Below are 144,179 nucleotides of genomic sequence, written 5' to 3'. Positions count from 1 at the left end.
CAGTAGATACCTGTAGAGTGCGACAGTTGAACGAGTTCCCCTCTCTCTCTTTTTCTCCCTCTCGAAATTCCGACTAGCCCAACCTACCATATGACCGATTCAAATTTAAATACATATATAATTATGTACCTTCTATTATTTATTATAAATATTGAGGTACATAAGCACGTGCCTACCTAGGTTGTGCTAAGTTTGAGCGCCTTTGGTCGAAATTTAAAGTTCTGAAACTGCGAACTCTTTTTGAGCTTTTTTAAGGATTTGGACTTGGCCAAACGGTTCCTACTGTCCCAGAATTATTATTTATTTATTTATTATAAATATTGAGGTACATAAGCACGTGCCTACCTAGGTTGTGCTAAGTTTGAGCGCCTTTGGTCGAAATTCAAAGTTCTGAAACTGCGAACTCTTTTTGAGCTTTTTTAAGGATTTGGACTCGGCCAAACGGTTCCTATTGTCCCAGAATTTTCGATTTATTACGATCTAGGAACGACATTTTGCACTTCTTCATTTGCTTTTCGCTTGAAATGATTAATGATCAAACAGGGAATGCGGAAAAAAACAACTAGCTTACAACGAGGTACATCTACCTACGAGTTTTTTGTTATTGTTAGATGTAGCGTGGACAAAGACTTGATCGGAGCCGACTATTTATATAATACCATAACATCTATATTTTAATTGAATTATTAACAGTTTAACGTTGCATTGAAGTACACAAGCCTGCCTATACTTGATTACTCGATACATACATATGTAGGTACCTGTTTTCTCCACATAAACCTGCGTACCTATTGTAATAATTCAACTCAATTTCGTCATAAAAGCTCCAAGTCTGATTCCAAGAATTTGTGAGAGTAGAATGCCGTGCCCACTGTCTGAAATGCAAATCTAAACTTGGTCATATTATATGAAATTCCTGATTGGACCTTGGTTTAGCTTTGGTGCAACGAGAACAAATCCTTCACTGCATTGGCGGTGTGCCTCCAATTGAAAGTACTCCACTAATGCAGTGAGGTAGAAGTTATAGGAAAGATGAGTGCAATGAGGAGAAAAAAGGTTGATACACAATTTTTGAAGGAAAGAGCACTACCTGTAGGCTACTTGGGGCCAAACCAACAGTAATAAGGTAATTTTGAAAACCTGATCGCGTGCCATCTGTTCTCACCTAGGTAAGATCGTCATAAAAGCTCCAAGTCTGATTCCAAGAATTTGTGAGAGTAGAATGCCGTGCCCACTGTCTGAAATGCAAATCTAAACTTGGTCGTATTATATGAAATTCCTTATTGGACCTTGGTTTAGCTTTGGTGCAACGAGAACAAATGCTTCACTGCATTGGCGGTGTGCCTCCAATTGAAAGCACTCCACTAATGCAGTGAGGTAGAAGTTAGAGGAAAGATGAGAGCTATGAGGAGAAAAAAGGTTGATACACAATTTTTGAAGGAAAGAGCACTACCTGTAGGTTACTTGGGGCCTAACCAACAGTAATAAGGTAATTTTGAAAACCTGATCGCGTGCCATCTGTTCTCACCTAGGTAGGATGTGGGATATAAACCTGATGAAGGAAGCTGTTACATCTGCTACCAGGCTCAAGGCTTCGGAGATTTTCGAATTTCTCAAGCCAAGACCCAAAAGGTTTCCTAATCATAGGTTCATAATGAAAGTTTTCAAATAGCTTTGCAAGTTCTTTACTAGGTACATCTGGTACCTACGTCCGATCAATTTCTTCTTTACTTTCGGAGCAGTTAAAGGGTCTGCTACCAGGCTCAAGGCTTCGGAGATTTTCGAATTTCTCAAGCCAAGACCCAAAAGGTTTCCTAATCATAGGTTCATAATGAAAGGTTTCAAATAGCTTTGCAAGTTCTTTACTATAGGTACATCTGGTACCTAATACGTTCGCTCAATTTTTTCTTTACTTTCGGAGCAGTTAAAGGGTTGAAAATCACAGGAATATTCATTATATCCCCCTTTTCCCATGTTCAAACTTCATTTTGAAAAAAATATCATACCTAAGTATTTAAAGGTAGTGTAGGTATGAACATAAATTTATTTCATTTATTTTGTAACAATCTCAATCTCACATACGTGATCAGTAAATTGGAGCGAAATTCAGGGAGGTAAATGGTGAATCTTTTTCAATTCTAATCTTAGCTAAACAGTGGTCGAGCACGATTATAGCTAGGGTTGTGCTATTTTCTTACGTCACGTTTTGGTAAGGGATTATATTTGAGTGCCTGGAAGCAATGTAACCAATTTAATGGAGCCTACTGTGTTTGAATTCATAAGACTCGATAACTAAAGATATAACCGCAACCTTACTCTACAATTGAACAGGCCAAACCTGAAGTAAAATCCAAGTCTCCAGGATCAAAATACCTGGAGACTTGAAATACCGAAAGGACCCTGGGGCTTTAGATAACACCATATTTGTTAATATAGGTCGACCAGGTTTGGATAAGTCCTTCTATGGGGACAGACTGACTGACAGACAGACAGACTGACGATAGCTACCTAGATACCTAGTGAAAATTTCGCTGAAATGTCGATCTATAACTATGAAACTGGGCCTCTAACTTAAATCCTGGCTAAGGCCATGGTTTTGCTCCCCTCCCTCACCCAAATGAGAAGGTTGTACCCGCCTGTCTATGTTCAGGTTCAGGTTATTAATAATAATGTAGTATAGTAGATAGGTAGATTGGTCTAGGTGTATATTTTTCGTATACGTACTATTTATAACTAAACCTATTCCTATGTAGGTACCTAAAATAAAATAACAATGAATTTGGCAACTTTGCAAATGAACATAATGGATGATAGGTATACTTTTACCTAACTTATAGGTACTAACTTATCAAAACACATTAGGTATTATGATTTTGTAAAATTCAAATTTATTACAGTTAATTAATTATTTACAAAATAAATATCTAGGTAATGTACAAAATCTTGTAGGAATCTCAAAATCAAGCAAAAGGTCTCTCTTTCTCCCCCCTCTTTCTCCCTCTCTCTCTCTCTCTCTCTCTCTCTCTCTCTTTCTCCCTCTCTCTCTCTCTCTCCCTCTCTCTCTCTCTCTTTTGAGTCCATAGTTTTAACCTCTCAATCATAATAATTATGTGTATTCCGATACCTAATAGCTACTTATCAGTTAGTTTTACAGTCAAATTCTTATCACATATCACAGCACAACATAAAACTACCATCAATACCTTACGTTCTAATGTTATTCACTAGAATAATATTCACATTTTATTCAAAAAGTTGAGTGCAAATTGAAAATAATAACTAGATTTAGATTATGTTTTAGCTGTTTATTAGTCATTGAGCGAACAAAATCAAGTTTTCTCATTAGATAAATTTTTGACAAGGAATAAATTCATCTTATTATTTATTATTCACTTCTTATTTACTCAAAATTACCTACCAAGGTACACATAGGTAGAAGGTAGATAGATAACGTTAAGTGCCTTCTTCTTTGTTTAGAGGTCACAAACTAAATATTATGTTTGTAGTACTCTAAATACCTATCACAGAGTTTGATAAAGACGTACCTACTCGTATGGTACCTAGTACCTCTTTTCATTTAGCTTTGTATTTTAAATCTTACAATACAATTTGCACTCAATTTAATTGATCATAATAACTTCAAAGGTCAATCAAATGCCCAACTGTAACATATTCTCAGCTGTTTACACTTTTCTGAATATAAATAGGTGTACGAGGAAGAGAATCATGCATGACAACAACTTTAGCTTTAGTTAATTCCAAGGGTGGTGCTCCATTAGACCCATTCGTTCTGGGTAAAGTGGATTTGTCCTTGGATCCTTGAACTTTCTCAGGTGTTTCAGCTTTGTCTGTTTTACTTTCTGGAGGATATGCATAACCATTGCCATTTGGATCAGGTTGGTCGTCTGCTTCGAGAAGTTTAGCAGTAACACTAGGTTCTTCGTTTGGGTATTTATTATTTTTGTTACCATTAGCAACAGGGGAACTTGGTAAGAGGGTAGTCATGTCTTGAAGCTCTGTCATGTTATTCTCTGCATCTTGTTGCAGTGGTGTCTTTTTATTAGACGATTTTTTACTCTTCTTGGTAGTGGCGTACAATATTAGAAGCAGCAATACAATGATGATTCCAGCCAGTACGATGTAAGAACCCATTGACTCTGGCTTTTGCTCACTATTCTCTGAAGGTAACATTTTACCTTCTCTATTATCAGTGCTAGGCAGGACATTTATTCCCTCTGTGTTTTTTGTGGGCTCCATTTTATATCCTTGCCCAACTTCAAATGCTTTCATCGTAGAGAAAATTTCTTTGGTTTCTTCTATTGAATTAGGAACATAGTTAGTTTTCTCGGATGTTGGAACGAAAGGAATAATGCCATTTGTAGTAGTTTCGATAGGAGTAGTGGTTTCAGAAGTGGATTCTTTATTTTCATCTAAAACGATGGAACTTGCTGTGCTCGTTATTATTTCACTAGAACTGGTTGAAGGAGAAATATCATCGTCCATTGCTTTACTCAAGGTAGTTGTTGTGATTGGTAAGACTGTGGTTGTTTCTGAATTACCTACTGCAGAAACACTTTCCTCACTGCGAACTGTCGACGAATGGTCACTAGTTTCTGATGTGGACTCGATTGTAACAGGAGTTGTTGTTAGTGTTGCCTCAGTAGTAACAGTAACATCAGTGACAGCATCTTCCTGTACAATGGCCTCAGTGGTAGATTTAACTTCAGGCAGGGTAGTAGGGTCTACAATGTTTTCTTCTGTTGAAGTACCAGTTACATCAAATTGTTTAGTTGTTTCTTCTGTCATTATTTGACGAGCTTCTGGTGTGTTTTCATTTGGCTTCAAAGTAGTTGTTTCTGGAGTTTGAGGGAATGATGTCGTTTGAATCTCGAGAGACGCCGTAGTAGATTCAATGACTACTGATGGTGGTGAATTCGAAGGTTCAACTTCAGATTCTGTTGAGAAAATACTCTGGGTTGTGACATCCTGATCATTTGAACTTTCTGTAGTATCCAGGAGACTATTATTAGTGCTATCATTTTGAGATTCACCCACGCTTTCATCTGTCTTAGGTTCTTCTGTTGTATTTTCTTCTGTTGTATGGTCATCTTCAACTAAATTTTTACTTTCATTCATAAGTCTGCTTTTAAAATGGTATCTTCACAATTTGAAAAACTATCAACTGATTCAATCATTGAAACCCGCAGTCACTTCTACATGAATATGTACATAAGTACAATTAGGTAAGTGAATAAAGGTATAATTATTATATTGTTGGTGAGTTAAACCTCAATTTTTTACCGTAAACTTTTATAGTTATTAGGTACGTACTTCTTCCTCGTTTTTATGTAGATTGAACAGTCAGCAAACTAAGACAACTAACGAGGTATTAACATTAACAATTTGGGTAATTTCACTACTTACTCTTCCTCATGTTGCAATATAATCCATCTGCATTATTTTCTGTTATGGATTCAATTTTGGGAATATTGGAAATGTCATCAACAGTTTCCTTCCCTTCATTTATTGAGGTCGTTGTAGTCAATGGTTCCTCTGCTATCTTAATATCAACATCTTTAATGGTGTCTTCTGTCACAAGCTCAGTGATGGGTTGATCTGCCTGTACAGAATGACACACAAAACATCATCGTATGACTTCTTTGATGACGTCACGGAGTATCCACACCAACTTTCAGCCGATCGTGTAACTCTTATCGGGACATTCTTACAGTTCTTATAATTCCGGATCCAGAAGCGAGTTGAGAACGTGGATTGAGATGTGACATGTATTTTCTCACGCACACCGTAGGAATATTAATAAACACAGCAGTTAACTTCATAATCTTCATTGTCAATAGTAAGGATGGAGAGGATATTGAAGCCTGTCGGATCAGGTCTGCCAAAGACAACCGAAGCTGCTTTCAAAGTTCAAATCCGGATATAAACAACACATCAAATGTCACTAAAAATCCCTCTGATTAGAGTGACTAGACTTGTATCCTATGCTAAATTATCATCTGTCTCTGATTGAGAATTGGACCTTCAGCCGAGCACACTCATGCCTCATGTTCTAGGCCCAAGTATACGATCCTGATTCAGACTAGATATCATATAAGGATACGTGAGGACGATCAATCCTGCATGTTGATGAGACGTGACATGATCCTGATCTGAGGCACTGATTGGCTAATTACACATCCTGATGTCTTGAGAACCAAAAGTCCGGACCAAATTGTTGGATTTTATTGTTCTATTTTTGTCCCTAACTGCGGAGAAAGTGAGGAACAAAGCTCATTGTAGTGTAGACTACAGGTTTACAGTTTATAAGTGTTAATGCAGACAACATAAAATATGTTGATGAGACGTGACATGATCCTGATCTGAGGCAGTGATTGGCTAATTACACATCCTGATGTCTTGAGAACCAAAAGTCCGGACCGAATTGTTGGATTTTATTGTTCTGTTTTTGTCCCTAACTGCGGAGAAAGTGAGGAACAAAGCTCATTGTAGTGTAGACTACAGTTTATAAGTGTTCATGCAGACAACATATATAAGTCCGGACCAAATTGTTGGATTTTATTGTTCTGTTTTTGTCCCTAACTGCGGAGAAAGTGAGGAACAAAGCTCATTGTAGTGTAGAGTAGACTACAGTTTTACAGTTTATAAGTGTTCATGCAGACAACATAGAGGTAATATGGATGTGGCGCAGTTATCATTGTTCAAATTAGGAGTAGGGCGAGAAGAGAGAAAGAACCTCTTGAAAAGAAGTACCTAATAAATAGGTACATTGTACCTAGGTGCACCTAGGTACAAAGATAATGACAATAACTAGGTAATGAATATTTGAAATGTAATAAGTTTCAATTGAGCCGTTCCCTCCTTGAACACACCTAGATCACCAATATTAACATTGCCTATAAGATCCCTTATCATTGTCACCATTTCTCTGATCTTTACCTATTCAATAAGAACTTCATTGAAATGTTCCGCTGTATGACTTCCTACAGTCAAGTATCCAATGTCGATTTATCACAACCAATTTGACATTGAAAAATAATATTCAAGTACTTTGCAAAAAAATTCGAGGATTAAATGGAAAAATCGCAGCTGTGGCGCAGTTATCATTGTTCAAATTAGGAGTAGGGCGAGAAGAGAGAAAGAACCTCTTGAAAAGAAGTACCTAATAAATAGGTACACCTAGGTACAAAGATAATGACAATAACTAGGTAATGAATATTTGAAATGTAATAAGTTTCAATTGAGCCGTTCCCTCCTTGAACACACCTAGATCACCAATATTAACATTGCCTATAAGATCCCTTATCATTGTCACCATTTCTCTGATCTTTACCTATTCAATAAGAACTTCATTGAAATGTTCCGCTGTATGACTTCCTACAGTCAAGTATCCAATGTCGATTTATCACAACCAATTTGACATTGAAAAATAATATTCAAGTACTTTGCAAAAAAATTCGAGGATTAAATGGAAAAATCGCAGCCAAGTGTCTGGGTTTGGCCTTTTGAGGTGTGTGACTATACGTTTCAATGGCATTATCTCCAACTTGTCTCCGTCTTTGAAATCGCAGCCAAGTGTCTGGGTTTGGCCTTTTGAGGTGTGTGACTATACGTTTCAATGGCATTATCTCCAACTTGTCTCCGTCTTTGATTTACAAGTAGATTACATGCATAGATTTAACTACACGGAATTGCGGACAGTGTAACTGGCATGTTAACACATTTGATTTATCAGTCTTGTTCAAAATGTTTGAACACAGAATAGTTACCTATTTCGTACTACATTGCTAATGTTTCTACCTATTATTAATTTAAATACAAAGGTTAAAACTCTGCTGAAGGTTACAAAGACAGCTAGACTATTAGGTAAGGTTCTAATGTACAAGTAACGAGTAGTTACGAGTACACATACCTAATACAATTTGTCGAACGAATTACTTAGTCAAAAAGACGGGGAGTAGTTTAGTTTGTACATCCACCATTAGAGTTTTGTAGTGGATGTGTCATTTGCACTGATGATGCCGATGGGGGACTGTCACCAAAAACACTTAGTAAGAACACTTGGTACTAAAGATACTGTCACCATTATTCTTAGCACCCTGCCATTTCCACTGATGTCAAATTTAAATCTTTTGTTATTCAAGTAGGTAGGTAGGAGGGTGCTAAAAATAATGGTGACAGTATAAAAAGACAGAAAAAATGTACATAATAAATAAAGCAGCAAATAGACGGGGAGTAGTCTAGTTTTTACATCCACCATTAGAGTTTTGTAGTGGATGTGTCATTTGCACTGATGATGCCGATGGGGGACTGTCACCAAAAAGCCAAAAAACACTTAGTAAGAACACTTGGTATCTACTAAAGCAAAGATACTGTCACCATTATTCTTAGCACCCTGCCATTTCCACTGATGTCAAATTTAAATCTTTTGTTATTCAAGTAGGTAGGTATGAATGATACTCGTATACCTACCTACTTTTATTATCGTCCTATTACAACTGGGCCAATTTTGAATCAAAATAACTATTCTCACTACATACTTGGTTAAGATCACGGATGTGACTTTGCAATTGTAAAGTAAAATTTTATTATTCCCCCAGGTAAATTCGAACGTACTTTCCTTTTCGTTCCTGATTCCGAAGAATATGGTTATCGTCTTATAAAATCAATTGAATGTCAACATTCTTCTCATATCGGTCTATTTTAGGAATTTCAGGTACAGGTACCATCAGGATATACCTTAGGCTTGAATCATATGGACTTGTAAAGCACGTGATCAGGGCCTTCGATTTCGTCATGCATTGAAGGGAAATAAAATTAGAAGTTTGGTGATTAGGAGATACGACCGTTTAGCTATGCTACCCTTTTGCAACGCTAACATGATTGAGTTGATCAAAAAGTTGAAGAACGGTTAGTTACAGTTACTTCTTGTATTTCTTTTTTAATCGTTGCGCGTTGGCATCAATGATTTTATGGATGTAGACAAATCCGGATAATAGCTTCAATTCTTCCAATGTGGATTTCCTTGTCGAAATATTCTCTGAAGAAAAGTATCTATACCTACTACTTGTAAGTAGGTATACGAGTAGCTATCTAAGTAAAAATGTGTCCCTCTTTTATTTATTTTGCGCTTCTCTGGTTCCCTATGTAAAATGTCATTGAGCAAACGAGCATTCGGTCATTTAACATAACACCTGGCAATTTTAATGTGCGAGTACCTACATACCTACCTAACACAAGAAGAAAGACATAAAACATATCGTGTCTCGGTGGCGGCACCAAAATTATTATTTTGCCAAAAAATTCAAGAAAAAAGAATGAATTGCATTCTTACATTTATCCATTGACACAATGAGTATTAGAGGTGCCTTGTTAAAATATGTATTTGTCTAATTTGTGAGTTTGTGACCCTGTGATTTTACTTTCATTTTTTTTTTTTTTTTCTGCACGAGTAATGAGTATAAAGAGTATGTTTACAGTAGGAGGCTGACGCAATGTAACAGTATATCTACCTGTGCCAAAAAACATCACAATCATCAGAGGTGAAGATAAATTGTCTGAGCTGATCAGTGAGGCTGTGAGGGATAGAATCAGAGATCCCACAGTCTGTGGAGGTGTCAGAAAAGATAATTATGAGATGTATATTTTAATAGGGGCTCTGTTTAAAGTACTCAAAATAGGTCAAAGTATGGACCCCATCGCCAGGAACCAAGAAATCCTTCAAAAGCCAAGGACACAGCGTACCGAGGTTGTCAAAGAGGAGTCGTTCATCATAGTTCGTCCTTAATTTTACACCACTGTTGAAGGAAATATTGCGGGAAGAATTCGATTTCAACTCCCATTTCTCATGGACTTTCTGCGGTACTTCGAACTGTTCTACAATTTGACCTATTTACTAAGTGACCATATATACGGTTCATATGACGAGTATTAGTAGAATAATCGAGATTGGTGTGGAGGCTAAGAGAAATCAATTACCTAAAAGCTAGTTAAAAGTTCTATCATAGGAATCGACACATTAAAAGGTATGCCCCGCCCATTAGGTATTATTGATTTGAGAATGAGCTGTTTGGCAACAGTTTTATTTTTTTTTTTTTTTTCTGCACGAGTAATGAGTATAAAGAGTATGTTTACAGTAGGAGGCTGACGCAATGTAACAGTATATCTCCTGTGCCAAAAAACAGCACAATCATCAGAGGTGAAGATAAATTGTCTGGGCTGATCAGTGAGGGATAGAATCAGAGATCCCACAGTCTGTGGAGGTATTAGAAAAGATATGAGAAGTATATTTTAATAGGGGCTCTGTTTCATTGTCCGTTTAAAGTACTCAAAATAGGTCAAAGTATGGACCCCATCGCCAGGGACCAAGAAGTCCTTCAAAAGCCAAGGATACTGAGAATATCAAAGAGGAGTCGTTCATAGTTCGTCCTCAATTTTACACCACTGTTGAAGGAAATATTGCGTGAACCAAAACGAACAATGTATAGCGAACAAAAAAGGATATTGAGAAAATGATAATAAAAAAAGAAATCCAAACCACAAAGTTCTATAAATATTTCATCACAGGAGATGTAGAGAATATAGATGGGCAGAAATGAGAAATGATGTAGACGCGAATCTGATACCCGACATCAATAACGTCCTAAATAATCTGATATCGTCTGCTGTGGTTTTACCAGTTTGTCTAGAAACTACTGAACCCATGTGGGAATCTGCACCGGGATGTCAGACTACCTTGAATTTTGGAATAAGACTATGACCGAATGTCACCGCGATCTTCCACTCCAAAACATAACAATGGATGATCAATATTACAATACCTATCTAGACTACCTACTCTACCTACCTATAATGTAGTTCAAAATTTTCACTACGAAAAAATTGGAAGCAATATAACCAGACCACACCAGAATAGAATGTTTTAGGACGCGCGAACGTCGTAATTCGCAAGACTAGAAATCTGATGCAGTGTAACCGTAATATCAGCTTAGTCCACCTATGTCTAATCTCTCGTACTACATTGCTAATGTTTCTACCTATTATTAATTTAAATACAAAGGTTAAAACTCTGCTGAAGGTTACAAAGACAGCTAGACTAGGTAAGGTTCTAATGTACAAGCTACGAGTACACATACCTAATACAATTTGTCGAACGAATTACTTAGTCAAACAATATTTCCAGTTAGATCAAAGATACACACACAATGTTAAAGTCATTGTTTTTGATTTCAATTCAACTCTGTTGATTCTATGGACGGATCGGTTTAGAATCCTGCTGTGATTGGGTGTCTGATTGATGATGCTGCGGTATTTGTGCGGCGGGGTCCAATTTCTGCTTGATTAGGTAGACACAATCAACATCAGGTAGTATCACCATGTGAATCAAATTTCAATTGATGATTCTATTTGGATCCAACATATTCAGTTCCTGTCTCTCTCTTTACTGTCATCCAGTCCAGTTAACCATAATATGTACATTATGTAATTTTCATACTTGCGGCGGGGTCCAATTTCTGCTTGATTAGGTAGACACAATCAACATCAGGTAGTATCACCATGTGAATCAAATTTCAATTGATGATTTTATTTGGATCCAACATATTCAGTTCCTGTCTCTCTCTCTTTACTGTCATCCAGTCCAGTTAACCATAATTATGTACATTATGTAATTTTCATACATACAAATTCCAACGCACATATTCATAAGTAATGTTTCCTTCAAAGAATTCGATTTCAACTCCCATTTCTCATGGACTTTCTGCGGTACTTCGAACTGTTCTACAATTTGACCTATTTACTAAGTGACCATATTATATACGGTTCATATGACGAGTATTAGTAGAATAATCGAGATTGGTGTGGAGGCTAAGAGAAATCAATTAAAAGCTAGTTAAAAGTTCTGGAATAAGACTATGACCGAATGTCACCGCGATCTTCCACTCCAAAACATAACAATGGATGATCAATATTACAATACCTATCTAGACTATACCTACTCTACCTACCTATAATGTAGTTCAAAATTTTCACTACGAGAAAATTGGAAGCAATATAACCAGACCACACCAGAATAGAACGTCGTAAGTCCCAAGACTAGAAATCTGATGCAGTGTAACCGTTATATCAGCTTAGTCCACCTATGTTTAATCTTTAAAAGTTCTATCATAGGAATCGACACATTAAAAGGTATGCCCCGCCCATTAGGTGTTATTGATTTGAGAATGAGCTGTTTGGCAACAGTGTGAATTATCAGGTGCGCCGTCTGGTACTTCCAGGCGCAATGTATTGCTAATTGTTCTTAATTAATTAACTACAAACTGAGACATTTAAATCCACAGAGTAATGGTGGGAAGTTGGATTTTTTTATGTTTAATTTACGAAATGGATAATACTTCATGTCTGCCTATTCGCTAAATGTCAATGCTAAATTCTGGGTCAAGTTAGACCGCTAAATATTACGGTGGAAAACAAGAGTGCAAAGTCTGCTTTTAAAATGGTATCTTCACAATTTGAAAAACTATCAACTGATTCAATCATTGAAACCCGCAGTCACTTCTACATGAATATATACATATTGTACATAAGTACAATTAGGTAAGTGAATAAAGGTATGATTATTATATTGTTGTGAGTTAAACCTCAATTTTTTACCGTAAACTTTTATAGTCATTACGTACTTCTTCCTCGTTTTTATGTAGATTGAACAGTCAGCAAACTAAGACAAGCAACGAGGTATTAACATTAACAATTTGGGTAATTTCACTACTTACTCTTCCTCATGTTGCAATATGTAAACTTGCCTCACCGATTGGGTAAACGTGTTCTTTATCTGAATGACACACAAAACATCATCGTATGACTTCTTTGATGACGTCACGGAGTATCCACACCAACTTTCAGCCGATCGTGTAACTCTTATTGGGACATTCTTACAGTTCCTATAATTCCGGATCCAGAAGCGAGTTATCGTATGACTTCTTTGATGACGTCACGGAGTATCCACACCAACTTTCAGCCGATCGTGTAACTCTTATTGGGACATTCTTACAGTTCTTATAATTCCGGATCCAGAAGCGAGTAGAACTGATTTTTAGTTCGCCAAATGATAACTGGTTTTATGAAAACCGATTTCAAAAGAATTGGGTATCACACAAAATAGAGTACCACGTATTGAAGATAACAGGGTATCATCAGCCCCTTGTTTATCCAAGGACAGAGGGAAAGATAAAGACTTTTTGTCAACAAAGAATACCGGAATACCCTTCGATATTTTCAAGGAGTGGCTACCAACCCCTGCTCATCCAATTATGTACATAAATATCCACTTGTGCAAATTTTGAAATTAGAAATGGATCCACTGATAGAAATACATATTAAAAATGTCCGCCCCAGGGACGAGACAGTTTATTGATTTAATAGTAGTAGCCTACTGCTGGAGTAAAGGGACTTTACAGTCCTATGCGAGCAGTATAAATAAGCACTATTATTATCAAGTGTCGAATATCGCCTGGTAAACGAAAATCGCCTGAATCTCAGCCGAGGTATGGAATTTTGTAATCCTCAATTCAAAGTTCATAGAACCAAAAGTGAAATGTTCAACTTGAACTTAGGTTAGGCAGGTACCGAGAGGTAATATACCTAATCGGTACTTTGGGAGCTTTCCATTTCTGATGTCTACAATATCTGCATTTTTATTTTACAGTTTATAATTCACAAACCTCTAATTTGCTTTCTTACTATCTTCACAGTAATAAAATTGTAATTGCTCACATTCAAAGTTCATAGAACCAAAAGTGAAATGTTCAACTTGAACTTAGGTTAGGCAGGTACCGAGAGGTAATATACCTAATCGGTACTTTTGGAGCTTTCCATTTCTGATGTCTACAATATCTGCATGTTTATTTTACAGTTTATAATTCACAAACCTCTAATTTGCTTTCTCACTATCTTCAGTAATAAAATTGTAATTGCTCACGCTCGTGTGACAAATCACATTTTTTCTCGGTTTTAGCTACAAATTTGATGACAAATGTTTCGCCGAAGCTAATAGAAGAATTTAGGATTTTACCATCATCGAAATCAAGTTTCCATGTTGGGAAAGAATATAAAAAAGAGAAGAAAAGAACGCCAGCATCAGTTTGTATTATAAAAGTTGTTGTTTATTCCTCTTTAGATTTTTTTCATAGAAATTCTTATAAAAGTTCAATTGTTTGAATTTGTTCTGCCTCGCCTCGCTCACATTCCTTCAGCTATATTGGTACGAATCCTCATCATCTTGATTCTGTGACAGATTGGAAAGTCCCACCATGGTGTAGGTATAGTCGTCCGCAGGATTTATGCGCTGTCCTCTGATTTAGTAGAGATTTTGCGCGCATTATACATAGCTAACCTAATCCTAACCTACTACCTCTAACCTACTATAAAAAGGCTTGTATCATTTTTACATCCCGAGCTCGAGAGGTCCTTATAGGTACCGTGATTCAGAAATAAGAATCTAGTCATCTATGTAGTTAGACATACGATGATGTTTTGTAACGTGCTACTATCGTAGTTAGACGTGGTCTAAATTCTCATTTTTGGCGATTAATTAGAATTTCGATATATTTATAGTCAGAAGATATAAGTCTCATAACGATGAATTTTAATTTCAATCATTATATTGTACCTACGTGGATATTTATATCATGGTTTTTAAAAAATAGAAAATTCATGATGGTATGTACCCTTATCTAATGGCAAGTATCATCTAATACCTTCATGTAATAGCAAGTATGTATATCTACTCATTTTTCTTTTACAATGATGGTGTCAACATTAGACCTCACACTTGGAATATGCAACGTATTATTTACTTGGCTTAAATTTAACAATAGAAAGTAATAATATTTCGGTAGGTAACAAGCTAAAGGTAGGTATGTACTTGTACATGGGTATCTTAGATTCTGATGATCTTTATGAACAGTGTGACTTGAATCCTGATAACCTTACATATTGTACTTCATCAGTCCGTCCTTGAACTTGATAAAATTCTTGTCTTATCCTTGTTACTAGATTGAAGCTATTGGAAGTTCCATTGGAGAAATGCTTCTGCCTTAACAACCGTTGAAAAGGAAAGGGGCTATTCGTCCATCCTTAGTCCAACCAACCAGACAGTTACCTAGGTTTATTGGACTACGAAAATTACTTGGAAACTCCGTCAAATAAAAATCTTTTGGTGATACAGTCATGAAATCTGAACACATTCCCTCCCCCTTTTTTTAAGATAAACTTTTTTTGGACGAAAAAAGAAGACATTTTTTAGACGATTAATTGGACAATAAACATTATCTTCTTTTATTGTTTTTTATTTGGCATTGTCCAAAAAAAAAAAAAAATTCCTGGCACATTTGTTTTTCGTCTTGATTTTTTGCAATATGAGTAGACGATGCTGCAGACGAGATTACAATAGAAAGAGAGAGAAAAATCTTCGAGTGGTTTGGCTTTGGAGATAAATCGAAGTGTCAAAGAAGTCACCAGGTCAAAAAGTGGCAAAGGGCGAGGAGGGTGCTAAAAATAATGGTGACAGTATAAAAAGACAGAAAAAATGTACATAATAAATAAAGCAGCAAATAGACGGGGAGTAGTTTAGTTTGTACATCCACCATTAGAGTTTTGTAGTGGATGTGTCATTTGCACTGATGATGCCGATGGGGGACTGTTACCAAAAACACTTAGTAAGAACACTTGGTACTAAAGATACTGTCACCATTATTCTTAGCACCCCGCCATTTCCTGCACTGATGTCAAATTTAAATCTTTTGTTATTCAAGTAGGTAGGTATGATACTCGTATACCTACCTACCTACTTTTATTATCGTCCTATTACAACTGGGCCAATAAGCCAATTTTGAATCAAAATAACTATTCTCGCTACATACTTGGTTAAGATCACGGATGTGACTTTGCAATTGTAAAGTAAAATTTTATTATTCCCCCAGGTAAGTTCGTACGTACTTTCCTTTTCGTTCCTGATTCCGAAGAATATGGTTATCGTCTTATAAAATCAATTGAATGTTAACATTCTTCTGATATCGGTCTATTTTAGGAATTTCAGGTACAGATACCATCAGGATATACCTAAGGCTTGAATCATATGGACTTGTAAAGCACGTGATCAGGGCCTTCGATTTCGTCATGCATTGAAGGGAAATGAAATTAGAAGTTTGGTGATTAGGAGATACGACCGTTTAGCTATGCTACCCTTTTGCAAGGCTAACATGATTGAGTTGATCAAAAAGTTGAAGAACGGTTAGTTACTCCTACTTCTTGTATTTCTTTTTGAATCGTTTGGCATGAATGATTATGGATATGGACAAGTCCGGATATAAACAACACATCAAAGGTCTTTAAAAATCCCTCTGATTAGATTGATTAGACTTGTATCTTATGCTAAATTATCATCCTGTTTCTGATTGAGAATTGGACCTTCAGACGATCACACTGATGTTGGTCATTGTCTCATGTTCTAGGCCCAAGTACGATCCTGATTCAGACTAGATATCATATAAGGATACGTGAGGACGATCAATCCTGCATGTTGATGAGACGTGACATGATCCTGATCTGAGGCAGTGATTGGCTAATTACCAGAGTCCTTCAAATATGACGTTTATTTTTCTTAAAATATGACTCTAAAAATATGACTTTAGCGAAAGGCGTCTGTCTTGTGCTGAAGCAACATTATTAAATTTGCATTGAAACTGCTAGGTTTTCCATGTGACGACTTAATGGTATCAAGGTATCATCATCTTGCCTGGGCAAGCTTGGCATATGTTGGTTTTTATTTGGTAATAACGAGCAATCTAATGTCCTTTATGTCCTCGTGTACATAGGATCGGCATCAAATAGTTTGCACTCAGTCTTTATAGATAATGGTAACTGTTATGAGACTTGTATAAACAATCTGGTGGGAAGATAATGGTCCTCTTCTAGGGAACGGGTAATCATTTGGATTTAGCATCTAATGTCCTTTATGTCCTCGTGTACATAGGATCGGCATCAAATAGTTTGCACTCAGTCTTTATAGATAATGGTAACTGTTATGAGCAGAGTCCTTCAAATATGATGTTTATTTTTCTTAAAATATGACTCTAAAAATATGACTTTATGACGTTTATTTTTCCTGAAATATGACTCTTATTTTCGTCAAATATGACGTTTATTTTTCAAAAATACCTACACATAACCCAATATACTAAAAGTAGATTAGCTTAGAACTTCAATGGAAAAAAAGTAAGTATTAAAGGGGTACAGAAAGTTACAAGGAGGTTAATATACTTTATTGATTGTTGAAGAACAGTATGAGATTGTGGACAAAGTGACTATCGGCGCTCCTCAGGCAATAAGTATCGTCGCTGCTCAGGCAAAAAAAAATGTAAGATCGTCCTGCTCAAGTAAAAAAAGTAAGATATTTTTAGGACTTTTTCATAAATTTTGGCTCAAAATGCCTAAAATATGACGTTTTTTTATGACATTTTAGAAAATTTTGGTGTTTTATGATGTTTTCCCCAAAAAAGCTAAAATATGACGTTTTAGTATGATATCATGACATTATGACGTTTGAAGGACTCTACTGTCCATTATCAAGTGTCGAATATCGCCTGGTAAACGAAAATCGCCTGAATCTCAGCCGAGGTATGGAATTTTGTAATCCTCAATACCTATAATATGAGAATTTGATCACAAATACATTTCACAATATGCTAGTCCACTGCTGATGTAAAGGGACTCTTTTTAGTACACTATATTTGAGCGATGAGCATCCGTATAAATAAGCTCTATTATTTATTACTCTGCTATACTTACGAGTATATGTACCCATAACTATCTCCTAATTTCTATTGATTTACTTGGGTTATTTATTGCTAACTCCAAATTTAGCACCATAGGAAAAATTTCATTGCCCTGTGCCCTCAAGTGATAAGAGGTAGCAAGTTGTGTGAGTGATAACCTGCTCTAACACAACATTGTTATCAATTCAACGAGAACAAGAGCCAAGAGCTGACTACCAGGTAGAGAACAGCTTATGCTGATGGAGTAGGTAGGAACTTATCTATTTCTGTACCCTAGAACCCTAGATGAGAACAATGCAAAATTATAGTCCGTTGGACTAGAAAATATTGATTAATAGGAGGGACATGAACATTTCATTATACCTACCCCTTCCCTCTTCAACTGATGAAGATAGAAACACAGTACAAAGAATATTCCTAACTTCATAAAAGACGCACTCTGCTTAAAACTCTTGTAGCCACAAATTGGGATTAGTTGTCTGTCTAGGTACATTGATAAGATTAAACAGGAGCCCTAAAGATACATTCCCCCTAAAATCAATGAGTGTGTGCACACACAAAATAAAATTGTCATCACCAGAACAAACAAATAAGAACCATTATAATAATTGAGCTGGTATTTACATCTGTCACATACGATTCCTTACGTCATATGAACCGTGAAATTCCTGGAGGATTCTAAAAATATAATCGTGAAACTGTCACAGTTCCTTGGTGGAAGGATCAATCTCTGTCTGAGACAGCTAAGGGTCTTGAAAAAGGATTAGACAAGGAATAGAGTAGGATACCTACATGATGGCTGTCTCGCGGATAAAATGATAAAGAGAAGATAAAACTCAAAATCTTCAAAATGTCAAGAATGTTCTTCAGAGATTTGACGATGTTCCTCATAAAATTCATGTGGTAATTTCCTTTTTTTTATTAGATCTGTTGTTACATACGTCATACGTCTACCTGAAATATTCAATTATGCTTAACTTACTGCAAACATATAGGAGGTTGAGCTTGCTATTTCCCTGTAATTTAATCAATTCTTTTACGGCTATGCACACGAGCTAATTGAGAGAAATCCCTCCCTCTCCCCGAAATCAGGAAACATTTAGAGGAAAAATGAAAGATGTGAACTGAAAACCAATTGGATGACCTCAGCAAGTGCACTAAGCAGTCATATTTGACTTTGTAGTCGAAATGATTAAGGTTTAGTTGGACAGAAAGAAGAAAGTCATGATATAATTTATTCATGATTCATGCTGTCAACGGGATTGTTCAGGAGGGTCAACTGAAATCAGGAAACCTTTAGAGGAAAAATGAAAGATGTGAACTGAAAACCAATTGGATGACCTCAGCAAGTGCACTAAGCAGTCATATCTGACTTTGTAGTCGAAATGGTTAAGGTTTAGTTGGACAGAAAGAAGAAAGTCATGATATAATTTATTCCATGATTCATGCTGTCAACGGGATTGTTCAGGAGAGTCAATGAAAGGGTCCAAGGGATATGGACAATGATGGTCTGATGAGAGAGATGTCCAACTGTGATTCCTTCATCAAACAGCACCCAATCTCAGATCTTCAGGTTTATGAATTAAGAAACAAGAAATAAAATGTAACGATAATAAATTGTATCGAGCTAAAGATATCTTCTACGTAAGTATATATAGGTAGGACATATCATGTTGTGTAGGAAAATAGGTATTGTTTTAGAGCTACTAAGAGTGCTCCTCATATGAAATATGGAGAAATTGAACTGAGTACTAAAGAGAATCAGAAGATTCAGGAGCTCCAGATTGATGTGGGTGGAATTCGTGCTATCAGAAAGAAAATTAGATGGTTTTAACTTTAATGTAGTCATCACATGTGTAAATACTAAAGGTACATGCAGTATAAACATAAATACCTAGATAACGAATGCCATCTGTTGTGGGTGGAATTCGTGCTATCAGAAAGAAAATTAGATGGTTTTAACTTTAATGTAGTCATCACATGTGTAAATACTAAAGGTACATGTAGTATAAACATAAATACCTAGATAACGAATGCCATCTGGCTCTCTAAACTTTAAGGAATAGAACAGAATATGGCACCATAAATCTTTTATGGGAGACGTATAAGCAGATGCGCCAACGTGTGAAAGTTTTAGTAGGCCATCCAGTCATCCACTCTCCGTTTTTGGAATTTTTACGGCTCAAATCGTCGAGATATTTTGTCGCTTAACCATAAATCTTTTATGGGAGACGTTTAAGCAGATGCACCAACGTGTGAAAGTTTTAGTAGGCCATCCACTCTCCGTTTTTGGAATTTTTACGGCTCAAATCGTCGAGATATTTTGTCACTTTTGGCATAAATGACTAGTATTTTCAAGCCTAATTTATATTACGTACTTCAGAGTAACAATAGTACTGGTATTCAGGCATAAGAAATAAAGAAGTTCGGTACTTCGGTAGGTGTGTGGACAATAATCAAATCACCATAAATCTTTTATGGGAGACGTTTAAGCAGATGCACCAACGTGTGAAAGTTTTAGTAGGCCATCCACTCTCCGTTTTTGGAATTTCACGGCTCAAATTGTCGAGATATTTTGTCGCTTATGGCATAAATGACTGGTATTTTCAAGTCTAATTTATTTATATTACGTACTTCAGTCAGAGTAACAATAGTACTGGTATTCAGGCATAAGGAATAAAGAAGTTCGGTAGGTGTGTGGACAATAATCAAATTCAAAATAAATTGCTATTATTGCTGAAAACGGTGGAAATGGTTTGTTTCAGATGCATATACGAGTACTTACATACATAGATAGTGACTGCAGTATTTAAAACAGTTTTTAGATACATAGGTAGGTACCTCTTATAACTTTAAAAGTTTATTGAATTAATAAGTTAAACTGGTATTTTCAAGCCTAATTTATATTACGTACTTCAGAGTAACAATAGTACTGGTATTCAGGCATAAGAAATAAAGAAGTTCGGTAGGTGTGTGGACAATAATCAAATTCAAAATTGCTATTATTGCTGAAAACGGTGGAAATGGTTTGTTGCAGATGCATATACGAGTACTTACATACATAGATAGTGACTGCAGTATTTAAAACAGTTTTTAGATACATAGATACTCGTAGGTACCTCTTATAACTTTACTTTAAAAGTTTATTGAATTAATAAGTTAGAGTTTCGTGAGATTTCTACTTATTTGCAATACCGTATTTAATACCATTGGTTGTCCGTATTCTGAGAACAAGTTGTATAGGGCGGTAAATACCAAAGCACTTACTTGCATATTTTTAAATGCCTTTTGTGTCTCTCTCAGCCATATGAAAAACATTTCTCACTAAAGAGGCGATAATAATAAATGACTTTTAATGGTGAGTTCTGAGAACAAGTTGTATAGGGCGGTAAATACCAAAGCACTTACTTGCATATTTTTAAATGCCTTTTGTGTCTCTCTCAGCCATATGCAAAACATGTCTCACTAAAGAGGCGATAATAATAAATGACTTTTAATGGTGACAAACCCTTTGTTGTCTGTTTCACACTTTCACAAGAAAACATCAGCGGTAAAACTTTCCCATCATGGTCCCCATTGCAGGTGCTAACCATCCCCGATTCCCCAGTAAATTAGGAAAGCTGCAATCTATGCCAGAGGAAAACCCCTCGTCAATATTATGACAACAAATTCTTCACATTAGTTTGACTTATGACAAAATTAGAAATTACTTTCGTGTTTGCGGAATTGAGAGTTAAAGGACAACTTTGATATTCTCCGTATATCCCAGGACAATAACAATATAAAATCGTCCGCAGGCATTTGGGGAATTTCGTGTTTGCGGAATTGAGAGTTAAAGGACAACTTTGATATTCTCCGTATATCCCAGGACAATAAAAATATAAAATGAGGGAGGGAGAGAGAGAGACGAATGGTGTGTCCACACTGCATGGTCAGCGGTAAAACTTTCCCATCATGGTCCCCATTGCAGGTGCTAACCATCCCCGATTCCCCAGTAAATTAGGAAAGCTGCATTCTACGCCAGAGGAAAACCCCTCGTCAATATTATGACAATTGGCAACAGTGTGAATTATCAGGTGCGCCGTCTGGTACCTCCAGGCGCAATGTATTGCTAATTGTTCTTAATTAATTAACTGCAAACTGAGACATTTAAATACACAGAGTAATGGTGGGAAGTTGGATTTTTTTCTGTTTAATTTACGAAATGGATAATACTTCATGTCTGCCTATTCGCTAAATGTCAATGTCAATGCTAAATTCTGGGTCAAGTTAGACCGCTAAATATTACGGTGGAAAACAAGAGTGCAAATATTATGTACGGGGTTTTGACTACTTAGATTTGATTTCAGACACAACTGGTGTTGATACAAAACGATTGTGCTGGTGAACATTATGGTTATGATAATACTGGCGATTTGATTTCAGACACAACTGGTGTTGATACAAAACGATTGTGCTGGTGAACATTATGGTTATGATAATACTGGCATACATTATAATACATTATAATGTACATTCTGGAGACCTAGACAATTTTGTAGACAAGCAGTCAGCAGATATTAGACAATGGCTATGTCATTGTAACACATTGCAGAGTATGCACGGATAGGATTTAATTACCTTTAACACACTCCTGACCCCATCATTCAATGAAATATGGAAAAGACAGGAATTACGTAAGTACATACTAGAAAACGGAGATCCGTTTTTTGTAGTTAACACATTGAAGGGACGAAAAATGAGTTGTAACACATTGCAGAGTATGCACGGATAGGATTTAATTACCTTTAACACACTCCTGACCCCATCATTCAATGAAATATGGAAAAGAAAGGAATTACGTAAGTACCTACTAGAAAACGGAGATCCGTTTTTTGTAGTTAACACATTGAAGGGACGTAAAATGAAGTTATTTTGAGAAAATGATAACTTTACCCACTATTTTACTATTTTGAGAACTATTTTGCTATTTTGAGATGTTCCTTATCCAACATATGACTGGTAGGTATTGCAATAGACAATTAAAATATTCTTTGGTCATTCTGATTTATTGTCTCTTGTAGCAGATCAAAGTCTTGCCATCCTATCAGATCAAAGTATTGTCGTCCTCCTAGAATCATACCCACTATTTTACTATTTTGAGAACTATTTTGCTATTTTGAGATGTTCCTTATCCAACATATGACTGGTAGGTATTGCAATAGACAGTTAAAATATTCTTTGGTCATTGATTTATTGTCTCTTGTAGTAGATCAAAGTCTTGCCATCCTATCAGATCAAAGTCTTGTCGTCCTCCTAGACTCAAAGGACATTGATCTTGTCAATGCAGCGGTATAGGCTGCGAGATAGAGAAGGAGAGAGAGAGAGAGAGAGAGAGAGAGGAAGGGGGGAAAGGAGGCCTGTCTCTGTGTAGAAGTCGTCCAAGCAGACATAATGAATGTTTTGTACTTTTGCCAATAAATGGCATGATTTTACTATTATTCCTCGCGTTGTTTATTATTTTTACCATCATTCTTCTGCCGATACAAGTCATAAAGTATTTATGTATCAAATAATAAATCGGGAGAGTAATTGTGTCTCCTCTAATCTATGTGCTAAATGTTCTATTGGAACGTTAGAACACACACAACTCAGAAAGCAATGATAATGAAATTCTCAACTGCTTCATTTAATCTTAATTCCATCCTAGCAAACAACTTCACGTCTTAAAAATAAAGACTTAATAGACATTGACAAAAGAAGCAATTGATATTGACAACATTCTGCAATGTAGGTATGTCTAAAATTGTTTGTTTTTTACTTGAGTTGAGTTCTGAATTTCTGTTGCTTATGTAACAGAACCATTTCTGATTACCTAATTTTCAATGTACCTATAGATAGGTATTAGAAAATTTGGTAAGCATTAATTTAAGATTGTCTGATACAAAACTATCTTCAGGCTATCCTGCAAGTTTTTCCACAAATTGTCATTATTACATTTATTACTTCATAACCAGGCTTTCTTTATCAACCTTAGAAATATCGTTGTTAATATTTTGAAGATTTCCATTATGATTGGAATTACCTAAATTATTGCCATGAGCGATTGGTATGCCGTATAATACAAATGTGATCTTTCATTTGCCTCATAAGAGATTACAATTTGTAGATCTTATGTAATTATTTCTAGCCCACTTTTCCGGATCGATTGAAATAAACCTGACTCATTTACACAGATACTGTAGGATCATGTAGGATATAAGGTACCTATCTAAGTATATCAACCGATGCAGCTAGGTGGATACTAGCGTATAATACAAATGTGATCTTTCATTTGCCTCATAAGAGATTACAATTTGTAGATCTTATGTAATTATTTCTAGCCCACTTTTCCGGGTCGATTGAAATAAACCTGACTCATTTACACAGATACTGTAGGATCATGTAGGATACTAGGATATAAGGTGTCTAAGTATATCAACTAATGCAGCTAGGTGGATACTAGTTTTAATAATTTGCAATGTTGTTGTGTTCATAGAAATTTGTTCTCCTACAACGGACGTTTAGGAACAAACTGAGTAAAAGAGCACAATTTATGAGACACAGAAATGGCTACAATCTACAACCAATCCGGCACCCAACAGTCCAACAGGAATGCAATGTTTGAGGATACAGAGAAGATGATGCACAGAGATAGGGAACTGGGATAAAAGATTATTACAAGATTTTAGAAATGTTGTTGGCACTCAGGTAAAGTTGAATGATTCCAAACATAGGTTGGGGCGTAGCATTTGCTAGCGTTAATTGGTTTCCATTTCATGAAAATCAGTTCCAGGTAAATATGCAGAAACTAATGGTGGTTCTCCTAATGACTCTCAGGGGCAAAAGAACCTTTTGGTCCCATTCTATTTTAGTACCAAGCAAGGAAGTAGGTACTTAGTGTAGTATTTCCGTAAAACAGAATAGTACTTATATAACTACCTACGAGAGGTAGAATGTAAAATGTTGAATAATTAGGCCTCCATTATCACAACTGAACCCAAGGTATGCGCAACACTATGAACCCCACGTGATTTATTCAGGAGGCCCTAAATGCCTACAATTGGGAGCATTCATCCCCCAATCAAAACTGACAACTTCAGCTATACCTACTTGAGTACTTACATGCCTACCACTAGACGAGACGTAACTTTAACTTAGGTATGTTAGGTTAAATACCACTATATCAAAACTGCGTGTCATTCATTTTTTACCTCTGTTATTATTAGTTTCCGTTCATTTTTAATTGACCATTATACGGCTTTTTATATTCTGTAGGTACCTGGGTGACCATTAAAATGAGATTATCAACTGCCTAACCAGTTTTTACCTATGAATAGAAATAGAGAGCCAAAGTTTCACGGAACTGGTATTTTATGAGGCCCTATGACACATTGAGTAAAGTTTGAATCTAAAACCTGCCTTAGATACTTATTGCTTATTGATTTCAAATATTAACTGATAGGGATAGGAAGTGACAAATAATTCAATATCAATAAAATATTGATTTTTCGGACCAGAAAAGTAAGTACATTTTTATTTACCTACCATTAGCAAGAACAGGATTGTCTTTGAGAAATCGCAGAATAGGTATTCGACCATGGAAATGAGAAATGGTTTGTAATAATAACTGTGACAGTCCCTCCATATTCCATCTCCATCTATTGTTTTAATAAATACATATTATGGTCACTTTTTTTTCTATCTGCACAAAATGTACAACAGGATTGTCTTTGAGAAATCGCAGAATAGGTATTCGACCATGGAAATGAGAAATGGTTTGTAATAATAACTGTGACAGTCCCTCCATATTTCCATCTCCATCTACTGTTTTAATAAATACATATTATGGTCACTTTTTTTTCTATCTGCACAAAATGTACAACAAAAATAATAACTCTCCAATTTATGATAAAGAGCCTCGAGATTGATGAATGTCACAAACAAAAACAATACCCAGTTGAAAAACTTTCGTGACAATCATGACATATTATCTCATTCAGCCTTTTCTTCAAACAATAAAATACCCAAGTGTTCCTAGAACAATAGAACGGAAATGTCACCACCCATCTCATTTTGAACTGATTTTTAGTTCGCCAAATGATAACTGGTTTTATGAAAACCGATTTCAAAAGAATTGGGTATCACACAAAATAGAGTACCACGCATTGAAGATAAGAGGGTATCATCAGCCCCTTGTTTATACAAGGACGGAGGAAAAGATAAAGACTTTTTGTCAACAAAGAATAATACCTACCCTTGGATATTTTCAAGGAGTGGCTAACAACCCCTGCTAATATGTCCAATTATGTAGATAAATATCCACTTGTGCAAATTTTGAAATTAGAAATGGATCCACTGATAGAAAATGTAGAAATACATATTGAAAATATCCGCCCCAGGGACGAGACAGGTTATTGATTTACTTGGGTTATTTATTGCTAACTCCAAATTTAGCACCATAGGAAAAATTTCATTGCCCTGTGCCCTCAAGTGATAAGAGCTAGCAAGTTGTGTGAGTGATAACCTGCTCTAACACAACATTGTTATCAATTCAACGAGAACAAGAGCTGACTACAGGTAGAGAACAGCTTATGCTGATGGAGTAGGTAGGAACTTATCTATTTCTGTAGCCTAGATGAGAACAATGCAAAATTATAGTCCGTTGGACTAGAAAATATTGATTAATAGGAGGGACATGAACATTTCATTATACCCCTTCCCTCTTCAACATGATGAAGATAGAAACAAAGTAATTCCAAAGAATATTCCTAACTTCATAAAAGACGCACTCTGCTTAAAACTCTTGTAGCCACCAAATCGGGATTAGCTGTCTGTCTAGGTACATTGATAAGATTAAATAGGAGTCGTAAAGATACATTCCCCCTAACATCAATGTGTGTGTGCACACACACAAAATAAAATTGTAATCACCAGAACAAACAAATAAGAACCATTATAATAATTGAGCTGGTATTTACATCTGTCACATACGATTTTTTACGTCATATGAACCGTGAAATTCCTGGAGGATTCCAAAAATATAATCGTGAAACTGTCACAGTTCCTTGGTGGAAGGATCAATCTCTGTCTGAGACAGCTAAGGGTCTTGAAAAAGGATTAGACAAGGAATAGAGTAAGATACCTACATGATGGCTGTCTCGCGGATAAAATGATAAAGGGATAAAATTCAATATCTTCAAAATGTCAAGAATGTTCTTCAGAGATTTGACGATGCAGTGTAATCACCTTCGTCAATGTTTTGATAAAGGTACCTAAGATGACGATTAATGACCATTGAGTCAGTCCTAACCTCGAAACGGTATAGTTAGGGAGGTACCTTCTAGGAACTTGTTAAGTAAAGTAGGCTCATTGAACGACATTATTAATAATGACATTTGGAATATTTGGATTGAAGCAAATAGGTGTTATTATTCGATGTAACTTTACAAAATACATAGGAAATACCCATAGGATCCAATGTACCTATTAAGAATAAGCGTTTTTTTATATGGTGGAAACTTGGAAAGTTCCTTCTACGCCCTACGGGGTATTATTGAGGATAAAGTTTTAGGAAACCCTATAATCCCAGTGGCCCCAGTGGATATGAATGAAAGCGTAGTTACTCCAAGCGAATTAATGGATTTAATGGTATGAGCATTGCAACCCAGGGAGCCATATCATCACCTCGGGAAGTTGGTCTATCTTAACTTCTTAAGGCCATGGAATTGGGAAGGAAAAAAAAACAATAGGGAGGTACTAGAGAAAGATGGGAAATGTGAAGAGGGAGAGAAAGAACAGGGGCAGACAAAGAAAAGGACGTAAAAAGAAGAGAAGATGGAGATGAGGGGAAGAAGAAGGGAGAAAGAATGGGTTCAGCGGTAAAACTTTCCCATCATGGTCCCCATTGCAGGTGCTAACCATCCCCGATTCCCCAGTAAATTAGGAAAGCTGCATTCTACGTTAGAGGAAAACCCCTCGTCAATATTATGACAGTAAATTCTTCACATTAGTTTGACCTATGACAAAATTAGAAAATAACTCGTCTGTTTTCATAACGAAATTCCAACATGTCATTTGTCACCTAGGAGAGAAAGGAAGAGATGGAAGGGATCAGCTGACAGGAGGAAAACTAGAAGAGGGAATAGGAAGTGAGTGGAAAACAAAGAAGAAGATTAGAAGGAGTAGTAGGTGAAAGAGTATGATCAGAAACAGATAAAGGAAAGCAAATGTATAAGGTGAAAATGAGCAACATAAAAAGGTAGAAAAAGGAAATAACTTTGAAAGATACAAAGTGAAAGGTGAAAGAGGTAAAGAAATTTAGAAATCAAGAATAATAAGAGGATAATACCCAGACAGTACAAATAAAAGCTAGGAGAGCAGAAGAACATGGCAAAGAAAGAGGAAATAAAAAGTAGTAGGTAGAAGAGGAAGAAGAAAAGGCGAAAGAGGACGAGTTGAAAAATGAATAAGGGGACAATGAAGGGTGTACGTACGACACGACAATACGACATCGATAATGTCAGCTATAACGCCAGGCAAATCTCAGCCACTTTGATCAGAATGAGATTGTTGTAACGTGCGACAGTTGAACGAGTTCCCCTCTCTCTCTTTTTCTCCCTCTCGAAATTCCGACTAGCCCAACCTACCATATGACCGATTCAAATACATATACATATACATAATTATGTACCTTCTATTATTTATTATAAATATTGAGGTACATATGTATGTAAGCACGTGCCTACCTAGGTTGTGCTAAGTTTGAGCGCCTTTGGTCGAAATTTAAAGTTCTGAAACTGAGAACTCTTTTTGAGCTTTTTTAAGGATTTGGACTCGGCCAAACGGTTCCTATTGTCCCAGAATATTCGATTTATTACGATCTAGGAACGACATTTTGCACTTCTTCATTTGCTTTTCGCTTGTAATGATTAATGATCAAACAGGGAATGCGGAAAAACAACTAGCTTACAACGAGGTACATCTACCTACGAGTTTTTTTGTTATTGTTAGATGTAGCGTGGACAAAGACTTGATTGGAGCCGACTATTTATATAATACCATAACATCTATATTTTAATTGAATTATTAACAGTTTAACGTTGCATTGAAGTACACAAGCCTGCCTATACTCGATTCATACATATGTAATAGGTATTGTAGGTACCTGTTTTCTCCACATAAACCTGCGTACCTATTGTAATAATTCAACTCAATTTCGTCATAAAAGCTCCAAGTCTGATTCCAAGAATTTGTGAGAGTAGAATGCCGTGCCCACTGTCTGAAATGCAAATCTAAACTTGGTCGTATTATATGAAATTCCTTATTGGACCTTGGTTTAGCTTTGGTGCAACGAGAACAAATGCTTCACTGCATTGGCGGTGTGCCTCCAATTGAAAGCACTCCACTAATGCAGTGAGGTAGAAGTTAGAGGAAAAATGAGTGCAATGAGGAGAAAAAAGGTTGATACACAATTTTTGAAGGAAAGAGCACTACCTGTAGGCTACTTGGGGCCTAACCAACAGTAATAAGGTAATTTTGAAAACCTGATCGCGTGCCATCTGTTCTCACCTAGGTAGGATGTGGGATATAAACCTGATGAAGGAGGCTGTTACATCTGCTACCAGGCTCAAGCCTTCGGAGATTTTTGAATTTCTCAAGCCAAGACCCAAAAGGTTTCCTAATCATAGGTTCATAATGAAAGGTTTCAAATAGCTTTGCAACTTCTTTCCTAGGTACATCTGGTACCTACGTTCGATCAATTTTTTCTTTACTTTTGGAGCAGTTAAAGGGTTGAAAATCACAGGAATTCATTATATCCTCATTTTACCATGTTCAAACTTCATTTTGAAAAAATATCATAGGTATTTAAAGGTAGTGTAGGTATGTAGGTACATAAATTTATTTCATTTATTTTGTAACAGTCTCAATCTCACATACGTGATCAGTAAATTGGAGCGAAATTCAGGGAGGTAAATGGTGAATCTTTTTCAATTCTAATCTTAGCTAAACATTAGTTGAGCACGATTATAGGGTTGTGCTATTTTCTTACGTCACGTTTTGGTAAGGGATTATATTTGAGTGCCTGGAAGCAATGTAACCAATTTAATGGAGCCTACTGTGTTTGAATTCATAAGACTCGATAACTGAGATATGTATAACCGCAACCTTACTCTACAATTGAACAGGCCAAACCTGAAGTAAGATCCAAGTCTCCAGGATCAAAATACCTGGAGACTTGAAATACCAAAAGGACCCTGGGGCTTTAGATAACACAATATTTCTTATTATCCTATATATAGTAGGTTGGTAGGTATCCGAACACGGAATCTTACTTAGCACCTTTTGTTTTCTTGTTTAGCGACAGTGGTAGATTGTTAAAAAGGTTCCCTTTTTAAAGTTTTTATGGGAGTTTTTTTTTTTTTTTTTTTTTTTTTTTTTTTTCGAGATTTGATGATAGAGGGAACTGTGTCTGCTAAGGTCTTATCGTCCGGAAAGCGGAGAAAGAAGGAAGAAGGATAGAAGAAAGTAAGCCATTCCAAGAAAGAACCTTATCTATTTAGGATAACGGACGGAAATTGAACCCGACTTACAAGGCAGACGCGCTACCCTTCAAGCTAACTAGGCCTCCTAAGGCACCTAATCTATCCCGTCATCTAACCTAAGGGACCTTTTAATAGTGTTTGACTGTAGTCGCAATTTTAAATTTCAACACTCATTTTTATAGACTTCCTATTAGCAGGTACCAAGTCTTCTACGGACCAAGGATACCTATTCCTAAGGGACCTTTTTATAGTGTTTGACTGTAGTCGCAATTTTAAATTTCAACACTCATTTTTATAGACTTCCTATTAGCAGGTACCTAGTCTTCTATACGGACCAAGGATACCTATTCCAGATAAACCAAGAAGTCTCGGCACAGTGGCTAATTTCCTGACGTCGCTTCGAAGAAAAGGAAAATCTTCACAGTCATGCTCGAACAATGATGGTGTCTTTCGATGGATGACTTCCAGATGTAAATAAAGCATACCTACCAACCTATCTAATGGCCAGAATAGAACAAACGACCTAATCCATTGTTATCAACCAACAGGAACCATATATGACGTCAGTGGCTATACAAATTACCTAATTAGCAGGTTAGAGTCTGACAGAATCTTCCGTATAAATCAGTGTTTTCCAACTAGTGGCCCTTGGGCCAAGTGTGACCCGCCAGACCATTTTTGTGGTCCGCGAAGCTTTTAGTGTGGGCCCCCTCGGGCTTGATTTTTGCTCTTGTACTATGGGGTCGAGTCTGAAAATGGAGTGTCCACTCCCCATCCCCTCAAGAAAAGCCTGTGGATTTGGGCCTGCTCCCTAGCTGTGTATGTGGCCCGAAAAGTACCTACCAATGTAGCATGTGGCCCGCATACACATGGAAGTAGGAAATCCCTGGTATAAATAGTCATGGCCCAGTGTACCTAATTCTTGGCGCAGTGTAGGTATCTTTCTCATTTGGCTTAGTAGGTATTAGACTATTTTAGGTACTTCGGCAACTATTGTACCTACTACCTAGAAATTGGAAGATACCTTATTCGTTGCGCTTTATTCATTTTCATTTTATTTGCCAAGGTAACATGACCTATCCTAATATTATGTAGATACCTATTTGCCTATGTCCATAGGTTCTCTATAATCTGGCAATTACCTATGTCGTTATTGGCTAGTGCATGGTTCTTCATCATTTTACATCACTAATTATTTATTATTACCTCCTTAGCTGCTCCTACATAATATATGTACAATAATATGTACTCACACACGTGCACAGGTACCTACAACACCTTGTTGGTACCTACCTTGTTGTAGGTACCTAATGGATTTTTATCCAGCTTTCAAGCTGAGCAACAACTAACGTACATATTATGACTGTATATCTAAAGTTCACGAAACTTTGAAGTTAAGCACTCTTGACCGTAACGTGTATCTGGATGAGTGACCAACTTAGCCCGCTACATTGGAGTGTTGGTAAATACTTACCGATCTACCTACCTACCTACCTACTCAGTTAATCAGTCCCAATAATGACCTACCTTTGTACCTACCTAAAAACGAAAAATCTTTTTGAAGTTAAGCACTCTTGACCGTAACGTGTATCTGGATGAGTGACCAACTTAGCCCGCTACATTGGAGTGTTGGTAAATACTTACCTACCTACCTACCTACCTACTCAGTTAATCAGTCTCAATAATGACCTACCTTTGTACCTACCTAAGAACGAAAAATCTTTTGTTGTATGGAATCACACATCAATAGAGCCAATTTTTCGCCATGCTCCTCATTGCTTAACTTCGTTGATCGTGAGCAATAAATAATCCGCTGCCACATATTCCATCTAACGCCTTACTACTGTATTGTGGGATACAATTCTCAACTCATTTCCATCAGAGCACAGCACCTTGCATTGGTAAGGGATTATATTTGAGTGCCTGGAAGCAATGTAACCAATTTAATGGAGCCTACTGTGTTTGAATTCATAAGACTCGATAACTGAGATATGTATAACCGCAACCTTACTCTACAATTGAACAGGCCAAACCTGAAGTAAGATCCAAGTCTCCAGGATCAAAATACCTGGAGACTTGAAATACCAAAAGGACCCTGGGGCTTTAGATAACACAATATTTGTTATTATCCTATAGTAGGTTGGTAGGTATCCGAACACGGAATCTTACTTAGCACCTTTTGTTTTCTTGTTTAGCGACAGTGGTAGATTGTAAAATGAGTAAGCGGACGTCTAGGTATATATTTAATTAGTTTTATGTTTCACCTATGGTTTTGTTTTCGTTTCCTTTTGCATATAACTTACCGACCGTTAAAAACATATTAAAGTGCTCATAGATTCATTACGCGAATTAGGAAGGCACCCAACCTACATTCTTTCTGTCCAAAAGGTGACCTTTTGAAATGTTTCAGTGGAGTGTAGTTTTTTTTTTTTTTTTTTTTTTTTTTTTTTTTTTGAGATTTGATGATAGAGGGAACTGTGTCTGCTAAAGTCCTATCGTCTGGAAAGCAGAGAAAGAAGGAAGAAGGATAGAAGAAAGTAAGCCATTCCAAGAAAGAACCTTATCTATTTAGGATAAGGGGCGGGAATTGAACCCGACTTACAAGGCAGACGCGCTATCCTTCAAGCTAACTAGGCCTCCTAAGGCACCTAATCTATCCCGTCATCTAACCTAAGGGACCTTTTTATAGTGTTTGACTGTAGTCGCAATTTTAAATTTCAACACTCATTTTTATAGACTTCCTATTAGCAGGTACCTACCTAGTCTTCTACGGACCGCAATAAATAATCCGCTGCCACATGTTCCATCTAACGCCTTACTACTGTATTGTGGGATACAATTCTCAACTCATTTCCATCAGAGCACCTTGCATGCCTGCTTCTTTATTGTATTTCGTAAAACATAATCTTCAATGTTCTGAATATTTAAGGCGTTACATGTGATAAGTCAGCTGAGACTGTAGGGTAGGTAGGTATAGTTAGGTAACAAAGTTTTTGGGACTAGACCCTGAGCGTACCGTAAACTTGAACGTATAGTGGAATCGGCCTGAAGAAAAAAGTCCTTCAACTTTCATGGCCTCCATTTTTTAATAGGTTTTGAAATATGGAACTAAATGGCAAGTATTGTCCCCAAATCGAAGAGAGGAGGAAGACAGTTAGAATGAATCTTTATTTGGGTATCTAGGTAGAATCATTGTTGCACCTTGCTATTAAAATTAATAAAATAATGTACCCATATATATCTACTAGGGGAGTAGGGAATCTAAACTTAGGTAGGTATTGTTGGTTAGATTCGTATAAGCTTAACTCGACTTTTAGGACTGGTTCCAATAAAGTCGGGTTAAGCTTAGATAGGTACATTGTTGGTTAAATGGTGGGCTGCTTGTTTTGTAATGAAGAAACTCGCGACCTTAAGTATGCAATACGTGTACATAAAGCATTTTTTTTTGTAGCAAAATAGTGGAGATGACAAAATTCCAAAAAGTCCTCATCATCACAGTAGGTATAAAATATTCATATCGGGCTTTCCATGTTAGTTCTTGATTGGTTACATTTTTTGATTGTTTGAAAGGTAACAGACGATTCACATTAATTAACTTAGGTAGGTAGTTACTCGTATGGGTACTTTTTCGAACTCTTGACGTTCGCGCGCCTCCCGGCACGGAAATAGAGAGCCTTAAATTTATACCATGGTGGGTGGTAGGTAGACGTGGTGTTGAATTTACCAACCAGCAATATATGTATATCTAAGGTAAATAGGTAAGTAGAAAAACCTTAACCTTACGTGTTAGATACATAATTACCTACATACCTCTTTTTCGGACCCGATAGGTGGCGCCAGTTACCAGAAAAGTCCAGGGGACCAAGGTACAGCAGGGGCCAAGGTACGACTAGACACCCTACACATCAGGTACCTACAACAAGGTAGGTACCTAATGGATTTTTATCCAGCTTTCAAGCTGACCTACAACTAACGTACATATTATGACTGTATATCTATATCTAAAGTTCACGAAACTTTGAAGTTAAGCACTTTTGACCGTAACGTGTATCTGGATGAGTGACCGACTTAGCCCGCTACATTGGAGTGTTGGTAAATACTTACCTATCTACCTACTCAGTTTATCAGTCCCAATTTAATGACCTACCTTTGTACCTACCTAAAAACGAAAAATCTTTTGCTGTATGGAATCAGACATCAATACTATCAATAGTGCCAATTTTTCGCCTTTGAAAAGTGATTTGGCGTCTCCACTATTTCAAAAGTAGTGTTGAGAGTTTTGACTGTATCGAAAAGTACTCTGGCATCTCCACAGTTCAAAAGTAATTTGGAATCTCCGCTATTTCTAAAGATAATTCGACATCTCCACTATTTTGAACAGTAAGTTGGCGTCTCCACTACTGTCAAAAGTAATTTGGCATCTCCACTATTTTCAAAAGTAGACTGGCATTTCCTCTGTCCTCCACTATCTTCTGGCGTCTCCACTACTGTCAAAAGTAATTTGGCATCTCCACTATTTTCAAAAGTAGACTGGCATTTCCTCTGTCCTCCACTATCTTCAATTAAGAAAACTGACCTTCCTCAATCTACACATTGTTTGTTGTTTAATAATCCAGCACTAGACTGGGTATTTATTTTCAACTTAAATTAGACATGTATTCAATTAAGGAAACTGACCTTCCTCAATCTACACATTGAATGTTGTTTATTAATCCAGCACTAGACTGGGTATTTATTTTCAACTTAAATTAGACATGTATTTATTAGGCTCATTATAATTATTATCCCCCCTTCCTTTCCCGATCCCACGTTGGAATTCTAAATCTAATTGGGTACATTCGGTAAATGCATCAGAAGAAGTTAAAGGTTATTCCATATTGATTTATCTGGGATTAGAATTGGACTTTATGTCCCTCGAGTCCCTAATAAATCTATGAAATATGAGCTCGGGTTATCGGAAGACAGGCCACCCCCAAATATACATTTGAGGAATGTGAGGTCTTTCATAGAAGTCAGTGATATATTACCTACAATGTTTATCTTTTACCTCTATAATGTTCAAGTGCAGTAGCATAAGGATTATTTTTAGAGCACTGATATGCATTTTTCGCCCCTCATTGCTTAACTTCGTTGATCGTGAGCAATAAATAATCCGCTGCCACATGTTCCATCTAACGCCTTACTACTGTATTGTAGGATACAATTCTCAACTCATTTCCATCAGAGCACCTTGCATGCCTGCTTCTTTATTGTATTTCGTAAAGCATAATCTTCAATATTCGGAATATTCAAGGCGTTACATGTGATAAGTCAGCTGAGATTGTAGGTAGGTAGGTAGGTAGTTAGGTAACAAAGTTTTTGGGACTAGACCCTGAGCGTACCGTAAACTTGAATGTATAGTGGAATCGGCCTGAAGAAAAAAGTCCTTCAACTTTCATGGCCTCCATTTTTTAATAGGTTTTGAAATATGGAACTAAATGGCAAGTTTAGTATTGTCCCCAAATCGAAGAGAGAAGGAAGACAGTAGGTATAGGAGAAAGTCAGTCGTTCCGAGAACGATCCTTCGAAATTTTAATCCATCGGATACCTAGTCATGAAAAGTATCTACATAGCTACTACGGACGCGATGAGTTTATGTCATCCAATGTTTAATTTGATTAGTCTCCTAATTATAGTCTCGTTTATCGGTAGTTTTTCAGGTTTTGAATAAGATATGCGCTCAAATTAATGTTCTTCTTCTTCACATTACATTAGTTCATTATATGAAAGTACATGGATATCGTCAACATTGATAATTTTATTCAAGTCCTTGTCTAGCGTATACCTACTGAGGTACTAAACGCGACTTGGGAAAACAAACACACGATACTCCTCAATCCTGAGTACTCCTCAGGAAAAACGGAAAGCGTATCAAAACGAATCTAATGCAGATCTATAACTCTAGAATTGTAAAACAATAGTGGGTTGCTGAAGTCTGCTTGTGATAAATATTGAGGTCCATGTCTATATTAAGGAGCGCGGTCGCGCTCCGCCCCGCCAAGTCAAGAAAGTTTGACCGCGCTTTTAGAGATATTATACGCATGTTTGCTTAAAAAACGGTGTCATGGAAATTCTTCCGTTGGACGGCAGACTACAAGAATGATGCCGGTTTTACTGTAACTTAGCCATAGGACAAGGGCTTGAATAAAATTATCAATATTGACGATATCCATGTACGAATTTCCTAAAACACACAAAAGGAATCAAAGTACAAATAAGACATATTTCGGGGACAGCACAGAATGCTTTGATTTATCTTTAATTCATTGCACCTATTTCTGTTGTGTGCTATTGTAGATAGCGCTAAGAGACGGTAATCTGTTTGCATTTACGAAATTGTCGAAAAAAATGCAGAATACGAAATTGCCATGCCATTTTGGTTATAGTTATTGTTACAATTCGAAATTTTAATCCATCGGATACCTAGTCATGAAAAGTATCTACATAGCTACTACGGACGCGATGAGTTTATGTCATTTGTTTTATAGGTTATCGACGGTCGCGATGAGTTTATGTCATTTCTTTTACGGGTAGATACCTATGTATAAAGTTATAAACAGACCTTCGGCTTTGTAGGCACCCAGGCACCTTATAGGTGGAAACTACTTGATTGGGGTTTTTATGAGCAGGATCTCATCTGGGATGCATGTGTGTCCTGTTCAACGGATGTCCCGGATCATAAAAACCTCAAAGATATCCTCAGAGGTTACCGCCCGCTACGTGCGTGTCTCTTAGGAATACATATTGCCCTTAGGAATACATATTGACGCACTAAAACCTCGTATAGGAGAACCTCGATTATTTCAACTAATTGGGATCGAGGGTACCTAGTTGAAATATTCGAAAGTTGAAATAATTGAAATTCCGTATAAAACAACGAAAAAGGGGCAAAATTTAGATACAAAAGAACAAAATGTTAATAAATACCCTATTTTGAGTCGTATTCTGCATTTTTTTCGACAATTTCGTAAATGCAAACAGATTACCGTCTCTTAGCGCTATCTACAATAGCACACAACAGAAATATGTAGGTGCAATGAATTAAACATAAAGAATTAAAGATAAATCAAAGCATTCTGTGCTGTCCCCGAAATATGTCTTATTTGTACTTTGATTCCTTTTGTGTGTTTTAGGAAATTCCATTAGTGGTAGGTATCTATTTATCTAACAAAGTAGCAAAACATTGTTTTAAAAGTAATACACTTTGTGCGGTAGGCAGTAGGTACTAAATAGTAAAAAGAAAAGAAATTGTTTCACTGGCGCCCTTAAATTATCCTAATCAAGCAATCTCCGACGGTGTATTCTAAATTTTATTCGATCTTAAAGAAGTCATAAAACGAGCTCCTGACTATTCCAGACTTCGACTCTATTTTACCTGTATCGAAGCTTAAAACATCAACCTAATTCTATACGATGAGCAAGATGGTCAAAAACAAAATTGTGTATTTGGGCCCGAGTAAATTATTATTTAACTATCGGAGTATTTAGGAATTAATAAATACCTATCTATAGTAACTTTTGTATACGAGTACTACAGTAATATTAAAGAATATCAAGATCGCAGTTGGTTGCCATTACTTCCAGGTTCCAGGAAATAAACAAAAGAGGGTGTATCTCAACTGGGTAGTAACTTCGATAGTATACCTACGTAGTGTAGGTAAAAATAAGTCATACAAGTAAATTATTGACAGAATCTTCTAAATATCCCCAAGGTCTATCTCACCTAACAAAATACCTAGGTACCAAACCTCAATCTAAATTCAGCGATGATCGTATGATAATGTAAAGAGAAACTTGAAACAAACACACTCGACAAAAAACTACCAGTTAATGCTAAATTTAACAAAGACAAAGTAACACCTGTTGGTTATTGGTGTTTGAAAAATAAAGAAATATATTACTTACCTAATAAATGAAAGAAGAACTTTAATCCAAATTAAAATCCAATATCCAGAGAGTTTTGTAGAAATTCTTTGAAAATAATATTATTTATTTATATTTTCACTATATTTTTTTTATAATAATATACACTTTACGAGCACCACTTGTTAGATTCCGTAACACTGTTGACTGATTTCTGTTATGGTTTTTAGATGCATAGCTGCAAGCAGAACAGACAATCTGGCAACATCGCAATGAATTCCCCTGATACTGTAGGTTGGAGAATCTACTCGTTTTCCCCCCCACACTTTACGAGCACCACTTGTTAGATTCCGTAACACTGTTGACTGATTTCTGTTATGGTTTTTAGATGCATAGCTGCAAGCAGAACAGATAATCTGGCAACATCGCAATGAATTCCCCTGATACTGTAGGTTGGAGAATCTACTCGTTTTCCCCCCACTATGGTCATGAGTACCAGAATACCAGATTAGTACCTATCTGATCTACCAACATGGTCTACACAGGCTTGAATTTACGATAAGTCCCGGGGTAAGAGAGAGACGGGTTATTCAATGGACTTGGGATCATGGTGATTTTGAGTGCGTGTCTCTTAGGAATACATATTGCCCTTAGGAATACATATTGACGCACTAAAACCTCGTATAGGAGAACCTCGATTATTTCAACCAATTGGGATCGAGGGTAGTTGAAATATTTGAAAGTTGAAATAATTGAAATTCCGAATAAAACAACGAAAAAGGGGCAAAATTTAGATACAAAAGAACAAAATGTTAATAAATACCCTATTTTGAACTGATTTTGGGGTTGAAAGAATAGAGAGTTGAAATAATGGAGGTTGAAATAATCGAGGTTCTACTATACTTTGTCTAGCACCTCGTCATTAGAATGAATCTTTATTTGGGTATCTAGGTAGAATCATTGTTGCACCTTATTTTGAGCTGATTTTGGGGTTGAAAGAATAGAGAGTTGAAATAATGGAGGTTGAAATAATCGAGGTTCTACTATACTTTGTCTAGCAGCTCGTCATTAGAATGAATCTTTATTTGGGTATCTAGGTAGAATCATTGTTGCACCTCGCTATTAAAATTAATAAAATAATGTACCCATATATATCTACTAGGGGAGTAGGGAATCTAAACTTAGGTAGGTATTGTTGGTTAGATTCGTATAAGCTTAACTCGACTTTTAGGACTGGTTCCAATAAAGTCGGGTTAAGCTTAGATAGGTACATTGTTGGTTAAATGGTGGGCTGCTTGTTTTGTAATGAAGAAACTCGCGACCTTAAGTATGCAATACGTGTACATAAAGCATTTTTTTTTGTAGCAAAATAGTGGAGATGACAAAATTCCAAAAAGTCCTCATCATCACAGTAGGTATAAAATATTCATATCGGGCTTTCCATGTTAGTTCTTGATTGGTTACATTTTTTGATTGTTTGAAAGGTAACAGACGGTACATTGTTGGTTAAATGGTGGGCTGCTTGTTTTGTAATGAAGAAACTCGCGACCTTAAGTATGCAATACGTGTACATAAAGCATTTATTTTGTAGCAAAATAGTGGAGATGACAAAATTCCAAAAAGTCCTCATCACAGTAGGTATAAAATATTCATATCGGGCTTTCCATGTTAATTCTTGATTGGTAACATTTTTTGATTGTTTGAAAGGTAACAGACGATTCACATTAATTAACTTAGGTAGGTAGTTAATACGCATATGGGTACTTTTTCGAACTCTTGACGTTCGCGCGCCTCCCGGCACGGAAATAGAGAGCCTTAAATTTATACCATGGTGGGTGGTAGGTAGACGTGGTGTTGAATTTACCAACCAGCAATATATGTATATCTAAGGTAAATAGGTAAGTAGAAAAACCTTAACCTTACGTGTTAGATACATAATTACCTACATACCTCCTCGTACTATATCTAAGGTAAATAGGTAAGTAGAAAAACCTTAACCTTACGTGTTAGATACATAATTACCTACATACCTCCTCGTACTCTCGTATACATACCTACTCCTCGTACTCTCGTATAGTCGTATACTATACTTACGTGCTTGTACTACATAGTACATACCTACAGCACACTTAATTCTGAGTAGGTAAGTAGGTAGTAAGTACCTAAAAATAGTTAACAAATGAGCCAGTTCAATCCTACAGTTAGGTACTTTTCGACTGGTATTTCATATGTAGGTACTTCACACACATTTCAATGTGTGTCTAAACTACACATTTCAATGCAAACGTATAAGTGATTTCCTTGACACAATTTTGTTTCGTTGGGTTACCTACCTACCTAGTAACCAGTTACTTTGTGTCCAAAGTACAATAGGTACAAGGCACATAGGTACCCAATTACCCATATATACCTATATCAGTCACAATGTAGCTTCCAGTATACTAACTAGAAATTTGTACATGATAAGTTGATCCGTTGCCGTTGATTAGAGGTAGACTACCACTGGTAGTCCATGAGACTACATAATATATTGTCCGGGCTCTAGACAGTAGACTCTTAAGTCATTCAAGATTTTCATGGTTGGTTGTAATCATGGTCACTAATCGTAACACAATCCAGCAATTCTAATGAATGGACTCTTATTAAGTCATTCAAGAGTTCCATATATACCTATATCAGTCTCAATGTAGCTTCCAGTATACTAACTAGAAATTTGTACATGATAAGTTGATCCGTTGCCGTTGATTAGTGGTAGACTACCACGGGTAGTCCATGAGACTACATATAGTCCGGGCTCTAGACAGTAGACTCTTAACTCTCAAGTCATTCAAGAGTTTCATGGTTGGTCGTAATCATGGTCACTAATCGTAACACAATCCAGCAAAATGAATGGACTTCAAATAATTTAGAAAACATAAACCGCAATGGACCAACTTTGGTTGCTACTTTGCTATCCAAGTATCCAGCCCACGTCTAATGTGATCTTCAATGGGTAATTCCGATACTTAGGTTGCATGTTATGAGTTTACGTGGTCTGTATAGCTATAGAATATAGATAGTAGACTCAAGTCTAGCTTTAGTAGATAAAAACTATAAGGTATAATCAGAGAAATGAGTGAATCATTTCATGTTCAGACTTCTTGACTATTAAGTTCCAATGTTATCTAAATATCTACAATTTCTAAATAGATATATTTAATGGGTTTATTGTAGTTACTTTGCTTAAAAAACGGTGTCATGGAAATTCTTCCGTTGGACGGCAGACTACAAGAATGATGCCGGTTTTACTGTAACTTAGCCATAAGACAAGGACTTGAATAAAATTATCAATGTTGACGATATCCATGTACTTTCATATAATGAACTAATGTAATGTGAAGAAGAAGAACATTAATTTGAGCGCATATCTTATTCAAAACCTGAAAAACTACCGATAAACGAGACTATAATTAGGAGACTAATCAAATTAAACATTGGACCTGAAGTCAGTGCACCCAAATGCATATCAGTGCTCTAAAAATAATCCTTATGCTACTGCACTTGAACATTATAGAGGTAAAAGATAAACATTGTAGGTAATATATCACTGACTTCTATGAAAGACCTCGCATTCCTCAAATGTATATTTGGGGGTGGCCTGTCTTCCGATAACCCGAGCTCATATTTCATAGATTTATTAGGGACTCGAGGGACATAAAGTCCAATTCTAATCCCAGATAAATCAAAATGGAATAACCTTTAACTTCTTCTGATGCATTTACCGAATGTACCCAATTAGATTTAAAATTTCAACTTGGGATCGGGACAGGAAGGGGGGATAATATAATGAGCCTAATAAATACATGTCTAATAAGTTGAAAATAAATACCCAGTCTAGTGCTGGATTAATAAACAACATTCAATGTGTAGATTGAGGAAGGTCAGTTTCCTTAATTGAAGATAGTAAAGATAGTGGAGGACAGAGGAAATGCCAGTCTACTTTTGAAAATAGTGGAGATACAAAATTACTTTTGACAGTAGTGGAGACGCCAACTTACTTTTCAAAATAGTGGAGATGTCAAATTATCTTTGGAAATAGCGGAGATTCCAAATTACTTTTGCAGTGGAGGACAGAGGAAATGCCAGTCTACTTTTGAAAATAGTGGAGATGCCAAATTACTTTTGACAGTAGTGGAGACGCCAACTTACTTTTCAAAATAGTGGAGATGTCAAATTTATTATCTTTGGAAATAGCGGAGATTCCAAATTACTTTTGCACTGTGGATAGAGTACTTTTCGATACAGTCAAAACTCTCAACACTACTTTTGAAATAGTGGAGACGCCAAATCACTTTTCAAAACTCTTGGGGCCAAAATGTTATTGAATTCAGGAGAGAACCACTCCGGCACTATTAAACTAGCATTATACAGAATGTATGCCAGAGTACTTTTCGATACAGTCAAAACTCTCAACACTACTTTTGAAATAGTGGAGACGCCAAATCACTTTTCAAAACTCTTGGGCCAAAATGTTATTGAATTCAGGAGAGAACCACTCCGGCACTAGTAAACTAGCATTATACAGAATGACTAGGAATAGTAAAGTACCTATTGCTAGGTAATGTCATGATAATATTATGTTTGTGTACCCTACTTCACGGGGTGTTTCTTGCCCTGCCATTAATCAATGGCTAATCCCTCGAATAAATCATCTGGCCAGGGTTTTGAATCGAAAATATTTTAGTCCCAATATTATCCCTGAGTCACTTGAAAATTTGAATATTCTGAAGGTAGATACATACGTAGATAGGTACAACAGGTAAAGCTCTAAAGCTGTGTCCACACATCACCGTCGACGATCGACGAGGTGAATATATGTTATCGAGGCAGTTTACGGTTTCAGTCGACGTCAATCGACGGCGCGACGTTGACTATGTGTGGACAGCTTATTGTTGTATCTATGTACCTTTAGAACAGGTACTGCACACATCAATTCCAGAATTTTTTAGTAAGGATCTATTCCCTTAATGTTGTAAACTTACACAAATGAGCTACCATTTATTTAGGAAAACAGGAGGCAAAAGTTTAGGTCATGTGATTGTAACTATTATTTTACCTATGTAGATATAAAACTTTCAAAAGATTAATAGCGATAAGCAAAGACAGGAAAGTAGGTAGATGAAGGATTTCAAATAGGTATCCTTCCTATATTCTAACACTCCGTCGGAACAAGGAAACCAAAAGTTTCATTCATGCTAAATAGATAAATACCTACAATGAAGTAACTATACCTATTGGTAGGTAAGTAGTAATAAGATGCATCAGTGCAATAGTCTATTAATTTACTGTGGAAATTGGATATTAAAAATTAGAAAGCATCGGTGAAATAATATGATTATTTTTGGTTTAAGTCTCTGGGGTACGTAGAAAAAATGAGAGAAATGGTCAAACGTAAGGTGGGCTATCTTTGCCGCAATGCCATTTTTCTCTCACCAGGTAGTCAAAACGCTCCAAATTTACGTACCCTGGTACTTTTTCGTTAAGTTTTTTGTTGATTTTTTAAGAGTTCCTTCATTATTTAGTCATTTTTGATTGTTGTTGCTTATTACATATAGGGTTTAAGTCAGCATATGAACATATTTGGTACCCCCAAAAAGTTAACAATATTGCGGCCTTTCGCAACCCACATTTTTAGTCTTTAATTCGAACTTCTATCCGAATATTAACGTCCAATGTCTTATTTCAGGTAGGACATTTTGATATGTAAATGAATCCAAATCTGCTGAGATCTAGGGCTCTAGGACTTGCAACGTGCATTGAACTCAAAATGCATTAAGCATTCATTATGTATTGTATAGGTACCTGGGTAAACATTTGTCTACATAAATCATTTGTAAGAAATGTTTAAAATCTGCACAAAGGTAGGTGAGTCTTTTGAAAAATTTAGTCGTTTATTTATTTTTTGTTCCTTTTCCCTTCTATTGGAGGTAGGTATACCTAATCTACCTTTATAAACAGGCAGTTACATATAGGCAACTTATTTCATTACATCCACTAATTAAACATAAATCAAAAATTAACAGAAGAAGAAAAAGAAGAAGAAGAGGAGAAAATAAAAATCAATCAAAATCTAAGAGACTACCTATTCGTTCTAATGATTTACCTACTCGTATGTTTTTTTTTTTTTTTTTTTTTTTTTTTTTTTTTTTTTTTCATTAGGCACTTTAACAATGTTTTGTACATGTCGTTCGCGCCGATTATTGATGTAAAAATGATGAAGAACCATGCACTAGCCAATAACGACCTAGGTAATTGCCAGATTATAGAGAACCTAATAGACATAGGCAAATAGGTATCTACATAATATTAGGAAAGGTCATGTTACCTTGGCAAATAAAATGAAAATGAATAAAGCGCAACGAATATAGGTACCTATCTTCCAATTTCTAGGTAGTAGGTACAATAGTAGGATTAACGTAGGTAGGTACCTATAATAATTGCCGAAGTACCTAAAATAGTCTACTACAAAGCCAAATGAGAAAGATACCTACACTGCGCCAAGAAATACATAGGTACACTGGGCCATGACTATTTATACCAGGGATTTCCTACTTCCATGTGTATGCGGGCCACATGCTACATTGGCAGGTACTTTGCGGGCCACATAGACAAGGAAGTAGGCCCAAATCCAGGCTTTCCTTGAGGGGATGGTGAGTGGATGCTCCATTTTCAGACTCCACCCCATAGTAAAAGAGCAAAAATCAAGCCCGAGGGGGCCCACACTAAAAGCTTGGCGGACCACAAAAATGGTCTGGCGGGTCACATGTGGCCCAAGGGCCACTAGTTGGAAAACACTGATTTATACGGAAGATTCTGTCAGACTCTAACCTGCTAATTAGGTAATTTGTATAGCCACTGACGTCACATATGGTTCCTGTTGGTTGATAACAATGGATTAGGTCGTTTGTTCTATTCTGGCCATTAGATAGGTTGGTAGGTATGCTTTATTTACATCTGGAAGTCATCCATCGAAAGACACCATCATTGTTCGAGCATGACTGTGAAGATTTTCCTTTTCTTCGAAGCGACGTCAGGAAATTAGCCACTGTGCCGAGACTTCTTGGTTTATCTGGAATAGGTATCCTCGGTCCGTAGAAGACTAGGTAGGTACCTGCTAATAGGAAGTCTATAAAAATGAGTGTTGAAATTTAAAATTGCGACTACAGTCAAACACTATAAAAAGGTCCCTTAGGTTAGATGACGGGATAGATTAGGTGCCTTAGGAGGCCTAGTTAGCTTGAAGGATAGCGCGTCTGCCTTGTAAGTCGGGTTCAATTCCCGCCCCTTATCCTAAATAGATAAGGTTCTTTCTTGGAATGGCTTACTTTCTTCTATCCTTCTTCCTTCTTTCTCTGCTTTCCAGACGATAGGACTTTAGCAGACACAGTTCCCTCTATCATCAAATCTCAAAAAAAAAAAAAAAAAAAAAAAAAAAAAAAAAAACAGTTAATTGGCAAATAAGATAAACTCATCGTGACCGTCGATAAACTATAAAACAAAAATGACATAAACTCATCGCGTCCGTAGTAGCTATGTAGATACTTTTCATGACTAGGTATCCGATGGATTAAAATTTCGAAGGATCGTTCTCGGAACGACTGACTTTCTCCTATACTGTCTTCCTTCTCTCTTCGATTTGGGGACAATACTTGCCATTTAGTTCCATATTTCAAAACCTATTAAAAAATGGAGGCCATGAAAGTTGAAGAACTTTTTTCTTCAGCCCGATTCCACTATACGTTCAAGTTTACGGTACGCTCAGGGTCTAGTCCCAAAAACTTTGTTACCTAACTACCTACCTACCTACTCCAGGTATTTTGATCCTGGAGACTTGGATCTTACTTCAGGTTTGGCCTGTTCAATTGTAGAGTAAGGTTGCGGTTATACATATCTCTAGTTATCGAGTCTTATGTGAATTCAAACACAGTAGGCTCCATTAAATTGGTTACATTGCTTCCAGGCACTCAAATATAATCCCTTACCAAAACGTGACGTAAGAAAATAGCACAACCCTATAATCGTGCTCAACTAATGTTTAGCTAAGATTAGAATTGAAAAAGATTCACCATTTACCTCCCTGAATTTCGCTCCAATTTACTGATCACGTATGTGAGATTGAGACTGTTACAAAATAAATGAAATAAATTTATGTACCTACATACCTACACTACCTTTAAATACCTATGATATTTTTTCAAAATGAAGTTTGAACATGGTAAAATGAGGATATAATGAATTCCTGTGATTTTCAACCCTTTAACTGCTCCAAAAGTAAAGAAAAAATTGATCGAACGTAGGTACCAGATGTACCTAGGAAAGAAGTTGCAAAGCTATTTGAAACCTTTCATTATGAACCTATGATTAGGAAACCTTTTGGGTCTTGGCTTGAGAAATTCAAAAATCTCCGAAGGCTTGAGCCTGGTAGCAGATGTAACAGCCTCCTTCATCAGGTTTATATCCCACATCCTACCTAGGTGAGAACAGATGGCACGCGATCAGGTTTTCAAAATTACCTTATTACTGTTGGTTAGGCCCCAAGTAGCCTACAGGTAGTGCTCTTTCCTTCAAAAATTGTGTATCAACCTTTTTTCTCCTCATTGCACTCATTTTTCCTCTAACTTCTACCTCACTGCATTAGTGGAGTGCTTTCAATTGGAGGCACACCGCCAATGCAGTGAAGGATTTGTTCTCGTTGCACCAAAGCTAAATCTGAGGAGTACTCAGGATTGAGGAGTATCGTGTGTTTGTTTTCCCAAGTCGCGTTTAGTACCTCAACATTGGATCCTATGGGTATTTCCTATGTATTTTGTAAAGTTACATCGAATAATAACACCTATTTGCTTCAATCCAAATATTCCAAATATCATTATTATTAATGTCGTTCGATGAGCCTACTTTACTTAACAAGTTCCTAGAAGGTACCTCCCTATACCGTTTTTTGTACGTATACTTTGATCTCTCTTCTCCGGGTTGTTGCCTTGTTAGATCTTACACTCAAGACAGGCAGAACTCAGGAAAACACGTACCTACCATACATTTATCACGAGGTGTGGGACTTCGTACTACAGCTGTAATTTGGGATGTGTCTCAGTGTATCACACACACCTCCTAATATCCTATCTAGATATCGATCTATCTCTTGTTCTCTATCTCTACTCCATACATATTATCAGTAAACAGGATTCGAATAGTAGTCTCTTCGGTGAGAATTGAGCGGCTTACATTACACTACTGATACTGTTCCGTAATCTGCATGCGATTAAGGTAATATTATTACCTTAATCGCACCTTAATGTAAGCCGCTGAATTCTCAACCGAAGCGACTACTATTCGAATCCCAGCAATGACATAAAACAACTGTGTCAGAGGAAACCCATTTGACCCATTTGCAAGATTAAATTCTAACAAATGAATGCCTTCAGTAGGGACATTACACATTCGGTTGTAATTTACTATCCCTACCGTGTAAACGTACATGAGTTCTAAGACTTCTAAGTCACTTGACATAATATTATTCAGTACCATCAAACTTCCCTGCCTTATCAGCACCACTTATCCCCCCTCCTGAGAGAGAGAGAGAGAGAGAGATTTTCAGCATATAAAATGCATCCGCGAGAGAGCTTTTTTTTCCATCCAAGTTCAAGTGTGGGAGGGGGGGTGGGGTGGAAGAGCAGTGCATCCTGCGCCCCATTAGAAAACTTTGTATTGATAAGATAGCATTGGCATAGTCCATGGTGTGTTCATATGGTACCGTTCAGTTTCATTCAGTTGTTCACTGCAGCTAGGCTTGAATGACGAGGTGAGCACGAGCGCAGTTTGAATTAAAATAAATATAATTTTTTCGTGAAAAAAATGAAATAAACAAAAATACGCGAGTTGTCTTCTTTTTAGTGTGTCTAAAAAATAAATAAAACAAGTATAATTTGAAAAGTTTATCGTGTTTTTAACGTTGACATCAGTTGTTCACTGCAGCTAGGCTTGAATGACGAGGTGAGCACGAGCGCAGTTTGAATTAAAATAAATATAATTTTTTCGTGAAAAAATTAAATAAACAAAAATACGCGAGTTGTCTTCTTTTTAGTGTGTCGAAAAAATAAATAAAACAAGTATAATTTGAAAAGTTTATCGTGTTTTTAACGTTGACATCTGGCGTACCTACCTCTGTGGCATCAGCTTTATTTATTTATTTTTAATTATAAATAATACTAGACCCAAAACTTTCAATCAAAATTTAATTTTACAAACAATTTTCCTGTTACCTTTTCTTCTGGTAATGTCAATCCAGTGGCTGCAATGATCAAATGACAAATCCCAATTTTCTTTCTTTAAAACATGGTGTCAAATTGAAACTTATGTTCGGAATAAGGTCCAGCTGAGATCTTTGTAACTTCATCGCAGAATTGTGGAGGCGAAATTTCAATAGCGAAAGATCCAGGTGTTTTCCAGGAGTAGCCTGTCATCCCAGTTTTATTCTTCGTGGATTTTAAGGTATGTATGTATGTTTCATTGTAACATCGAATTTTCTCAAATTTCTCTTCGTAGGTATCTCTACCTTTTTCAGTAGATACCTACGCAAAAATATTAATCTCCTTCCTCTTGACCTGTTTCTCTTCCATCTCCTCCCCCTCTTGATTTTTCTCTTCCTGTTTCTCTTTCCTCATTCTTTCAATTTTCCACATCTGCTCCCTTTTGTATCATTTCTAGTACACCTACTGTTTTTCTCGTTGCTCCTCTGTATCTCCCCTTCAATGTCCCCTTATTCATTTTTCAACTCGTCCTCTTTCGCCTTTTCTAGTGGCTGCAATGATCAAATGACAAATCCCAATTTTCTTTCTTTAAAACATGGTGTCAAATTGAAACTTATGTTCGGAATAAGGTCCAGCTGAGATCTTTGTAACTTCATCGCAGAATTGTGGAGGCGAAATTTCAATAGCGAAAGATCCAGGTGTTTTCCAGGAGTAGCCTGTCATCCCAGTTTTATTCTTCGTGGATTTTAAGGTATGTATGTATGTTTCATTGTAACATCGAATTTTCTCAAATTTCTCTTCGTAGGTATCTCTACCTTTTTCAGTAGATACCTACGCAAAAATATTAATCTCCTTCCTCTTGACCTGTTTCTCTTCCATCTCCTCCCCCTCTTGATTTTTCTCTTCCTGTTTCTCTTTCCTCATTCTTTCAATTTTCCACATCTGCTCCCTTTTGTATCATTTCTAGTACACCTACTGTTTTTCTCGTTGCTCCTCTGTATCTCCCCTTCATTGTCCCCTTATTCATTTTTCAACTCGTCCTCTTTCGCCTTTTCGTCTTCTCCTTCTACCTACTGCTTTTTCTTTCCTCTTTCTTCACCATGTTCTTCTGCTCTCCTAGCTTTTATTTGTACTGTCTGGGTATTATCCTCTTATTATTTTTGATTTCTAAATTTCTTTACCTCTTTCACCTTTCACTTTGTATCTTTCAAAGTTATTTCCTTTTTCTACCTAATGTTGCTCATTTTCATCTCATACATTTGCTTCCCTTTATCTGTTTCTGATCATACTCTTTCACATACTACTCCTTCTAATCTTCTTTGTTTTCCACTTCCTATTCCCTTTTCTAGTTTTCCTCCTGTCAGCTGATCCCTTCCATCTCTTCCTTTCTCTTCTACCTACTGCTTTTTCTTTCCTCTTTCTTCACCATGTTCTTCTGCTCTCCTAGCTTTTATTTGTACTGTCTAGGTATTATCCTCGTATTACTCTTGATTTCTAAATTTCTTTACCTCTTTCACCTTTCACTTTGTATCTTTCAAATTTATTTCCTTTTTCTACCTTCTTATGTTGCTCATTTTCACCTTATACATTTGCTTTCCTTTATCTGTTTCTGATCATACTCTTTCACATACTAGGTACTCCTTCTAATCTTCTTCTTCTTTGTTTTCCACTCACTTCCTATTCCCTCTTCTAGTTTTCCTCCTGTCAGCTGATCCCTTCCATCTCTTCCTTTCTCTCCACTTTCTTTCACTTCACTACCCATTCTTTCTCCCTTCTTCTTCCCCTCATCTCCATCTTCTCTTCTTTTTACGTCCTTTTCTTTGTCTGCCCCTGTTCTTTCTCTCCCTCTTCACATTTCCCTTCTTTCTCTAGTACCTCCCTATTGTTTTTTTTTCCTTCCCAATTCCATGGCCTCAAGAAGTTAAGACAGACCAACTTCCCGAGGTGATGATATGGCTCCCTGGGTTGCAATGCTCATACCATTCGCTTGGAGTAACTACGCTTTCATTAATATCCACTGGGGCCACTGAGATTATAGGGTTTCCTAAAACTTTATCCTCAAAAATACCCCGTAGGGCGTAGAGTTCCCAATTCCATGGCCTCAAGAAGTTAAGACAGACCAACTTCCCGAGGTGATGATATGGCTCCCTGGGTTGCAATGCTCATACCATTAATTCGCTTGGAGTAACTACGCTTTCATTAATATCCACTGGGATTATAGGGTTTCCTAAAACTTTATCCTCAATAATACCCCGTAGGGCGTAGAGGGCACTTTCCAAGTTTCCACCATATAAAAAAACGCTTATTCTTAATAGGTATTACATTGGATCCTATGGGTATTTCCTATGTATTTTGTAAAGTTACATCGAATAATAACACCTATTTGCTTCAATCCAAATATTCCAAATGTCATTATTATTAATGTCGTTCGATGAGCCTACTTTATTTAACAAGTTCCTAGAAGGTACCTCCCTATGCCGTTTCGAGGTTAGGACTGACTCAATGGTCATTAATCGTCATCTTAGGTACCTTTATCAAAACATTGACGAAGGTGATTACACTGCACTTTCTATCTTCGTGTCAATATCGTATGGGGTACTTATAGAACTTCAAACAAACCATTTATTACTGAAGGAGGTACCATTTGACTCAATGGTCATTAATCGTCATCTTAGGTACCTTTATCAAAACATTGACGAAGGTGATTACACTGCACTTTCTATCTTCGTGTCAACTGTCAATATCGTATGGGGTACTTATAGAACTTCAAACAAACCATTTATTACTGAAGGAGGTACCATTTATTACTGTAGCCGCTTTTGTACTGCCCGTTTAGGTGCTTATTTAACAGTACTTGCCTACCTAAATAGGGAATTAGGGACACAAGCCAAGCTAACAGGTATAGTGACTTCCTAAGTGCCTATAAATGCTTATAAATAATAAATCATAAAGCGAAAATGATTCTTTTAATTTCTAATCATTTGGAGTTTCCCATTTTCTATTTCTCCTAATCACGACCGCTATTTTTAAATCACTAGGCGGCGCTTGGCTCATCACCTTGAACAGATTACAACTATTATTGAACAATAGTTAATACCTACAAAGATGAGGGGGAATATGGCTGACTGTTTCAAACTCAGTGACTCGAGAGATGAACTTTCAAGTAATAGAAAAAAAGCTCTCCAACTCGTACGTTATACCTATACCTGTACTATCTCTAGGGTCCAATGTGTTTTGTTTATCAACGTTAATAATGATATTAGTGATGAATTTAGACCGAGCTTTACGAGTGTATTATCAAGTGCTAATCGTTGTAAAGGTGAGAGAGGTTTGAGGCCTCACAATACTTGCTATGGTGAGGTCAAATCGAGGGAGCCAGTACCTAATGGTGTCTGGCTTTACACGTGCTAATGAGGAAAGCTATGTCGAATTTTCCACAGAAGCTACAAAGCTGAAAATTTGAGATCAATTTTTGGTAGGTGGTGCCTAAACTCTACCGAATAATCGTCAGTAAAAAAGTCAACAGTTCATAGACATGTAAGTAGTAAGGTAACAACTTACCAAGAAAAGTAATGAGCAAAATCAGCTTAAAAGTTGTGTAATAAGCTAATGAGGTCCCTACTCTCCAAATTTTGCTGTCTGGATGCTGACAAAGGAAAATAGAAGCTACAATCAAGCAGCTACCAGTGGCTGTGGCCGATTCCTGAAAGGAATAGTGTTGGGGACTAGGTACCACATACAGGCAAATTTTCAATATGATGCATGTGAACTATACGTCAAATGTACTTGTAATTCCGGAATGACATAATTTCAACGAAAGCTATTGAAACTAGGTCACTATTATACTACTGCTATCAAGCAGCTACCTGTGGCTGTGGCCGATTCCTGAAAGGAATAGTGTTGGGGACTAGGTACCACATACAGGCAAATTATACTACCTATATATACTTACGTAGAAGATATCTTTAGCTCGATACAATTTATTATCGTTACATTTTATTTCTTGTTTCTTAATTCATAAACATGAAGATCTGAGATTGGGTGCTGTTTGATGAAGGAATCACAGTTGGACATCTCTCCCATCAGACCATCATTGTCCATATCCCTTGGACCCTTTCGTTGACTTGTGAACTATACGTCAAATGTACTTGTAATTCCGGAATGACATAATTTCAACGAAAGCTATTGAAACTAGGTCACTATTATACTACTGATATGACTGATGCAAGATGCAAGAGTGGTGTGCTAATGTAAATCCGTTAGAAACAGGTACTGATATGACTGATGCAAGATGCAAGAGTGGTGTGCTAGTGTAAATCCGTTAGAATCAGGATTCACAGAAGGTAAATGAAAGTATTTCTCAAGTAAATTTCATTTTAGGTCACTATTCCTGCTCGTCCTTCGCTAATGTCACAACCTAGAAGTCTGTTTAGAACGGAAGTCGTCACTTGTCAGTACCTATCGGTATTGGAACATCAATTTGTGTGTTGGGAACTAATCATGATTTACTGAGTACAGTGTCTCTGGGACTCTTGGCCTCAAGTATAGACTTTATTTTCATGAAGCATTTGTATTTGACACACATGTTGATTGTAATACGCCTACTTGCATCCGCAATCTATTTAAAACAAACAAAATGATTTGCTGCAATCAGAAGGTAGAAACAGGCTCGCGTAAAATGTATAATCTACAATCGTCATAATGTATTCTGTTGAACCAACTCAACGACTGAATGGGCAAATAAGAGCAGTCTGAACCTTTCTAAGGAGTCGTTCTAGCTAAACTAGTCTGCTGTTGTCTAACGGTGAGTCCACTTTATTTTCATGAAGCATTTGTATTTAACACACATGTTGATTGTAATACGCCTACTTGCATCCGCAATCTATTTAAAACAAACAAAATCATTTGCTGCAATCAGAAGGTAGAAACAGGCTCGCGTAAAATGTATAATCTACAATCGTCATAATGTATTCTATTAAACCAACTCAACGACTGAATGGGCAAATAAGAGCAGTCTGAACCTTTCTAAGGAATCGTTTTAGCTGGACTAGTCTGATGTTGTCTAACGGTGAGTCCACATTATGTGGATTTCAATTTTTGGCTTCAACAGTTTCAACTTTAACGATCATAAGCACTTATGTTAAACATATACATATAGGTACTTCCTATAACAAAAACCATGCAGTGTGGACACACCATTCGATTCCATACCTCGGCTGGGATTGAACCCACGCCCTCCTGTTTACCAGGCGAGCGCCTTGACCACTACACCACCGAGGCAGGTAATGGACAGTAAATAATAATGATAATGGACAGTAAATAATAATAGGGAATGGGGATCATACGATATGCCGATGCCGATGTTTGTTCATAGTGTTGCGCATACCTTCGGTTCAGTTGTGATAATGGAGGCCTAATTATTCAACATTTTACATTCTACCTCTCGTAGGTAGTTATCTACTATTCTGTTTTACGGAAATAGTACACTAAGTACCTACTTCCTCGCTTGGTACTAAAATAGAATGGGACCAAAAGGTTTTTTTGCCCCTGAGAGTCATTAGGAGAACCACCATTAATTTCTGCATATTTACCTGGAACTGATTTTCATGAAATGGAAACCAATTAACGCTAGCAAATGCTACGCCCCAACCTATGTTTGGAATCATTCTACTTCACCTGAGTGCCAACAACATTTCTACAATCTTGTAATAATCTTTTATCCCAGTTTCTTATCTCTGTGCATCATCTTCTCTGTATCCTCAAAAATTGCATTCCTGTTGAACTGTTGGGTGCCGGATTGGTTGTAGATTGTAGCCATTTCTGTGTCTCATAAATTAAGCTCTTTTACTCAGTTTGTTCCTAAGCGTCCGTTGTAGGAGAACAAATTCCTACGAACACAACAACATTGCAAATTATTAAAAGTAGTAGGTATCCACCTAGCTGCATCGGTTGATATACTTAGATAGGTACCTTATATCCTACATGATCCTAGAGTATCTGTGTAAATGAGTCAGGTTTATTTCAATCGACCCGGAAAAGTGGGCTAGAAATAATTACATAAGATCTACTTACAATTTGTAATCTCTTATGAGGCAAATGAAAGATCACATTCGTATTATACGGTATACCAATCGCTAATGGCAATAATTTAGGTATTTCCAATCATAATGGAAATCTTCAAGATATTAACAACGATATTTCTAAGGTTGATTGTTGATAAAGAAAGCCTGGTTATGAAGTAATAATGACAATTTGTGGAAAAACTTGCAGGATAGCCTGAAGATAGTTTTGTATCAGATGAGGGACTGTCACAGTTATTATTACAAACCATTTCTCATTTCCATGGTCGAATACCTATTCTGCGATTTCTCAAAGACAATCCTGTTCCTGCTAATGGTATAGGTAAATACACGAAAGTTTTTCAACTGGGTATTGTTTTTGTTTGTGACATTCATCAATCTCGAGTCTCTTTATCATAAATTGGAGAGTTATTATTTTTGTTGTACATTTTGTGCAGATAGAAAAAAAGTGACCATAATATGTATTTATTAAAACAATAGATGGGGATGGAAATATGGAGGGACTGTCACAGTTATTATTACAAACCATTTCTCATTTCCATGGTCGAATATTCTGCGATTGTCAGGCCTGATGATTTGTCCACAAAGGGGAAGTTTGAATTTGTGTTTTCTCAAAGACAATCCTCGTGGAAGGTGCTAATGGTAGGTAAATAAAGATGAACCTATACTTCAATTCAACTCAAGTAAAAAACAAACAATTTTAGACATCCCTACATTGCAGAATGTTGTCAATATCAATTGCTTCTTTTGTCAATGTCTACACTTACTTTTCTGGTCCGAAAAATCAATATTTTATTGATATTGAATTATTTGTCACTTCCTATCCCTATCAGTTAATATTTGAAATCAATAAGCAATAAGTATCTAAGGCAGGTTTTAGATTCAAACTTTACTCAATGTGTCATAGGGCCTCGTAAAATACCAGTTCCGTGAAACTTTGGCTCTCTATTTCTATTCATAGGTAAAAACTGGTTAGGCAGTTGATAATCTTATTTTAATGGTCACCCAGGTACCTACAAGACTATAAAAAGCCGTATATATAATGGTCAATTAAAAAATGAACGTAAACTAATAATAACAGAGGTAAAAAATGAATGACACGCAGTTTTGATATAATGGTATTTAACCTAACATACCTAAGTTAAAGTTACGTCTCGTCTAGTGGTAGGCACGTAAGTACTCAAGTAGGTATAGCTGAAGTTTTCAGTTTTGATTGGGGGATGAATGCTCCCAATAGTAGGCATTTAGGGCCTCCTGAATAAATCACGTGGGGTGGGACTGAAGGAATGAGAGCTGGGCCCCTAAGTGCTCACGGTTCTTTGCTCCGCGAGGGCTGTGGTGCGTCCTAGTCATTATAAAATGGCTCTTAGTCAGTCTAGTTTCCCTGCGACTAATTGAATGCGATTTTTCAAGTAGGAATAATATTAGATTTACCTATTGCCTACATAATTATTGTGTGTTTACCCAGAAGAATTAATTTGAGATAATGACGTAATTATAACACCAGGTTCATTTCAGTCGAGAAAAAAATTAGAACAGGCTGAATCATAAATAATTTCCAAGTCATGGATTCTGAATGACATTCACAATATGGCTGAGTGTCTACCTCAGTACCTTAGCAGCTAACCTATATAATTATAATGAGAATTACGTGTTTTGGCACTAAAATCTGACCATCGAAAATTTGACCCGATTACATTACTTTCCTTCCTATAGGATAAGGAAAGTAAAAAGGGGGAGGGAATGTGTTCAGATTTCATGACTGCATCACCAAAAGATTTTTATTTGACGGAGTTTCCAAGTAATTTTCGTAGTCCAATAAATTCCAATAGCTTCAATCTAGTAACAAGGATAAGACGATGAGAATTAAGAATTCATAAATCTACTGATGAGACCGGTGAAGTGGATGAGTGAAAAGAAGGAAAATTTTTAACGAGTCACCACAAATCTAATCATCAATATGGGAGAAATTTAATGAAGTGATTTGGAGAAGCCTTGGCGTTTAATGAGTTACTAATGACTGAGACTTAAGAACACAGTGTACAATGAAAGTGAATCTAGATACCTATAACCCAAGTATAAGTAGGCAGTATCAATGTCATTTGTAATCAACACTTCACACCGTCAGACTAGCACCTTACTGTTTTACCTATATATTATGTCTATGTAGGTACTTATACTTGGGTTATAGGTATCTAGATTCACTTTCATTGTACACCGTGTTCTCAAGTCTCAGTCATTAGTAACTCATTAAACGCCAAGGCTTCTCCAAATCACTTCATTAAATTTCTCCCATATTGATGATTAGATTATGGATAAGACAAGAATTTTATCAAGTTCAAGGACGGACTGATGAAGTACAATATGTAAGGTTATCAGGATTCAAGTCACACTGTTCATAAAGTACAAACTGTCTCAGACCAAGTGACACCAGATGACATTATAAATGCTGAATGCTGACAGTAACATGGCGGGGGCGAGTACTTGAAATTATTTATTTTCATGAGGTCTAATGTTGACACCATCATTGTAAAAGAAAAATGAGTAGATATACATACTTGCTATTACATGAAGGTATTAGATGATACTTGCCATTAGATAAGGGTACATACCATCATGAATTTTCTATTTTTTAAAAACCATGATATAAATATCCACGTAGGTACAATATAATGATTGAAATTAAAATTCATCGTTATGAGACTTATATCTTCTGACTATAAATATATCGAAATTCTAATTAATCGCCAAAAATGAGAATTTAGACCACGTCTAACTACGATAGTAGCACGTTACAAAACATCATCGTATGTCTAACTACATAGATGACTAGATTCTTATTTCTGAATCACGGTACCTATAAGGACCTCTCGAGCTCGGGATGTAAAAATGATACAAGCCTTTTTATAGTAGGTTAGAGGTAGTAGGTTAGGATTAGGTTAGCTATGTATAATGCGCGCAAAATCTCTACTAAATCAGAGGACAGCGCATAAATTTATTTTTGTCACAGAAGATATATTAATCAATTGAGTCAATGTCGACCTAATTAATGAATGCTATTCCTGTCGTGCCGTGAAATAAACGGCAACTGTTTTCCATGCATGTCCCGCTAACAATTCATTGTCACTTGGGATAGGGATTAGTCTTGTTATTTTTAATCTATGTATAGCTACGTATCCAGCACCTAATGCTTGAATTTTTCTTCTTTTTGGTTGCTTTGAACTGACATTTCGTTTTGGCTACAATTTTTACGAGTGGATGCCCTTCGTTCTCAACCTTCGCTATTTCTTTAGCAAGGGAAATTCAGGCTGGTATACTCCCTGTTTAACGTCCCCCAGTCAGACACGCTTAATTTCCGTCGTCCAATCACGTGGCGCCATTCCATTTGATGCTATTCCTGTCGTGCCGTGAAATAAACGGCAACTGTTTTCCATGCATGTCCCGCTAACAATTCATTGTCACTTGGGATAGGGATTTGTCTTGTTATTTTTAATCTATGTATAGCTACGTATCCAGCACCTAATGCTTGAATTTTTCTTCTTTTCTACTTTCAGATTGCATTCACTAGGACATGGCTCTCCCTGCTGTAACAACTGCAGCATTGTTAAGTGCTCCCTTGGTCCTACTTACCTTGTTTACCACCTTGGTAATTCCTATCCGAGTTGCCTTGATGAAATCTTCTTGAAGATTATTACTTTAAAGGAAGGTTCCTAAGTTCCTATCTCCCTGCATCAAATTTTCTAATGATGAATTGATGAGGGCATTATCATACCTAATGATTAGGTAGGTCTCTTAGGTAGTAGGTACCTTCCATCTTGTTGAATTGTGGGTATCCTGAGAATTTTAACAAAAAAATCAATATCAAAATAATTAAATAAATACTACATAGGTATTTACATTGTCCATATGTCCATAATGTACTTACCTGAAAAAAGTAGGTACCTACCTACCACATCATGACCTACCATCCTCTGGAGATCCGCTTGACCATAACGTAATTTGAAACTTGAGACATGTAAGAATTTTGTTTTACATATTTATAATTATTTTTGTTGATGATACCTACATACAAAAAAAAGTAAAAAGAGGTTTAACTTCATTATCTAAAATTGCCAAAGTATGCAATAATGTAGGTACTTGTTTGATAATTTGTACCTAGTAGGTATAGATACTTTTCTTCAGAGAATATTTCGACAAGGAAATCCACATTGGAAGAATTGAAGCTATTATTAATTAGGTACCTACCTATAAAGTATCATTATTCATTCATTTGTATAGAGCTCAGGGATAATTATCATTACCTACTCTATAGTTTGTAGGTCTCCCAGTTACCTAGCTAATAATTACCTATTTAGATATAGGATATATGTGCAAATTTCATACAAAAATAATTAGGTAAGTCTGATCTAGGTACCTGCAAAGAAATAAAAATAGAACTACTTCCATAAATATACAAATATAACTTCCTATATTACCTATGTATGAATTAGGGAAATATACCTAAGAACCTAAGTACCTACGGTGATTTTATGTTTCCCTAGATGTAGGTACTTTGTTTGGCAGTAAATTGGTTTCACAGGGTAAACTACTTACCTCTTTACCCAGAACGAATGGGTCTAATGGAGCACCACCCTTGGAATTAACTAAAGCTAAAGTTGTTGTCATGCATGATTCTCTTCCTCGAGGTCTAATGGAGCACCACCCTTGGAATTAACTAAAGCTAAAGTTGTTGTCATGCATGATTCTCTTCCTCGTACACCTATTTATATTCAGAAAAGTGTAAACAGCTGAGAATGTGTTACAGTTGGGCATTTGATTGACCTTTGAAGTTATTATGATCAATTAAATTGAGTGCAAATTGTATTGTAAGATTTAAAATACAAAGCTAAATGAAAAGAGGTACTAGGTACCATACGAGTAGGTACGTCTTTATCAAACTCTGTGATAGGTATTTAGAGTACTACAAACATAATATTTAGTTGTGACCTCTAAACAAAGAAGAAGGCACTTACGTTATCTATCTACCTATGTGTACCTTGGTAGGTAATTTTGAGTAAATAAAAGTTAATAATAAATAATAAGTGCAAATTGTATTGTAAGATTTAAAATACAAAGCTAAATGAAAAGAGGTACTAGGTACCATACGAGTAGGTACGTCTTTATCAAACTTTGTGATAGGTATTTAGAGTACTACAAACATAATATTTAGTTATGACCTCTAAACAAAGAAGAAGGCACTTACGTTATCTATCTACCATTCTACCTATGTGTACCTTGGTAGGTAATTTTGAGTAAATAAAAGTGAATAATAAACAATAGGATGAATTTATTCTTGTCAAAAATTTATCTAATGAGAAAACTTGATTTTGTTCGCTCAATGACTAATAAACAGCTAAAACATAATCTAAATCTAGTTATTATTTTCAATTTGCACTCAACTTTTTGAATAAAATGTGAATATTATATGACATAAACAGCTAAAACATAATCTAAATCTAGTTATTATTTTCAATTTGCACTCAACTTTTTGAATAAAATGTGAATATTATTCCTCTACTAAATCAGAGGACAGCGCATAAATTTATTTTTGTCACAGAAGATATATTAATCAATTGAGTCAATGTCGACCTAATTAATGAATGCTATTCCTGTCGTGCCGTGAAATAAACGGCAACTGTTTTCCATGCATGTCCCGCTAACAATTCATTGTCACTTGGGATAGGGATTTGTCTTGTTATTTTTAATCTATGTATAGCTACGTATCCAGCACCTAATGCTTGAATTTTTCTTCTTTTCTACTTTCAGATTGCATTCACTAGGACATGGCTCTCCCTGCTGTAACAACTGCAGCATTGTTAAGTGCTCCCTTGGTTGTCCTCCTATTCCTATTTGGTCATATGGCAACATCAGCACCTACCGAGCTTTGTTTGGAAGGATGTGTTTGCTACAATGATATGAGGAATGAAAAGTTGAAAACTATCAACTGCACAAGTTTCCGACCAATCTTAACTGCGGCTTCATCTTTACTCAGTGATTTCAGTCACGTTGATGTGTTGAATATTCAGGATGTTGTGGACGGATCAAGCGATTTCATTATTGATGGTCTCTTTGGAGTATTTTCTAAAGTTAAATACATGAATTTAATCAATGCATCAATATCCAAAATAGATCCAAACGCATTCAAAGGTCTGAAACGTTTAGAAGAGCTTGATCTATCTAAGAATCACATCTACAAATTTCGTCCGGAAACATTTAGCGATACTCCAAATTTAAAATTGTTAGATCTCAGTTACAATCCTTTGAGACTGGCACCTACTACATTTTTAATTTCAAAATCTTTGGAATATTTGATTTTGTCATCCTGTAATCTAACAAATATTCCAGCAGGATCATTCAAAGGACTACCAAACTTGAAAACTTTGGATTTGTATAATAATCAGATTCAATCATTTACATTCCGTTCGTTCCCTCGAAGTTTGAACAGGTTACTTTTGACAAAAAACAATCTTATAAATATACCCACAAAAGCTCTATCTTCATTGAATAAACTAACTAGATTGGATCTAAGTGAAAATCCCGTCAATTGCACGTGTTCACTTATAGGATTACAAGACTGGTTGTCTGCAAAAGGCATTGAATTTGAAAATGACGTTATTTGTAGGTATCCTTCGGCTTACAACGGAGAAAACTGGAAGTACGTGATTGAAAATGAGATTTGCTTTGGAACTGAAGGAGACAATTTAATTCCGAAAAAAGAAGATACTTCTGAAAGTTCGTGTGAAAATGAAATATGCGATGAAAGCACAGTGGAGGATCGCTACATCTACAATGCCGTACAGGCAGATCAACCCATCACTGAGCTTGTGACAGAGGACACCATTAAAGATGTTGATATTAAGATAGCAGAGGAACCAATGACTACAACAACCTCAATAAATGAAGGGAAGGAAACTGTTGATGACATTTCCAATATTCCCAAAATTGAATCCATAACAGAAAATAATGCAGATGGATCTGATGCTGCAAATGATTCTCTCATGAATGAAAGTAAAAATTTAGTTGAAGATGACCATACAACAGAAGAAAATATAGCAGAAGAAACTAAGACAGATGAAAGCGTGGGTGAATCTCAAAATGATAGCACTAATAATAGTCTCCTGGATACTACAGAAAGTTCAAATGATCAGGATATCACAACCCAGAGTATTTTCTCAACAGAAACTGAAGTTGAACCTTCCAATTCACCACCATCAGTAGTCATTGAATCTACTACGGCGTCTCTCGAGATTCAAACGACATCATTCCCTCAAACTCCAGAAACTTTTCTCAACAGAATCTGAAGTTGAACCTTCGAATTCACCACCATCAGTAGTCATTGAATCTACTACGGCGTCTCTCGAGATTCAAACAACATCATTTCCTCAAACTCCAGAAACTACTTTGAAGCCAAATGAAAACACACCAGAAGCTCGTCAAATAATGACAGAAGAAACAACTAAACAATTTGATGTAACTGGTACTTCAACAGAAGAAAACATTGTAGACCCTACTACCCTGCCTGAAGTTAAATCTACCACTGAGGCCATTGTACAGGAACTCGTCAAATAATGACAGAAGAAACAACTAAACAATTTGATGTAACTGGTACTTCAACAGAAGAAAACATTGTAGACCCTACTACCCTACCTGAAGTGAAATTTACCACTGAGGCCATTGTACAGGATGATGCTGTCACTGATGTTACTGTTACTACTGAGGCAACACTAACAACAACTCCTGTTACAATCGAGTCCACATCAGAAACTAGTGACCATTCGTCGACAGTTCGCAGTGAGGAAAGTGTTTCTGCAGTAGGTAATTCAGAAACAACCACAGTCTTACCAATCACAACAACTACCTTGAGTAAAGCAATGGACGATGATATTTCTCCTTCAACCAGTTCTAGTGAAATAATAACGAGCACAGCAAGTTCCATCGTTTTAGATGAAAATAAAGAATCCACTTCTGAAACCACTACTCCTATCGAAACTACTACAAATGGCATTATTCCTTTCGTTCCAACATCCGAGAAAACTAACTATGTTCCTAATTCAATAGAAGAAACCAAAGAAATTTTCTCTACGATGAAAGCATTTGAAGTTGGGCAAGGATATAAAATGGAGCCCACAAAAAACACAGAGGGAATAAATGTCCTACCTAGCACTGATAATAGAGAAGGTAAAATGTTACCTTCAGAAAATAGTGAGCAAAAGCCAGAGTCAATGGGTTCTTACATCGTACTGGCTGGAATCATCATTGTATTACTGCTTCTAATATTGTACGCCACTACCAAGAAGAGTAAAAAATCGTCTAATAAAAAGACACCTTTGCTCAATGACATTTTACATAGGGAACCAGAGAAGCGCAAAATAAATAAAAGAGGGACACATTTTTACTTAGATAGCTACTCGTAAAGAAATTTTCTCTACAATGAAAGCATTTGAAGTTGGGCAAGGATATAAAATGGAGCCCACAAAAAACACAGAGGGAATAAATGTCCTGCCTAGCACTGATAATAGAGAAGGTAAAATGTTACCTTCAGAGAATAGTGAGCAAAAGCCAGAGTCAATGGGTTCTTACATCGTACTGGCTGGAATCATCATTGTATTGCTGCTTCTAATATTGTACGCCACTACCAAGAAGAGTAAAAAATCGTCTAATAAAAAGACACCATCGACGGCCGGTCGACTATGTGTGGACACACCTTTATGTTTGACAAGTTGAGTGGGTGGAGGAAGTGATTAACGGGCATAGGTACTTCGAATATGAATGTCTGAATGACAACTTCTACACATATTTCTTCGCCTTTCCCGTGTACAGACGGGGTCGGCGTTTTTCGTCCTCAATCCGCCCTAACTAAGGTGGTTGCTTTGAACTGACATTTCGTTTTGGCTACAATTTTTACGAGTGGGGATGCCCTTCGTTCTCAACCTTCGCTATTTCTTTAGCAAGGAAATTCAGGCTGGTATAGGTACTCCGTGTTTAAAGTCCCCCAGCCAAACTAAGCTGGTCTACTCCCTGTTTAACGTCCCCCCAGCCAGAAACGCTTAATTTCCGTCGTCCAATCACGTGGCGCCATATTCCATTTGGAACGATAGTCAATGGCCAGCTTAAGCCCTATTCGGATGCTGATTACCGGCATGTGTATCCTACCTATTTAATTATCTATCTACTTATTCGGCTAATCAACGACATCACGTGACGCCAGGACATTTGAAACTGTCAATATAATGGGGAAGCCTTCAATCAAAAAATGTGAACGTCTACATTTAGGTATTGTAATAGGCACGTGTAAATTATTCTATTTAGGTAGATGGGTAGACGAGTACCTATACCTAGTAAATTGTTAAATTGAAAATTAAAATGCAAGGCACTCGGTTTATTTGATTGGTGAAAATTGCATAAATTATGTAGGTAGTAGGTAGGTACTAGGTACCTAGTTGCAAGGCATAAGGGCTAGGTAGTCTAGGTACATCATTATAGGTATTAGTACCTATGGAGCTAATGCCCCTGCATCTACAACTGAATAATAAATAGCTAGTAAGTAGATACTCGAAAATGTGCAATATTTAAGTACCTACATACCTACCTAGATTAGAACATGAAATCAACATGGGATTTTAAAATTTACGATTAGGGTAGTTACGTATAGGTACCTACGTACTTACGTAGGTACAAAGTGGGGAAAATACGGGACATTTTGAAAAGTGCCCAAAATACGGGACGTCCCGGGAAATACGGGACGTCTGGCAACCCTAGTATGTACCTACAAACAAAACCTAAATTTTTGTTTTTGGAATCATGAAAAACTTGGCACATTGCATAAGCACAAAATAAATAACGGGCGCAATAAAGGGGACTTCCTAACTTGTGACAGCGTGTTTCCGCATTTTAGAAAAATCACAATCAGCTGTTTGTGTTTGGTCCTTGGCCAAATTTTGAAAATTTTTATCAATCAGCGTGTTTCCGCATTTTAGAAAAATCACAATCAGCTGTTTGTGTTTGGTCCTTGGCCAAATTTTGAAAATTTTTATCAATTTTTTTGAGATTTCGAGTCGAACCCCCGATTTTTCGTCGAAAGTTCGACATTCCACTGCTGTTAGACAAATCCTTTTCGAGTGATTGAGCAGACGATATACAAAATGTCAGGCCTGTTGAGGGTTCCATCCCTTCTATCAAAATGCGCCAACCCACTGGTAAGTAATTAGTTTGTTCTAGCATTATTTTCTACCCAAGTACATTTCCATTACATAACATTGAGGCTAACGACTCTGCAGACGATATACAAAATGTCAGGCCTGTTGAGGGTTCCATCCCTTCTATCAAAATGCGCCAACCCACTGGTAAGTAATTAGTTTGTTCTACACGATATACAAAATGTCAGGCCTGTTGAGGGTTCCATCCCTTCTATCAAAATGCGCCAACCCACTGGTAAGTAATTAGTTTGTTCTAGATCCATCTTATGCATTATTTTCTACCCAAGTACATTTCCATTACATAACATTGAGGCTAACGACTCTGCATAAGGATCATGTCTACTTACAACTGCACCATCTGCCTCCTGAGGATCTACACCAGAGACTCCCTGGTATCTCAGAGACAGCCATGATCTTTGCTGGTGTCGATGTAACCCGTGAACCTATCCCTGTGTCGGTCCAGATAAGGATCATGTCTACTTACAACTGCACCATCTGCCTCCTGAGGATCTACACCAGAGACTCCCTGGTATCTCAGAGACGGCTATGATCTTTGCTGGTGTCGATGTAACCCGTGAACCTATCCCTGTAGGCTAACGACTCTGCAAAAAAATTCTCTGATAAGAAAATCAGTGCCAAAATTTGGGCGACCCATGATTTAAGAATTCATAAAGTCAAACTGAATCTTTAATTTGATGATATTGTACTTTTCAAATATGTACAAACATGAGATTTATAAGAAGAAGAAATTTACCCTAAAATTTTCATGAGAGGTTCTAGGATAATTGCACAAGTTTGTCTGTCTGGAAACAAAAATTAAGTCTGATGAGTTTCATGTGGGACATGAATCCTACCGTAAGAGCGATTCTGGTGAAATTGATTCTGTACGCAAAAGGTTAAGTCTGATTTATTGAGGGTTCAGTTAGTAGCTATTGTTGGGAAAACCTTGGTTTTCTCAGTGGCACAGTCAAGGAAGCTTAGAATTGGAGCTCACTTTGGTGATGGTTGTGTACTTACTTATTACTGGTAAAAAAATAACACTATGAATTTATCACCTCACTAAAGGGAGAATAGAATAGAACATATCCTGTTTATACTGCCAGAATGAGACTGAAAAGTTGGTTTTCTCAGTGGCACAGTCAAGGAAGCTTAGAATTGGAACTCACTTTGGTGATGGTTGTGTACTTATTACTGGTAAAAAAATAACACTATGAATTTGTCACCTCACTAAAGGGAGAATAGAATAGAACATACCCTGTTTATACCTTGGTTTTCTCAGTGGCACAGTCAAGGAAGCTTAGAATTGGAACTCACTTTGGTGATGGTTGTGTACTTATTACTGGTAAAAAAATAAAACTATGAATTTGTCACCTCACTAAAGGGAGAATAGAATAGAACATACCCTGTTTATACTGCCAGAATGAGACTGAAAAGTCCCTTTACTCCCACAGTCTAAACAAGGTCTTATGTATTTGGTACAAAATAGGCGTACATTTTATGAAATAAAAACCTCGTTTAAATTTTAAAAGTTATTATTGCAGTACTGAGGGAAAGGCATAGATCCCTGTTTCAAGGAAAAACCCTTTCAAATCGGTCTTGGTTCGATTTCTACTGCAGTCCAACATTATTTTTTTGCACTAAAGGTGTGTCCACATATAGTCGACGGCCGTCGGTTGATTGTGATTATTGTGAATCGATGTGGATCAACGTCGATCGACGGCCGGTCGACTATGTGTGGACACACCTTTATGTTTGACAAGTTGAGTGGGTGGAGGAAGTGATTAACGGGCATAGGTACTTCGAATATGAATGTCTGAATGACAACTTCTACACATATTTCTTCGCCTTTCCCGTGTACAGACGGGGTCGGCGTTTTTCGTCCTCAATCCGCCCTAACTAAGGTGGTTGCTTTGAACTGACATTTCGTTTTGGCTACAATTTTTACGAGTGGGGATGCCCTTCGTTCTCAACCTTCGCTATTTCTTTAGCAAGGAAATTCAGGCTGGTATAGGTACTCCGTGTTTAAAGTCCCCCAGCCAAACTAAGCTGGTCTACTCCCTGTTTAACGTCCCCCCAGCCAGAAACGCTTAATTTCCGTCGTCCAATCACGTGGCGCCATAAATAATTAAAAAAATATAGATAATAAAAAAATTATTAATAAAAATACATACCTATCTTATTTATTTTCCAATTTATTAAACAAATAATTTAATAAATTCATTGTTATTCTTGTAGGTTGCAGGGAAGGGCATAGATCCCTGTTCAAGGAAAAACCCTTTCAAATCGGTCTTGGTTCAATTTCTACTGCAGTCAAACATTTTTTTTTTTTTTTAGGTACACTAAAGGTGTGTCCCCACATATTCGACGGCCATCGGTCGATTGTGAATCGATGTGGATCGACGGCCGGTCGACTATGTGTGACAAGTTGAGTGGGTGGGGGAAGGGATTAACGGGCATACTTCGAATGTAAATGTCTGAATGACAACTTTTTCTTCGCCTTTTCCCGTTCACAGACGCGGGGTCTGCGTTTTTCGACAGCCTCTCAATCAGCTCTGACTAGGGTGATTGCATTTGGTTTTGGCTACAAATTTTACGAGTGGATGCCCTTCGCACTCAACCTTCGCTAATTCTTTAGCAAGGGAAATTCAGGCTGCTATACTCCCTGTTGAAAGTCCCCCAGCCAGACACGCTTAATTTCCGTCGTCCAATCACGTGGCGCCATTCCATTTGGAACGATAGTCAATGGCCAGCTTAAGCCCTATTCGGATGCTGATTACCGGCATGTGTATCCTACCTATTTAATTATCTATCTACTTATTCGGCTAATCAACGACATCATGTGACGCCAGGACATTTGAAACTGTCAATATATTGGGGAAGCCTTCAATCAGAAAATGTGAACGTATACATTTAGGTATTAGATTGCTTAGAACTGACATTTCGTTTTGGCTACAATTTTTACGAGTGGATGCCCTTCGTTCTCAACCTTCGCTATTTCTTTAGCAAGGAAATTCAGGCTGGTATACTCCGTGTAGTCCCCCAGCCAGACTAAGCTGGTCTACTCCCTGTTTAACGTCCCCCAGTCAGACACGCTTAATTTCCGTCGTTCCAATCACGTGGCGCCATTCCATTTAGAACGATAGTCAATGGCCAACTTAAGCCCTATTCGGATGCTGATTACCGGCATGTGTATCCTACCTATTTAATTATCTAGGTATCTACTTATTCGGCTAATCAACGACATCATGTGACGCCAGGACATTTGAAACTGTCAATATAATGGGGAAGCCTTCAATCAGAAAATGTGAACGTATACATTTAGGTATTGCACATCATGTGACGCCAGGACATTTGAAACTGTCAATATAATGGGGAAGCCTTCAATCAGAAAATGTGAACGTATACATTTAGGTATTGTAATAGGCACGTGTAAATTATTCTATTTAGGTAGATGGGTAGACGAGTACCTATACCTAGTAAATTGAAAATTAAAATGCAAGGCACTCGGTTTATTTGATTGGTGAAAATTGCATAAATTATGTAGGTAGGTACTAGGTACCTAGTTGCAAGGCATAAGGGCTAGGTAGTCTAGGTCTCTAGGTACATCATTATAGGTATTAGGTACCTATGGAGCTAAGTAGAAAAATTATTCACTTCTCATATTTTTGGTTACACTGTATTTTTTTTGACAAAATCTTTTTTACCATTGAGATATTGGTAAAATTGTGTAGGTAGGTATATTTATAACTCTGTGGTGGAATGGTTGGTTAAGGTAAGGCATTGGATTTCCAATCAGGAGACCTGGGTTCGGTACCTATGGAGCTAATGCCCCTGCATCTACAACTGAATAATAAATAGCTAGTAAGTAGATACTCGAAAATGTGCAATATTCAAGTACCTATATACCTACCTAGATTAGAACATGAAATCAACATGGGATTTTAAAATTTACGATTAGGGTAGTTACGTATACGTACTTACGTAGGTACTAGGTACAAACTAGTAAGTAGATACTCGAAAATGTGCAATATTCAAGTACCTACATACCTACCTACCTAGATTAGAACATGAAAATCATGAAATCAACATGGGATTTTAAAATTTACGATTAGGGTAGGTACCTAGTTACATAAACGTAGGTACCTACAAACAAAACCTAAATTTTTGTTTTTGGAATCATGAAAAACTTGGCACATTGCATAAATACGAAATAAATAACGGGCGCAATAAAGGGGACTTCCTAACTTGTGACAGCGTGTTTCCGCATTTTAGAAAAATCACAATCAGCTGTTTGTGTTTGGTCCTTGGCCAAATTTTGAAAATTTTTATCAATTTTTTTGAGATTTCCGAGTCGAACCCCCGATTTTTCGTCGAAAGTTCGACATTCCACTGCTGTTAGACAAATCCTTTTCGAGTGATTGAAAAAAAAAAAAAAATACAACATAAAATAGAGTAGGATAGTAATAAAAATGAAAAAAAAAAAAGAAAAAAAAGTAAGAAAATACAAAATACAGTACAAGAAGATAAAAAGAATACTTGCTTTTATCACATCTTACTCTCCCTTATATCAACTCATTGAAAGGAGAATACTCCCTTTTAGAATGGAGATATTTTGTTGTCAGTAATACTAAACCATTAGTCCATTACCCTCAATTTATTCAATGATACCCACTTGTAAGTTAAAATTAATGTGTCTGTTTTTGCTGTGTTTTCAGAATGGCTCATTTGGTTCCATTATCGGTGTCAAGCAGTTTCATTTCACCATTCATGGCCAAGGGGACTCTAAAGTAAAATCTGATGTAAGAAGAAGATCAATTTTATTTAACTTGAACTAGTTCTGAACTTGTGCACTCTTATCACTTGTCTAACTCTCTCCTTGGTTTTAAAATGATTGGGTATTTTAAGTAAGAAGAAGATCAATTTTATTTAACTTGAACTAGTTCTGAACTTGTGCACTCTTATCACTTGTCTAACTCTCTCCTTGGTTTTAAAAAGATTGGGTATTTTAACTAGTTAAGTAATGGCTCGCAAGGAACATCTTTGCCTACTGCAGTAACTCAATCCTAATTCTCAAAGATCATTAGAAAATCAAGTTCACTCTGGTAATGATAGTAAAGTAGGTACCTTACCTAATACCATTGTACTTGTCACCTCATTTGAAAAATGTTTTGATGATAAAATTGAACAGGCAATCATACCTAAATGTTCATTTTTATTACAATATCAATATCATTAGAAAATCAAGTTCACTCTGGTAATGATAGTAAAGTAGGTACCTTACCTAATACCATTGTACTTGTCACCTCATTTGAAAAAATGTTTTGATGATAAAATTGAACAGGCAATCATACCTAAATGTTCATTTTTATTACAATATCAAGAACAATTCTCAAAGATCATTAGAAAATCAAGTTCACTCTGGTAATGATAGTAAAGTAGGTACCTTACCTAATACCATTGTACTTGTCACCTTGTTTGAAAAATGTTTTGTTGATAAAATTGAACAGGCAATCATACCTAAATGTTCATTTTTATTACAATATCAAGAACTTACCTTGTATTTTCTGTGGCAGGCAATTTCTCGTGAGTATCCAGTGGTAGACCATCAGTTTGATGCTGTTGTGGTTGGCGCGGGAGGTGCTGGTCTCCGAGCGGCATTTGGTCTGGTGGCAGAGGGTTTCAAAACTGCTGTCATCACCAAACTGTTTCCCACTAGGTCTCATACAGTGGCAGCTAACTTACCTTGTATTTTCTGTGGCAGGCAATTTCTCGTGAGTATCCAGTGGTAGACCATCAGTTTGATGCTGTTGTGGTTGGTGCGGGAGGTGCTGGTCTCCGAGCAGCATTTGGTCTGGTGGCAGAGGGTTTCAAAACTGCTGTCATCACCAAACTGTTTCCCACTCGGTCTCATACAGTTGCAGCTCAGGGTGGTATTAATGCTGCCCTTGGGAACATGGAAGAAGATGACTGGCATTGGCACATGTAAGTATGACAAGTGTTGAATGGTAAAGATTGCCCCAGGCAATAATTTCACCCTATGTTAAGTAGTATTTTCTTGTATTTGTGTACATTGAATTATAATTACTATAACCTATAATTTCTTTAATATAAATAAAAATATTTATATTAAAGAAATAAAAAAAAATAATGATATTGAAAAAAAAAGAAAAGAAAGAAAATAATTAATTATATTCACTACTATTAGAATGACTTCTTTTTTAGATTTTTAATACCATGATGAGTGGGTACCTATACTCAAGATTATCTTACATATTATTAAATGACATTAATTTGTGTTCTCCTAGGTATGATACAGTAAAAGGTTCTGATTGGTTAGGAGACCAAGATGCTATCCACTACATGACCAGGGAAGCTCCTAAGGCTGTCATTGAATTGGAAAATTATGGTAAGTATTATGTGATACTGTAGAGAGGGACAGGTCAACACATATTTGTACCTGGTGCTCAGCATTACTGAAGTATTTTTGGTTATGTGAGTCATTCTTCATTAATCAATAGATCAGTATTCATAACTTCATAACTTCCAAGTAATGATCTTGTAGGATGATAAGAAAGAATTCAGGCCAAACTCCACTAAACCGTTAACCATTCTGAAGTGTTTTATTAAGAACAAGAACCTTTTGTTCCATTTGCAAATTTGATTGCTCTAAGCTAGTATTGAGTAGCTAATATTTTGTATTTATTTTTTTCTCTTTCTTAGGAATGCCATTCAGTCGCACGACCGACGGTAAAATTTATCAACGGGCCTTTGGAGGTCAAAGTTTGAAGTATGGCAAAGGTGGACAAGCTCATAGATGTTGTGCTGTTGCTGACAGAACCGGTCACTCTCTATTACACACCCTGTATGGTCAGTCATTGCGTTATGACTGCAACTACTTTGTAGAGTACTTCGCCTTGGATCTCATCATTGAGAATGGAGAATGCAAAGGTGTGATTGCACTGTGTCTAGAAGATGGTTCCATTCATAGGTTCAATGCTAACAACACAGTGTTGGCTACTGGAGGCTATGGGCGTGCTTATTTCTCCTGTACCTCTGCTCATACCTGTACTGGTGATGGTACTGCTATGATATCCAGAGCAGGATTACCCAATGAAGATCTAGAGTTTGTTCAGTTCCATCCTACTGGTATCTATGGTGCAGGATGTCTCATTACAGAGGGATGTAGAGGAGAGGGTGGCTACCTTATCAATAGTGAAGGAGAGAGATTCATGGAGAGATATGCCCCCGTGGCTAAGGACTTGGCATCACGTGATGTGGTGTCCAGGTCTATGACTATTGAGATCAGAGAGGGGAGAGGTGTCGGTCCAGATAAGGATCATGTCTACTTACAACTGCACCATCTGCCTCCTGAGGATCTACACCAGAGACTCCCTGGTATCTCAGAGACAGCCATGATTTTTGCTGGTGTCGATGTAACCCGTGAACCTATCCCTGTACTCCCTACTGTTCATTATAACATGGGAGGCATTCCTACCAACTACAAGGGACAAGTCCTCACTCATGTGAATGGTCAGGATAAGATTATCCACGGTCTGTACGCTGCAGGTGAAGCTTCATGTTCCTCTGTGCATGGTGCTAACAGACTCGGTGCCAACTCCTTACTGGATCTGGTTGTGTTTGGTAGAGCCTGTGCTAAGACCATTGCTGAGGAAAACAAGCCTGGTGCACCAATCAAACCATTTGCTGCTAATGCTGGGGAGAGTAGTGTTGCTAACTTGGACTGGGTACGTCACGCTAAAGGAGATATCACAACTGCTGATCTGAGATTAACCATGCAGAAGACTATGCAGACATATGCTGCTGTGTTCAGAACTCAGGAGACTCTACAGGAAGGATGCAACAAGATGGCTGCCCTCTACAAGGACCTGGCTCACCTCAAGGTAACTTGTTACTCTTACATGACTTTTTCAATTCAGAGTTTCACAGTTAGAATAGAATACAACTGCCTTTGAGCCCGAATTTTCAAGATCGCTGAGTATCGTGTTGTGTTGGACTCTTGGCTATGTGGGCCTCTTCTTTTCAAGTACATAGTTACTAATCCAACATTAATTAATATTGATATTAAAAGTAAATATATCCTTCGTTGCAGGTATTTGATCGCAGTTTAATTTGGAACACAGACCTGGTCGAAACTCTCGAACTACAAAACCTCATGATCAACGCCATTCAAACCATGTTTGCCGCCGAGAACCGCAAGGAATCGAGAGGTGCGCATGCGCGTGAAGACTTCAAAGTCCGAGTGGATGAATTGGACTATGCTAAACCTCTGGAAGGACAAGTACCCAAACCTATCGAGGAACATTGGCGAAAGCACACGCTCACGGATGTAGACGTTAACACTGGCAAGGTAAGAAGAGTTGTTTTTTACAAAAACTTGAAAAAAAAAAAAAAAAAAACGATACCTAGTGTTTGCACACACATACAATGGGGAATGGTGGAGTTCCACCTACAGAAGAGAAGTGGCATAATTACATATTATCACCTCATACTAAACCTCATTGTTATGAGATTTACTTATGCAGAAAAAAAAAAAAAAAAAAAAAAAAAAAAAAAAAACAAACATGATACCTAGTGTTTGCACACACATACAACGGGGAATGGTGGAGTTCCACCTACAGAAGTACAGAAGAGAAGTGGCATAATAATGTATTATCACCTCATACTAAACCTCATTGTTATGAGATTTATGCATAGTTTAATAGAGCGCCTCTTTATTGATTTTCGTCAGAAAAGACCCCCATTTCAATGTAATGTAACACTGGCAAGGTAAGGGGTTCACAAGAGATCGCGGGTTTAACCCCCGTCAAGACATGGAATTTTATCCTAAAGAATTAAAGACTTTGGCCACGGTAATCGTAGAGCTTACTACTGGAATAAAGGGACATTTGTCGAGTAGAAATGGACAGAGTTATTACATCTCTACCTTTCACTTAAGGACGGAAAAACCCCTTCACTGACTTCAAGTGTATTACCTACTTCTAGTGTTTGAACCAGAATTACGAGTCCTGCACATCTTGGTTTTAGAAATACTTTGGGAGGGTCTGATTTTTTTACTGCCTTTGTTTCCTAACTAAATCCTTTCTGTGTTTTGCAGGTGAAGATCTACTACCGCCCTGTCATTGACAAGACGTTAGACGCTAAGGAATGTGCCACTATTGCTCCTGCTATTAGATCCTACTAGATTTCCTGTTTCATCACTGTATGTACCTAGATGATTTTAGGTATTTCATTGTATAGATGTGTACTTTATGGTACCTGAGACCTGTCTGTACAATGATACCTGAGATCTGTCTGTACAATGGTACCTGAGATCAGTCTGTACAATGGTACCGATAGGTATTTCAAATCACCACCTCTAGTGATATGTACTTGATTATCTTGGAAGGAAGTAAATAAGTAGATAGGTAAGTAAGTACTTATAATAGAACAGAAATAAGCACCATCTTTTTCAGGGATGGACCCCTAGTGATCTCATATACCTACTGAAGTAGGTACCTACCTATGGACAAATAAAATTAGGAGGAAATAAAACAAATGTCCCAGATGGATAAATACTCAGTAGCTCAACTAAACAAACTCTTCTGTAAACATGTTGATTGTGTGTTTGTTTCCCTATAAGAAATCGCTTAACCCAAATCTAGATTGTGGTCTATATTCACATCAGCCCCATCCTCCTGGAATTAATCACTGAAAGTACCTACATAGGTACCTATGGTGTTTGCAGTTTACAAGCAAAAAAATACAACCCCTTTTTTTCAGGATTTTGTTTAAATTTCTAACTACTGTAAGTTAGGTACTTACCTAAGTACTTGATTATCTTGGAAGGAAGTAAATAAGTAGATAGGCAAGTAAGTACTTATAATAGAACAGAAATAAGCACCATCTTTTTCAGGAATGGACCCCTAGTGATCTCATATACCTACTTCAGTAGGTACCTATGGACAAATAAAATTAGGAGGAAATAAAACAAATGTCCCAGATGGATAAATACTCAGTAGCTCAACAATACGCAGTAGGTACAGTAGGTACTTACCTAAGTAGGTACCTACTATTGACTCGAAGATTTTTTTTTTTTTTTTTTTAATAGATGATTTTAGGTATTTCATTGTATAGATGTGTACTTTATGGTACCTGAGACCTGTCTGTACAATGGTACCTGAGATCAGCCTGTACAATGGTACCGATAGGTATTTCAAATTCAAATCACCACCTCTAGTGATACGAAACAGTTGAACCTTCTTGAGAGCTCCTGGGTTTTACCTTCCCTCGTCCGCCTGCGTATAGTGCGTATTCATAAATGCCGCACAGTGTTTTGAATGTTAAGGACGCGACGAATGATGATGTCTTTTGAAATATTGAATGGAAGTTCTTGATTTTGCGAAGTAGTAGATCAAGCATGCTTCGAGGCTCGCGAACATCAAGAGTTCAAAGCGCCTATTTATCATAACTTTGAGGCTTCAAAGATTTTTTTCTTTCATTCTTTAGAGTTTTATGTCGTATTTACAATAGTTAACTACAAAATCTTTTATGCTAAATGCATCAACATTAAATCACAAATCATCACAATCACGTTACATAGATTTACGTTTTTCATTCTGGGATTACAAATTACATTTAGGTATTTCTTCATGTCAGCTTTAAACCTATAATTTTTAAATTCCTTGTGTAAGTTTTTTTTTTTTTTTTTTAAATCATGAAAACTCCAATCTTTTTAAAAAGCAAGTATTAGCGTTAGAGTATTTAAGTGTAGTGAGGCAACCTGACCCAATCGAAATCAGGGCATGTGAGGGGCTGAGGGGTAACCACAACTACTAATGTCATTTCAGGCGAAGGTACCTCCCTGAAATTTCAACTAGCTTTTTTTTCCTATCAATATATTAGTAAAATATTAGTTAATCCAATATATGGTATATGTATTTCTATTGGTGTATGTACTTAACCTTTTAATATTGGTGTATGTATTTCCATCCAGTCAATATATATGAGTGTGGTATTGTACATTTTTGTATAGGATGTCCAAGGGCACGAATATACAGTTGTCAAACATTGAGTGGTAAGCGTGAGAGCTTTATTCAATATCTTCTTATTTTTTATGGCGCTAGCGCTGGCTATATCAGACTCTCTGATGTTTGACTCTGTATGTTCTTACCCTTACTTTAATGCGTACAGAGAATGGCACCAACTTTAATAGGTCTGAATTTACCGTTTGGTTCTCTCCCCCTACGTACCTTCATTGTAAATTTGAAACTGTAACATAAATTTGATCCAGATAAAAAGATAAACGTCACACGATTCTCGATTGTGTTTTATTCCGCTCTGATGGATTTTTTTTTTTTTTTTATAACTAGGTAGGTATCTGCTTATTCTAAGCTCGATACCAAAAGGTGGCTAATCCTATATTAGAAGAGGCATTAGCCGTTATCTCTTAACAAAGGTAAGGTCCTTGGGGTATTTTAAACTGTAACATAAATTTGATCCAGATAAAAAGATAAACGTCACACGATTCTCGATTGTGTTTTATTCCGCTCTGATGGATTTTTTTTTACAACTAGGTAGGTATCTGCTTATTCTTAGCTCGATACCAAAAGGTTAAAGGTGGCTAATCCTATATTAGAAGAGGCATTAGCCGTTATCTCTTAACAGAGAGGTAAGGTCCTTGGGGTATTTTGCGAAGGGATGGTCAATTCTGGGCCGTTTTTCACATTATCAGCACCTTGCGTTGACGCTAACATTTTTATTCCAACATTGAGCTAGGGCTTTTGGGGTTTAAGGCATGGCATGGGTTATTGTTTCTTTTAGTCAAGTTTAGATCTTTGGATTAAAAATTTCCCCAGAATCCCCTTTGACCTGTCACAAAAAAATGTACGGTAGTGTACTGACGTACGATAATAATCTTTTGTACGGTATTTCAGAAGATGACATCTGGCAACACTGCATCTAGACGCACTCCGCTCAGACTCCAGACTCATCAGTTTTTCAGTTGAGCTCTGAGCTGTTGAGTTGAGAAATGAGAGTTGACACCAACCGACATCCTTTCGTCAAGTTTTGTACTTTGTGTGCTTCTGGATCAAAGTGTTTATCCAAAGTTCAATTTTAAAATAACTTTTCTCTAAATTATTATGTGTTTTTTCTAAAATAACCTGTTTGATTCAAGCGGTGTTTCAATTTTTTTTAACGCATTGATCTATTCCCCAACTTTTGGGACCTAGGTATCTTTCGTCAAGTTTTGTACTTTGTGTGCTTCTGGATCAAAGTGTTTATCCAAAGTTCAATTTTAAACTAATTTTTCTCTAAATTATTACCTATGTGTTTTTTCTAAAATAACCTGTTTGATTCAAGCGGTGTTTCAATTTTTGTTAACGCATTGATCTATTCCCCAACTTTTGGGACCTAGGTACCAAAACCTATTGGATTTCCTCTTCAGTTGACTTTGGTATAACTATTATCAAAATGATGGGTGACGAAGAAAACGGAGTGGCAAATGGAGATGTTCCAGTAATTGAACTCATCATCAAGGTAAGTAAATCATTTTCAAAATTGGCTGCTTACTTGCACCTCGTAGTGAGCCCTAATCCTGTCCACCACAGGTTTAGGACCTACAACAGACAGGATAAGGATTATACCATTACACCCTAGGTAGGTATTTTATGCATGAACGTAATCCTGTCCACCACAGGTTTAGGACCTACAACAGACAGGATAAGGATTATACCATTACACCCTAGGTAGGTATTTTATGCATGAACCTTGTATCTACCTCAAGCAAGTCGTACGGTAGGTACAGTCTCAAACCTTTCAATCTTGAAAAACATAGCACTGGATATGGGTATTGTGATGCATTAAGTAAATACTGGGACTGTCTGAGAATTCCTTTTCAAAACAAGCCCAACTCAACTAAAAAAAAAGATACCTACACGAAACACAAGCTGTGAAAACAAATAAATTGAAGTGGAATTTGTGATGCAAACTCTGATAAGATGAGGCTGAGTGGTGCTTCAAACTGTTGCCTTTTTTGTGCCTCCCAGAAGTTTTGCAAATTTCTGGACACCACTGTTCCAAAGGAAAAAAGTAAGGTCTGAGTGTGATTCAATATCCCACCTATTTGTTCTTAATCATCCTTAGTAAGTTTGATCCACAGAAGCTTTTGAATAAATTTGTTTGACAGCCTTTGTACAGTGTTTCTCCTTTGTCTATCCCATTTTGATATGTCTACTCTCTAAAACAAAATACTGAGAAAGTAGGTAGTCCCTACAAACATACCTACTTATGTAGCATTTACTTATTTATGTTGTTATTTAGTCATGTACTTTAATTAATAAGCAAGTATCTAAGTTGTGTTATTATAAAAGCTTCATCAATGAACCTATTTCTTTGTGTTATTTTTCTTAATCAATACTTGCCAAAAAAAAAAAAAAACATGATACATAGTGTTTGCACACACAATGGGGAATGGTGGAGTTCCACCTACAGAAGAGAAGTGGCGTAATAATATATTATCACCTCATACCAAACCTTATTGTTATGAGATTTATGCATGAACACATGCCCAGGGTATTGTGTGCTTTATATGTACATATGGTTGTGTGCTAAACAAACTCTTCTGTAAACATGTTGATTGTGTGTTTGTTTCCCTATAAGAAATCGCTTAACCCAAATCTAGATTGTGGTCTATATCCACATCAGCCCCATCCTCCTGGAATTAATCACTGAAAGTACCTACATAGGTACCTATGGTGTTTGCAGTTTACAAGCAAAAAAAAAAAAATACAACCCCTTTTTTTCAGGATTTTGTTCAAATTTCTAACTACTGTAAGTAAGTACATATATGTAAGTAAGTAGGTACAACTTAAGTACCTAAGTACTTGATTATCTTGGAAGGAAGTAAATAAGTAGATAGGTAAGTAAGTACTTATAATAGAACAGAAATAAGCACCATCTTTTTCAGGAATGGACCCCTAGTGATCTCATATACCTACTGAAGTAGGTACCTATGGACAAATAAAATTAGGAGGAAAGAAAACAAATGTCCCAGATGGATAAATAATTAAATACTCAGTAGCTCAACAATACCCAGTAGGTACTTACCTAAGTAGGTACCTACTATTGACTCAAAGATTTTTTTTTTTTTTTTTCAAATGATATTTAGTTCTACAGTGTACCGTAGTTTAGCATGAATGGGTTAAATTTGAAACAATTGCTCAAGTGATTAGTTCTATGCTATTTTAGTAACTTCATTGTAAATAAAAACCTTACCAATGATCTGAATACGGAACACTCCTACTAAAGTGTAAACACCCTTTCTTAAATATGGGTGCAGTATTTACATTTCAATATAGGTAACATAAATACCTAGGTACCTTCCTGACCTATTACTTAGATAATAGAATCAAAGGGATAGTATGTACTTAAACCTTTTATCTTGTATGTATTACAAGTCTTGTGAGCTTGCTATCACATAAAAGCATAAAACATACCTACGTACTCAATTATTACTTAATTTTAGTTTCCAAGTTGAATACTTCATTGGATATTATCAATTTTCGACATTGTGGGTTTGTATTGTACATATTGTATTGTATGGCAGAGAATCCCTGAAGCAATAAGTACTTAAGTAATTCCACATTTTGTGATATTGTTATTGTTAGCACCTCATCTACCTCCCTACCTAAGCATGATGTTATTTGTCTTCCCTGACTGGAATTTCTCAATGTGAAGCCATTGATCATTTAGCCACCGAGGCAAAAGTATAAGTAGTGCTTTATTTAGACTGTCAGCTTAGAACAAGTTGTTCCATTATACCAACAGTTTAATAGAGCACCTCTTTATTGATTTTCGTCAGAAAAGACCCCCATTTCAATGTAATGTAACACTGGCAAGGTAAGGGGTTCACAGGAGATCGCGGGTTTAACCCCCGTCAAGACATGGAATTTTATCCTAAAGAATTAAAGACTTTGGCCACGGTAATCGTAGAGCTTACTACTGGAATAAAGGGACATTTGTCGAGTAGAAATGGACAGAGTTATTACATCTCTACCTTTCACTTAAGGACGGAAAAACCCCTTCAGCTTACTACTGGAATAAAGGGACATTTGTCGAGTAGAAATGGACAGAGTTATTACATCTCTACCTTTCACTTAAGGACGGAAAAACTAAACTGGAATGAGAGAGATGAGGACACTGTCAGTTCACTTGGGTCGTAGAGGGTGACACGTTAGCTAATCGTCTAGAGGAGAGAGAAGGAAGGAGTGGAAGATGAATCTTACTTAGGGACTGAGGACTTGCTTGAGTACCTACTTACTTCATTAGAACTGTGCTTCATATTATGAAGTTCATAATTTGATAAGAGAATAGAATATATCCTGTTTATACTGCAAGAATGATACAAACAGTCACTTAAGTAGGTACTTACTTACCTTCTTCTATGTAAGACTTCCGTTCCTACACAGATTAGGAAAAAAATTGAACCTAAAAGTATTCGATGGGGACTTCTCTACTCGTAATTTAAGTAGGTACCTACGTCTACTTACTGTTCTTCTTGACTGTCACATGTTCACCATTAGGCTTCCATAGTGAAATGACCAACTTCTTTTTGAATAAATCCATTGCCATTTTATTTACGTAATCGTTTGCCAAGTGCCATTAGTGGAAATGCAAATTGTATTGGACGGAGTAAAGTCACAAGGATTCTGTGAATGAGATTAAAAGCAGATTTAGAATACCTACTTACTTGGATTTGTCGCAAGAAGATTGAAGATTAGTAGACCAAACCACAAGGAGGAGTAGTAAGTAAGCTTCCTATTAACATTTTAACTTTTTGAATAAATCCATTGCCATTTTATTTACGTACGTTTTACGTAATCGTTTGCCAAGTGCCATTAGTGGAAATGTAGTAGGTATGCAAATTGTATTGGACGGAGTAAAGTCACAAGGATTCTGTGAATGAGATTGTGCAGATTTAGAATACCTACTTACTTGGATTTGTCGCAAGAAGATTGAAGATTAGTAGACTAAACCACAAGGAGGAGTAGTAAGTAAGCTTCCTGTTAACATTATAATCGATTGGGGTTTTTGCCATAATTGAAACGTCGTACATACTGGACTCCGCACACAGGAATTTTTATAAGTAGTGCTTTATTTAGACTGTCAGCTTAGAACAAGTTGTTCCATTATACTATGGCATGGGTTATTGTTTCTTTTAGTCAAGTTTAGATCTTTGGATTAAAAATTTCCCCAGAATCCCCTTTGACCTGTCACAAAAAAAATGTACGGTAGTGTACTGATGTACGATAATAATCTTTTGTACGGTATTTCAGAAGATGACATCTGGCAACACTGCATCTAGACGCACTCCGCTATTTTTTTTTTTAGTTTTGTTCATTCGCCTTCAGTTCAGTTTTCAGTTGAGTTGAGAAATGAAATGAGAGTTGATCTCTGTAAAGAATAAAGATTTGTACCTATGTCATACTACTTAAGTAGATGGGTCCATGTCCATAATATAGGACGTCTCATAACTTAGAACACAGGCCACCCAATCTTGAAAAACATAGCACTGGATATGGGTATTGTGATGCATTAAGTAAATACTGGGACTGTCTGAGAATTCCTTTTCAAAACAAGACACAACTCAACTAAAAAAAAAGATACCTACACTAAACACAAGCTGTGAAAACAAATCAATTGTGGAATTGAAGTGGAATTTGTGATTCAAACTCTGATAAGATGAGGCTGAGTGGTGCTTCAAACTGTTGCCTTTTTTGTGCCTCCCAGAAGTTTTACAAATTTCTGGACATCACTGTTCCGTGGTGTCCAGAATTCAATATCCCACCTATTTGTTCTTAATCATTCTAAGTTTGATCCACAGAAGCTTTTGAATAAATTTGTTTGACAGCGTTTGTACAGTGTTTCTCCTTTGTCTATCCTGGATATGGGTATTGTGATGCATTAAGTAAATACTGGGACTGTCTGAGAATTCCTTTTCAAAACAAGCCCAACTCAACTAAAAAAAAGATACCTACACGAAACACAAGCTGTGAAAACAAATCAATTGAAGTGGAATTTGTGATTCAAACTCTGATAAGATGAGGCTGAGTGGTGCTTCAAACTATTGCCTTTTTTGTGCCTCCCAGAAGTTTTGCAAATTTCTGGACACCACTGTTCCAAAGGAAAAAAGTAAGGTCTGAGTGTGATTCAATATCCCACCTATTTGTTCTTAATCAACCCAAGTAAGTTTGATCCACAGAAGCTTTTGAATAAATTTGTTTGACAGCCTTTGTACAGTGTTTCTCCTTTGTCTATCCAAATTTGATATGTCTACTCTCTAAAACAAAATACTGAGAAAGTAGGTAGTCCCTACAAACATACCTACTTATGTAGCATTTTACTTATTTATGTTGTTATTTAGTCATGTACTTTAATGTAGATAGGCAAGTAAGTACTTATAATAGAACAGAAATAAGCACCATCTTTTTCAGGAATGGACCCCTAGTGATCTCATATACCTACTTCAGTAGGTACCTATGGACAAATAAAATTAGGAGGAAATAAAACAAATGTCCCAGATGGATAAATACTCAGCAGCTCAACAATACGCAGTAGGTACTTACCTAAGACTCGAAGATTTTTTTTTTTTTTTTTTTTCAAATGATATTTAGTTCTACAGTGTACCGTAGTTTAGCATGAATGGGTTAAATTTGAAACAATTGCTCAAGTGATTAGTTCTATGCTATTTTAGTAACTTCATTGTAAATAAAAACCTTACCAATGATCTGAATACGGAACACTCCTACTAAAGTGTAAACACCCTTTCTTAAATATGGGTGCAGTATTTACATTTCAATCTAGGTAACATAAATACCTACCTTCCTGACCTATTAGATAGTAGAATCAAAGGGATAGTATGTACTTAAACCTTTTATCTTGTATGTATTACAAGTCTTGTAAGCTTGCTATCACATAAAACATACCTACTTACTTACTCACTCAATTATTACTTAATTAATACGGAACACTCCTACTAAAGTGTAAACACCCTTTCTTAAATATGGGTGCAGTATTTACATTTCAATATAGGTAACATAAATACCTACCTTCCTGACCTATTAGATAGTAGAATCAAAGGGATAATATGTACTTAAGTAAACATTTTATCTCGTATGTATTACAAGTCTTGTGAGCTTGCTATCACATAAAACATACCTACTTACTCAAATATTACTTAATTAAGTTTCCAAGTTGAATACTTCATTGGATATTATCAACTTTCGACATTGTGGGTTTGTATTGTACATATTGTATTGTATGGCAGAGAATCCCTGAAGCAATAAGTACTTAGGTAATTCCACATTTTGTGATATTGTTAGCACCTCATCTACCTCCCTGCCTAAGCACGATGTTATTCGTCTTCCCTGACTGGAATTTCTTAATGCGAAGGCATTGATCATTTAGCCACCGAGGCAGTTTGGCATCGACACAAAGGCATAAACACTTTCATTATAAATTCTTATGATAAGTACTTAAGTTCTCAGGTATCTGAAACCGTTCAAACTTAACACCGAACCAAAGAATATTCCACATTTTGTGATATTGTTATTGTTGGCACCTCATCTACCTCCCTGCCTAAGCACGATGTTATTTGTCTTCCCTGACTGGAATATCTTAATGCGAAGCCATTGATCATTTAGCCACCGAGGCAGTTTGACATCGACACAAAGGCATAAACAGTTTCATTATAAATTCTTATGATAAGTACTTAAGTTCTCAGGTATCTAAAACCGTTCAAACTTAACACCCAACCAAAGAATGTGTCGAGATGAATTAATGAGGTAGGCACCTATAGGATGTGTGTTGCTCATGATTATGTAATTAACCCAGAATGTGTAAATGTAAGAATATGTCGAGATGAATTAATGAGGTAGGCACCTATAGGATGTGTGTTGCTCATGATTATGTAATTAACCCAGAATGTGTAAATGCTAGCACCTACATAAACGAGCGTACATTCTCAGCATCCCACACGATGCATCTTACCGCAAATGCACTTTATTGCAGCATATAAACTGGAATGAGAGAGATGAGGACACTGTCAGTTCACTTGGGTCGTAGAGGGTGACACGTTAGCTAATCGTCTAGAGGTGAGAGAAGTAAGGAGTGGAAGATGATAAACTGGAATGAGAGAGATGAGGACACTGTCAGTTCACTTGGGTCGTAGAGGGTGACACGTTAGCTAATCGTCTAGAGGAGAGAGAAGTAAGGAGTGGAAGATGAATCTTACTTAGGGACTGAGGACTTGCTTGAGTACCTACATACTTAATTAGAACTGTGCTTCATATTATGAAGTTCATAATTTGATAAGAGAATAGAATATATCCTGTTCATACTGCAAGAATGATACAAACAGTCACTTAAGTAGGTACTTACTTACCTTCTTCTATGTAAGACTTCCGTTCCTACACAAGATTAGGAAAAAAATTGAACCTAAAAGTATTCGATGGGGACTTCTCTACTCGTAATTTAAGTAGGTACTTACCTACGTCTACTTACTGTTCTTCTTGACTGTCACATATGTTCACCATAAACTGGAATGAGAGAGATGAGGACACTGTCAGTTCACTTGGGTCGTAGAGGGTGACACGTTAGCTAATCGTCTAGAGGAGAGAGATGTAAGGAGTGGAAGATGAATCTTACTTAGGGACTGAGGACTTGCTTGAGTACCTACTTACTGAATTAGAACTGTGCTTCATATTATGAAGCTCATAATTTGATAAGAGAATAGAATATATCCTGTTTATACTGCAAGAATGATACAAACAGTCACTTGAGTAGGTACTTACTTACCTTCTTCTATGTAAGACTTCCCCGTTCCTACACTTAAGATTAGGAAAAAAAATTGAACCTAAAAGTATTCGATGGGGACTTCTCTACTCGTAATTTAAGTAGGTACCTACGTCTACTTACTGTTCTTCTTGACTGTCACATGTTCACTAAGGAGTGGAAGATGAATCTTACTTAGGGACTGAGGACTTGCTTGAGTACCTACTTACTTAATTAGAACTGTGCTTCATATTATGAAGTTCATACTTGATAAGAGAATAGAATATATCCTGTTTATACTGCAAGAATGATACAAACAGTCACTTAAGTAGGTACTTACCTTCTTCTATGTAAGACTTCCGTTCCTACACTTGAGATTAGGAAAAAAATTGAACCTTAAAAGTATTCGATGGGGACTTCTCTACTCGTAATTTAAGTAGGTACCTACGTCTACTTACTGTTCTTCTTGACTGTCACATGTTCACCATTAGGCTTCCATAGTGAAATGACCAACTTCTTTTTGAATAAATCCATTGCCATTTTATTTACGTACGTTTTACGTAATCGTTTGCCAAGTGCCATTAGTGGAAATGTAGTAGGTATGTAAATTGTATTGGACGGAGTAAAGTCACAAGGATTCTGTGAATGAGATTAAAAGCAGATTTAGAATACCTATACTTACTTGGATTTGTCGCAAGAAGATTGAAGATTAGTAGACTAAACCACAAGGAGGAGTAGTAAGTAAGCTTCCTATTAACATTTTAATCGATTGGGGTTTTTGCCATATGATCTAGGTTTAGGCATAATTAAATTGAAATGGCATTTCTTGTACTTAATTGATTGGCGTTGTGTTTAGAAATATGTATTCGGTTCTATTCTTGACACTCTCCTTCCCCTATTGATTATTGATGATATACTTTATTTAAACATTTACCTACACACCACACATAGTCAAGTAGGAGAGAGAGGAGAGGGAGAGAGAGAGAGGAGAGGGAGAGAGAGAGGAGAGGGAGAGAGAGAGAGAAGAGAGAGAGGAGAGAGAGAGAGAGAGAGAGAGAGAGAGAGAGAGAGAGAGAAAAAGGATGCACGTCTATGTCGTCTATACTATACAATGCATCGGACTATAATAATAATAATAATCTGTTGAGGGAATGTACTTGGGTATGTACCTCTGTACGGAGCTGGGGAATAAATTACAAGATCTCCACGATAATCAGAACCGGTTTTATATCTGAGCTTGAAGCTTTATGTAAGACTTGGCTCGTAAGCTGTAACCTATCTGAAACCATATGTCTAGCATTTCAGGCTGTGCTGAGCTCCAGAAGAGCTGCATGGGTGAGAGAGAAGGAGAGAATGGTCTGACTGAAAATGAAAATACATAGACATAGTTGAACACTAATCAGTCTAATCACATTATAAAGAGTGACCGGAAAAATGAATAAAGAAATAGCTAGTACCTACATACCTAACCATTTACTTAAATGCCGTTAAATTTTATGACTTGACGTGGACTCGAAGTCGGACCACTACACAACAGCTACAGCTTCCAGATCCGAAGTTCACCGGTCTGACTGAAAATGAAAATACATAGACATAGTTGAACACTAATCAGTCTAATCACATTATAAAGAGTGACCGGAAAAATGAATAAATAAAGCTAGTACTTACATACCTAACCATTTACTTAAATGCTCGTCACAATTGTCCGTCCCCACTTAATGCACCTTGTTAAATTTTATGACTTGACGTGGACTCGAACCACTACACAACAGCCTCCAGATCCGAAGTTCACCGCGCTAACTCTGTAAAGAATAAAGATTTGTACCTATGTCATACTACTTAGATGGGTCCATGTCCATAATATAGGACGTCTCATAACTTAGAACACAGGCCACTTGTGTATCTGTAAGACCCAAGGGGTAGCAAGAACGCCCCCCTATACAGCTAAGATAAAATGCTATTGGTGCTAAATGGAGACAAGAACTACCATATCTGAAAGTGGAGTAGAGTAGAGACTGCCTGAGCGAGCAAAATAACTAATCTGTTCCGTGAGACTTTTGCTTAAGCTGGAAAAATTCCGTTGGTCCTCATTTTTCCTGCTCTATGACTTTGAAACATCACCCAAGTAAGCGCAACAGATCTATTGTCTGTCCCCACTTAATGCACCTTGTTAAATTTTATGACTTGACGTGGACTCGAACCACTACACAACAGCCTCCAGATCCAAAGTTCATTGCGCTAACTCTGTAAAGAATAAAGATTTGTACCTACCTACGTCATACTACTTATAAGATGGGTCCATGTCCATAATATAGGGCGTCTCATAACTTAGAACACAGGCCACCTATGTATCTGTAAGACCCAAGGGGTAGCAAGAACATCCCCCTATATATTCCAATGAAGACAGCTAAGATAAAATGCTATTGGTGCTAGCAAGGGGTAGCAAGAACGTCCCCCTATATATTCCAATGAAGACAGCTAAGATAAAATGCTATTGGTGCTAAATGGAGACAAGAACTACAGTATCTGAAAGTGGAGTAGAGTAGAGACTGCCTGATCGAGCAAAATAACAACTTTAAAAAATCCTCATACACACATACGGTTTTATCGTTTCAGTCCGACTGACGGTTTTTCCTCACGGATAAATCGTTTAATGTGTACGCAGCTTTAGGTCGGTATGAATGGCATGATAAGTTGAGAATTACTCTGTTACCTAGAGGTTTACCTAGGAAGTGCAACATAAAGAGGTCTCGTTCTTATTTATCTTGTGTTTTGATTCGCCAAGATCCATTTCATATTATGAGTACTCTCTTGATAGAGATGTTCTGTGAGAGAATTCCTCAATAAGGAGTTGTAATTGTTTATGTTTAACGAACACGGGTTTGATTTAAGTTCATTGTTTACCTAATTCATCAGATAGAATGTACTTAAAGTTACCTAGAGGTTTACCTAGGAAGTGCAACATAAAGAGGTCTCGTTCTTATTTATCTTGTGTTTTGATTCGCCAAGATCCATTTCATAGTATGAGCAACATAAAGAGGTCTCGTTCTTATTTATCTTGTGTTTTGATTCGCCAAGATCCATTTCATATTATGAGTATTACTCTCTTGATAGAGATGTTCTGTGAGAGAATTCCTCGATAAGGAGTTGTAATTGTTTATGTTTAACGAACATAGGTTTGATTTAAGTTCATTGTTTACCTAATTCATCAGATAGGATGTACTTAAATTAGGAAATGAAGGATTTGTTTCATTAAAATTAGCTAGCAATGGTAGCACAACTCCGATCTTATTTATTCTGAAATTTCTACCTTGTTGACAAAATGTAGATCAGAAGATTACGCACAAGAGTTCAAGTGGTGACAAAAAAATGCATTATCATATCATACGATGTGCATTACTCTCTAAAAAAAAAGAAAGAAAAAGATATCGGCTCAGTAGGGGGAACTAAACTCTAGATTCCAACAAATGAATGATACTAGAGTAATATATCGCCTACGCTGAATTATGGAGAACTGGAACCAAGTGATGTGTCGTGTCCGATGATATCTGAGTTACCAGTGAGTAGCTACTCATCTTTTCTTTTCTGTCAGGAAAAAAATATACTTGGTCTAATTCTACACTCCGTAGATTATAAGTATGCATTACAAAATTATGTACTTACCTACAAGTATGTCTACGTATAGGTATAATGGTATACGTGGTATACATATTATCTACTCAATACTTACGAAATCCCGAACAGAGCTTAATGTCACTCTAATGATGATTGATCACAGGTTTGCGGGTGGGGTTTCCCCCACCTTTTCATCACAGAAATTTTTTCACTTACGGTACCAATAAGTACATATTTTGTACAATTTTTTCAAGGTACCTATTATCTTTTCCGTTTTTCTGAAATGCAGCATAATCTGTACGTGCTTCTTCTGTTCAGACGGAACAAAAATTCATGCTCTACCGCAAGTTTTGTCGGTATTCTCGGTCTTTACATCTAGATGGACTATATGAAATTATGGAAATCAGGAGTACTGCATCTTCAATACAGAGATCTTCACATGAAACCAGAACAAGATTGAGGTCATCCTTGATAACATATCGTGCCATAAAGGTATCATTATGCTATCAGCTGGTATATCATATGTGTGATTAGCTTCGCTTCTAGTATTGATGTAGCATACGGTAGTGTACTGATGTACGATAATAATCTTTTGTACGGTATTTCAGAAGATGACATCTGGCAACACTGCATCTAGACGCACTCCGCCACTCCGTTATTTTTTAGTTTTGTTCATTCGGATTCGCCTTCAGTTTTCAGTTGAGTTGAGAAATGAGAGTTGACTTGACGATGTAGCATGAAATCTTGTCCTGCGATTGTCTTTATCAATACTGCGAAATCGCTTTCATTTACTATCACTACTAGAAGTAGAAGTTATACTGGATACTATGCTAGATGCCAATCTGATGGTGATCTATCATGGCAAAGATAAAGCTAGCAGTGCTGTCTTTGTGTCATATGAATGGTGGGTAATTATAATTAATTAATGAAACTGAAAAGGACAGCAAGACAGTTTGACTTTGAAAGGAGAGCCGCTTTGCTCCTTGCTATAAGACTTCGTCACCACGGACGTGAATTCTTGGAGAAATAATCAAATAGTACTTACTTACAGGACAGAAATACATAGTTACATAGTACGACAAAAAAGGGGCGTAAGAAGAGAAACCTCAAGAACACGGTCTGAAATTTTTAAAACTCAACTTCTGTCAACTAGCCGCTTGTGTCAATTCTCACCATTGAACTGATCCCTTTCCTGATTACGTTCCATGGTGGGTAATTATAATTAATTAATGAAACTGAAAAGGACAGCAAGACAGTTTGACTTTGAAAGGAGAGCCGCTTTGCTCCTTGCTAAGACTTCGTCACCACGGACGTGAATTCTTGGAGAAATAATCAAATAGTACTTACAGGACAGAAATACATAGTACGACAAAAAAGGGGCGTAAGAAGAGAAACCTCAAGAAGGTCTGAAATTTTTAAAACTCAACTTCTTGTCAACTAGCCGCTTGTGTCAATTCTCACCATTGAACTGATCCCTTTCCTTATTACGTTCCTTCCTGCAGGATAACGAAAGTATAAAGGTGGATTTGTCCTTTTCAATCGTTTGACCTTTTATACCCTATACGAGTACTCCTATAGGAAGGAAAGTAATGTAAAATGCTGAAATTTTGTAGATTTTGCTTATCCCAGGAGTTGGACTCGTACTATCCCCTCAAGTACAACACGCTTCTGACTGACGGTATCAAGACTCGCGCACCCGCCAGCATTCCAAACCGAGTCATTATGGGTTTGACCCTATACGAGTACTCCTATAGGAAGGAAAGTAATGTAAAGTGCTGAAATTTTGTAGATTTTGCTTATCCCAGGAGTTGGACTCGTACTATCCCCTCAAGTTCAACACGCTTTTGACTGAATTTCCTTCACGGTATCAAGACTCGCGCACCCGCCAGCATTCCAAACCGAGTCATTATGGGTTTGATCTTTGGCCTAGAATTGTCTCTTGTAAAAGCGGCACGAGGACGCAGGAGAGTTCCGACCGTATAGAATTTAGATCATTATTTCAATAACATAGAGAGAGGTCCTAGGTCCATGAAACCATGGAGCACTCAACATCACCTCAGTAACAGAGCCAACCTCTTCCATTCCAGATCGATTTGGTCTTTCATGCAGGTAGGTCTTATATATGCAGGCAGCTTCGCCCGCGAATACTAAACATAGGTACCTTCAGATATATATACTAGGAAATTTACAAACAAAATTTTAGTATCAATTTTGCACATTTCACAAGAGCTCATGCTACTGGTAACGTCATTCCACTGGTAGTTCGAAGCTTGACTATGGGTGGTACAAGTTTGAGCTCGATCCGACAACCAGGGCCGGAGTTATGGCCTTTTAAAATTTTCATTTTTCCATGTTCTCCCGCCAATAGGAAAAGCACTAAAAATGGGAAATTCATAGTGATAATGTGGAGTGCTGTGTCAATGTTGTGTCTGTTATCAAGGGTTCTCTACTATTAGTCCAAGCTATAAGTTAAAGCTTAATGTAAACAGTGACGTGAAAAGTGACATATGAATGAGATCAACCTTCTCCATGCAAATGTACTTGTACAGCTAGACTGCAAAATACTTAGTATTAGTCCAAGCTATAAGTTAAAGCTTAATGTAAGACAGTGAGGTGAAAAGTGACATATGAATGAGATCAACCTTCTCCATGCAAATATGTATACTTGTACTGCTAGACTGCAAAATACTTAGGTAGCCTAGGCTAGGTATATGTATGGAAGTACTTTTCAGTGGTGTAGTGGTCAAGGCGTTCGCCTGGTAAACAGAAGGGCGCTGGTTCGATCACACCTGAGGCATGTTTTTTTTTAGACTCTTGGAACATAATTATACAGGGTTAGGTGGTAGAAGTACTTTTCAGTGGTGTAGTGGTCAAGGCGTTCGCCTGGTAAACAGAAGGGCGCTGGTTCGATCACACCTGAGGCATGTTTTTTTTAGACTCTTGGAACATAATTATACAGGGTTAAGGTGGTAGAGAACGCCAGGTTGCCTGTCGACACAAACTTGAGCTATTCTGCTAAAGTTTCAGACGAGGAGGGTTCAGCTCAAAATTTATTGTGCTCGAGATTGAATTGTTCTGATGAATAAAATAAAAAATCCTACCTTCTCAAGAGCGTCTTAGTATTCTTGGCTGGTTACCATTTAGGTATTTTGTTCCCTGGGTATCCTTTTGTGCAAGTCACACATATTTGCATAGTTGCAGTATGACCTAAAATACACAAGTGTCCTTATACGATCATAAAAGTACTCAGTTACATTGTGGTAAGTGGTGACTAAAGACCATAATGTTGACTATAAGACCTTATATTCATAGAAATAATAAACAATGGTTGAGGATACCCATCTGTTTGGTGTAGATTCATCATTCTTATCCATATTTCGCAAAATGTGTATTTTTGAAAAGGACTACCTACCTCTAGGTACTTAAAGTTGTAGTAATCACTCTTGGAAGAGTTTCATTTGATACTTAGGTAGATCTGTATACATTGTGGCAAGTGGTGACTAAAGACCATAATGTTGACTATAAGACCTTATATTCATAAAAATAATAAACAATGGTTGAGGATACCAATCTGTTTGGTGTAGATTCATCATTCTTATCCATAATTCGCAAAATTTGTATTTTTGAAAAGGACTACCTCTACGTACTTAAAGTTGTAGTAATCACTCTTGGAAGAGTTTCATTTGATACTTAGGTAGATCTGTTACTTGGTACAAGTACATTGTGGCAAGTGGTGACTAAAGACCATAATGTTGACTATAAGACCTTATATTCATAAAAATAATAAACAATGGTTGAGGATACCCATCTGTTTGGTGTAGATTCATCATTCCTATCCATATTTCGCAAAATGTGTATTTTTGAAAAGGACTACCTCTAGGTACTTAAAGTTGTAGTAATCACTCATGGAAGAGTTTCATTTGATACTTAGGTAGATCTGTTACTTGGTACATATATAACATGTAAGTACATAATATGTTTCTTGATACCTACAGAGAGGTCTTGAACTTCTTATTGAAGGGGTGTCAAAAGCGTAACTTGCTACTATAAAAGTTACCATTAACTTGGGTAACGTAGCTAGAGCTATTAGGAAGATTGGGATCCCTCTGCACTCAATTTGGTCTACGTGGGAAATTAGATCACACAATATTTAGGTCTAAAATTTAGGATTCCAGCACGCATGTAAAATATGAGACTCTACGAGTACATTACGGATGTTCTGACCTACCTATGTAGTCGGTTCTCGCACATATTGTACTGTAGAATACCTACAGAGAGGTCTTGAACTTCTTATTGAAGGGGTGTCAAAAGCGTAACTTGCTACTATAAAAGTTACCATTAACTTGGGTAACTTAGCTAGAGCTATTAGGAAGATTGGGATCCCTCTGCACTCAATTTGGATACCCATCTGTTTGGTGTAGATTCATCATTCCTATCCATATTTCGCAAAATGTGTATTTTTGAAAAGGACTACCTCTAGGTACTTATAGTTGTAGTAATCACTCTTGGAAGAGTTTCATTTGATACTTAGGTAGATCTGTTACTTGGTACATATATAACATGTAAGTACATAATATGTTTCTTGATACCTACAGAGAGGTCTTGAACTTCTTATTGAAGGGGTGTCAAAAGCGTAACTTGCTACTATAAAAGTTACCATTAACTTGGATAACGTAGCTAGAGCTATTAGGAAGATTGGGATCCCTTTGCACTCAATTTGGCCTACGTGGGAAATTAGATCACACAATATTTAGGTCTAAAATTTAGGATTCCAGCACGCATGTAAAATATCAGACTCTACGAGTACATTACGGATGTTCTGACCTACCTATGTAGTCGGTTCTCGCACATATTGTACTGTAGGAAATAGAAAGGAAATACCTTGCATTCATAGTTCACATCCACCTATCAACATTGTACCGACACTATCATGTTTATCCTCCTTTTGTTTAAATATTTGGCGTCCTTTTCTTTTGTAGTCTCCAAAACACTATTGTCCACAAACATGAGTCCTTATTGTACTCTTGCATAATTGTATGTTTCATGTAGGAGGAGGTATAGGTCCACAAACATGAGTCCTTATTGTACTCTTGCATAATTGTATGTTTCATGTAGGAGGAGGTATAGGCTGGTTATAATATGGTGTCTATCATCTCTGATATAGGTTGGTGTATTTTGTCTTCATTGCAGTACATCTCTCGTATACATCATGTTATCGAGCTCATAAGCCTGGATATAGGCCAGCTATTCACTATCAGGTAGACCTGATCAGGTGTACTTGTCGTCAGGTCTACCTGATAGTGAGTGGCTGGCCTAAGGTACATGAAAGTTAAAGTACTTTACAAACTAATATAAGAAAGTACTCAAACTTACAACATCTTCAGCTACCTACTCCAATAACATGCTGGAAGCCTGACAAGTGCTGTGAAGTTTTAATCGACAGCAATTTCATGATTGATGTTATTTTAGATAGCATGATATTGTTTTCCTGGTTTCAAAATCAAACTGTAGATAACACGAACCACGAACCCTGTTCGCTTGTCACACCCAAGGCTTGTTTCGCCTGTAAACATGCTTGAAAATTTGTGTACTTTGTTTTATAATAGCTCAAAATGAAATAAAAATTGATAAGATTAAACGTCCCCCTGCTACTTATCAGTTTTTTTGCAAGGTAGGTATATTTACGAGCAGAATGTACTTGATGGGTATCTTGCCAAGGGCTTGAGTGTGTCTGACGACTGAACTGGAACCGGAGGTATAGGCTGGTTATAATATGGTGTCTACCATCTCTGATATAGGTTGGTGTATTTTGTCTTCATTGCAGTACATCTCTCGTATAATCATGTTATCGAGCTCATAAGCCTGGATATAGGCCAGCTATTCACTATCAGGTAGACCTGATCAGGTGTGCTTGTCGTCAGGTCTACCTGATAGTGAGTGGCTGGCCTAAGGTACATGAAAATTAAAGTACTTTACAAACTAATATAAGAAAGTACTCAAACTTACAACATCTTCAGCTACCTACTCCAATAACATGCTGGAAGCCTGACAAGTGCTGTAAAGTTTTAATCGACAGCAATTACATGATTGATGTTATTTTAGATAGCACGATATTGTTTTCCCTTCGAAATCAAACTGTAGATAACACGAACCACGAACCCTGTTCGCTTGTCACACCCAAGGCTTGTTTCGCCTGTAAACATGCTTGAAAATTTGTGTACTTTGTTTTATAATAGCTCAAAATGAAATAAAAATTGATAAGATTAAACGTCCCCCTGCTACTTATCAGTTTTTTTGCAAGGTAGGTATATTTACGAGCAGAATGTACTTGATGGGTATCTTGCCAAGGGCTTGAGTGTGTCTGACGACTGAACTGGAACCAAGTGATGTGTCGTGTCCGATGATATCTGAGTTACCAGTGAGTAGCTACTCATCTTTTCTTTTCTGTCAGGAAAAAAAATATACTTTGTCTAATTCTACACTCCGTAGATTATAAGTATGCATTACAAAATTATGTACTTACCTACAAGTATGTCTACGTAGGTATAATGGTATACATATTATCTACTCAATACTTATGAAATCCCGAACAGAGCTTAATGTCACTCTAATGATGATTGATTACAGGTTTGCGAATATCCATCAATAACAAATAATGAAAATAGTTAATTGACAAGTACTAATTACACGGAGCATGTGCGTCGGAAGTGCCATCTCATATTGGTTCAGTTGAAGAACATTGAGGCACGCTGTATATTTTCGGTTCTTGGCTCAAACGATTATTTGGTTGCCTGCCGACAATTTGATTTCAGTGTTTCAATAGGAGAACAAAACGTTTAGTCCAAAACCACGGGAGGTTTTCTATTTCGAAACACTTTCTCTGTTCTTTGAACTCGTGGAGCAAATATTTGTTATTATACTACTTTGTATTTATTTAACTACTATTGATGACTGCTCCTCCCGCCTTCAAGACGAATGGACATACTTTCTCTAAGTTCAATAATAAAATGATATTAGTTCGGACCAGGTGACCATCTGTCTTCTATTGTTTCTTGGAACTCAGGATAAACCTGATGGACGTAAGAGACCAGTGTATAATCAGACTTTGAAACTTACCAAGAAATGTAGATGAGATGACTTTGGGTTATTTGGTGTGTTGGTTTTGATATTACGCTCTTTTTTTGGCTGTATGGGTATTTATGTTGCTGAAAAGTCAAAATGCAATTTTATTGCCCAATGAATAAATACCGAGCAACCCATTCTGATTGGTTTTGTCTTGAAATGTTCAGTAAAGTAAATTTAATAGTATATGTATACGTATTAATTTTTTACGGACCTATAATAAACAATTTTAAAGTGTAATGCACATGTGCTCACACGTATCCAACTTGGCATGAAATGATGGATATGTTCTCATACTGGAACTTTCGTTAAGTTCAATGGAGTCATAGGGTTTCCCCCACCTTTTCATCACAGAATTTTTTTCACTTACGGTACCAATAAGTACATATTTTGTACAATTTTTTCAAGGTATTATCTTTTCCGTTTTTCTGAAATGCAGCATAATCTGTACGTGCTTCTTCTGTTCAGACGGAACATAAATTCATGCTCTACCGCAAGTTTTGTCGGTATTCTCGGTCTTTAGATCTAGATGGACTGTATGGAATTCGATCAAATTTAGCACACTCTATCCAAGAGTACTTGCTTTTACTTCTGGGTCTACAGTGTTTCAACCTGGTCATAGAATCTCACACGGAGCCTACTAATATTTATAGTACTGTCATAATTACTGATTTATAGTACTGTCATAATTACTGCTAAGAGCTGGATATTAATGATAATAATTAGCTTAATGGTGTGGTCATGTGTAATGGTTTTGATGCGTGTAATTAATTTTGCATGATTTTGCATGAACATATAGGGGGGTACGAATTTCTTATGCATTCTGGACCCTGGAAAGTTGCATTACGGATAAGTTCTTCAAAACTGGTATCTTGTTGACGTAAATTAAAGTGGTATATTTCGGGCAGTGGGCCACATCCAGTAATCCAGTATAAATTTTAAACTTGCGAAGATAGATGATGGAATCCATTAGAATTGAGGAGGTTGAGTACCTATATGTTAACATTTGACGTCATTTTTTAGAGCAACACATTGACTATTTTGAAAATAAAAGGTTCTATTGGCTTGAACCTATAGGTACTTACTTCAGATACTTGTATTCTATACAATAGTCACCATTACTGTGTTTAAACAAAAATTTAGACCAGTCTGAAGGTTGCACTCTTGAGTTCTGCTTACGTTTTGCATGAATGCAAGCAATTTTTGCATTTTACACATTTACAATTTTACAGTATTGTTCTTCGATTCGTCCAACATAAGACAAATTTTAGGGTTGTTTTGCCCTTACAGCTAAGCCTCGTTGATTTGTCATTTGTAAGTATCCTCGTATAATGAAGATTTGTTGAGAAAGTTCATTTCTGAATTCGTCTCTGTAAATCTGGAAACGTGATATGACTACAAAATTTCCTTTCTAAATTTACATAGGTACTTGGATGTTTGAATTCGTTTTGTATGTGTATCGTATAAGTATGCACTTGAAGGCTAAAGATATTTTCTTCGTGAAGTTACCTAGATGCCCCATTCAGGTAATAGAGCTAATAAAAGTCAAGTACTCAAGTACCACTGGTAACTTTTAGGGTTGTTTTGCCCTTACAGCTAAGCCTCGTTGATTTGTCATTTGTAAGTATCCTCGTATAATGAAGATTTGTTGAGAAAATCACCACAATCCAATACAGTCCATAATCCAATCCAGTAGTTGTGTGCAGTATTGTGCCTTTGTTTCTGGTCTAGCATAATAGACCATAGGTAACTAGGAGAGGAACAGTAACTTTCTTACTCCTAGTTATGGCGGTAGTGTTTACCAACTTTCTTCAGTTTTAGAACGTGAGGCATGCACAAGGAATGTCAGCTATTCTGAGTCATAAGCTTATAAGATGTGAGGGTCGCGGAATGTCACGTCATAAAGTAGTAAGTAAGGTACCTTGAAGTACAGTCCTTACTGAGGCATGCACAAGGAATGTCAGCTATTCTGAGTCATAAGCTTATAAGATGTGAGGGTCGCGGAATGTCACGTCATAAAGTAGTAAGGTACCTTGAAGTACAGTCCTTATACTTATACAGTTCATTCATAAAGTTTGTGCCTTTGTTTCTGGTCTAGCATAATAGACCATAGGTAACTAGGAGAGGAACAGTAACTTTCTTACTCCTAGTTATGGCCGTAGTGTTTACCAACTTTCTTCAGTTTTAGAACGTGAGGCATGCACAAGGAATGTCAGCTATTCTGAGTCATACATAAGCTTATAAGATGTGAGGGTCGCGGAATGTCACGTCATAAAGTAGTAAGGTACCTTGAAGTACAGTCCTTATACTTATACAGTTCATTCATAAAGTCCCCCCCCACCTTAATTTTTGAACCGATGAATTTAGAAACCTGAAATTTTGTATACAAGCCTATATTTACCTCTAGTTTCTTATAGGCTATGTACAAATTCAGAGACTTTTTGAGGGTCGGCCCCGGGGGGCCAACTTTAAAATCTTAAATGAGAACCCCATATTTGTGATACATCACATCAAAGGTCTTAAAGAACGTAGTACATTGGTACAAGTTTGAGCTCGATCCGACAACCAGGGCCGGAGTTATGGCCTTTTAAAATTTTCATTTTTCCATGTTCTCCCGCCAATAGGAGAAGCACTGTCGGCCCCAGGGGGACCAACTTTAAAATCTTAAATGAGAACCCCATATTTGTGATACATCACATCAAAGGTCTTAAAGAACGTAGTACATTGGTACAAGTTTGAGCTCGATCCGACAACCAGGGCCGGAGTTATGGCCTTTGAAAATTTTCATTTTTCCATGTTCTCCCGCCAATAGGAGAAGCACCAAAAATGGGAAATTCATATCGATTCACATTTTCATTGATTGTTGAAAAATGTCTCATTTCCTCTACTTCCTCTGTACTTATTGTATTACTAGGTGTTGTGGTTCTGGAGATTATTGGTACATCTTGCGAATTCACATTATTCACCATTACGAAATTCCACTCTATGTAGGTACTGAAGTTAATGTGTCTTTAAAATCATTGCGAATGCCATGGTTAAGTCTCATCAGTAAATTGGAGTTTTCTGCTTACATGGCACTAATAAAATTGTGGTATGCGGCTGCCATTGGCTACAGGTACTCAAGATTGGCATGGGTACTTGTACTTATCTATGAGCAATACACGAGATAAGAAGGCAAGGTAGGTGCTTGAGAAATAGCTCGAATGTGTGTAATGGGTGTTCTTATACCACAATGTTAATGCAAACACTGACATGGCAATAGAAATATTGCCTTACCAGGTGCGGTTCTAGTCGAAATATTTTTCCACTCGGTTTGGAAATTTTCGAGTCCCAACCCTGTGATCAGGCATATTATCTTTTCCGTTTTTACTTTCCTTATCCCATGTCCTTCCTATATTCCTATAATAAGGAAACTAATGTGTTCGATTTTTTTTTCGATGGTCATTTTATTTCTGAAATGCAACATAGTCTGTACGTGCTTCTTCTGAACAGACGATCAATTCATGCTCTACCGCAAGTTTTGTCGGTATTCTAGGTCTTTAGATCTAGGCTTGATGAACTGAATGGAATTCAATCAAATTTAGCACACTATCCAAGAGTATTTGCTCTTACTTCTGGGTCTACTTGCAGAGTTTCAACCTGGTCATAGAATCTCACACGGAGCCTAGTCACTAATACCAATTTATAGTACTGTCATAATTACTGCTAAGAGCTGGACATTAATGATAATAATAATTAGCTTAATGGTGTGGTCATGAGTAATGGTTTTGATGCGTGTAATTAATTTTGCATGAACATAAATAGGGGGGTACAAATTTCTTATGCATTCTGGACCCTGGAAAGTTGCATTACGGATAAGTTCTTAAAAACCGGTATCTTGTTGACAGTTGACGTGAATCAAAGTGGTATATTTCGGGCAGTGGGTCACATCCAGTATAAATTTTAAACTTGCGAAGATAGATGATGGATTCCTATCAATTAGGATTGAGGAGGTTGAGTATGTTAACATTTGACGTCATTTTTTAGAGCAACACAACTATTTTGAAAATAAAAGGTTCCATTTGTTTGAACCGACTTACTTCAGATACTTGTATTCAATAGTCACCATTACTGTGTTTAAACAAAAATTTAGACCAGTTTGAAGGTTGCAGCCATTTTTTTTGTCTTTCTTTTATAATTTGGTCCTCTCCTTTCCTTTCTTTCTCTGGGCGTTTCTCTCCCGCCCTCCCTCCCTCCCTTCCATTTTTTACTCTTTCCCTCCTTCATTATTCCTTACTCCATCTATTTCTCACACTCCAGCCTCTGGTATCTTGTTTCCACGATTGGCAGTCACAATATGGCAATTCCATTGGTCAGTAGTCAGCATACGTTCATATAGGTACCGTCATAAAAAGTGTTGAGTATGGCACGGTTACTGCTAATCACAATTATAACGTCATGTATGTAAATTTTCTGAATTCGTCTCTGTAAATCTGGAAACGTGATATGACTACAAAATTTCCTTTCTAAATTTACATAGGTACTTGATGGATGTTTGGATTCGTTTTGTATGTGTATTGTATATGCACTTGAAGGCTAAGATATTTTCTTCGTGAAGTAACCTAGGTGCCCCATTCAGGTAATAGAGCTAATAAAAGTCAAGTACCACTGGCACCCAGTCTTATCACATTGTACCTTTTGATGTTTTTGTGCACGTCATAGTGGCAATAGAAAACTTAGATGATGTATCAGTATAGCAGGTAGGCAATCGTTTGACCTTTTATACCCTATACGAGTACTCCTATAGGAAGGAAAGTAATGTAAAGTGCTGAAATTTTGTAGATTTTGCTTATCCCAGGAGTTGGACTCGTACTGTCCCCTCAAGTACAACACGCTTCTGACTGAATTTCCTCCTACAAACAAAATTTTAGTATCAATTTTGCACATTTCACAAGAGCTCATGCTACTGGTAACGTCATTCCACTGGTAGTTCGAAGCTTGAGGACTATTCGGGAGTTCCACCAATGAACACTATTTTTTTCTATTTAATCAGTGAGTGACACTAGAAGACAAGTGCTAATTACTGCCATATTCATTACGTAGGGAACGCCCTTCATAAATATCTTCTTACTTAGAAACATGACATCTTTTATGACCCTTGCCTTGACTACGGAACAAAAATTCAACGCCGTGTTTTGTTATTTGATGTAATCAGTGAGATGTGAGAAACTTAGGTATGCTGCAAATGAAGATGTGTTTGAAAATATTTTGTAAGATAAAAATCGTCCTCAAAAAGATTTGACTCTCCCCGAGTTCCAGAACTTCTAGAAATGAGTCTCCTTCATTTTTGATGACAGATGGCAGCAAAGCCCTTCTTAGTAATCGATGAATTTTGGCTCATTATTGAAATACTGAAGTCTATTAGACATGAGGTTGTCAGCACTCCAGGGATAACGAGACACTGTAAGGAACTGGACAGGATTAAGCAGAAAGAAAGCAGCCAATAAATCAACTTTCAAAATCCCTAAAAATGCATTGCTATTAGGTATTTTCCTTATGATCGAAGGTATTTTCATCGAACACAATACAGAAAGAGTCTTCAGTGAACAAACACTGACATGGCAATAGAAATATTGCCTTACCAGGTGCGGTTCTAGTCGAAATATTTTTCCACTCGGTTTGGAAATTTTCGAGTACCAACCCTGTGATCAGGTATTCCTGTTAGACCTTGGACAGCACACCTTTATTTGCAATGGTAATGTTGGCGGTGAAATGGTACGATTCTTATTTGTTGATATTATTAGATGCTTTTATACCCTTATCCCCTCTATCCAGTAACGACCTAATTAAAGATTCAATTTAACAAATTTACACACTTGTAGGTGCTTGAGAAATAGCTCGAATGTGTGTAATGGGTGTTCTTATACCACAATGTTAATGCAAACACTGACATGGCAATAGAAATACTGCCTCACCAGGTGCGGTTCTAGTCGAAATATTTTTCCACTCGGTTTGGAAATTTTCGAGTCCCAACCCTGTGATCAGATATTCCTGTTAGATCTTGGACAACACACCTTTATTTGCAATGGTAATGTTGACGGTGAAATGGTACCATTCTTATTTGTTAATATTATTAGATGCTGTTATACCCTTATCCTCTCTATCCAGTAATGACCTAATTAAAGACTCAATTTAACAAATTTACTATTCAAATGCTTGGATGTGCATAAATTCAATAAACATAAATGTACATACAAACATACATAGATCTTGGTCTTGGCTGACTTTAAATCATACACATATATGTATACAGTCTCTGAAAGTGATATCCGATTTTTCATGTCTCCAAGTACACAATTACACAATCATACTAACATCAATGTTGTAAGTGTAAGTTCTCTCTGAATTGAAAACAACAAAATCACCCTAAAAACAATTTTGACAAGATAAACTGTACTCACAAGTTTGACATTATTATTTGTTAATATTATTAGATGCTGTTATACCCTTATCCTCTCTATCCAGTAATGACCTAATTAAAGACTCAATTTAACAAATTTACACACTTTATTCAAATGCTTGGATGTGCATAAACTCAATAAACATAAATGTACATACAAACATACATAGATCTTGGTCTTGGCTGACTTTAAATCATACACATATGTATACCGTCTCTGAAAGTGATATCCGATTTTTCATGTCTCCAAGTACACAATTACACATACTTATACATAGATCTTGGTCTTGGCTGACTTTAAATCATACACATATGTATACCGTCTCTGAAAGTGATATCCGATTTTTCATGTCTCCAATTACACAATCATACTAACATCAATGTTGTAAGTGTATTAAGTTCTCTCTGAATTGAAAACAACAAAATCACCCTAAAAACAATTTTGATAAGATAAACTGTACTCACAAGTTTGACATACTAACATCATCAATGTTGTAAGTGTAAGTTCTCTCTGAATTGAAAACAACAAAATCACCCTAAAAACAATTTTGATAAGATAAACTGAACAGACTAAATTGATGTACTCACAAGTTTGACATTAGCTTCATATGAGAGGGAATTATCGAATTTGAGGTCAGATTGTCATAAGGTAGGTATTTACCTACGTAACTTCTAGATACCTTAATCCTTGATCACCAACAACTAGAAGTCTGACTTGGTTTTTTTATACTTCCATGGGATTACCAATATTTCAAAATATTACAGTCAGAATTTGGAAGGTAACTTTCTCGTTCATTGACTTCAGAGTTTAGAATTTTAGATAGATGATTAGCATGGTTTCAATGATGCATGTGAACAATTATACTTCCATGGGATTACCAATATTTCAAAATATTACAGTCAGAATTTGGAAGGTAACTTTCTCGTTCATTGACTTCAGAGTTTAGCTAGATGATTAGCATGGTTTCAATGATGCATGTGAACATGTGCTTCAGAGAGCAGAGTCAGTTATCACTTACTTACCTATTTGAAAGAAAGTTAAAACATTACGTTTTACTCACTCTACATTAAGGTATATATTGACTTAATTGAATATTGACACATTATTTTATGCTAACCAAACTAATTTCTTTTTGAGTAGTGATGATTTGTTTTCGGAAAACTCGTAAAAAATTCTAGAAAAGTCATGGAATTTCATTCCGGGAAAAGCGTATAAACCCTGTATATGTATGTTCTAAGCTCTATGGGGTTTGAATTGCTCTGTGCTCTCCGCTCCACTCTGTTTTTACAGTCGGGCGAAATTCTGGCGTTAGTTTCAATCTAATTTCTTGGTCTTTCAGAACAAATTTCGAGGCCACACCCCCTCCCATTCTGATAGACAATGGTCTGGCAGTCCTAGAGAACGAGAAGATTGAACGTCACATCATGAAGAATGTACCGGGTGGTCACAATCTGTTCGTACAAGACAAGGAAGTTGCCACACTCATTGAAAACCTGTATAGTGTAAGTGTTCTGAGGTTGAACGACACTGTATAACTGCTAAGCTCTTTAATGACGGGGTTTCCACACTCCTTTCGGTGACAAACTACCCACATGAACCTCGCCTGGGTGAGGCCGAGAAAAGCTAAATGGGGTCACCCATCCTTAAACTAAGCAGTTGTAACTTTGCTTAACTTCAGCGATCCTTTTGGAACTGGTGCATTCAACCTATCGCCGCTGCAGACTGCGCTGGCTAGTGTAAGTGTTTGAAACTCGGGTAAGTACATAGCGTCTTACTGTGTCCACACATAGTCGACCGGCTGTCGATCGATGTCGACTAAAAAGTCCACACTACCTCGGCAACAGAAATTCACCTCGTCGATCGACGGCCGGTCGACTATGTTTGGACACACCTTAAGGTACTCGTTAACATTTCCTACCACTTTTTGTAAGTAGCAGGAAACTAACATTTTCTTAGAAAATAAGACCGCAAGTAAATATATCCCATAACTTGATATCTCTTTCCAAATCTTGCAGAAACTAAAGCTGATGCTCCTGAAGAAGGACGATGTCAGCATAAACGCCCTCATGTCACATCTGCGCAAAATCAACGACCATCTCGGCAGAAAAGAGACCCGATTCCTAACCGGAGATACGATGTGCTGTTTTGACTGCGAGCTGATGCCCCGTCTACAACACATCCGAGTAGCAGGTGAGTGAAGAACAGATGAGAGACTTGACCAAAAAAATGCCTTTTTTCGCATTATCCAACCCTATTTGAATATCTGCTCTTTAGTAAAAGTTAATCTGTGTATATTTGTTAATGGGACGGTTTGCCCGATCTTGATTAACATTGGCAAAGGAAAAAAGTTCAATGCGTTTTGGGACCAATCGGGCATTTGGGGGCCTCGTAAGAACCCTTTTTCTGAAAGTGTTTGAAATGTGTGGCATAACTTTTTGACGCTAATAACGGGCATTAATTTTGTAATTTATTATGTCAGCATAAACGCCCTCATGTCACATCTGCGCAAAATCAACGACCATCTCGGCAGAAAAGAGACCCGATTCCTAACCGGAGATACCATGTGCTGTTTTGACTGCGAGCTGATGCCCCGTCTACAACACATCCGAGTAGCAGGTGAGTGGCTTGACCAAAAAATGCCTTTTTTCGCATTATCCAACCCTATTTGAATATCTGCTCTTTTGTAAAAGTTAATCTGTGTCTATTTGTTAATGGCGCGGTTTGCCCGATCTTGATTAACATTGGCAAAATAAGGGGGGAAAAAAGTTCAACGCATTTTGGGACCAATCGGGCATTTGGGGGCCTCGTAGGAACCCTTTTTCTGAAAGTGTTTGAAATGTGTGGCATAACTTTTTGACGCTAATAACGGGCATTAACCCTTGGCATTAATTTTGTAATTTATTTAATTAGAGTGTATAAAATACAAGCAATGGACAAAGCAGGTACTATGGTAACTATGGCCTTCAACTACGAGTAAAATGTATTTAATGCTTAATAATGGCATATTGTCCTATAAAAAAGTTGTGTCCTATAAGTAAGTTGGGGACGAATAATCATAATCAATGGAATACCATTACAGGAAGCTACTTCATGCAGTTCGAGATTCCCACCTACATGAAACACCTATGGCACTACATGAAACATATGTACGAGCTCGAGGCTTTCACGCAGAGCTGCCCGGCTGACCAGGACATTATCAATCATTATAAGTTGCAACAGGTATGGCTAATGGTAACTATCCCTTTTACCTATTTAGAATAGCATAGAAATTGTGCACACGTCCTAATTTATTTCCCTTTATCTATTTGGAATAGAAATAAATTTACACACGTAAGGCCAGCCACTCACTATCAGGTAGACCTGACGACAGGTTCACCTGATCAGGGCTACCTGATAGTGTGTGTGCTCATCAGGTATCAGGGAGTCCTGACAGACGGACCTTTTCCGCCTTACCTGTCAGGTCTACCTGATAGTGGCTGGCCTAAGAAGTACCCATTGAAAGATTAAAGGCGTACTTGTACTGTGAAACAAGCATTTGTCTTTTGTGCCCGTTTTTAGAATCCCTCATTTGATTGGTTGCGTCATTGGTAGTAGTATTACTGTCTTCCCTGGTTTTTCCTTTAACCTATTTAAATACATATGTACATAATCAAAAGTCAACAATTTTTCACGGTTAGTCGATTTGGCCCAACTGTGTACAAAGTTTGGACAAAGGGTTAGTAGGTGTGAACTTGCCACAAAGTACAAGGACATCACTAGTAAGTGGAAAGTTATACAATAGCATCATATTGATATAAATTTATTAATATGACACATCACTGCTGACATCATGCAATGAGCTTTGCCAAACAGGCACAGCTTTATGTTCTATTGATGGATAAAAGTTATGGGGTGAATTTGTAAATTATTACTGATTTCTTGGCACTAATATTTCAGACCAAGGCCGTACATCAGTGTTTAGACTCTCGGGCCCCGCCCCCTTGACAAATTCCTGAATACGCCCTGTTTCATACCCTACTTTAGGGCATCCATTTATGGAGATTCGTATAAGCTCAACCCATGCTTTAGCGCCGTTCGCCCTACACCTAAGCCTCAAAGTGTGCTTATTGTGTACGACTATGGAAATATGGAACTCCAACTTTAAGCACTAACATTGAAACATTATTTTGTCTCTCAGGGTATGAAAATGAAGAAGCATGAAGAACTGGAAATGCCTTCCTTTACCACCAACATCCCTGTGGAGGTTTCTACGAATGGGGATGACTGAGACTTATTTCAACATGTAAAATCGGAGGTAAATGCGTATGGTAGTTATACCTACCTACAAGTACCTTCCAACTTACCACGAAGTAGGAAGTAGGTTTAGTAGGTAGGTACCTACGGTAGGTACTTGTTTTATTTCAAATTACCGTACAAACTGATATTACCGTACGTCATGGGTAATCTGGAAATACCGTACATACATCTGGCAACACTGCTATGCGTCACACTTTACCACCAACATCCCTGTGGAGGTTTCTACGAATGGGGATGACTGAGAGAACACCTAGACTCCCCACTGAACCAGGGGACACCACCACCTACCTAGAATGTACATATGTCCTGTGTATAGATTAGGATTATTATTTGCGGCCTTACTTATTTCAACATGTAAAATCGGAGGTAAATGCGTATGGTAGTTATACCTACCTACAAGTACCTTCCAACTTACCACGAAGTAGGAAGACTAGGAAGTAGGTACCTACGCTAGGTACCTACTTGTTTTATTTCGAATTACCGTACAAACTGATATTACCGTACGTCATGGGTAATCTGGAAATACTGGAAATACCGTACATACATCTGGCAACACTGCTATGCGTCACACACAGAGGTAATACAACAACGCTATTACCTCTGTGCTCGTGCGTCACGAGGAAGGCGGTAAAAATGGTAAAATTCAAAAATTTAAATCCGGTCAAAATTGAACGTCGTTCCTCAGCGAATCTGCCTGTTGTAGGAAGGCGGTAAAAATGGTAAAATTCAAAAATTTAAATCCGGTCAAAATTGAACGTCGTTCCTCTGCGAATCAGCGAATCTGCCTGTTGCAGGAAGGCGGTAAAAATGGTAAAATTCAAAAATTTAAATCCGGTCAAAATTGAACGTCGTTCCTCTGCGAATCAGCGAATCTGCCTGTAACAGCTTTAAATTAAGTTAATCCATACAATATTTAGGTCTAAAATTTAGGATTCCAGCACGCATGTAAAATATGAGACTCTACGAGTACATTACGGATGTTCTGACCTACCTACATATTACTGAAAACGATTAGCCTCAAAGTGACCACAGTTGACATGCAGAAACCTCCACCAGATTTCAGGTATGCGATTTCAAGTAGGATTTCCCCAGACATCATTATTGATCTAAAACGTTTGGAATCTTATCACTTTTCTGCATCCTTCACTTCTATGGCGACCTTGTCATTGTACCTTTTCCATCCACGAGCAAAAAGTTCTTACAACTATTTATAAACTGGACGTGGAATTTATATCCGAAGAGATAATAAGTAATGTCTGTAGGTTGTAGTACAATGTTAAAAAGTTCTTATAACTATTTATGAACTGGATGAGGAATTTATATCCGAAGAGATAATAAGTAATGTCTGTAGGTTGTAGTACAATGTCGTGCATTTGTGTCATTTAATAAATCGGAAGTTATCAGAGGCCTTGTGGCAACTAGTTTAAATTATTGCAGTAGGTGGAGTACAATGTCGTGCATTTGTGTCATTTAATAAATCGGAAGTTATCAGAGGCCTTGTGGCAACTAGTTTAAATTATTGCAGTGGGTGGGTTTTCAATAATCCTTTCCTTGTTTATTGCATTCATTATGTGGAACTATTGTCTTGCACTTGTAGCTCGTATCGTAGGTTGAATAATCTTGGTTCTAGAGATAGGGCTGGAGATTATTGTTTAGCCCAGCCTTATTAATGGCTGGATCCCATGAAGCCAGCCAGCTTCTGGCTTTTAGTTAAACTGGTTAAACACCACTGACTTACAGTAACGTTCCTCTCCAGTTGGACAAAATGCACTTCTGTATAATTACAAATCCAATGGATCAGGGCCAACTAACTGGATTGGAATGTTACTGGGACATCAAGTACCTGGACTACCTACCAACCAATAAGCTAAAGGAGCGGTTGGTATGTAAATTAAACCATATTTAAACCAGTATTGCTTATTAATAATAATTGTCTTTGAAGCTTTTCCTTGTTTATTGCATTCATTATGTGGAACTATTGTCTTGCACTTGTAGCTCGTAGGTTGAATAATCTTGGTTCTAGAGATAGGGCTAGAGATTATTGTTTAGAGCAGCCTCAGTAATGGCTTTATCCCATGAGGCCTAGCTACTGGCCTTTAGTTAGACATCACTAACTTCCAGTAACATTCCAGTCCAGTTGGACAAAATGCACTTTCTGTACATGTAATCACAAATACTTCTTGGTTCTAGAGATAGGGCTAGAGATTATTGTTTAGAGCAGCCTCAGTAATGGCTTTATCCCATGAGGCCTAGCTACTGGCCTTTAATTAAACATAACTAACTTCCAGTAACATTCCAGTCCAGTTGGACAAAATGCACTTTCTGTACATGTAATTACAAATACAAATTCAATGGATCAGGGCCAACTGAATTGGAATGTTACTGAACGTCACGTAGCTGCACTGCTTACCAACCATTAGGCTAAAGGAGCGGTTGGTATGTAAATTAAACCATATTTAAACCAGTATTGTTTATTAATAATTATTGTCTTTGAAGCTAAAATTCAATGGATCAGGGCCAACTGAATTGGAATGTTACTGAACGTCACGTAGCTGCACTGCTTACCAACCATTAGGCTAAAGGAGCGTTTGGTATGTAAATTAAACCATATTTAAACCAGTATTGTTTATTAATAATAATTGTCTTTGAAGCTAACTATCATTTCCATGTTGATTGTTCCAGGCTTCCACTATTGACGGCAGAAGGAAAGGAGCCTGCTTGTTCTGCCAGGAATATTTCATGGACCTGTACCTTCTTGCTTGATCAAATTCCTTGTGGATAGTATCTGGTAGATTGTCACATACACTGAGACAATGTAGCAATGTTTTGAGCTCGTGGTAAATTTGATTCTTCAATAATGATTTGGTTTTGTTTCGCGTGACTTGTGAGTTGTGTAGCATAGAAGCAAATGGGCTGAAGAGTGCGCCTATGAGCACAGGAACTTTATCAGTAAATCTGAACATGTCTTGATTCCTGATGAGTATACAGAATGCCATTTGAAATGTATAAAACGCTCCCATACATTTCTCTTTGGATATGTTGTGGTAGATTTTATTTAGAGTCAGGATGAGTACTTGAAGCTTGTGTTTTACTACAGAGGAAGGTGTTAGAACATTACGAAGCATCAGACAGAGAGCTTTAGGGTTCTCTGTGCATCCTTCTCTATCCCACTCTGGTACCCAGTCCCAAGACTTTGCTTTCCAATGCATTGAGTTCCCTACCTTCTTGCTGAACTGAAAACGATTAGCCTCAAAGTGACCACAGTTGACATGCAGAAACCTCCACCAGATTTCAGGTATGCGATTTGAAGTAGGATTTCCCCAGACATTATTGATTTAAAAAGGGATTTGTACTTATTAAAGAAGACATTTTGGCAACTGAACTTTAATGTTACTGGACACCGCACTGAAAACGATTAGCCTCAAAGTGACCACAGTTGACATGCAGAAACCTCCACCAGATTTCAGGTATGCGATTTCAAGTAGGATTTCCTCAGACATCATTATTGATCTAAAACGGGATTTGTACTTATTAAAGAAGACATTTTGGTGTTCACACGAGGCCAGTAACTGGAACCTTATCTGTTGAGCATAAAGTTCACCCTGGGCGAGAATACAACCCGTAGCCTAGTTCTTACAAGGCAGTCGCGCTACCCCCCCCACCTTAATTTTTGAACCGATGAATTTAGAAACCTGAAATTTTGTATACAAGCCTATATTTACCTCTACTTTCTTATAGGCTATGTACAAATTCAGAGACTTTTTGAGGGTCGGCGCCATTACAAGGCAGTCGCGCTACCCTTCAAGATAACTGGTGTAAAAATAGAGTTTAGCGGAGAGCATAGAACTACATATACAAGTATACATCTTACAAGGCAGTCGCGCTACCCTTCAAGATAACTGGTGTAAAAATAGAGTTTAGCGGAGAGCATAGAACTACATATACAAGAAGTATACATATTAAGCTCACAGGTCTATGCGGTTTGAATTGCTTTATATCAGGGTTTATACGCGACCTGGAAAAACTGGAATCTGAAAATCGGCCAAAAAGTCATGGAAAATCGTGAACATTTTAAGAAAACCTGGAAAAGTCATGAAATTTGCGACCCGGTCAAAATGTTCAAATTGACTATCAAGTTTTTCCGAAAAACGGCCTGCGGCGCATTCCCCCTCATATTCCTTGACGTTCTGCATATTACATATTTTATTTAAATGAAGGAGTGATCTTACCGAAGTACCTCCGCCCCCTAATTTTCCGGGAAAACTCCGAAAAACGGCCTGCGGCGCATTCCCCCTCATATTCCTTGACGTTCTGCATATTACATATTTTATTTAAATGAAGGAGTGATCTTACAGATTTTTAAGTACCTCCGCCCCCTAATTTTCCGGGAAAACCAGCTTTTTAGATCGGTTATTATCTCTATTGCACTAGCACATGATAATGACTACATATTGTGTAAATCCTGATTGAGACTGAAAACGATGAACAAATGTGTTCTGTTAGAACTGGTTGTGAAAAGGTTGAAAAGACAAGAGTTTGGCTCAAAATCGGCTTTGAAACTTTCCAAATCACAGTAGGATCTTCCTATTTTTGGGTATAGTACCCAATCTTGTTATGTCTTCCATTATGTATGCTGTATGTGTATAGCTATTGAGACTATCTAAAAGCATACAAAACAGACTTTAACCATAAGCATCTGCACTTTCCTCCTATAAATAACGCGTTTATTACTTAGCATGAGCAATATTTAGGAACACATGCAATACTTTGCAACATTATTACCAGTAGGTCCGATGATTCATCTCGCTTTGCATATGCCTTGTATTTCATATGGCCTTATGCCTCGTATTTCCTCTTATATGCCTTGTTTTTTATACTGCCTTGTGTTTCTAACATTTTTCTGTGTTCTTCGGATGAACAGCTTGTGCTTCGGCCGCTATATTTATACAGGGTTCCGCTTGGAAATATCCTGTCTACGAATTTCCTCTTATATGCCTTGTTTTTTATACTGCCTTGTGTTTCTAACATTTTTCTGTGTTCTTCGGATGAACAGCTTGTGCTTCGGCCCCTATATTTATACAGGGTTCCGCTTGGAAATATCCTGTCTACGGATAAAACATCTGCTGAAATGTGTTGTATACAGGAGGGTGTTGGTGTTATCTCTATCGGGGAACCCTTCGTCTCCAGTCTTCACAGCTGTGAATTTCGTTGATTTTTTTTTTTATTATTATTTATTTATCTTTTTTTTACATACTTACCCACATAATAATTTGTCTTGCATGTCTCTCTCCTCTGCCTCTCTTCCTCTCTCTCCCTCTTATTAACTGTCTTTCTACTTGGACCGTCCAGCATGGCTAATTCCCTAGTGGTACACAATTTCTAGGACTCAACATGCAGCTTACAGGGTCTCAATACTCTCAACAGCTGGATCAGATTAAAATCTCCCAAACTTTAGCGCGCGTCTGAAATTACATTAACAATGTACATACATTAGGTATATATATGGTGTCATCGAGTTTGTGATTGTATTCTTGCAATACTTCCACTCAACACCAGAGATTAATAATCATAAAATTTATTGTCTTTGAAATGTTTTTCGTCTGAAATTACATTAACAATGTACATACATTAGGTATATGGTGTCATCGAGTTTGTGATTGTATTCTTGCAATACTTCCACTCAACGCCAGAGATTAATAATCATAAAATTTATTGTCTTTGAAATGTTTTCCGTCTGAAATTACATTAACAATGTACATACATTAGGTATATGGTGTCATCGAGTTTGTGATTGTATTCTTGCAATACTTCCACTCAACACCAGAGATTAATAATAATCATAAAATTTATTGTCTTTGAAATGTTTTTGAAACTCAACTTTGGTTCAAACGAGAGTGTTAGTGCCCTTGGCAATACTGTAACTCAGCAGTATGAATTAATATGATATTTATGTTCATGGCGTAATGCAACGTATACTTAAATATTTTCACTTTCTGTTGTAAGTTGCAATCCTTTTAAGAAGTGGATAAGGTTAACAATGAAGTTAAAAAATGCCATCTTAAATATTTTCACTTTCTGTTGTAAGTTGCAATCCTTTTAAGAAGTGGATAAGGTTAACAATGAAGTTAAAAAATGCCATCGCCTTCTAGAATTATTTCGTGGGATATAATGGGGGATTTTTTTCTGTGGGAGCAAATTTTGAGAGGTATTTTTCCTCAGTCTACCTGGTTTTTCCAGTACGCAAGTAGTACATCTTTAGTACGCAACTAGTACTGCAGTACGCAAGTAGTAAACACCGTCTTTTATGTAGTTGTATGTTTGGTCGTATTTTCCTTTCGGATAGTCGTATTTTAAATCACATACATCATCTTTTTCAAGATTTTCCTCTGCGTATTTGCGTACCAATAGTGCCTTAGTTGAATATCTACAAGTCTGTAAAGCTTTTTTTTTTCTGGACAGCTCTTATTGCGTTGTTCACATCCTTCTTAGCTCCTACTCGTATTTTGACTCGACTCACCGTTACAATATCTACAAGCTACAAGTCAATCCTATATAATTATGTGAATGGGAAGATCCATGATTATGTAACGAACATACTTGCTTGTGTGATAATTTTGATATCAGCAACATTATGTACTTGAATCTTAAGATCGATTTACTTTTATAGACCCCTCAGATACTTACAATAAAAAAGTAACTAGGTAGGTCGGTAGTTGCTTGTTAATTATACGATTCGTATTGACTTGAGTTAGAATCTCACACGGAGCGTACTAATATTTATAGTACTGTCATAATTACTGATTTATAGTACTGTCATAATTACTGCTAAGAGCTGGACATTAATGATAATAATTAGCTTAATGGTGTGGTCATGTGTAATGGTTTTGATGCGTGTAATTAATTTTGCATGAACATATAGGGGGGTACGAATTTCTTATGCATTCTAAACCCTGGACAGTTGCATTACGGATAAGTTCTTCAAGACCGGCATCTTGTTGACGTAAATCAAAGTATATTTCGGGCAGTGGGTCACATCCAGTATAAATTTTAAACTTTGCGAAGATTGATGATGAAATCCATTAGGATTGAGGTGGTTGAGTTTGTTAACACTTGACGTCATTTTTTAGAGCAGCACATTGACTATTTTGAAAATAAAAGACAAGCTACAAGTCAATCCTATATAATTATGTGAATGGGAAGATCCATGATTATATAACGAACTACATACTTGCTTGCGTGTGATAATTTCGATCTCTATCAGCAACATTATAAGATCGATTTACTTTCTGCTTACATTTTGCATGAATGCAAGCAATTTTTGCATTTTACACATTTACAATTTTACAGTATTGTTCTTCGATTCGTATTTTATAGACCTCAGATACTTACAATAAAAAAGTAACTAGGTAGGTCGGTATAGTTGCTTGTTAATTATACGATTCGTATTGACTTGAGCAAATGTCAAACGAAAAGCTTGAGGCTATTTGACTGAGAAAAAACTGCTAGCCCAGTCCAGCCCAGCAAATAAGCAAAATACAATACAAGAATTTAGATCAAGCTATGTTTTAAGTATGGGTAAAAATGAAGACATTAAGGCAAACATTCAGAGACGATACTAAGCTACTAGTAGGGTGTAACTATTTCTGTATAAACTACGAGGTTGTATCGTTTCATGATCATATTAATATTAATTAAATACCGCCATTTTTTTTGTCTTTCTTTTATAATTTGGTCCTCTCCTTTCCTTTCTTTCTCTGGGCGTTTCTCTCCCGCCCTCCCTCCCTCCCTCCCTTACATTTTTTACTCTTTCCCTCCTTCATTATTCCTTACTCCATCTATTTCTCACACTCCAGCCTCTGGTATCTTGTTTCCACGATTGGCAGTCAGATACAAGAATTTAGATCAAGCTATGTTTTAAGTATGGGTAAAAATGAAGACATTAAGGCAAACATTCAGAGACGATACTAAGCTACTATTTCTGTATAAACTACGAGGTTGTATCGTTTCATGATCATATTAATATTAATTAAATACCTAAGTAGGTAGGTACTTGAGCTTCTGGAATTACTAGGTACATATATTGCCAATCCGTGTTTGACCATTCTTATTGGTAATTGGCAGTCACAATATGGCAATTCCATTGGTCAGTAGTCAGCATACGTTCATATAGGTACCGTCATAAAAAGTGTTGAGTATGGCACCGTTACTGCTAATCAGATCACAATTATAACGTCATGTATGTAAAGTTTAAATATTGTGTCAAGAGTATGAAATCGAAATTTCCCAACGCCACACCATGCTAAATTAAAGTGTTACCTATGTATAGTTAATAGTTATTTGTAGTCATTGAAATGTACTGCTCTGGGTAACGAGCACAGGAGTTTGAGTCATTTCTATATCTCAATCTCATGCGAATAAGGTCTGAGTAAGACTGTTACCTATATGCAGACAGGGGTTGATTAGTAAAAAGTTTTACGGCCTTCATATCGGTATTGAGGTCGGTATGTCCAAATAAGGCAACGAGAAAGTGCTCTAGCAAAATAATAGGTAATAAGGTAATACATAATGCTATGTGCAGTTGTGTACACTCTCAAGGGCTTTCCTTTTCTTTATGAATCTGCCCATTTTGCCCTTAAGAGTAAAGTAAATCACAATCTTGAGTTCTGCTTACAAAATCTTCATTATACGAGGATACTTACAAATGAAATCAACGAGGCTTAGCTGTAAGGGCAAAACAACCCTAAAAGTTGTCTTATGCTGGACGAATCGAAGAACAATGCTGTAAAATTATATGTGTAAAATGCAAAAATTGCTTGCATTCATGCAAAACGTAAGCAGAACTCAAGATTGTGATTTACTTTACACTTAAGGGCAGAATGGGCAGATTCATAAAGAAAAGGAAAGCCCTTGAGAGTGCATACTCGAACGAATATTATTATGTATTACCTTATTATTTTGCTAGAGCACTTTCTCGTTGCCTTATTCGGACATACCGACCTCAATACCGATATGAAGGCCGTAAAACTTTTTACTAATCAACCCCTGTCTGCATTCTGGCATTGATGTAATCCGTAATCAAGGGAAGATTCCAATCTGATGATACCACCATAGTTGGCGGTCTATGTGTTGAAATGTAGATATTAGGTAATTCTCAGAGATAACCAACCGAGATGATTTGTTTGCCCATGTATCCAAGTTAATGTGCTAGATTTATAAATTGAGACATTTGTCTATACTTCTATAGTATGTACCAATTAGAATCTACTTGGTATCAGCATTCTTAGTAGATATTGTTGGTACCATACGTAGATACTGTTCAGGTATAAGAAATATGATTCTAGCTCATCCTAGCATAAACCTGACATCATAAAGATAACATGTTTGGAATCGATTATTATATTTTTTCTTTCAAACAAATAAATATAATTTATTTTTCTTTAATTTATTCCCGAGTGTCTTTTCACCACATATTACAGAGTGGAGTTGGTTATCTAGGTACATATATTCATATTATTATGTTTGCTGCCTTACTTGAAGACGATTTTAAAGAACAAAGCCGATCATACCTATTTTATATTTGAAGAAAAATGTGATCAATCAAACAATCAATCAAATGAACATGAAAACCCCTTGAAGTTCTAACCATTACGTTGTTCAGGTTCAACCTTCCAGTCAATGATGGGTTCTCCTGCAATAGCCCTCTCAAAGTTGGCTTTCAACTTGGTGCAATGTTCTACAACGTCACTACAATTGGAAAAGGATGCCACTAGAGTTTCAAACTGAGGTTGTACAACATTTTCTATAAAACGAACAATGAATTCAAACTTGTCCTCCTCATATTGCTGTTTAGGTTTTCTTGACTGTCCTAGGTAAGAGTAGAATACATCGAGTGCTCTAGGATTCTCTTCAATGTGATTCATAACGTAGTTAAAGTGCCGTACAAATAGATGGTAGTTGCTGCTTAATAGAATGATTTGCTTGGTAGCGAGATCCATGTTACTTGTGATAGCAAGTCTTTTTTCTATCATTTCCTTCAAATAACGTTCCATTGATTCATCAGTGTTCGCACTTGATACAAGTGAAGTACTTGGTCTGTCAAACACTTGCATCAAACTTTTCAACTCATGATCAAATTCCTTGTGGATAGTATCTGGTAGATTGTCACATACACTGAGACAATGTAGCAATGTTTTGAGCTCGTGGTAAATTTGGTTCTTCAATAATGATTTGGTTTTGTTTCGCGTGACTTGTGAGTTGTGTAGCAAAGAAGCAAATGGGCTGAAGAGTGCGCCTATGAGCACAGGAACTTTATCAGTAAATCTGAACATGTCTTGATTCCTGATGAGTATACAGAATGCCATTTGAAATGTATAAAACGCTCCCATACATTTCTCTTTGGATATGTTGTGGTAGATTTTATTTAGAGTCAGGATGAGTACTTGAAGCTTGTGTTTTACTACAGAGGAAGGTGTTAGAACATTACGAAGCATCAGACAGAGAGCTTTAGGGTTCTCTGTGCATCCTTCTCTATCCCACTCTGGTACCCAGTCCCAAGACTTTGCTTTCCAATGCATTGAGTTCCCCGTGGTCTGTACTATGGAGGTTAGATCATTAAGACAAGCACCACAAGGTCTGAGGTGATGGATCAAAGTCGTCCTTAACAGTTCATTCATCAGCATGTTGTGTTTCTTAGTTTGTTGCATCTCAATCAACTCTAGCAGAAATGATAGGAAAGTGCTAATGATGTTGAACAGTTTCTCATCCTGCAGCAGAAATACACCATTAGAAGCCTTGTTATTAATCTGCAGTATTCCCACAGGCTTATTCTTCCTGAGTATCTCTTTGCATAGAACAGTAGTCAATGTAATATCAGACATGAAGGCGTCTGTCTCCTGGAACCTCTTATCAGCAGCCACATCACGTATGTTAACCATCTCATGTGTCTTGGCTACATAGCTTGCTACACTCCCACTTGCATTGTCCAGGATTCTTTTTCTTCTCTTCAGTCTCGGTACCACCAGATCATACTCGTAGACCTCGGTTAGTAATCCCTCTACATGAGGCACGTACGTATAATAGTAGGCAGCCTTCGCGTTAAGCTTATCCAGACAAAGGTCCAACATATCGTAGATAATCATATCTGCATCAGGAATCTGTGTCAACTTATTACACAGAGCTATCAATGACGTAATGGTGGAATACTGATGAGTCTTCAGAACTCTTTGTTCTTTCTGGTAGATGACATTTCCAAACCAAGCACAGATGAGAAGTAGGAGATCCAAATCATCCTTGGTATAAGGACCATTATTTTCTCTCCTGGAAACTTCTATGACACCAAGAATTTCTTGCTCAGAAGAGAGGATGGGAGAGCAAATCACTGCTTTTATCCGGAGGTCATTGTGTCCAATACCTACGAAAACGTTCAAAACTGTATTGAAATTTTACCTACACCTACGGTAATGATCTAATGGGTACTTGTTTTATTTACTTATCCTTACCAGTAGGTATCCAATACACCTACTACTTTTGTATAGTCTGAGGTTCAAGTTTTCCTATCAATTTTCATCAGGAATTTTACCTACACCTACGGTAATGATCTAATGGGTACTTGTTTTATTTACTTATCCTTACCAGTAGGTATCCAATACACCTACTACTTCTGTATAGTCTGAGGTTCAAGTTTTCCTATCGATTTTCATCAGGAAGTCACTTGGTATCTGCAAATGGCAGCGCTGCGTATCTGACAGTGCCTATCACCCCTATTATTTCTACCTAGAGGAAACCGATGATCTACCCATACATCTTTCACCATGACCGCTTCCTTGGTAGCGGCTACATAGGCCGCTACAGTAGAATTCTTGCGGATACTCCAATTTGTAATGTAGTGGCGAGATACAATCCTGCGGGGCGTTTGATAAATCTCATTCTTAGCTTGGGTCACAAAATACAGTATGGCTGCAAAGGATTGCGTCTGTTCTTGCAGGATGTCCATCGTTTTGTGCATGAGAGGTATTAGCTGACTTACATCGGAAACAAACTGAACTCCCTCCTGTAATGAGGAATTTAAGGGCTATAGGTTGCCAGCCTAGTTAGCTTGGTTGGTAGCGCGCTTGCCTTGTAAGCGCTAGGCTGTGGGTTTGATTCCCACCCGGGGCGGATTTTATCCTGAACGGATAATATTCGTTCTCGGAACGGCTGGCTTTCTTCTATCCAGTCTTCTCTCTCCGATTTCGGGACGATACGACCTTAGCAGTTACAGTTCCCTCTGTCAAACCTCGTTTTTTTTATCACACCTCTTGAAAAAAAAAATAATAATAATAATAAAAAAAAAATACTATGTTCACAGCGCCATTGCCAACGTGTTTACCTGCACTATTTCCATAGGATCATCTGTATCAACTTCCACTGATCTCAGAACTCCTGCGAGTCTGATCTTGATTAGTTTGCTGTCTTCATCAAATCTCGACATATTGAACACTGACGGTACCCTTTCAAAGATTCCCAATCTTCCCCTCTTGGAATAAAGATACTCAATATCAAGAGTTTTCCCTCTCAACAGGATCTCTAGAGAGGAATCCATGACTTCTTTTGTCAGTATGATGGGTGGCGGACATTGTCGTGGTTCGAACAGAAAGCTGTCGAAATCCGACGACATTGTAGTAACTGGTAACGTGGTAACTTAGAATAACGTACTAACCTACAAACGTAGCGTACCGTGGCGTTGGTGATTTAAAATTAAAATATGTTGGCTTCTCAGTTTGAGTACACAATATTTCTGACTGAATGTGTTGAGTGCGAGCATATTGACAGGTCGCGGGTTCGATTCCCAACGGGGGCGAACTGAAAAGGTTCGTTCTCGGACCAACTTTTCCATTATTTTTATCAAGCCTTTTCAGAAAAAGAAATGTTCAGAAGTTATCTACTACTTATTTCAACATGTAAAATCGGAGGTAAATGCGTATGGTAGTTATACCTACAAGTACCTTCCAACTTACCACGAAGTAGGAAAGGCTGGAAATTGGAAATTTTGCGGAAAAAAATCTAATGCTTGCTCTGCGTGTTGTGTTGTGAGTAGACCTGAATTCCATTTTTTGGAAAGGTATTCCTTTCCCTTGGATTGGTCTCCTATTGGGAACGTATCTGCGCTTGTGCACCAACATTTATTTTAATTTGGACTTGGGTTAACCAATCCTTGAAATCTTCATCTTTTAACTTTATATAATAGGTAGAAGATTTTCTTTTTCTTCCAAGGTTAAAAAAGTAACTAAGTATGGTTCTGTCTCTCTATTTCAGTTTATACTCCGGAGAAGAGGACTACAAATATTTGTCCCCAATCCTGGGTAACGTATGTTTCGCGTCGACCCAGTACGCTATGTGTTTCACGCTACACTCGTTCGCTTCTCTCTACGCTCAGACCTCACCCACCCTGAACACTCAGGAATTCGCGAGACGACTCTGGGGTGATATGTACTTCAACTCGAAAACGTGAGTTTTTTTTATATATTTTATTTCAGAAAAATAGGTACACAACATACATACTTCTCCTCTTAAGTTACTATTGTAACTTCTAAGATTTGTGAGACTCTTTTAAATAACATTTGGCCGAATGAAGCGAGTGGTCTCCCTCTCCCAGTAGTCCTCTTCAGGAAAACTTCATTTGCCAAGAGTCTAGGTTTGCCTTGCCCTTGGGATCAGTTTAATTTTTTATATATTTTATTTCAGAAAAATAGGTACACAACATACATACTTCTCCTCTTAAGTTACTATTGTAACTTCTAAGATTTGTGAAACTCTTTTAAATAACATTTGACCGAATGAATCAAGTGGTCTCCCTCTCCCAGTAGTCCTCTTCGGGAAAACTTCATTTGTCAAGAGTCTAGGTTTGCCTTGCCCCTGGGATCAGTTTAATTTGAAGAACCAACCTTAGTGGTGTAGTGGTTAGTGCGGTGGACTTCGGACCTGGAGGTTGGTGGTTCGAGTCCAAGTCAAGTCATAAAATTTAGCGTAGTGTATGAAGCTGCTGCTGGCTTTCCCTGGTCCTTGAAAACATGTTTTAACATATAACACTACAAGTAAAAACTAGTATAGCTTCGCTATAACTGTAATAATGGAAAGATAAATAGAAAAAAAGAGACGAAAACTAAACGCTTATTTTCTTTTGCAGTGGAACCCGTGAACCCATCAGAGTTGCCCAAAATGTTGGACGGGCTTCGTAAAGTGAACAAGTCCTATCCCCTACTGACTCTTTTGCAGTGGAACCCGTGAACCCATCAGAGTTGCCCAAAATGTTGGACGGGCTTCGTAAAGTGAACAAGTCCTATCCCCTACTGACCACCAAGGTAGAAGAATCAGGAGAACATGTGGTGCTGGGGACTGGCGAACTTTACTTGGATTGTGTTATGCATGACTTGAGGAAGATGTACTCTGAAATAGGTAAGATACTGTTATTCACTGTCCCCAGAACCCAGAATCTATTTTATTTCAATATTTGAACTTTGTGTTTTCTAACATATATGTATTATTTTTTGCTGTTTATATCAGACATCAAAGTAGCGGATCCTGTGGTGGCAAAATAGGTAAGATACTGTTATTCACTGTCCCCAGAACCCAGAATCTATTTTATTTCAATATTTGAACTTTGTGTTTTCTAACATATATTTATTATTCTTTGCTGTTTATTTCAGACATCAAAGTAGCGGACAAGATACTGTTATTCACTGTCCCCAGAACCCAGAATCTATTTTATTTCAATATTTGAACTTTGTGTTTTCTAACATATATGTATTATTCTTTGCTGTTTATATCAGACATCAAAGTAGCGGATCCTGTGGTGGCGTTCTGTGAAACTGTCGTGGAAACATCATCTTTGAAATGTTTTGCTGAAACTCCCAATAAAAGGAACAAGATCACCATGATAGCAGAACCTCTGGAGAAAGGTCTAGCTGAAGATATTGAGAATCAAATAGTGCACATCGCTTGGAACAAGAAACGCCTTGGGGAATTCTTCCAGAGTAAATACGACTGGGATTTGCTAGCTGCACGTAGTATCTGGGCGTTTGGACCTGAAGTGACAGGTCCTAATATTCTGGTGGATGACACATTGCCCTCCGAGGTAGATAAAGGTTTGTTAGGTTCCGTCAAGGATTCTATTGTGCAAGGATTCCAGTGGGGGACGCGGGAAGGTCCCCTCTGTGAGGAACCCATCCGGAATGTCAAGTTCAAGATCCGGGAGGGGAACTTGAATAGTTCTCCTTCAATTTATTGTTCCAATAAATCACATTCATGGGAAATTGTTTGTACACGGAATAATAATAAATGTCTTCCTCCAGGTCACGTCAACTTCTCAGACGAGGTGACAGCAGCTATGCGTCTGTGTGATGGTGTGGTCCTGTTTGTCGATGCTGCCGAGGGTGTTATGCTAAACACGGAGAGACTACTCAAGCATGCTGTACAGGAGAAGATGGCCATTACTCTGTGTGTGAACAAAATCGATCGCTTGATGCTAGAGCTCAAGCTGCCGCCACAGGATGCTTATTATAAAATCAAGCATATCATTGACGAAATCAACGGTTTACTCAGGTACTTACTTATTGTCATTATTTTTTCAAGAGATTTGATCGAGGGAACTTAACTGCTAAGGTCTTATCGTACTGAAATCGAAGAGAAGGAAAACAGGATAGGAGAAAGCCAGCCGTTCCAAGAATCCGCACCGGCGGGAATCGTTTTCAAGAGATTTGATCGAGGGAACTTAACTGCTAAGGTCTTATCGTACTGAAATCGAAGAGAAGGAAAACAGGATAGGAGAAAGCCTGCCGTTCCAAGAATCCGCACCGGCGGGAATCGAACCCGTGGTCCAGTGCTAACAAGGCAGATGCACTACCAACCAAGCTAACTAGGCTGGAAACTTGGAAATTTTGCGGAAAAAAATCTAATGCTTGCTCTGCGTGTTGTGTTGTGAGTAGACCTGAATTCCATTTTTTGGAGAGGTATTCCTTTCCCTTGGATTGGTCTCCCATTGGGAACGTATCTGCGCTTGTGCACCAACATTTATTTCTAAAATTCTACAGACTTGTTTCATCCTCTTACTTTCTCAGCAAAGTAGGCGGGTGTAGTTATCTACACAAACTATTGCTCTAACACAGGTGTTTCCAACTTCCATGTGTATGTGGGCCACATGCTACATTGGCAGGTCATGCTACACAATATACACCTACCTAATTATCAATCATTAAAATTCTACAGACTTGTTTCATCCTCTTACTTTCTCAGCAAAGTAGGCGGGTGTAGTAATGTAGTTATCTATACAAACTATTGCTCTAACACAGGTGTTTCAAACTTCCATGTGTATGTGTATGTGGGCCACATGCTACATTGGCAGGTTCTTTGCGGGTCACATATGTACATAGGGGAGCATTGTAGGAATCCCCCCCTCCAACTTTTCAGAAATGCAGTCCAATCAAATTTTGAGTGCCACAGGCGAAATTTTTTAAAAAGTATTCCCCTTTTTGTATCTGAACACAACTATTTAGGTAAGTTTATACAAATCCCAATAAGCTTTGTGGGCCACAAAAATGGCCTGGCGGGCCACATGTGGCCCGTGGGCTGCTAGTTGGAAACCCCTGCCCTAACATATGCTTAAGCTAGCCACACATAACTTGTTATTATTATTTTGAGTAAATTATCATTGTATACGTATGCAACCATTTTAACTGTCAGATCAGAAAATTTGGAATGGATAAACCTCTCTGTACTTACTGTTTTCAAAGTTTTTACGGACTGAAAAGTCCCTTTACTCTCGCAGTCTAAACAAGGTCTTATATATTTGATTGGTAATAACATTACATTTTATGGAACAATAAACCCAGGCATTTTAACTGTCAGATCAGAAAATTTGGAATGGATAAACCTCTCTGTACTTACTGTTTTCAAAGTTTTTAATAATGACATGGACATACATTTTAAGCAATGTCCATTAGACACGATTGTTTGTAAATTCTAATGACTTTGGTTTACCTTGCAGGATGATGATAGAGAAGATGGAGATGAAGAAATGGGTGACAGCCAAGCAGTGGTACTGCACGAGGACAAGAGATACTATCCTACTGCTGTAGAGGTGTTTGGACCTGATGTGGAGACTGTGGTGCAGGAAGAAGACACCCAGGCATTGTCTGTGCCCTTGATAGCACCCATTAAAAAGAAAAAGTTTCAACTTAAAGAACAAGACCTGCCTGATACTGTATACAATATGGAGTAAGTTGTGATAGCTTTGTTCAGCAGTAATGTTAAGGAGAGTATTGAACTCTCATTCCAGCCGAAAGGAAAGTATTAATTAAGTAACCCCAGACTTGTTATCTCCTTAAGTACTGATTCTGGGTAGTTATAATGCTTGTTTAACATTAGGACATTATCCAGCCGAAAGGAAAGTATTAATTAAGTAACCCCAGACTTGTTATCTCCTTAAGTACTGATTCTGGGTAGTTATAATGCTTGTTTAATATTAGGACATTAGTTGGAGTTGATAATGCTTTTTTAAAAGATTTCAACTTAGGACATTAGTTGGAGTTGATAATGCTTTTTTAAAAGATTTCAACCAGCTTCTCAGTTGTCCTCTTAAGGCTGAGTGTACCCTGAAAAAGCCAGCCATTACTAAACTATCAAAATGATGAGTATGTTATCTGAAGTCAGTAGCTCAAACATTTTCTTTCTTTCAGGTTTTTGGCAGACATGATGGACACACCGCATTTGATTCGTAACGTCGCTCTGGTGGGACATCTCCACCATGGTAAAACCACAATGATTGACTGCCTCATTCGACAGACTCATCCTGGCTACAGGCAACCTGCCGAAGAGAAAAATCTGAGATACACAGACACGCTTTTTACGGAACAAGAGAGAGGTGTTTCAATCAAAGCGTCGCCTGTGACACTGCTGCTCCCCGACGTGAAGGGAAAGAACTATTTGATGAACATCTTTGACACGCCAGGTATGTGGGATATCCACGTGTAGAGTACACAGACACGCTTTTTACGGAACAAGAGAGAGGTGTTTCAATCAAAGCGTCGCCTGTGACACTGCTGCTCCCCGACGTGAAGGGAAAAAACTATTTGATGAACATCTTTGACACGCCAGGTATGTGGGATATCCACGTGTAGAGTGGTAAAAAGGTAAAAATGGGGCACTTAAATCACATGAGATTTTGCAAAAATGTTTCCAAAGAGGAACATCAGCCTATTAATGAAAGCTGTTTAGTATTTAATTTATCATTTCTTATAAATAGGGATGACCCCAAATAACACCTTTTGTCTTAAAGCCTATTAATGAAAGCTGTTTAGTATTTAATTTATCATTTCTTATAAATAGGGATGACCCCAAACAACACCTTTTGTCTTAAAAAAAGACAGGTTTCCATTCCTGAGGGAGGGGAACTTGAATAGTTCTCCTTCAATTTATTGTTCCAATAAATCACATTCATGGGAAATTGTTTGTACACGGAATTTAACCTAGCTGTAAGCTCTACCATTATTGTCAAATTTTCAAAGACCATGGTGTGTAGTCGAGATTCTAACTCACGCTAATATGAGAAATAGAAGCTTTTCCAAGGGAATCTTGAGTAAGTATACATGGTTAATATCAAATGTTGGGAATTGTCTATCAGTATCAGGTCATTTTCCTCCTCGCGTCCCAATATTTTGCGATGATGTTGTAATCCGTGAGTTCTGGGCATGTCTGAAGGTGGTCTGCATTCATGACAGTAGTCTAATAAGCATGATGAGTAAATATGTTTTCTTGAGTTGTATCCAATTATTCCCATTTTTCCCCACCGTATTCTCTTTTACCAGGCGCAAATTTTCCAAGAAGGCGGCTCACGCGAGTGCTCAGCGCAGTTTTGTCGAGTTCGTTCTCGAGCCTGTGTACAAACTTGTGGCTCAAGTGGTGGGAGATGTGGACTCGAGCCTCCCCGCTGTACTGGACCAACTGGGCATTCATATGAACAAGGAGGAGAGCAAGATAAACATCAGACCTCTACTACGGCTTGTGTGTGAACGATTTGAAGAGGAGGATGATGATGATGAACATCAGGAGAAAGAAGATACCAGAGACTATGATGTAAGTATGAGACACAGATCACATATGACCCATGTAAACATGGAATTGAAATCAAGTTACAGCCATAATAATTAGGGTTGGTTCCGAGCTCTGCCAACTTGGCTGGAACTTGGCCTGGCGCACTGCCGTGTGCCTAGATGACTGCCTAGTGCCTACTAAAACTTTGCTTGACCATGGACTGATCTTGTGCTTACTTAAGACCAAATTGAATGTAAAAAAAAAATCTCTTCAGTTGCCTTTAATTTTTTTCACACAAGTTTTACGTAATGACTTTAGCCAGATAGTTGTTTGTATTTTGGACTGTTTTATTTGATACTTTTTCATATTACATATCTTCACCACAACATGGACACAGAGTTGTATGATGAGTTTGGGAACTACATTGGTCCTGATCTGGAAAGTGATGAAGAGGAGGATGTGAACGATTCCTTCAGGACTTTAGTGGTAAGGATGTCGAGATATGTCTTTTACTTGTACCTTATTTAGCTACCTTTTCCGTCTTATGCTGGCAGTATAAACAAGGTAGGTATATTCTATTCTATTCTCATTTAAGTAGTTACTTCTTATTGTAAGATTTAGAATAGAATATACCTTCTTTATCCTGCTGAGAGAAGGCTGGAATGTCCTTTTACCAAGGGTTTAGTACGAAAAATATTTTTCGCAGTATAAACAACTTGATGCTGACCTGCGTATTGATGGTACCTATTTACTTTGGTTTCCAGCTTCGACCCATTATATTTCCTTTTTACTTACCTTGTCCTCTCTTTTTTTTATTTTTAGAATGGGATGCTATACACTGCCCTGGCAAACTAATTTATTCGGGCAAAATTTTCTTTTAATTAAAGTGCGCCAACAAAAAATAACTAACTCGAAATCAAGTTACAGCCATAATAATTAGGGTTGGTTCCGAGCTTTGCCAACTTGGCTGGAACTTGGCCTGGGCGCCTAGATAACTGCCTAGTGCCTACTTAAACTTTGCTTGACCATGGACTGATCTTGTGCTTACTTAAGACCAAATTGAATGTAAAAAAAAATCTCTTCAGTTGCCTTTAATTTTTTTCACACAAGTTTTACATGATGACTTTAGCCAGATAGTTGTTTGTATTTTGGACTGTTTTTTTTATATACTTTTTCATATTACATATCTTCACGTCACTTCAAATACCTATTAACAGAGATCTAACAAGTTACCTACACTTACACTCAAAAGTAAGCACCTACCTAATCCAAATGAAATCAACAGGAAAATCTTGGTAAACAATTCAATACTTATTTCAGTTTGAAATTAGCTACGTTTAAACATGCCTGGATCAATCAAGAACACCACAGTGTTTGAACATGTGACATTCAATTGCTGTCACCCTGACCACTTGTATGTTACTATGCTATCTTTGTTTGTTTTAACGATTAGCTACGTTTAAACATGCCTGGATCAATCAAGAACACCACAGTGTTTGAACATGTGACATTCAATTGCTGTCACCCTGACCACTTTTATGTTACTATGCTATCTTTGTTTGTTTTAACAGCTGGCATGATTTTCTTTATTGAATATTATCTATTCAATGACATAGAAGCCTTAGGTGACTCACAAAATAATGATAATGCTGATCAAGATGATCAAGAAAAGGAAGATGATCAAGAAAAGGAAGTTGAACAAGAAAAAGAAGAAGAAGAAAAAAAAGTTACATTTATAGAACCTGAGAAGCCTGATGAGAATAAAAGTGAAAAGAATGAGATTGATGAAAATGAGAGAGTGATTGATGAAACCGAGAGAGTGATTGATGAAAACGAGAGAGTGGTTGATGAGAATGAAACAGAGATTGCTAATGATTCTAGAACCAAGCCAAAGACCAAATCTTTCCTTGAAAAATTAAAAGAAAAACACTAGCAATGTGACAAAAGAAAATTAATTCATATACTTAAATTATACAATATACACCTACCTAATTATCAATCATTAAAATTCTACAGACTTGTTTCATCCTCTTACTTTCTCAGCAAAGTAGGCGGGTGTAGTTATCTACACAAACTATTGCTCTAACACAGATGTTTCCAACTTCCATGTGTATGTGGGCCACATGCTACATTGGCAGGTTCTTTGCGGGTCACATATGTACATAGGGGAGCATTGTAGGAATCCCCCCCCCAACTTTTCAGAAATGCAGTCCAATCAAATTTTGAGTGCCACAGGCAAATTTTTTTAAAAAGTATTCCCCTTTTTGTAGCTGAACACAACTATTTAGGTAAGTTTATACAAATCCCAAAAAGCTTTGTGGGCCACAAAAATGGCCTGGCGGGCCACATGTGGCCCGTGGGCTGCTAGTTGGAAACCCCTGCCCTAACATATGCTTAAGCTAGCCACACATAACAGGGCCACATGTGGCCCGTGGGCTGCTAGTTGGAAACCCCTGCCCTAACATATGCTTAAGCTAGCCACACATAACATATTATGATATATCATATCAAAGGTCTTAAAGAACGTAGTACATTGGTACAAGTTTGAGCTCGATCCGACCACCAGGGCCGGAGTTCTGGCCTTTTAAAATTTTCATTTTTCCATGTTCTCCCGCCAATAGGAGAAGCACTAAAAATGGGAAATTCATATCTATTCACATTTTCGTTGATTGTTGAAAAATGTCTCATTTCCTCTACTTCTTCTGTACTTATTGTATTAGACCTCACCCACCCTGAACACTCAGGAATTCGCGAGACGACTCTGGGGTGATATGTACTTCAACTCGAAAACGTGAGTTTTTTTTATTTATTTTATTTCAGAAAAATAGATAACATACATACTTCTCCTCCCAAGTTACTATTGTAACTTCTAAGATTTGTGAGACTCTTTTAAATAACATTTGGCCGAATGAAGCAAGTGCTCTCCCTCTCCCAGTAGTCCTCTTCAGGAAAACTTCATTTGTCAAGAGTCTAGGTTTGCCTTGCCCTTGGGATCAGTTTAATTTGAAGAACCAACTTTAGTGGTGTAGTGGTTAGCGCGGTGGACTTCGGACCTGGAGGTTGGTGTTTCGAGTCCAAGTCAAGTCATAAAATTTAGCGTAGTGTATGAAGCGGGGAACGACATTTTTGACACGCATTTATGCTTAACACAATTAAGTAAAATTCCTTTTCAATTTAATTTGAAGAAACTATTTACTGATGCAGATTTGTAATGAAACAATCTGCTGTAGTTTTTAATGGCGGGGGTTTTACCCTTCTATTCGGCAACAAGCTACTAGGCTCCTCATCTTCCACCCTGAGTGGTGCCGAGAAAACCCTTTTAACTTAGCTGTAAGCTCTACCATTATTGTCAAATTTTCAAAGACCATGGTGTGTAGTCGAGATTCTAACTCACGCTAATATGAGAATCTATCAGTATCAGGTCAATTTCCTCCTCGCGTCCCAATATTTTGCGATGATGTTGTAATCCGTGAGTTCTGGGCTTGTCTGAAGGTGGTCTGCATTCATGACAGTATAAGCATGATGAGTAAGTAGGTTTTCTAGAGTTGTATCCAATTATTCCTATTTTCCCCCACCGTATTCTTGTTAATCCAAAGAACTATCTTTATAAAAACTTCATTCCTTGCTGAAGTACGATTACAGAGGACAGTGTTTCTGTTCTGAACCTACAGCTCATTGTTCAAGTAGGTACCCACAAAAAGAACAACATGGACACAGAGTTGTATGATGAGTTTGGGAACTACATTGGTCCTGATCTGGAGAGTGATGAAGAGGAGCATGATAAGGGAATCTTGAGTAACTATACATGGTTGGTATCAAATGTTGGGAATTGTCTATCAGTATCAGGTCATTTTCCTCCTCGCGCCCCAATATTTTGCGATGATGTTGTAATCCGTGAGTTCTGGGCATGCCTGAAGGTGGTCTGCGTTCATGACAGTAGTCTAATAAGCATGATGAGTAAGTGCGGGAATCGAACCCGTGGTCCAGTGCTTACAAGGCAGATGCACTACCAATCAAGCTAACTAGGCTGGAAACTTGGAAATTTTGCGGACAAAATCTAATGCTTGCTCTGCGTGTTGTGTTGTTAGTAGACCTGAATTCCATTTTTTGGAAATATATTCCTTTCCCTTGGATTGGTCTCCCATTGGGAACGTATCTGCGCTTGTGCACCAACATTTATTTTTCAACTATCCGTTGTAAATAATATAACTGTCTACTGTACACTGTACCTACTTTATGGGTAAGTCTGAACTTAAACTTTATGGGGATTTTATCATCGATTTTCAAATTCTCAGATTTTATTTTACTCCTTGCTGTTCTCGATTGCTAGTTTAATTAATCGACATGTACTTTAGTCTTTAACTACATATTGTTCCAAGTGTCAGCTGTATATCCAAGTACTTCAAACATGTGTATTTTTGTTCAAGACAAAAAATAAAACAAATTACTTATAATATTTCAAATTAGGAAAATTAATTATATTGAAGTAGGTATCATAAATAGGTAAAAAATAAATAAAAAAGTTATTTACAAACACAAAATGTATAAAGATGAAGGGCTTTGCTGATGTTACAAGAGCGGAAAAAATCTGGAACCAACACTGATCAGTAATGCCTTCACCTTTATCATCCTAAAAAGAATAAAATGGTGGGATTAAAACGGTAAAGAACATGGAATCAAATAAAATAAAAAAATACTGTAAAATAAAAAATCGTAAGAGACATGAAATTTGAAGTCAACACTTTTCGTTCTCTAGCGATTTCTCTTCAATGTGCACATCACTTTTTCGAATTTAAGTTGTTTATATTTCAAAACTATGTATTAAAAGTAGTAGACAAGGTATGTACTTATGGCACAAATCAAAAATTCCTTTTTGTTCTGAGGGGACTTCACATCGGATTTTGAAATTCCGCTTTTGAAAATTGGGACCGATTTCATCAATCTTACGAGTTAATTTTCCGTGATTTTTCTTCGCAGTTTGTTGTGTAATTTTCAAATCATACGAATATCTACGAAAAAATTAAGAATATCTACGAAACTCTTTGAGGACTTTTGAATGGACTAGAGTCGATTAAAAGATAAACAATCTTTGGACATATGTATTGATTAGGAGACAGACTCATAAAACCAGTAGAAAGGTTTCGTAGTTCTATACTCGTTAGCTCGTGTGTGTGTGTAGTCTGGTACCATCAAGGTATACGTACGAGTAGCATTCTCTTTTGATATTCTACGAGTAGCATTCTCTTTTAGATATTCACACCTAGCTATTCTACCTTCCAAGGTCTATAAAGTTTCAAGCGAGAGGGTTTATGTTAAGTACTAATAAATTAAATGGGTAACATTTGAAGCTGTGGAGTGTGTAGCGGACAATATGGCCAACTTCTCAACGTACAACCATACCCAGTGCCATTCGCGAATGCCATACCCGCCACAAACGAAGCCAGGAAAACATGGAATTCCTCGAAAATGATGGGATCTTCGTCGTACATGTTTCTATAAAACCCATCTCTTTGCTTTTCTTTCCTTCTTCTTGAGCAGGGTTCCGCTTTGTCCATTTTTTTATCGACGAATCTTTCCACCTGACACAAACGTGAAAAGCGAATTGAAAACAGTTAAAGAGACAATATCACGAGCCGTTTTGTCCCGGGAGAACCTTTCCTGTAGGAAGCTAACTAGAAAGGAGTATTTTAACTTGGTCCCCTCAAAATTTCTTATAGGGAAGCTCATAACCAGGGCAGAGTATTTTAATTAATCCCCCAAAATGTTCAAACATAGGTAATGATCTTTGCGAACCAAATTTCAAAAGTATCAACGTGGCAAATAAAGCAATGAAAACCAAGGGAGAGTATTTTTTTTTTTTTGTTCAAAACTAAACATTTTTATTATTTGTTAAGTTGAAAAAATAATATCAACATAAGGAGGTACCTAATTAAATTACACCTATAATACATAGTAAGTACCGCTAACCTACTAACTCTAATCAAACCATCTGCACCTACTCAAACGAAATAAAAAGGGAAAATTTTTCTATGGAAGTGTCTAGTGCCACCGTATAGTTTTGTTGAATTAACTTTTATGCAGTTGAAATTAACCTTCGTGAGAATAGAGGTTAGGTATTCTTTCAACGCCAAGAGACTTATTAATTGAGGAAGTCATCGTTGCTTATTTTATTTTTAGAACTATGATAGGAACATTTTTATTTTTTGAATGTACATACGGTAAACCATAACTAACATTGATAGCTGTAATTTAGAATTTGAAAGGAGTTGTTCGGTAGCTCAATAAAAAATGACTAGGCTACGCGCGAACCGACCACGTCTTTTTTAAGAAAGACTGGGTAGGCTACCTATTTTTTTACATGACATTGCCGCACAAAGAAAGGAGGAGGACAAAATTTAGTATTCACGGTTACCTAATTTGGTGGCCGTAATTTTAGGAGGAGGTACCTCACATCATACTACACAATACCTAAAAAAAAAAAAAAAAATAAAAAAAAAAATAAATGTGGGTAGAGAAACCTTTGTGTTCTTTTTTGGGGTGAGCCCCATCTAAAAACAAAAAAAAAAAAAAAAAAAAAAAAAAAAAATGGGAGAGAAAATATATACCTACCAAATAAAATTAATGTCTATAATAAGCTTGTAGGAAAACTCGGAATGAATGATACAAAGAAAAATTACAAAAAGTAACAAGTGCTGAAGAAACCAAAGGTTGAAGGCCTGGTGATGGAGTAACTAATTAGGCTGATGCAAGGCCAATGAGAAATCCTCCCAACGCTCCTGCGGCAGCAAAACTATTGTTCTGAGCGAAATTACTTACCTGAAACAGTCCAAATGGAGAAAAATTACTACGAGTAGTTTACCTATTAGCACCGATAATCACGTTTTATAAAAATGAGTGAGACTTGTGCAGTGATCGCATATCGCATCGAACGTTTGTGAGTACTCTGTGGCGGATTTTGTTCTTCTCTGTGCCTTGTTGCCAAATCTTTCACTTTCGTATATCAGCTGATTTTTGCAAATGAAAAAAACAAAACACTTGGTTGAAAAAAAAAAAAAAATGCCAGCAGGTACAAACAACAGTCTGTGATTAATTAATTTGTAGAGGTAAAAGGTAATTAATTGATTAATTCAATAAATTTTCCACCGGTATTTCGATAATGTGCTTCAATTAAGTGCTTGGAATAGTTTTATGTTAAAATTGCGCTTTAGTGTTCAATTCTTCAGTGTTATTCGACTAGCTTTCACTATGACAGAAAAGCCCAAAGTTGTGTTTGTGTTGGGTGGGCCAGGAGCTGGAAAAGGAACCCAATGTGCAAATATAGTCAAACAGTTCGGATTTGTTCACCTCTCAGCTGGGGATCTACTCCGTGAAGAACAAAAAAGTCCGGGAAGTGAATATGGGCAGTTAATAGGTAAGTGTAAGAAAGGCTCAAGTGAAGAGAGGTCTGGCTGGGGGACCTTAAACAGGGTGTAGACCAGCATAGACTGGCTTAAAAAAAAAAAAATGCAAAAAATTGGGGGAAAAAAAAAAAAAAAAAAAAAAAAATATAGGAACCTGACCCTTTCCTTTTTATAACTTCGGATTTATTTTCTACCCAACTCTTTTCTTTTTAATAATTTCGAATGTATTTTCTACTTAACGCTTTTTTTTTCTTTTTATTAATTTCGAATTTATTTTCGTGTAATCTTGGAACTTTGGTCCTCTGAGCAAGTGCAGATGCAAAACACATCTGAAAATAGACATTTTAATTTTTTACTTGTATTTTCCTTCCATTATCTCGGTTTTTGTCCCTCCTTTTGATAATTTTCGAATTTATTTTCTACCCAACTCTTTTCTTTTTAATAATTTCGTATTTACTTTCTAACTCTTTGATCAATTTTGAATTTATTTTCCAGATACAAAGTGGAAGTGAACCGTGTGCCTGCCGGGAATTGGGTTCTTATCGAGGGCATAGATCAGCCTATTGTGAAGACATCTACCATTACCGATCTCATCACCAATGAAGACATGTACATATTTGTCAGCCCAAAAGTGATCACCCTAGGGCTGATTGAGGGCTGATAAAAAAGGCCAACCCCATCTAAACATGGGAAAAGGTGAAGAAGAAGAAAAAGAAGAAGAAGAAGAAGATGATTGAGTTGAGATGATCAACTTGGGCTTAACTTCTTAAAATATTTTTTGATTTACAGAAAATCATATCAAATCGTGTACATATTCCGTCCTCTCAAGTTCAACACTCAGTCCGTTATCAAAATTGCCGGTAAGTTGTTTGAAACTACTTGAAACTAGCGGTGGTAGCAGGTTGAATCCATCTGTTCTTAATGGTTCACTCAAGTTAATCAACCTACCGCATGGTTGGTATCCGAATGGGTGACCATCTGGGCAATTGCGTGCTGCTGGCAGACTGGCTTTGACCAGAGAGCGTACCAGCCTGAAATTTCTCTTGCCAAAGAATTAGAAAAGGTTGAGTGCAAAGGGCATCCCCTCATAAAATTTTGTAGCCCAAACCAAATGTCAGCCCAAAAGTGATCACCCTAGGGCTGATTGAGGGCTGATAAAAAAGGCCAACCCCATCTAAACATGGGAAAAGGTGAAGAAGATGATTGAGTTGAGATGATCAACTTGGGCTTAACTTCTTAAAATATTTTTTGATTTACAGAAAATCATATCAAATCAGCAACAATAGTTCCTGTAGAAATAACATGCAAACTTATTGAGAATGCTATGACAAAAAGCACAAGCAACAAGTTCCTAATTGATGGATTCCCCAGGAATCAAAACAATCTAGATGGATGGAACAAAGAAATGGCTGACAAAGTGGAATTGCTCTATGTTTTATTTTTTGACTGTCCCGAGGATGTTTGTGTAAGGAGATGTTTGAAAAGAGGTAAGTTGAAATGACAGACCAATTGATTTTTTTTTATATAAAAGATACATCCTGGGGTCTATAATCTCAAGTTGAAGTGTTTGTTAACCTCTGAGCCATGCAAGCACTTTAACATGAGAGTAGACTAGGAGACCAGGTAGTTGCCATTTTCTTTTTTTTTTCTTTTTTTTTTATACGCAGAACTTTGTTTTTCCATCAGTTTAAAATACAACATGTAACAATAAATTTTATGTTCAATGATTTTAGGTGCAGAAGGTAGTGGCCGCGCTGATGATAATGAAGAAAGTTTAAAGAAGAGAATTTCTGTCTACAACACTGAGACAATGCCCATTATCAAATTCTTTGAAGCAAAAAACCTTGTGAAGAGATTCAATGCTGAAAAAAGTGCTGATGAAATTTTTGAAGAGGTGAAAACATTATTTACATAAAATTATCACATGATTTGGATAATAATCAGGAGTGTTACTTGTTGGACATATTTTTGTTGTTATTCAAGTACACAGGTAATGTAATATCTGTTTTAAATATTTATTTATGTGGTTATGTACCATTTTAGGTAGCATTTATTATTTATTTAATAGTGCAGGGGTGAAACATGAAACTAAGAAGGGCATCCCCTCATAAAATTTTGTAGCCCAAACCAAATGTCAGCCCAAAAGTGATCACCCTAGGGCTGATTGAGGGCTGATAAAAAGGCCAACCCCATCTAAACATGGGAAAAGGTGAAGAAGAAGAAGAAGATATATTATTATTATTATTATTATTCTGAAGCTTATTTAACTCTATTGATACATTGATGTGTTAATAAATCTGATAGATAGAATAAGACTTGTTTTTTTTTTTTCTTCCTATTTATTATCATTTTTATAAAAAATTGACATTCAAGCCGAGTAGTTTTAAAGCAAACCATACTTAGGTAACAAAAGGTACCTTACCTACCTAGTGATAGTGATAGTAAGTAGATTTAGATACCTAGGTGATTGAGGGAGAAAAGGTGACATCAATATTTATAGAAAATAGCATTTTGAAAAAAAAAAAAAAAAAAAAACTTAAAATATTTAGGCAGCTTTTATTTCCAAATACCTACTCACTAGAAAAAAAAAAAAAAAAAAAAAAAAAACTTAAAATATTTAGGCAGCTTTTATTTCCAAATACCTACTCACTAGTTGCTTTCCAGATTTATTATTTATTTTTTGCTCTCTCATCTGCCTTTCTTTCATATTGCCTGAAACTTCCATTTTATTTAGTAAATACTCTAGCATCAAACCTCATTTAGATTTTTGTATTGATTATCTTAAAAGTTAAATTTGAAAAGAATTTCAGCTTCCATTCTGAATAAATATATCTACTTATAAAATATATTCTATAAAAATTTCTTCCAAATAATATTGTTTTTCTTTTCTTAATGTCCTGATTTTGTTAGATTCTGTGAACCTCAAAAACCTTGATTGTTCAAAACATTGATCAAACCTTCATTAACCTTATGAAATCTAGTGTGTGCAAAGTACAAGTATGTACCTACATCAAAGAACATGGCATTTTTGATATTCACACCTCAAAGGACCACTATTCAATGGATCTAGTGTGTGCAAAGTACAAGTATGTACCTACATCAAAGAACATGGCATTTTTGATATTCACACCTCAAAGGACCACTATTCAATGGGTGTGTAATTTTTGATGAATAGAAGAAGCATTTCTCTGTGGGAAGAGGCCTATTGCCTGTGAAGAGTTCACTCACCTTGTCCAGTATGTTGGATTTCTTGGAAGTGGAAGCTTCCACAGATCGAGCAGCCTTGTCTGCTTTGTCAATGACTTTATCCCAATTAATGTTAACGTAACCCTTGTGGTTAGCCCATTGGAGTAAAATGATGCTTCCTCCAACAGTCACTGCAGCCATCTTTCCAATTTTCATCATCAGAAATCCAGTTACCCTGAAACATACAGAACAGTGGACAAAGTGTTTAACCAAACTCCATCTTTCCAATTTTCATCATCAGAAATCCAGTTACCCTGAAACATACAGAACAGTGGACAAAGTGTTTAACCAAACTCAACTTTGGTTTGTTTTTGCAATAGGCAAATCAATAACACTGTGGGTGTGGGTGAGTCATAGGTAGTATTGCTCATAGGTCACCAAAAGACATTAGAAGGCTGGAATGTCCTTTTACCAAGGGTTTAGTACGAAAAATATTTTTCGCAGTATAAACAACTTGATGCTGACCTGCGTATTGATCGTACCTATTTACTTTGGTTTCCAGCTTCGACCCATTATATTTCCTTTTTACTTACCTTGTCTTCTTTTTTTTTAGAATGGGATGCTATACACTGCCCTGGCAAACTAATTTATTCGGGCATTTTTTTTTAAATTAAAGTGCGCCAACAAAAAATAACTAACTGATCTCTGTTAACAAAAACAGGTCTGGTCGAAATGTGCGTGAAGCACATCCCGTCCCCCGCGGAGAATGCCGAGACCAAAGTGTCCTACATGTACACCGGGCCTGGGGACTCTGATGTTGCCCGGGATATGAAGGCATGTAACCCTGAGGGACGTCTTATGGTACACAGTAGCAAGAAGAATGCCGAGACCAAAGTGTCCTACATGTACACCGGGCCTGGGGACTCTGATGTTGCCCGGGATATGAAGGCATGTAACCCTGAGGGGCGTCTTATGGTACACAGTAGCAAGATGTACCCCACCGAGGAGTGTACGTTTTTCCAGGTAAGACATCCCGTTAGTAGCAAGATGTACCCCACCGAGGAGTGTACGTTTTTCCAGGTAAGACATCCCGTGATCCTGTGTTACCCACTCCTAACTTTACTGGAGACAAACATCTCTTCGGTCGTATGTATAATATACATACTACAGTATAAGTCTTACATATTCTTGAGAGTTCATTGCAACGGTCGATACATTAATTAGACTTAAGTACTTTATCCTGGACCTTATCTTACTTTATAATTAATAATACTACAGTATATTATACACACAACAGAAGGGTCACATCCCGTTATCCTGTGTTACCCACTCCTAACTTTACTGGGAGACAAATAACCCTTCAGTCGTATGTATAATATACATACTACAATATAAGTCTTACATATTCTTGAGAGTTCATTGCAACGGTCGATACATTAATTAGACTTACTTTATCATGGACCTTATCTTACTTCATAATTAATAATACTACAGTAAGTATATTATACATACAACAGAAGGGTATTACCAGTCTCTTTTCTGACATAACTTCTTTAGCCAGCATAGTTAGCTTGGAGGGTGACGCACCTGCCTGCAAGCGTTAGGTCGTTGGTTCGATTCCCGTCCGGGGTAAACATTTTTCTAAACAGATAAGGTTTGTTCTCGGATCTGACTTTCTTCTATCCTATGATCCTCTCTTGTGTTCATGACCGTAAGACCTCAGTGATTTAAGACGTTTTATGGCTGCCTGGAAGAGACTGACAAGAAACACCGACCCTATTTAAATAGGAAAAGGCTAGGAAGGAGAAGACTAAATGCCGTTTGGTTTCAGGTCCTGGCCAGAGTAATGAGCGGTACTTTGCACGCAGGACAAGAGGTGCGGGTATTGGGAGAAAATTATTCTCTCATGGATGAGGAGGATTCGAGAATATTGACCGTGGGGCGACTGTGGATATATGAAGCCAGGTGAGTTTTCCCCAGGACCGCAATCTGCTTTTAAACTCATATCTCTTGGATTTAAGCATTCTGATTGGTTGATTTCAAACTTATCAGCCAACCAGGCAAACCAACAGCAAACAGTTGCAATTAATTTTCAATCTCCAGTTCTACAGTGTAATCTTGGAACTTTGGTCCTCTGAGCAAGCACAGATGCAAAACATTGGAGCTAAAAAAAAAAAAAAAAAAAAAAAAAAATATAGGAACCTGACCCTTTCCTTTTTATAACTTCGAATTTATTTTCTACCCAACTCTTTTCTTTTTAATAATTTCGAATGTATTTTCTACTTAACGCTTTTTTTTTCTTTTTATTAATTTCGAATTTATTTTCGAACTCTTTGATCAATTTTGAATTTATTTTCCAGATACAAAGTGGAAGTGAACCGTGTGCCTGCCGGGAATTGGGTTCTTATCGAGGGCATAGATCAGCCTATTGTGAAGACATCTACCATTACTGATCTCATCACCAATGAAGACATGTACATATTCCGTCCTCTCAAGTTCAACACTCAGTCCGTTATCAAAATTGCCGGTAAGTTGTTTGAAATACTTGAAACTAGCGGTGATAGCAGGTTGAATCCATCTGTTCTTAATGGTTCACTCAAGTTAATCAACCTACCGCATGGTTGGTATCCGAATGGGTGACCATCTGGGCAATTGCGTGCTGCTGGCTTTCCCTGGTCCTTGAAAACATGTTTTAACATATAACACTACAAGTAAAAACTAGTATAGCTTCGCTATAACTGTAATAATGGAAAGATAAATAGAAAAAAAGAGACGAAAACTAAACGCTTATTTTCTTTTGCAGTGGAACCCGTGAACCCATCAGAGTTGCCCAAAATGTTGGACGGGCTTCGTAAAGTGAACAAGTCCTATCCCCTACTGACTACCAAGGTAGAAGAATCAGGAGAACATGTGGTGCTGGGGACTGGCGAGCTCTACTTGGATTGTGTTATGCATGACTTGAGGAAGATGTACTCTGAAATAGGTAAGATACTGTTATTCACTGTCCCCAGAACCCAGAATCTATTTTATTTCAATATTTGAACTTTGTGTTTTCTAACATATATGTATTATTCTTTGCTGTTTATATCAGACATCAAAGTAGCGGATCCTGTGGTGGCGTTCTGTGAAACTGTCGTGGAAACATCATCTTTGAAATGTTTTGCTGAAACTCCCAATAAAAGGAACAAGATCACCATGATAGCAGAACCTCTGGAGAAAGGTCTAGCTGAAGATATTGAGAATCAAATAGTGCACATCGCTTGGAACAAGAAACGCCTTGGGGAATTCTTCCAGAGTAAATACGACTGGGATTTGCTAGCTGCACGTAGTATCTGGGCGTTTGGACCTGAAGTGACAGGTCCTAATATTCTGGTGGATGACACATTGCCCTCCGAGGTAGATAAAGGTTTGTTAGGTTCCGTCAAGGATTCTATTGTGCAGGGATTCCAGTGGGGGACGCGGGAAGGTCCCCTCTGTGAGGAACCCATCCGGAATGTCAAGTTCAAGATCTTGGATGCTGTCATAGCGACGGAGCCCCTGCATCGTGGTGGAGGTCAGATCATTCCTACTGCGCGGCGGGTTGCATACTCTGCCTTCCTCATGGCTACACCTCGTCTCATGGAGCCCTACCTGTTTGTAGAAGTACAAGCCCCTGCTGACTGTGTGTCTGCTGTGTATACAGTGCTAGCCAAGCGTCGTGGTCACGTGACTCAGGATGCGCCTGTGCCTGGATCCCCCCTGTATACTATCAAAGCTTTTATTCCTGCTATTGACTCGTTTGGTTTTGAGACAGATCTCAGAACACATACACAAGGTCAAGCATTCTGTCTGTCTGTGTTTCATCATTGGCAGATTGTACCAGGTGATCCTCTGGATAAGAGTATTGTTATTCGACCTCTAGAACCTCAGCCAGCTACTCATTTAGCTAGAGAGTTCATGATCAAGACAAGAAGGAGGAAAGGTCTTAGTGAGGATGTATCTATTAATAAGTTCTTCGACGATCCTATGTTGTTGGAGTTGGCAAGACAAGATGTGATGCTCAACTATCCGTTGTAAATAATATAACTGTCTACTGTACACTGTACCTACTTTATGGGTAAGTCTGAACTTAAACTTTATGGGGATTTCATCATCGGTTTTCAAATTCTCAGATTTTATTTTACTCCTTGCTGTTCTCGATTGCTAGTTTAATCGACATGTACTTTAGTCTTTAACTACATATTGTTCCAAGTGTCAACTGTATATCAAAGTACTTCAAACCTGTGTATTTTTGTTCAAGACAAAAAATAAAACAAATTACTTATAATATTTCAAATTAGGAAAATAATTATATTGAAGTAGGTATCATAAGTAGGTAAAAAAATAAATAAAAAGGTTATTTACAAACACAAAATGTATAAAGATGAAGGGCTTTGCTGATGTTACAAGAGCGGAAAAAATCTGGAACCAACACTGATCAGTAATGCCTTCACCTTTATCATCCTAAAAAGAATAAAATGGTGGGATTAAAACGGTAAAGAACATGGAATCAAATAAAATAAAATAAAAAAATACTGTAAAATAAAAAATCGTAAAATCAAGAGACATGAAATTTGAAGTCAACACTTTTTCGTTCTCTAGCGATTTCTCTTCAATGTGTAACATCACTTTTTCGAATTTAAGTTGTTTATATTTCAAAACTATGTATTAACTATTAAAAGTAGTAGACAAGGTATGTACTTATGGCACAAATCAAAAATTCCTTTTCGTTCTGAGGGGACTTCACATCGGATTTTGAAATTCCGCTTTTGAAAATTGGGACCGATTTCATCAATCTTACGAGTTAATTTTCCGTGATTTTTCTTCGCAGTTTGTTGTGTAATTTTCAAATCATACGAATATCTACGAAAAAATTAAGAACATTTACGAAACTCTTTGAGGACTTTTCAATGGACTAGAGTCGATTAAAAGATAAACAATCTTTGGACATATGTATCGATAGGAGACAGACTCATAAAACCAGTAGAAAGTTAATCTTACGAGTTAATTTTCCGTGATTTTTCTTCGCAGTTTGTTGTGTAATTTTCAAATCATACGAATATCTACGAAAAAATTAAGAATATCTACGAAACTCTTTGAGGACTTTTGAATGGACTAGAGTCGATTAAAAGATAAACAATCTTTGGACATATGTATTGATTAGGAGACAGACTCATAAAACCAGTAGAAAGGTTTCGTAGTTCTATACTCGTTAGCTCGTGTGTGTGTGTAGTCTGGTACCATCAAGGTATACGTACGAGTAGCATTCTCTTTTGATATTCTACGAGTAGCATTCTCTTTAGATATTCACACCTAGCTATTCTACCTTCCAAGGTCTATAAAGTTTCAAGCGAGAGGGTTTATGTTAAGTACTAATAAATTAATGGGTAACATTTGAAGCTGTGGAGTGTGTAGCGGACAATATGGCCAACTTCTCAACGTACAACCATACCCAGTGCCATTCCGAATGCCATACCCGCCACAAACGAAGCCAGGAAATTCCAAGGTCTATAAAGTTTCAAGCGAGAGGGTTTATGTTAAGTACTAATATAAATTAATGGGTAACATTTGAAGCTGTGGAGTGTGTAGCGGACAGTATGGCCAACTTCTCAACGTACAACCATACCCAGTGCCATTCCGAATGCCATACCCGCCACAAAGGAAGCCAGGAACATGTGATTTCATTAGAAATATGAACACTACTTTTGGTACCTAAGTACTCAAAAGAAAGTTGAGTTTTGAAAACCTCAAGAGGTGTTTAGCCAGGAACACATGGAATTCCTCGAAAATGATGGGATCTTCGTCGTACATGTTTCTATAAAACCATCTCTTTGCTTTTCTTTCCTTCTTCTTGAGCAGGGTTTCCGCTTTGTCCATTTTTTTATCGACGAATCTTTCCACCTGACAAACAGTGAAAAGCGAATTGAAACAGTTAAAGAGACAATATCACGAGCCGTTTTGTCCCGGGAGAACCTTTCCTGTAGGAAGCTAACTAGAAAGGAGTATTTTAACTTGGTCCCCTCAAAATTCTTGTAGGAAGCTAACCAGGCAGAGTATTTTAATTAATTCCCCCAAAATGTTCGTATCACGAGCCGTTTTGTCCCGGGAGAACCTTTCCTGTAGGAAGCTAACTAGAAAGGAGTATTTTAACTTGGTCCCCTCAAAATTCTTATAGGAAGCTAACCAGGGCAGAGTATTTTAATTAATTCCCCCAAAATGTTCGACATAGGTAATGATCTTTGCGAACCAAATTTCAAAAGTATCAACGTGGCAAATAAAGCAATGAAACCAAGGGAGAGTAACATAGGTAATGATCTTTGCGAACCAAATTTCAAAAGTATCAACGTGGCAAATAAAGCAATGAAACCAAGGGAGAGTATTTTTTTTTTGTGCAAAACTAAACATTTTTATTATTTTGTTAAGTTGAAAATAATATCAACATAAGGAGGTACCTAATTAAATACACCTATAATACATTAAGTACCTAATACTACATAGGTAATGATCTTTGCGAACCAAATTTCAAAAGTATCAACGTGGCAAATAAAGCAATGAAACCAAGGGAGAGTATTTTTTTTTTTTGTTCAAAACTAAACATTTTTATTATTTTGTTAAGTTGAAAATAATATCAACATAAGGAGGTACCTAATTAAATACACCTATAATACATAGTAAGTACCTACCTACTACTCTAATCAAACCATCTGCACCTACTCAAACGAAATAAAAAGGGAAAATTTTCTATGGAAGTGTCTAGTGCACCGTATAGTTTTGTTGAATTAACTTTTATGCAGTTGAATTAACTTTGAGAATAGAGTAGGTATCTTTCAACCAAGAGACTTATTAATTGAGGAGTCATGTTGCTTATTTTATTTTAGAACTATGATAGGAACATTTTTATTTTTGAATGTACATAGGTAACCATAATAATGTGTAGGTAATTAGAATTTGAAAGGTGTTGTTCGGTAGCTCAATAAAAAATGACTAGGTACGCGACCCGACCACGGCTTTTTAAGAAGACTGGGTACCTTAATTGAGGAGTCATGTTGCTTATTTTATTTTAGAACTATGATAGGAACATTTTTATTTTTGAATGTACATAGGTAACCATAATAATGTAGGTAATTAGAATTTGAAAGGAGTTGTTCGGTAGCTCAATAAAAAATGACTAGGTACGCGACCCGACCACGTCTTTTTAAGAAGACTGGGTAGGTACCTATCACTGCAGCCATCTTTCCAATTTTCATCATCAGAAATCCAGTTACCCTGAAACATACAGAACAGTGGACAAAGTGTTTAACCAAACTTAACTTTGGTGGTTTGTTTTTGCAATAGGCAAATCAATAACACTGTGGGTGTGGGTGAGTCATAGGTAGTATTGCTCATAGGTCACCAAAAGACATTTGGTTCTTCTAAATTTAAAAGTCAAATTATAGTCCTCTCTCAGGGTGGATTTAATATTATCAATATCAACCTTGTCTTAACGATAGCATGACCTAATGTTGTGAAACACCATGGATAAATCTGTGAGTAGATAATACATCAGACATCTAGAGAACCTGAAGTTTGCTTACCATCCAGAAGCTCCTCCAATGATCAACTGCTTGGTGGCTGAAGATTTACCCACATCTTTTACCACTTTGTCAATCAAGGACTGTGCTTCTTTGGATACTTCATCCAAAGTTACACTGGCATCTGATTCATCTTTATTAGGTCTTCTTGTTGTAAGTGCAGGCATTTTGAGCTCAACTTTTACAGTCAATCAAAACTGGAATGATCAATCACTCTGCAAGACACAGGAAAGAATTTAAACGAAAAATCAAGAAGAAAAAAATAATGGAAACGGGAAAACCTCCTTTTGGCAAAGAAAAAATTCAAAATGGAAAATTTGCAACTTTTACTTTTCATGGAAAAGGTAAACAAAAAACTCAAAAAAGTCAGCTGTTTGGGGAGGGGGGCTGATAAACATAGCCTAGAAATAATGTCTTTTGGCATGGTACATGGAAAATTTGCAACTTTTACTTTTCATGGAAAAGGTAAACAAAAAACTCAAAAAAGTCAGCTGTTTGGGGAGGGGGGCTGATAAACTTAAACACTACCCTAAATATACAAAGCTCCCTAAATTCTGTAGCCTAGAAATAATGTCTTTTGGCATGGTACATTAAGATTTCTCTTTTGGAATCCAAGGGTTTTGAACTTCTGATTCCTTTTTTGGTGGAAAGATTTTTTTAATTGTCTTAAATGTGATTGTTAAATGTGAACTTTTGGGTAGGTCTTTTGGTTGAAAAAAAT

The 144,179-nt window shown here is 37.0% G+C and overlaps 9 protein-coding genes and 2 long non-coding RNA genes across 14 annotated transcripts; 6 read left to right on the top strand and 5 right to left on the bottom strand.

Moving 5' to 3' along the window:
* Positions 1-3,542: 3,542 nt before the first annotated feature.
* LOC113465379 (flocculation protein FLO11-like) lies at positions 3,543-5,136 on the bottom strand. Its single transcript, XM_026819866.1, has one exon. It carries the CDS (start codon positions 5,134-5,136, stop codon positions 3,676-3,678), a length of 1,461 nt encoding a protein of 486 aa, XP_026675667.1. The 3' UTR covers positions 3,543-3,675.
* A 44,016-nt stretch (positions 5,137-49,152) lies between these two features.
* Positions 49,153-63,443, top strand: LOC103524446 (mucin-22-like). Its single transcript, XM_008489461.3, has 5 exons — positions 49,153-49,351; positions 60,486-61,886; positions 62,002-62,196; positions 62,325-62,791; positions 63,138-63,443. Exons 2-5 carry the CDS (start codon positions 60,503-60,505, stop codon positions 63,441-63,443), a joined length of 2,352 nt encoding a protein of 783 aa, XP_008487683.3. The 5' UTR covers positions 49,153-49,351; positions 60,486-60,502.
* A 1,281-nt stretch (positions 63,444-64,724) lies between these two features.
* LOC103524445 (succinate dehydrogenase [ubiquinone] flavoprotein subunit, mitochondrial) lies at positions 64,725-76,116 on the top strand. 4 transcript variants are annotated; one of them, XR_003390112.1, is made up of 8 exons: positions 64,725-64,915; positions 69,631-69,714; positions 70,677-70,897; positions 71,221-71,321; positions 71,636-72,816; positions 73,026-73,283; positions 74,031-74,188; positions 75,058-76,116. XR_003390112.1 is itself a non-coding variant. In XM_026819861.1 (8 exons), the coding sequence occupies exons 1-7, from the start codon at positions 64,862-64,864 to the stop codon at positions 74,115-74,117; spliced, it is 1,986 nt and encodes a 661-aa protein (XP_026675662.1). In that variant the 5' UTR covers positions 64,725-64,861; the 3' UTR covers positions 74,118-74,157; positions 75,034-76,116. The 4 variants fall into 4 exon arrangements, 3 of the variants coding, with proteins under 3 accessions (XP_026675662.1, XP_026675664.1, XP_026675663.1); XM_026819861.1 differs by having other exon boundaries at positions 74,031-74,157; positions 75,034-76,116; XM_026819863.1 differs by lacking the exons at positions 64,725-64,915; positions 75,058-76,116 and adding an exon at positions 64,996-65,062 and having other exon boundaries at positions 74,031-74,147.
* On the bottom strand, positions 74,028-75,271 carry LOC113465377. The gene is made up of 2 exons (XR_003390113.1): positions 75,147-75,271; positions 74,028-74,289 (listed from the first exon to the last, which is right to left on the bottom strand). It is a non-coding gene; the product is annotated as an uncharacterized LOC113465377 (long non-coding RNA).
* Positions 76,117-77,386: 1,270 nt separating the features above from the next.
* On the top strand, positions 77,387-106,506 carry LOC103524444 (chloride intracellular channel exc-4). The gene is made up of 6 exons (XM_026819856.1): positions 77,387-77,452; positions 103,176-103,424; positions 103,938-104,112; positions 105,002-105,141; positions 106,100-106,165; positions 106,437-106,506. The coding sequence occupies exons 1-6, from the start codon at positions 77,387-77,389 to the stop codon at positions 106,458-106,460; spliced, it is 720 nt and encodes a 239-aa protein (XP_026675657.1). The 3' UTR covers positions 106,461-106,506.
* A 9,196-nt stretch (positions 106,507-115,702) lies between these two features.
* Positions 115,703-119,106, bottom strand: LOC103524442 (cGMP-specific 3',5'-cyclic phosphodiesterase-like). The gene is made up of 3 exons (XM_008489458.3): positions 118,586-119,106; positions 117,991-118,267; positions 115,703-117,628 (listed from the first exon to the last, which is right to left on the bottom strand). Exons 1-3 carry the CDS (start codon positions 118,871-118,873, stop codon positions 115,857-115,859), a joined length of 2,337 nt encoding a protein of 778 aa, XP_008487680.1. The 5' UTR covers positions 118,874-119,106; the 3' UTR covers positions 115,703-115,856.
* On the top strand, positions 118,961-140,430 carry LOC103524440 (116 kDa U5 small nuclear ribonucleoprotein component). The gene is made up of 10 exons (XM_017449606.2): positions 118,961-119,028; positions 119,512-119,703; positions 125,058-125,257; positions 125,743-125,769; positions 136,591-136,730; positions 136,845-136,892; positions 137,701-137,834; positions 138,230-138,396; positions 138,673-138,852; positions 138,961-140,430. The coding sequence occupies exons 1-10, from the start codon at positions 118,961-118,963 to the stop codon at positions 139,923-139,925; spliced, it is 2,121 nt and encodes a 706-aa protein (XP_017305095.1). The 3' UTR covers positions 139,926-140,430.
* Positions 126,420-127,291, top strand: LOC108254563 (glutamic acid-rich protein-like). The gene is made up of 2 exons (XM_017449612.2): positions 126,420-126,626; positions 126,749-127,291. The coding sequence occupies exon 2, from the start codon at positions 126,749-126,751 to the stop codon at positions 127,214-127,216; it is 468 nt and encodes a 155-aa protein (XP_017305101.1). The 5' UTR covers positions 126,420-126,626; the 3' UTR covers positions 127,217-127,291.
* LOC103524432 (UMP-CMP kinase-like) lies at positions 132,329-134,779 on the top strand. The gene is made up of 3 exons (XM_008489446.2): positions 132,329-132,694; positions 133,943-134,170; positions 134,417-134,779. The coding sequence occupies exons 1-3, from the start codon at positions 132,472-132,474 to the stop codon at positions 134,596-134,598; spliced, it is 633 nt and encodes a 210-aa protein (XP_008487668.1). The 5' UTR covers positions 132,329-132,471; the 3' UTR covers positions 134,599-134,779.
* On the bottom strand, positions 135,269-135,901 carry LOC113465378. Its single transcript, XR_003390114.1, has 2 exons — positions 135,814-135,901; positions 135,269-135,724 (listed from the first exon to the last, which is right to left on the bottom strand). It is a non-coding gene; the product is annotated as an uncharacterized LOC113465378 (long non-coding RNA).
* A 2,611-nt stretch (positions 140,431-143,041) lies between the features above and the next one.
* On the bottom strand, positions 143,042-143,810 carry LOC103524439. Its single transcript, XM_008489455.2, has 2 exons — positions 143,462-143,810; positions 143,042-143,153 (listed from the first exon to the last, which is right to left on the bottom strand). The coding sequence occupies exons 1-2, from the start codon at positions 143,623-143,625 to the stop codon at positions 143,042-143,044; spliced, it is 276 nt and encodes a 91-aa protein (XP_008487677.1). The 5' UTR covers positions 143,626-143,810.
* Between the last annotated feature and the right edge of the window lie 369 nt (positions 143,811-144,179).

The sequence above is a fragment of the Diaphorina citri genome, unplaced genomic scaffold (assembly GCF_000475195.1).
Source record: "Diaphorina citri unplaced genomic scaffold, Diaci psyllid genome assembly version 1.1 scaffold99, whole genome shotgun sequence".
Classification (NCBI taxonomy): Eukaryota; Metazoa; Arthropoda; class Insecta; order Hemiptera; family Psyllidae; genus Diaphorina; species Diaphorina citri.
Note: the sequence above shows the minus strand (reverse complement) of the source record. Positions and strands in the feature narration are given on the sequence as shown.

What these genes read in the sequence shown, in the direction of transcription:
- LOC113465379 (XM_026819866.1), bottom strand. Translation starts at nt 5,136, where the DNA reads ATGAATGAAAGTAAAAATTTAGTTGAAGATGACCATACAACAGAAGAA.
- LOC103524432 (XM_008489446.2), top strand. Translation starts at nt 132,472, where the DNA reads ATGTTAAAATTGCGCTTTAGTGTTCAATTCTTCAGTGTTATTCGACTA. An exon ending in TGAATATGGGCAGTTAATAG is followed by an intron (nt 132,695 to 133,942) that starts GTAAGTGTAAGA and finishes TTTGATTTACAG; the next exon opens with AAAATCATATCAAATCAGCA. An exon ending in AAGGAGATGTTTGAAAAGAG is followed by an intron (nt 134,171 to 134,416) that starts GTAAGTTGAAAT and finishes CAATGATTTTAG; the next exon opens with GTGCAGAAGGTAGTGGCCGC.
- LOC103524444 (XM_026819856.1), top strand. Translation starts at nt 77,387, where the DNA reads ATGATGGGTGACGAAGAAAACGGAGTGGCAAATGGAGATGTTCCAGTA. An exon ending in TAATTGAACTCATCATCAAG is followed by an intron (nt 77,453 to 103,175) that starts GTAAGTAAATCA and finishes TATGGGGTTTGA; the next exon opens with ATTGCTCTGTGCTCTCCGCT. An exon ending in CCACCAACATCCCTGTGGAG is followed by an intron (nt 106,166 to 106,436) that starts GTTTCTACGAAT and finishes ATCCCTGTGGAG; the next exon opens with GTTTCTACGAATGGGGATGA.
- LOC103524439 (XM_008489455.2), bottom strand. Translation starts at nt 143,625, where the DNA reads ATGCCTGCACTTACAACAAGAAGACCTAATAAAGATGAATCAGATGCC. An exon ending in ATTGGAGGAGCTTCTGGATG is followed by an intron (nt 143,154 to 143,461) that starts GTAAGCAAACTT and finishes TGTATGTTTCAG; the next exon opens with GGTAACTGGATTTCTGATGA.
- LOC103524442 (XM_008489458.3), bottom strand. Translation starts at nt 118,873, where the DNA reads ATGTCGTCGGATTTCGACAGCTTTCTGTTCGAACCACGACAATGTCCG. An exon ending in ATCCTATGGAAATAGTGCAG is followed by an intron (nt 118,268 to 118,585) that starts GTAAACACGTTG and finishes TCCTCATTACAG; the next exon opens with GAGGGAGTTCAGTTTGTTTC. An exon ending in AGATCATCGGTTTCCTCTAG is followed by an intron (nt 117,629 to 117,990) that starts GTAGAAATAATA and finishes ACGTTTTCGTAG; the next exon opens with GTATTGGACACAATGACCTC.
- LOC108254563 (XM_017449612.2), top strand. Translation starts at nt 126,749, where the DNA reads ATGCCTGGATCAATCAAGAACACCACAGTGTTTGAACATGTGACATTC.
- LOC103524445 (XM_026819861.1), top strand. Translation starts at nt 64,862, where the DNA reads ATGTCAGGCCTGTTGAGGGTTCCATCCCTTCTATCAAAATGCGCCAAC. An exon ending in CAAAATGCGCCAACCCACTG is followed by an intron (nt 64,916 to 69,630) that starts GTAAGTAATTAG and finishes CTGTGTTTTCAG; the next exon opens with AATGGCTCATTTGGTTCCAT. An exon ending in GATGACTGGCATTGGCACAT is followed by an intron (nt 70,898 to 71,220) that starts GTAAGTATGACA and finishes GTGTTCTCCTAG; the next exon opens with GTATGATACAGTAAAAGGTT.
- LOC103524446 (XM_008489461.3), top strand. Translation starts at nt 60,503, where the DNA reads ATGGCTCTCCCTGCTGTAACAACTGCAGCATTGTTAAGTGCTCCCTTG. An exon ending in GGATATCACAACCCAGAGTA is followed by an intron (nt 61,887 to 62,001) that starts TTTTCTCAACAG and finishes AACTCCAGAAAC; the next exon opens with TTTTCTCAACAGAATCTGAA. An exon ending in CAATAGAAGAAACCAAAGAA is followed by an intron (nt 62,792 to 63,137) that starts ATTTTCTCTACG and finishes ACTCGTAAAGAA; the next exon opens with ATTTTCTCTACAATGAAAGC.
- LOC103524440 (XM_017449606.2), top strand. Translation starts at nt 118,961, where the DNA reads ATGTTGGCTTCTCAGTTTGAGTACACAATATTTCTGACTGAATGTGTT. An exon ending in ATGTACTTCAACTCGAAAAC is followed by an intron (nt 119,704 to 125,057) that starts GTGAGTTTTTTT and finishes CTCTTTTACCAG; the next exon opens with GCGCAAATTTTCCAAGAAGG. An exon ending in CTGTGGATATATGAAGCCAG is followed by an intron (nt 137,835 to 138,229) that starts GTGAGTTTTCCC and finishes TTTATTTTCCAG; the next exon opens with ATACAAAGTGGAAGTGAACC.